At 49.3% G+C, this 120,810-nt stretch overlaps 3 protein-coding genes across 4 annotated transcripts; 2 read left to right on the top strand and 1 right to left on the bottom strand.

Moving 5' to 3' along the window:
* Positions 1-23,545: 23,545 nt before the first annotated feature.
* Positions 23,546-24,680, top strand: LOC147091614 (uncharacterized). The gene has a single exon (XM_085976839.1). The coding sequence runs from the start codon at positions 23,818-23,820 to the stop codon at positions 24,517-24,519; it is 702 nt and encodes a 233-aa protein (XP_085832965.1). The 5' UTR covers positions 23,546-23,817; the 3' UTR covers positions 24,520-24,680.
* A 7,078-nt stretch (positions 24,681-31,758) lies between these two features.
* Positions 31,759-119,783, bottom strand: LOC147091612 (uncharacterized). Its single transcript, XM_085976614.1, has 6 exons — positions 119,382-119,783; positions 114,198-114,380; positions 104,457-104,627; positions 101,669-101,831; positions 88,473-89,530; positions 31,759-33,811 (listed from the first exon to the last, which is right to left on the bottom strand). Exons 5-6 carry the CDS (start codon positions 89,421-89,423, stop codon positions 33,176-33,178), a joined length of 1,587 nt encoding a protein of 528 aa, XP_085832740.1. The 5' UTR covers positions 89,424-89,530; positions 101,669-101,831; positions 104,457-104,627; positions 114,198-114,380; positions 119,382-119,783; the 3' UTR covers positions 31,759-33,175.
* On the top strand, positions 52,237-76,228 carry LOC147091613 (uncharacterized). Of its 2 annotated transcripts, XR_015075226.1 has the most exons (4): positions 52,237-52,456; positions 52,558-52,639; positions 75,779-75,865; positions 76,007-76,228. XR_015075226.1 is itself a non-coding variant. In XM_085976835.1 (3 exons), the coding sequence occupies exon 3, from the start codon at positions 67,325-67,327 to the stop codon at positions 67,856-67,858; it is 534 nt and encodes a 177-aa protein (XP_085832961.1). In that variant the 5' UTR covers positions 52,237-52,456; positions 52,558-52,639; positions 67,218-67,324; the 3' UTR covers positions 67,859-67,982. The 2 variants fall into 2 exon arrangements, 1 of the variants encoding a protein (XP_085832961.1); XM_085976835.1 differs by lacking the exons at positions 75,779-75,865; positions 76,007-76,228 and adding an exon at positions 67,218-67,982.
* Positions 119,784-120,810: the final 1,027 nt, after the last annotated feature.

Here is a 120,810-nt window from a genome sequence, read left to right as displayed (position 1 = left end):
CCTGGATCCCTCTGCTCCTCCAGCCCATTTAGACTCTTAGGGGGAAATTCAGTGGCGCCCCCTTTGGATGGCTAACGACACCAGGGCTAATTTTAGCGCCCCGAAAAAGTTAGCGCCCCTGCGCATTAAATTCAGCAGTAGCGCCCCAAACAGGAGGCAGGTTGCTACTGGAAGCGCTCCCCTCCGTCTTGAGGCGCTACCAGTGAATTTCACGGCTCTTCGTGTAACAGCACCACGCCCATCGGCACAAAGCACCGTGTCATAGCAGACCTCCCTTCCTCATTAAAGGGGAGGGGCCTAGCACTGCGCACACCGGGGCCCTGCTGGACCGTCGGGGAGTGGGGTGTCGGATCAAGAGGCGCGCCGGGCTGTGCGATCACGGCCGACACCCCGAAGAAGAAAGGGGAAGGGGGCAGGTGCTGGCAGTCGGCCAAAATAAAAAGTTGCCGCCCGACACCTGCCCTTTAAGTGGCGTCACCGTGGCTGCAGAAACGACCCCTGACCCTTTCGGTCATATCGTCCGGCGATAGGTCAGGGGTCGCAACCCAAGGTTGCAGCCGGGGTGCTGCACGTGGCGATGACGTCATTGCCGGCGGTGCAGTGCCATGGGGAGCTACCGACTACCTCCGCCGCTAACCTCCCGCTGAATATCGTGGGAGGCACAAAGCAACCCAATTTCACCCCCTTGTCCAAGTAGTGAGTGGCCTCCTTATTCTTCCCAACAAAACGCACCCCCTCACACTGATCTACAGTGAAATTCATTAACACACCACCTCACACTGATCTATAGTGAAATTCATTAACACACCACCTCACACTGATCTACAGTGCAATTCATTTGCCAATTACACACCCATTCTGAAATTTATTAATGTCTTCTTGCATTTTGTCTTCCTCAGTATTAACTCTAACTCCCAATTTGGTGTCCTCGACAAACTTTGAAATTGTTCTTCTGATTCACGAGTCCAAATCGTTTATGTAAATGGTGAACAATAGTGATCCCAGCGCCGATCCCTGTGGAACACCACTTCCCAACTTTTGCCAGTCTGAGTAGCTGCTCCCAACCCCTACTCTCTGTTTTCTGTTTTGTGACCAGCTTGCTATCCATAAACAGTATGTAAGATCAACAAGATGACCCAGGTCAGGCCATGTGGAGGGAAGGGCCAGGCAGCAGAATGGATGGAAAGATGGCTACAAAACAGAAATCAGAGGGTTGGACTTAAGGGAAGTCTGTTGCGATCTTTCCATCCATTCTGTTGCCTGGCCCTTGACTCCACATGGCCTCACCGTGGTCATCTTGTAGACCGTACATTCTGCAGACACAGTGCACCAGTGGTGGAGGGGGTGGATATTGAGTCCTGTAGCAGGGGCGCTGATGAAGTGGATTTCTCTGTCCGTGAGTTTTGAGGCATCGCTAGTTGCGTTTTTCACCTCTTTCCACCTTTAAAAAAAAAACCTTGCTGCCAGTTTATTAAAGCCATTAACAGCCGCTCAGGCGGGACACACCAATAAATGAGGCCTTGTTTCCCTCAGAATGACAGGCCTGAACCCGAGTTAGAAAACATTTAGTAATTAAGCCAGACTGGGCGGGGCCTGAGGCGCGAGCTAGTAACGGAAAATTGGTGGCCAGCATACTTCACACCAGGGCTGAGGATCCGGGGACTCAGGTTTCTGTGTCATTTATTAATTAATTTTGTTTATTGCCCAATCTCAATCAGACTGGCAGATCATCTTGCTGTCTGATGGAGGCGAGGGTCCCCAATGGAGGGCTCTCTATGCGGGAGTCCTTCCCAGCACCTTTGGGGATCTGGGGTGGAGACTGTTGCAGGGAGCTGTCGTGTGCAACAGATTATAAGCTCCTTTCCGGACTCCAAAGCCAGTGTGTTTTTTGCGGCCTAGAGGAGTCCAAGGGCCATGTATATATTCAGTGTGAGAGGTTACAGCCCCTGTGTAGTTCCCTGAAGGGGCTGCTCCTCAACTCTTGGTTACACTTTAGCCCCACGCTCCTAATCTTTGGCCGCCCGGTGCGGAGGGGGATGGGTAAGTGGGAGGATCTTCTCCTGGACCTGCTCTTGGGCCTGGCGAAAACAGCAATTTGTAGACTCAGGATAGGCGGGGCCCATGGGGGGTCACTCTGGCTGCCTGCCTCTCTCCCATGGTCTTGTCCCTGCCTGGGTGGCCCTGGAGAGGGAGCAGGCGGTGTCCACCGGTTCACTTGATACCTTCCTCGACCGCTGGACACGGAAGGTATCAAGAGGCGAAAATCGATCCTCACAATCACATTGTGATTTAATTATTAATTGTGTGTGTGTCACAAATACATTTCTTCTATTTTGATACAAAAGCTCTACTAGACATGTTAAACTACTAGTTATTTAATCAGGGCTGCAGCTGCTGAAAGGTTGACTGTACTGGGGTTTGTGGCCAGAGCTGGCAGACGTGTTGTTCTGAAGTCTGATGTCTCACACCTGAAGAGTCTGTTTATGTCGTGTTGTAATGACCTTTTTCTGTTGCCTGGTGTCAGAAGTAGAAATCAAAGGAAGATGATGCCCCACTCTGTTAATCAACTCTTTGACACATTTCCATTTCTTAATTTACAAAGATCACAACTCCATTAGTGAACAATGGATTGCCAGTCTGCCACTTTTTAGTGAGGCTTGAAAGGATTCGCTGTGAAGCTACATCTGTCTGTGTGTCACTGTGTTTGGATTGTGTTAGACAACAGTCCTAATATCTCACCTACATCCATTACAATTTTTGAAATGTTAGATTGTACTTGGAAGAAGTTGAGTTTGAATCTTACAATACTGAAATTGGGAGCTTTTAATAATTTCTGTTTTTCACATCACTATATAGTGATGTGATCAGTCAAAGCAAATTAAAAGATGGTGCTATTTACTGAACACAACTGAATAATTCTACAAGGATGCTATCGCAGTCTTCCTCAGTATTAACTACACCCTGCAATTTATTGTCATCAGCACATTTTGAAATTGTACTTCTGATTCCCAAGTCCAAATCATTCATGTAAATGGTGAACAACAGTGGTCCCAGCACCGATCCCCGTGGAACACCACTTCCCACCTTCCGCCCATCTGAGTAAATACCTTTAACACATCCCGTCACAATAACTGGACTTGTCTCTATTCCCGTGCCGAGGGGATTGCTGTACCAGATGGAAGGGGCAACATTTGGGGACTCTCGATTCTCCACCAATTCCCATTCCCCTTCTTTCTGGTGGATAATGGAGGTGCCACTGTGTGTAATGTGCAAGTCAGTAAGAGTTATCAGCGAGGATTAATCAGCACTTTCTAATTGGAGATGATAATCAATGGAATCTTTCAGACAATGAATTGTAGATTTTATAGCAAATATTAATATACGATTGAAGTAAAAGTTCATAATTTTAATGTAAAATATTTCAGGAACACTCATCAGAAATTAAGGGGAAAGTTCAGACAGCAGTACTTAAAGGGACACTGCAGCCCTGACAACTCAATCAGCTATATATCCAGAATATTAAAATCCAGCCCAGTTATAGGGGTTATTAACATCAGCAGAAACAAACCCCAACTGTCAGAATGAACATGGTTCAGTCCTGGATGTGATTAACAGCAGTAATAACAGGAGAATCGAATCTCTGCAGTCACTTGTGAACTTGCTGGTGTCTCAGCAGGTTGCATGACTGATTGAATCCCTTCTCACACACTGAGCATGTGAACGGCCTCTCCACGGTGTGAACTCGCTGGTGTGTCAGCAGGTTGGATGACTGAGTGAATCCCTTCCCACACACGGAGCAGGTGAACAGCCTCACCCCAGTGTGAACTCACTGGTGTGTCAGCAGGTTGGATGACTGATTGAATCCCTTCCCACACACAGAGCAGGTGAATGCCCTCTCCCCAGTGTGAATGCGCTGGTGTCTCAGAAGGTCAGAGGAATTAGTGAATCCCTTCTCACACACGGGGCAGGTGAATGGCCTCTCTGCAGTGTGAATGTGCTGGTGTATCAGCAGGGTGGATGAATTAGTGAATCCCTTCTCACACACAGGGCAGGTGAACGGCCTCTCCCCAGTGTGAATGCACTGGTGCTCAATGAGGTGAGATGACTGCCTGAACCTCTTCCCACAGTGAGAGCAACTGAATGGTCTCTCCTCAGTGTGAAGTCGCTGGTGTGTCAGAAGGTGGGATGACTGACTAAATCCCTTCCCACACTTGGAGCAGGTGAACAGTCTCTCCCCGGTGTGACTGCATCGATGAGTTTCCAGCCAGGACGGGGAGCTAAATCCCTTCCCACAGTCCCCACATTCCCACAGTTTCTCCGTGGTGTGGGTGTCCTTGTGTCTCTCCAGGTTGGACAATTGGTTGAAGCCTCATCCACACACACAACACGTGTACGGTTTCTCCCCGCTGTGAACGGTGTGATGTTTTTTCAGACTGTGTAACTGGTTAAAGCTCTTTCCACAGTCAGTGCACTGGAACACTCTCACTCGGGTGTGAGTGTCTCGGTGCTTTTCCAGTCACACCGATCTTTGAAATCGTTTCACACAGACAGAACAGGCAAACATTTCTCCTTCCACATTCAAAGGCCGATGATATTCCCTGTAAAAGCAGTTTACAAAAGACATCACTGTAAGTTCAGGATTAAAATTCAGAACAGATAATTCTAGTTTCTATGGAACATTCTCTCCTCTCTTATTACATAGAATTACACAGATTGTACAGCACAGAAACAGGCCAATCGGCCCAACTGGTCCATGTGGTGTTTATGCTCCACACGAGCCTCCTCCCATCTCTCTTCATCTCACCCTATCAGCATCTCCTTCTATTCCTTTCTCCCATGTGTTTATCCAGCTTCCCCTTAAATACATCCATGCTCTTCACCTCAACTACTCCCTGTGGCAGCAAGTTCCACATTCTCAGCACCCTCTGGGTGAAGGAATTTAATCTAAATAGGACTTCCCTGGGCAGCCAATCAGCACTGCTGCCTCTTTTGTGAATTTCCTGGTGAGGCGAAACAGTTGATATTTTCTGATCAAAAAGAGCTGAGCTCGGCAGCATTAGTCCTGTTTTGCCTCCTTTGGAGACCAGGTGTACGAGCAGAGCGAGCGCAGCCTTCACAGCAACAGCAATAAAATTGTTACAGTTGTGAAGGAACTTTGTGTCAGTGCACTGGACTACAAACAAAGTATGTGTGTCGATTATTGTCTTATTACCCTACTGTAAAGTGCCTTGAGATGTTTTAAAAGCTCTATATAAAGGTAAGTTGTTGTTGGTGTATAGAGAACTCTGTTGAAATTTAGTGAAATGTTCAATAACCAAGGAAGATCATTTCTTTGTTTGGTTCTGTTAGTTTTCATCGAATCATTGAAAAGTACAGCACAAAGGAGGCCATTCGGCCCATCGTGCCTGTGCTGGCTCTTAGAAAGAGCACTCATGCTTAGTCCCACATCCCTGCTTGTTGTCCGTAACCCTGTAAGATCCTCATCCTCAAGTACCCGCCCAACTCCCTTTTAAAATCATTGATGGAATCAGCTCATGACCTTTTCAGGTCGAGCGTTCCAGATCCCGACAACTCTCTGAGTTTTATTCAATTGTTACCACAGTTGTTTCTGTGGAGGTTTAATAATAAATGCATTTTGCTGTGAAAGCAATTAAAACATTCCTAGTATATAAATAGACAGATGCATCAAAATATTAAAATTGTGGGAGGGGGGTCAGTGCTCGCCAGGGCCCAATAAACAATGGAATTCTTCTTTCCCAACCCAATGCTCAGAAGATGAAGTCCCAGAGCTGCCTCTGGCTCGGTTCCACCTGCCCTATTCTGACAAGCTGAGGTGTTGGTCAGTGCACTGTGATTGCCCTGTGAGCAGAAAATGGCAAATCTAGAAATATGACCAAAATAACACATTTAACCCCAAAGCTGTAAATCCCCGTCCCACACACTCTCCCTCCTCCCTGTGCTGAAATCCAAACCCATCGCACCATCTCCAACATTTCTTTCCTCCACTCCCAGTTTTCCCCCTCCCTTTACTCTGGTTGGGTTCAGTTCTCCACCTGCTGTGTGCAGAGTGAGAATAAGATCAATGTGCTAATGATTGTCTCTCCTGGTCACTGGTACTCTGAAACCTTCAGTTCTCCACCTGCTGTGTGCAGAGTGAGAATAAAATCAATGAGTCAATGATTGTCTCTCCTGGTTACTGGGACCCTGAAACCTTCAGTTCTCCACCTGCTGTGTGCAGAGTGAGAATAAAATCAATGTGATAATGATTGTCTCTGCTGGTCACTGGGACCCTGAAACCTTCAGTTCTCCACCTGCTGTGTGCAGAGTGAGAATAAAATCAATGAGTCAATGATTGTCTCTCCTGGTCACTGGGACACTGAAGCCCTGCCCACTCTCTGTTCCTGTACAAAGATGGCCGTGCATGCGCCCTGCTGCAGGTAGAACCAGTCTGTCTTTCCTTCACCAAGATGGCGACAGGTAACCCGGGCCTGTCACCGAGATAAACCCTCACCGCTGCCGTCCGGCGGAACACATTCGGCCACTGGATCTCATTTGGGCCTGAAACCTTTCTCCAACTTTATAAACCCTGAGGCGCGGCCTACCCGCAGTTTATTAATCTCCCGAACCCGCTCCTGCCGACCTGCAGCTCTGCCCGGCGACCGCGCGGGGCTTTCTTTGTAAAGTCGGTGAGGGACATGTGACCCGGGCCCACTGCCTGATTGACGTGAGCTTCCGACCAATAAGGAGCGAGCGGGGTGGGGCTGGAGGAGCGTGCCGGCGGCAGGTCCTCCAACCAATCGGGGAGCCCGAGGGGCGGGACTAGCACCGGCTGATTGTCTGATCCGCAGGGCAGCGAGTTTCTCCAGTCCCTTGTTCAGGGCCCGGGGCCCGGGGAGGCTGTGGGCCTTTATTCCCCTCATTGGACACAAGGCTCTTTGGCTCACAACACACTGGCTCAGGTTTCAATAGAGACCTTTTAATTTCATCCATAAAAGCAGATAAACCCCGTGCTTCTGTGGAACAAACTTTCTAATATTTGGGAGTAAAAGTACAAGTTTTTTTCCCTCTGGGGAATTTATTATTAGTTTCAGGAAACAGCAACCACTTGTATTTATAAAGCACCTTTAATGTAGTAAAACATCCCAAGGCTCGTCACAGGATCGTTATAAAACAAAATTTGACGCCGAGCCACATAAGGAGATATTAGGGCAGATGACCAAAAGCTTGGTCAAAGAGCATCTTAAAGAAGGAGAGAGAGGTAGAGAGATGGAGAGGTTTAGGGAAGGAATTCCAGAGCTTAGGGCCCAGGCAGCTGAAGGCACGGCCACCAATGGTGGAGCGATTAAAATCGGGGATGCTCAAGAGGTCAGAATTAGAGAAGCGCAAATATCTCGTGGGTGGGGGGGGGTTTGTAGAGGCTGGAAGAGATTACAGAGATAGGGAGGGGCGAGGCCACGGAGGGATTTGAAAACAAGGCTGAGAATTTTAAGGATGAGACACTTGAGGAAAAGCAGGGAGTGGGGGTGAGTCAAGCCCTTATGGGACAGGGTCGCTAATTCTGTTCTGCGACAGTTACTGGGACAGACTGTATCTCCCCCTCTCCTCCACTCAGGGATTTGTGGTAGTTAAAGGGACAGCGATTCTTCTTGTTCCGCGAGATTGTAATTAAAGGGACACTAATCTGAGATGGCTGTGAACTTTTAGTGCCGCCAGCCTTTCCAAAACATCTTCCTTTTTTTGAAGATCTGTGTGAACTCGCTGGTGACTCAGCAGGTTGGATGAACTCTGAAACTTCTTTGCAGTCAGAACATTTAAAGGGTCTCTCATCGGTTCTGGGGCAGGAGGGATCTGGTTAACAGTGATCACAATGTCATTGGGTTTAAAGTAGTTATGGAAAGGGACAAAGAAGAATCAGTGGTGAAAATACCAAGCTGGAAGAGAGCCAATTTCAGTGATTTGAGAAGGGATCGAGCACAGGTGGACTGGAAACAAAGATTGTCCAGGAAAACAGTGAATGACCAATGGCAGGCCTTCAAGGCTGAGATAGTTCGGGTACAAACCAAGCATATTCCCATAAGGAGGAAAGATGGGCATCTAAATCTAGAGCTCCCGATGGCAAAGGATATCGAAGTTAGAATAAAACAGAGAAAGGAGGTTTACGACAAATGTCAGTGTGGTAAACCACTGTTATTGTTTTCACTGTTGTTCACTACTGTTATTGTTATTGCACATTGTTACCTCTTGCTACTCACTGTGTACCAATGCATGCCTCAGCTGGCTCCACCCATGGCTCCGCCTACATGACCTGCTATAAAGGTGGCTGCTCGGCAACCCACTTCCTTCTTGGAACCAGTCATCCACGAGAGGCATGCTCTGTTCTTTAGTTAATAAAAACCTTTTCATTACTATCCTAATTCATCGCCTTTTATGCAATAATTGATAAGCGTATCAATTTTATTAACTAAAATTTAAATGTCGGGATCGGAGCAGCAACAGCAACAACAGCAGGCGTTGCTGCGAGCCCTCAGACCAGCATGCCTGGACCTCGACCCTCAAGCGGCAGGTTCAGCTACCAATTTCGAGCACTAGCTGAGCTGCTTTGAATCCTTCCTAGAAGCCTCCGCCGTGATATCAGAGGAGAACAAATTAAAAGTTCTGACCGCCCAGGTGAGCCCTCAAGTATATACCCTCATCTGGGATGCTACTATGTACACGGCGGCTCTCGACCTGCTAAAAGGGCAATACATGCGCCCAGTGAATACGATTTACGCCAGACACCTCCTGGGATCCCGCAGGCAGCAACCGGGGGAATCGGTAGAGGCATTTTTACGGGCGTTACAGACGCTCTGCAGGGACTGCGACTGTAAGGCGGTAACGGCTGCGGCGCACGCGGAGAGACTTATCTGTGATGCCTTCGTTAAGGGCCTCCAGTCCGACTACTCCCGGCAGAGACTGCTCGAAAGCAAGGAGCTCGACCTGAAGACGGCCGTAGCCCTCGCGCTCTCACTAGATGCGGCCCACCGAAACCTCGAAGCATACTCACGTAATGGGGCAGCGCCATGGTCATCGCGACCTTGGGACATGGGACCGCCGCCCCCAGTACCAACTACTGCAGCGATGTCCCGAAATCAACTGGGACCGCCGCCGCCGGTACCAACTACTGCAATGATGTCCCGTAACCAGGCCCAAAAATGCTATTTCTGTGGCCAGTTAAAACACCCTAGAGCGCGCTGCCCGGCGAAGACCGCTACCTGCTCTGGCTGCGGGAAGAAAGGCCATTACGCCACCGCCTGCAGAGGGAAACCCGCGAACGCCAGCAGCGCCGCATGTGAACCGTGGGGGCAGCCACCTTCTCCGCCATTTCGTGCACCTCCAGCCACGTGGGGATCGGAATCATGGCCGCCGCCATTTTGCCCGCCGCACTCAACCGCCATTTTGTCTCCGGACTCGACCACCGTCTCGTCGGACGACCATATCGACTCACTCAGCCATACACTGGCCTCCGTTACGCTGGATCAAGCTCTGCCTCATCATCTGTCCAGGTCCATGATGGACATCACGGTAAACGGCCGCGCCACTACTTGCCTGTTTGACAGCGGGAGCACGGAGAGTTTTATTCACCCCGACACGGTGCGTAGCCACTCCCTCACGGTCCTGCCAATGCGCCATCGGATTTCTATGGCGTCCAAGTCCCATTCAACGGACGTCGGCGGCTACTGTGTGGTGACCCTTTCGGTTAGGGGCACTGAATATAAAAATTTTAAACTTCTTGTCCTGCCCCGTCTTTGCGCTGCCGTTCTGCTAGGGTTGGATTTTCAGTGCCACCTCAAAAGTGTCACATTGGCATACAGTGGACCCCTCCCCCCACTCAGTCTGCAACCAACAGCTTTTAAATCACCCGCCGCGCACCACTTGCAGTCTTTCCACACTCAAAGTCCCCCCCTCCCTTGTTCGCTAACCTCACCCGCGACTGTAAACCCATCGCTACCAAGAGCAGGCGGTACAGCGCCGGGGACAGAGCTTTTATTAGCGCTGAGGTGGAGCGGCTCCTGAAGGAGGGCATTATCGAAGGGAGCACCAGCCCCTGGCGAGCCCAGGTTGTAGTCGTTAAGACCGCCGATAAACGCCGCCTGGTCATTGACTACAGCCAAACCATAAACTGGTACACTCAGCTGGGCGCATACCCCCTCCCCCGCATATCTGATATGGTCAATCAGATTGCGCAATACAGGGTATTCTCCACCATTGACCTTAAGTCAGCATACCACCAACTCCCTATCCGCCATGAGGACCGCCAGTATACTGCCTTCGAGGCAAACGGCCGCCTCTACCACTTCCTTAGGGTTCCCTTCGGCGTCACCAACGGGGTTTCGGTCTTCCAAAGGGAGATGGACCGGATGGTTGACCAGAACGCGCTGCAGGCCACTTTTCCCTATCTGGATAACGTCACCATCTGTGGCCACGACCAGCAGGACCATGACGTTAATCTAGCGAAATTCCTCCGTACGGCCCAGCGGCTGAATCTAACATACAATAAGGAGAAATGTATGTTTCGCACCACGTGCCTTGCCATTCTCGGCTGCGTAGTGGAGAACGGAGTCATCGGACCCGACCCCGACAGAATGCGCCCCCTTATGGAGCTCCCCCTCCCCCACTGCCAAAAAGCACTGAAAAGATGCCTGGGGTTTTTCTCCTACTATGCTCAGTGGGTGCCCAACTATGCGGACAAAGCCAGACCCCTCATCAGGTCCACCTCCTTCCCCCTGACATCAGAGGCGGGTGCAGCCTTCACTCTTATCAAGAGTGATATTGCGAAGGCCACAATGCACGCAGTGGATGAGTCCATCCCTTTCCAAGTGGAGAGCAATGCATCCGACATCGCCCTAGCTGCAACCCTTAACCAGGCGGGGAGACCCATGGCTTTTTTCTCAAGGACCCTCCAGGGCCCCGAGATTCGACACTCCTCTGTTGAAAAGGAGGCCCAGGCTATTGTGGAAGCGGTGCGACACTGGAGGCATTACCTGGCCGGAAAATGATTTACCCTTCTCACTGACCAGCGTTCAGTTGCTTATATGTTCAATAATAAGCAGAGGGGCAAAATCAAGAACGACAAGATCTTGAGGTGGAGAATTGAACTCTCCACCTACAATTACGATATCTTGTACCGGCCCGGGAAACTCAATGAGCCCCCAGATGCTCTATCATGAGGTACATGCGCCAACGCGCAAGTTGATAGACTGCGGACCCTCCACAATGACCTCTGCCACCCCGGGGTCACCAGATTCTGCTACTTCATTAAGTCCCGCAACCTGCCCTACTCCATCGAGGAGGTCAGGACTATGACCAGGAACTGCCAAATCTGTGCCGAATGCAAACCGCATTTTTATAGGCCAGACAGAGCACGCCTGATCAAGGCCACTCGCCCCTTCGAGCGCTTGAGCATCGACTTTAAGGGGCCTCTCCCTTCCTCTGACCGCAACGTGTACTTCCTCAACATAGTTGATGAGTACTCCCGTTTCCCTTTTGCCATCCCTTGCCCAGACATGACCAGTACCACGGTCATCAAATGTCTGAATGACCTCTTCGCCTTGTTCGGGTTCCCTAGCTATATACATAGCGACCGGGGCTCATCTTTCATGAGCGATGAACTTCGTCAGTACCTGCTCGCGAGAGGTATTGCTACGAGCAGGACCACCAGCTACAACCCCCGGGGGAACGGCCAGGTGGAAAGAGAGAACGCGACGGTTTGGAAGGCCGTCCTCTTAGCCTTAAAATCTAAGGGCCTTCCGACCTCTCGCTGGCAGGAGGCCCTCCCTGCGGCGCTCCACTCCATCTGGTCACTGCTTTGTACTGCCACTAATGCCACCCCTCATGAGCAAATGTTCATTTTCCCCAGGAAGTCCACATCGGGAACCTCGCTACCGACATGGCTGACTTCTCCTGGGCCCGTCCTACTGCGGAGGCACGTGAGGACCCATAAAATGGACCCCCTGGTCGAGAGGGTGAACCTCCTACACGCCAACCCCCAGTATGCCTACGTGGCATACCCAGACGGGCGGGAGGACACGGTCTCCATACGAGACCTCGCACACTCGGGCGCCCCCGAATCACCACCGTTATTCTCCACTTCTCCCAACCCAACCCCTGTAGACGGCATGCATGAGCCCCAGGACCCTTCGTCGACCACTCAGACACCAGATTCGATGTTGGATACTGCACCACCGCCGCCGCTGCTCCGACGATCAGGACGGCATACAAGGCCTCCTGACAGACTTACCTACACGAACTTTTAGTACACTTCACCCCGCCGGACTCAATTTTAAACAAGGGGTGGATGTGGTAAACCACTGTTGTTTTCACTGTTGTTCACTACTGTTATTGTTATTGCACATTGTTACCTCTTGCTACTCACTGTGTACCAATGCATGCCTCAGCTGGCTCCACCCATGGCTCCGCCTACATGACCTGGTATAAAGGTGGCTGCTCGGCAACCCACTTCTTTCTTGGAACCAGTCATCCACGAGAGGCATGCTCTGTTCTTTAGTTAATAAAAACCTTTTCATTACTATCCTAATTCATCGCCTTTTATGGAATAATTGATAAGCGTATCAGTCAGGTACAGAATACAGTCAAAAACCAGGAGAATACAGAGAGTGCGGGGGAAATTGAAACAGGATATAAGGGCAAAGAGAATATGAGAAAAGATTAGCGGGTAACATAAAAGAGAACACAAAAATCTTCTATAAACATATGAAAAGTAAAAGGATAGTTAAATGAATGGTGAGGCCGATTAGGGACCAAATAGGAGCACATCATACGGAGGCAGAGGGCATGGCTGAGGTACTGAATGAGTACTTAGCATCTGTCTCCACAAAAGAAGAGGATGAAGTTCATGTCGCAGTAGAGGAGGGGGGAGTAGAGAAATTGGATAAAAATGGATAAAAGGCGGTGCTAAATAGGTTGTCATCACTCAAAGTTAACAAGTCACCCGGTACGGATGGGATGCATCCTAGGTTGTTGAGGGAAGCTAGGGTGGAGATAGCAGAAGCTCCGACCACAATCTTTCAATCTCCCTCAGTTATATGGGAGGGGTGCCAGAGGACTGGAGGATTGCAAATGTTACACCCTGTTTAAAAAAGGGGAGAGGGATAAACCTGGTAACTACAGGCCAATCAGTCTAATGTTAGTGTGGGTGAACGACTAGAGACCATTGTCAAGGTCAAAATTAATTCTCACTTGGAGAAGCATGAGTTACTAAGGGGCAGCCAGTATGGATTTGTTAAAGGTAAATCATGTCTGACTAACCTGATTGAGTTCTTTGATGAAGTAACAGAGGGTTGATGATGGTAGTGCAGCAAATGTTGTATACATGGACTTTCTAAAGGCATTTGACAAAGTGCCACATAAGAGACTTATTCGGAAAATAGAAGCACAGGAAATTAAAGGGATGATAGTAATTTGGGTATATAATTGGCTGAGGGATAGGAGACAGTGAGCAGTGCTGAGGGATGTTTTTCTGACTGGAGGGAAGTATGCAGTGGGTTCCCCCAGAGGTCGGGATTAGGACCATTGCTTTTCTTGTTATATATAACTGACCTGGAATTGGGTATAGGTGTACAATTTTGAAGTTTGCAGATGATACAAAACTTGGCAACATAGTAAATAGTGAGCATAGTAGTAGCAGACTTCAGAAGGACAGAGACAGACTGTGAAATGAGCAGACACAAGGCAGATGAAATTAAATGAGGATAAGTGTGAAGTGATGCACTTTGGGAGAAACAACAGAGAGAGGCCGTATAATCTGAATGGGACTATTTTGAGGGGGTGCAAGAGCAGAGGGACCTGGGGGTCCATATTCATAAATCTTTGAAAGTGCCACGGAAGTTGGTGAGGTGGTTCAGAAAGCGTATGGGATACTTGGCTTTGTAAATAGGGCCATTGAATAGGAAAACAAGGAAGTTACACTAAACCTTTACAAATCACTAGTTAGGAACATAGGACAGGAGTAGGCCATTCCGCCCCTCGAGCCTGTTCTGCCATTCAATGTGATCATGGCTGATCTGCGATCTAACTCCATACACCCGCCTTTGGCCCATATCTCTTAATACCTTTGGGTAACAAAAACCTATCAATCTCAGTTTGAAAATTAACAATTGATCTCGCATCAATTGCCGTTTGCAGAAGAGAGTTCCAAACTTCTACCACCCTTTGTGTGTAGAAGTGTTTCCTAATTTCACTCCTGAAAGGTCTGGCTCTATTTTTAGACTATGCCCCCAGTCCGAGAATCCCCAACCAGCGGAAATAGTTTCTCTCTATCTACCCTCTGTTCCCCTTAATATCCTGAAAACTTCAATCAGATCACACCTTAACCTTCTAAATTCCAGGGAATACAACCCTAATTTGTGTAATCCCTCCTCGTAACTTAACCCTTGAAGTCCGGGCATCATTCTGGTAAACCTACGCTGCACTCCCTACAAGGCCAATATATCCTTCCTAAGCTGTGATGCCCAGAACTGCTCACAGTACTCCAGGTGTGGTCTAACCAGGGTTTTGTACAGCTGCAGGGTTTTGGCCTCATCTGGAGTATTGTGTACAGTTCTGGGCACCACACTTTAGGAAGGATGTCAAGGCCTTGGAGAGGGTGCAGAGGAGGTTGACCAGGATGGTACCAGGGATGAGGACTTCAGTTATGTGGAGAGATTGGAGAAGCTGGGATTCTTCCCCTTAGAGCAGAGAAGGTTAAGAGGAGACCTAATAGAGGTGTTCAAAATGATGAGGGATTTTGATCGAGCAAGTAGGGAGAAACTGTTCACTCTGGCAAGTGGGTTGGTAACCAAAGGTCACAGATTTAAAATAGTTGCTAAAAGAACTAGAGGGAAATGAGGAGAATTGTTTTCACACAGAGGGCTGTTAAGATCTGGAACGCACCATCTGAAAGGATGCTGGAATCAGGTTCCACAGGAACTTTCAAACAGTAATTGGACATATCCTTGAAGAGGACTAGTTTGCAGAGTTTTGGGGATAAAGCTGGGGTGTGGGACTAAATTGGAAAGCTCTTTCAAAGAGCCAGCACAGACATGATGGGCCGAATCACCTCCTTCTGTGCTGTTAGATTCTGTGATCAGTGTGAACACGCTGGTGTCCCTTAAGGCATTTCGAGATTTTAAAGCTCTTCCCACAGTCAGAACATTTAAAGGGTCTCTCGTCAATGTGAACTCGCTGGTGTATCAGCAGGTGGGATGACTGCGTGAATCCCTTCCCCCACACGGAGCAGGTGAAAGTCCTCTCACCAGTGTATAGGAGCCGGTGTCTCTTCAGCTCCCTGGAGCTTTTAAAGCTTTTCCCACAGCCAGAGCATTTAAAGGGGTTCTCTCCAGTGTGAACTCGCTGATGGGCCAGCAGGTTGGAGGACCGAGCGAATCCCTTCCCACACACGGATCAGGTGAACGGCCTCTCCCCAGCATGTAGGAGCCGGTGTCTCTTCAGCTCCCCAGGGCTTTTAAAGCTTTTCCCACAGTCAGAACATTTAAAGGGTCTCGCGTCAATGTGAACTCGCTGGTGTATCAGCAGGTGGGATGACTGCGTGAATCCCTTCCCCCACACGGAGCAGGTGAAAGTCCTCTCACCAGTGTATAGGAGCCGGTGTCTCTTCAGCTCCCTGGAGCTTTTAAAGCTTTTCCCACAGCCAGAGCATTTAAAGGGGTTCTCTCCAGTGTGAACTCGCTGATGGGCCAGCAGGTTGGAGGACCGAGCGAATCCCTTCCCACACACGGATCAGGTGAACGGCCTCTCCCCAGCATGTAGGAGCCGGTGTCTCTTCAGCTCCCCAGGGCTTTTAAAGCTTTTCCCACAGTCAGAACATTTAAAGGGTCTCGCGTCAGTGTGAACTCGCTGGTGTATCAGCAGGTTGGAGGGCTGAGCGAATCCCTTCCCTCACACGGAGCAGGTGAATGGCCTTTCCCTAGTGTGTAGGTGTTGGTGTCTCTTCAGCTCCAAGGAGCTTTTAAAGCTCTTCCCACAGTCAAAACATTTAAAAGGTCTCTCGTCAGTGTGAACAAGCTGGTGTGTCTGCAGGGTGGATGACTGAGTGAATCCCTTCCCACACACGAAGCAGGTGAACAGCATCTCCCCAGTGTGAATTCGCTGATGTTGCTTGAGCTCCCGGGGGATTTTAAAGCTCTTCCCACAGTGAGAACATTTAAATGGCCTTTCATCAGTGTGAACAAGCTGGTGTGTCAGCAGGGTGGAGGACTGCAAGAATCCCTTCCCACACACGGAGCAGGTGAATGGCCTCTCCACAGTGTGGAGGCACTGGTGTCCCTTCAGATCCCGGGGCTTTTAAAGCTCTTCCCACAGTCAGAACCTGTAAATGGCCTCTCATCAGTGTGAACAAGCTGGTGTCACTTCAGATGCCCGGGGCTTTTAAAGCTCTTCCCACAGTCAGGACATTGAAATGGTCTCTCCCCAGTGTGAACTCGCTGGTGTGTTTGCAGGTGGGATGAACAAACAAATCCCTTTCCACACACGGAGCAGGTGAATGAACTGTTCCTGGTGTGACTGCGCCGTTGAACTTCCAATGCAGACAGGGAACTGACTCCCTTCCCACTGTCCCCCACCTTTACCCGGTTTCTCCCCGGCGTGACCGTGCACGTGTCTCACCAGGTCAGGCGATCGGCTGAATCCGTGTCTACACACTGAACAGGTGTGCGGTTTGTCATTGCTGCTTTCTCCTTCCATATGCAAAGGCCGATGATATTCAGGTCCTGATGAATCGAGCGACTCTGTCAGATTTTGACGTGATGTTTGGTCTGAGCTTCCTGCCTGTAACTGCTCCACTTCTATAACCCTGTAAATCGAGTTCAGAAAAGGATCAGAGGCAAACTGTTGTTTAATTTTCCTCTTTCCGAACCGAGGGGCAGTGAAGCTGATTTTCAGGCCCCAGCTGCTGTACAGGTTGCTTGAAAGGATCAGCAGTAATGGCGGCTGTAATACCCACAAGCCCCCGGCGCTGCAGAAAGCACTCTGTTGACTCTGAGTCCCGCGCATGTGCTCATGGCCCCCGCGCTCTCCCTCCTGCTCTACAATCGCCCATCCCGATCGGTCCACGACGCGCATGCTCAGCGCACAAAATCCCACGGTTGGAACATCGGGCGCGCATGCGAAGCCGCAACATCTGGTACGCGTGCGCGGCTCAGGTGGGGGCGAGTCGGTGTTTTGCCTCAGCCGCCAGGGAGGTGCGCATGTGCAGGACAACCCAACATTCTTCCTGTCAGCAATCACTCCCTCATTTCTTTAATAAAAACAGAAAATGCTGGAAATACTCAGCAGGTCAGGCAGCATCTGTGGAGACAGAAACAGAGTTAACGTTTCAGGTCGATGACCTTTCGTCAGAACTGCTTGTTCTTTAGTGTCAGCCAGTGGCTCAGTGGGTAGCACTCTCGCCTCTGAATCAGAAAGTTGTGGGTTCAAGTCTCACTCCAGAGAATTGAGCACAAAATCCAGGCTGACACTCCAGTGCAGTGCTGAGGGAGTGCGGCACTGTCGGAGGTGCTGTTTTTTGGAGGACACGTTAAACCGAGGCCCTGTCTGCTCTTTCAGGTAGACGTCAACGATCCTATGGCACTATTTGAATAAGAGCAGGGGAGTTATCCCTGGTGTCCTAGCCAATGTGTTTATCCCTCAATCAACATTGTTTGTGGGAGCGCGCTGTGCGCTAATTGGCTGCTGCGTTTCCTACATTACAACAGAGACTACTTCATTGGCTGTAAAACGCTTTGGGACATCCGGTGGTGGTGAAAGGCGCTATAGAAATGCAAGTCTTTCTTCCTTCACTGGTCTCACTAGCGACCTCTTCTGGCTGATGGTTGATTGACAGCCGAGCGTCCGCGCATGCGCACAAGGAGCGGCGGTTTGGACCGAGTCCGGCACAGCGACCCCTCCCGGTCACCAAGAGTAATAACCGCGCATGCCCAGAGGACACCAACCCCCTCCCCGATTCAGAGCTATGCCTGCGCACTCGGATCCTGCCAGATGGAGTCGGCGCGGGCCATTCCGGGGAAAGGCCTTGGTGTCGGTTCCAGAGTCGCGATCGGTCACGCAAAGTGAGTTTTCTCCGCTCCGATTGGGTGGAGAATCGCGCGGGGTGGGGGGGAGGGGTGGATCGGGAGAGAATAAAGAGAAATAGAAAAACCTGAGAATCCGCGAGGCCCCGGTCCGAGCGGCGTCAGTTGGACGTTGCACGTGATGTCCTCAGGGACACGTGACCCGGGCCCGCGGCCTGATTGACAGGAGCTTCCGACCAATAGGGAGCGAGCGGAGCGGGGCTGGAGGAGTGAGCCGGCGGCGGGTCCTCCAACCAAGGGGAGCCCGAGGGGCGGGACTAGCGCCGGCCGATTGTCTGATCTGCAGGGCAGTGAGTTTCTCCAGTCCCTTGTTCAGGGCCCGGGGCCAGGGGAGGCTGTGGGCCTTTATTCCCCTCATTGGACACAAGGCTCTTTAGCTCACAACACACTGGCTCAGGTTTTAATAGAGACTTTTTAAGTTCATCAATAAAAGCAGATAAACCCCGTGCTTCTGTGGAACAAACTTTCTAATATTTTATAGAATCATAGAATGGTTACAGCACAGAAGGAGTCCATTCGGCCAGTCGAGCCCGTGCCAGCTCTCTGCAAGACCACTTAAGTGAGTCCCACTCCCCGCTCTTTCCCCGTAACCCTGCAAATTTCTTTCCTTCAAGTATTCGAGGGGCCGAATGGCCAACTCCTGCTCCTATCTTCTATGTATCTTATCCGAGGCACAGGTAGGCCCCACAGTGGTGGCGGCGGCAGACCTGTGAGGAGCGGCGGTGGTGATATAAAGCGAGGTGGTGGAGCAGGTAGGCCCCACAGCAGCGGACCTGTGAGGAGCGGCGGCGGTGATATAAAGAGCGAGGTGGCAGAGTTTATTGGGTGTCTGTAGTTCTTTTGACACTTCCTGTGTCCCTGATAACCATGTGTGCGGGAAGTGTATCCAGCTGCAGCTACTGACAGACCGCATTGTGGCGCAGGAGCTGCGAGTGGATACATACTGGAGCATTCGCGATGCTGAGGACATCGTGGATAGCACGTTTAGGGAGTTGGTCACACCGCAGGTAAAGGCTGCACAGGCAGGAAGAGAATGGGTGACCACCAGGCAGAGTAGTAGGCGCAGGCAGGTAGTGCAGGGGTCCCCTGTGGGCATCCCCCTCTCAAAAAGATATACCACTTTGGATATTGTTGCAGAGGATGGCTTATCAGGGGAAGGCAGCAGCAGCCAATTTCCTGGCACCATGGGTGGTTCTGCTGCACAGGACGGGAGGAAAAAGAGTGGGAGAGCTATAGTAATAATGGATTCTATTGTAAGGGGAATAGATAGGCGTTTCTGCGGCCGCAAACGTGACTCCAGGATGGTATGTTGCCTTCCTGGTGCAAGGATCAAGGATGTCTCAGACCGGCTGCAGAACATTTTGGAAGGGGAGGGTGAACAGCCAATTGTCGTGGTGTATATAGGTACCAATGATAGAGGTAAAAAAATAGGATGATGTCCTAAAAGCTGAATATAGGGGGTTAGGAGGTAAATTAAAAAATAGGACCTCCAAGGTAGTAATCTCAGGATTGCTACCAGTGCCACGTGCTAGTCAGAGTAGAAATAGAAGGATATTTCAGATGACTACGTGGCTAGAGGAATGGTGCAAGGGGGAGGGATTCAAATTCCTGGGACATTGGAACCGGTTCTGGGGGAGGTGGGGCTAGTACAAACCGGACGGTCTGCACCTGGGCAGGACCGGGACCGATGTCCTAGGGGAAGTGTTTGCTAGTGCTCTGGGGGAGGGTTTAAACTAAAATGGCAGAGGGTAGGGAACCTGAGCAGGGAGACAGAGGAAAGGGAAACAAGGAAAGAAGCAAAAGACAGGAAGGAGAAAAACAAAGGTGGCGGTCAGAGAAATCATGGGTTTAAATCAAACATAGCCACAGTAAATAATAATTCTAAAAGGTGTAAGAGTGTTAAAAAAACAAGCCTGAAGGCCTTGTGTCTTAATGCGAAGAGCATTCGTAATAAGGTGGATGAATTAGTTGCGCAAATAGAGGTAAACGGATATGATATGATTGGGATTCCGGAAACATGGCTCCAAGGTGACCAAGGCTGGGAACTTAACATCCAGGGGTATTCAATATTCAGGAAAGATAGGCAAAAAGGAAAAGGAGGTGGGGTAGCATTGCTTTTTAAAGAGGAGATTAACACAATTGAAAGGAAGGATATTAGCTCTGATGATGTGGAATCTGTATGGGTAGAGATGAGAAATACCAAGGGGCAGAAAACGTTAGTGGGAGTGTTATACAGACCTCCAAACAGTAATGCGGAGGTTGGGGATGGCATTAAATGGGAAATTAGAGATGCGTGCAATAAGGGCACAGCAGTTATCATGGGTGACTTTAATCTACATATAGATTGGGCTAACCAAATTAGTAACCATACTGTGGAGGAGGAATTCCTGGAGTGTTTATGGGATGGTTTCCTGGACCAATATGTCGAGAAACCAACTAGAGATCAGGCCATCTTAGACTGGGTATTATGTAATGAGAAAGGATTAATTTGCAATCTTGTGCGAGGCCCCTTCGGTCAGAGCGATCATAATATGATAGTAATTTTCATTAAGATGGAGAGTGAAGTAGTTGACTCAGAGACTAGGGTCCTGAATTTAAATAAAGGAAACTACGATGGTATTAGGCGCGAGTTGGGTTGGATTGATTGGGGAATGTTACTCAAAGGCTTGATGGTGGATAGGCAATGGCAAACATTCAAAGATCGCATGGATGAACTACAGAATTTGTTCATCCCTGTTTGGCATAAAAATAAAACAAAAAATGTGACTCAACCGTGGCTAACAAGGGAAATTAGGGATAGCATAAGATCCAAGGAGAGGACATATAAATTGGCCAGAAAAAGTAGTAAACCTGAGGATTGGGAGCAGTTTAGGATTCAGCAAAGGTGGACAAAGGGATTAATTAAGAGGGGGGAAATAGAGTATGAGAGTAAGCTTTCAGGGAACATAAAAACTAACTGTAGATATGTGAAGAGAAAAAGATTGGTGAAGTCAAGCATAGGTCCCTTGCAGTCAGAATCAGGGGAATTTAGAATGGGGAACAAAGAAATGGGAGGCCAATTAAATACATTCTTTGGTTCTGTCTTCACAAAGGAGGACACAAATAACCTCCCAGAGATGTCGGGGAACATCGGGTCTAATGAGAGGGAGGAACTGAAAGAAATCAGTATTTGTAGGGAAATGGTGTTAGGGAAGTTGATGGGATTGAAGGCCGATAAATCCCCAGGGCCTGATAATCGACATCCTAGGGTACTTAAGGAAGTGGCCCTAGAAATAGTAGATGCATTGCTGGTCATCTTCCAAAATTCAATAGACTCTGGAACAGTTCCCATGGGTTGGAGGGTTGCTAATATTACCCCACTATTCAAAAAAGGTGGTAGAGAGAAAACGGGGAATTATATCGGTAGTGGGGAAAATGCTAGAGTCCATTATAAAAGATGTAATAGCAGAGCACTTGGAAAACAGTGACAGGATCGGACAAAGTGAACATGGATTTACAAAAGGTAAATCATGCTTGACTAATCTACTGGAATTTTTTGAGGATGTAACTGGTAGAATAGATAAGGGAGAACCAGTGGATGTGGTGTATTTGGACTTTCTGAAGGCTTTCGATAAGGTACCGTATAAGAGATTAGCGTGTAAAGTTAAGGCACATGGGATTGGATAGAGAACTGGTTGGCAGACAGGAAGCAAAGAGTTGGAATAAACGAGTTTTTTTCCGAGTGGCAGGCAGTGACTAGTGGGGTACTGCAGGGATCGGTCCTAGGACCCCAGCTATTCACAATATATATAAATGATCTAGACGAGGGAACTAGATGTAACATCTCCAAGTTTGCAGACGACACAAAGCAGGGTGGGCGTGTGTGAGGAGGATGCCGAAAAACTCCAGTATGATTTGGACAGGTTGGGTGATTAGGCAGAAGCATGGCAGATGCAGTATAATGTGGATAAATGCGAGGTTATCCACTTTGATGGCAAAAACGGGAAGGCAGATTATTATCTGAATGGCAATAGATTGGGAGAAGGGGAAGTGCAACGAGACCTGGGTGTCCTTGTGCACCAGTCGCTGAAGGTAAGCATGCAGGTGCAGCAGGCGGTTAAGAAGGCAAATGGTATGTTGGCCTTCGTAGCGAGAGGGTTTGAGCACAGGAACAAGGATGTCTTGCTGCAGTTGTACAGGGCCTTGGCGAGACCACATCGTGAGTATTGTGCGCAGTTTTGGTCGCCTTATTTGAGGAAGGATGTTCTTGCCGGGGAAGTAGTTCAACGAAGAGTCACCAGGCTGATACCTGGGATGGCAGGAATGACGTATGAGGAGAGATTGGGAGGATTGGGCTTGTACTCACTGGAGTTTAGAAGAATGAGAGGGGGTCTCATTGAAACTTATAAAATTCTGACAGGACTGGACAGACTAGATGCAGGAAGGATGTTCCCGATGGTCGGGGAGTCCAGAATCAGTGGTCACAGTCTAAGGATACGGGGTAAGCCATTTAGGACAGAAATTAGGAGGAATTTCTTCACCCAGAGAGTGGTGAACCTGTGGAATTCTCTCCCACAGAAGGCAGCAGAGGCCAATACATTAAATATATTCAAGAAGGAGTTGGATATATTTCTTAAGGCTAAAGGGATCAAGGGGTGTGGGGAGAAAGTAGGGACCGGTTACTGAATTTTGATGATCAGCCATGATCGCATTGAATGGCGGAGCAGGCTAGAGGGGCCGAATAGCCTACTCCTGCTCCTATCTTCTATGTTTGTATGTTTCTATGCTTCAGTTTGAACTGGAGTGGAGATGGAGGAGAAGCTGTTGGGTTTAACCCCCAGTACTTCTGAGCCCAGGAGGACCCAACAATTTCCAATGTGAGACTGTCAAGGGAGGTGGATTCTAGGGGAGATTAGGTTGTTAAACAGACACTGCCCGTACAATGTAAAAGAGTATTGTTTTAGGAACAAGTATTTCTGTACAGGCTTTTAATCCAGTTTACATCTGCAGATTTGTTTTAATTCATTCTTGGGATGTGGGTGTCGCTCGCAAAAGCAGCAAATATTGCCAATCCCCAGTTTCCCGTTGAGAAGGGGGTGGTGAGTCGCCTTCTTGAACTACTGCAGTCCGTGTGGTGAAGGTATTCCCACAATGTTGTTCGGTGAGGAGTTCCAGGATTTTAACCCAGTAACGATGAATATATCTGAGTCAGGATGATGTGTGACTTGGAGGGGAACTTGGATGTGATGGTGCTCCCATACAACAGCAGCCCTTGTCCTTCTAGGTGGTGGAGGTTGCGGGTTTTGGAGGTTCTATCAAAGTTCTGGTCGAGTTGCAGATGTATAAAGTTCCTTTCCTTCGCCCCCTCCCCCTCCCACCTCTCTCCTCCCATAGAGGCCAGAGTCTTGTGTAGGCCCAGACCAGGTGGTGGATTCCCTTCTCTGCAGGACATTAGTGAACCAGTTGGGTTTTTATGACAATCCGGCAGCTTTCATGGTCACTTTTTTCTAGTGCCGGCCCACCAAATGACCAGATTCACTGAGCTCAATTTCACAACCTACCTTTGTGGGTTGTCTCTCACACTCCCTGTTTTAAATTAATTTTACAGGACACTGGAAGGGGAGGATTTACAGATGGTAAGCTCAAACCAAACCTCACTTCAAGATCTGACAGATTCACTTGGCTCATCGGATCTGAATATCACCGGCCTCTGAACATGGAAGCAAAGAGCACCGTTCACAGCGGGGAGAAACCGTACACGTGTTCTGTGTGTGGACGAGGCTTCAGCCAAACCTCTGGCCTATCGAGACACAAGCGCATTCACACCGGGGAGAGGCCGTTCACCTGCTCTGAGTGTGGGAAGGGATTCACTAATTCATCCAACCTGCTGACACACCAGCGTGTTCACACCGGGGAGAGGCCATTCACCTGCTTAGAGTGTGGTAAGGGATTCACTGATTCATCCACCCTGCTGAATCACCAGCGAGTTCACACTGAGGAGAGACCTTTTAACTGTTCGGACTGTGGGAAGTGTTATAAAGGTTCCGGGGAACTGATACGCCATCAACGTGTTCACACTGGGGAGAGACAATTCACCTGCTCTCACTGCGGGACTGAGTTCAGGCGATCATCTGAGCTCATTGTACACCAGCGCACTCACACTGGGGAGATGCCATTCAGGTGCTCTCACTGCGGGACTGGGTTCAGGCAGTCATCTGCGCTGACTGTCCACCAGCACACTCACACTGGGGAGAAGCCGTTCACCTGCTCCATGTGTGGGAAGGGATTCACTCAGTCATCCCACCTGCTGAGACACCAGCGAGTTCACACTGGGGCGAGGCGGTTCACCTGCTCTGTGTGTGGGAAGGGATTCACAAATTCATCCAACCTGCTGAGACACCAGCAAGTTCACAAGTGACTGCAGGGGTTGGATTCTGTTGTTGTTGCTGCTGTTAATCACATCCAGGACTGAACCATGTTAATTCTGACAGTTTGGGATTGTTTCTGCTGATGTTATTAACTCCGGGAACTGGGCTGGAGTGTAATATTCTGGATAGATGTCAAATAAATCAACTTTGTTTTAAACACATTGTTGTAGATTTTTGTCTTTCCCACCTGAGTGTTTAGCATCACCTGGCTGGAGCTCAGAAAGGACAATCTGGGAGAGGATCGTACGGTGGGAACAGAACTCCAGCCTGGACACAGTCCTTCAAGGCCACACTGAGAGGGGCAAACGGCACTTTGGTCTTTCTTGTCTCTCTTCACTGACAGCAAAGTTGCCGTGCGGGTTGATCTCGAGGCGTGTGAGAAACTTGTCCCAGCCGCTCTCTGCCATGGTTCAGAGCTCCTTGGCACGGAACAGAAGGCTCCTTTAGGAATGTACCCCAGTGCTTTTTTTTTAATGGCCTTATTAACCTGTGTTGCTACTTTTAGTGATTTGTGTATCTGTATCCCTGGAACCCTCTGCTCCTCCAGCCCATTTAGACTCTTAGGGGGAAATTCGGTGGCGCCCCCTTTGGGTCGCTAACGTCACCACGGCTAATTTTAGCGCCCTGAAAAAGTTGGCGCCCCTGCGCATTAAATTCAGCGGTAGCGCCCCAAGCAGGAGGCAGGGTGCTACTGGAAGCGCTCCCTTCCGTCTTGAGGCGCTACCAGTGAATTTCACGGCTCTTCGTGTAAAAGTGCCACGCCCATCGGCACAAAGCACCGTGTCATAGCAGACCTCCCTCCCTGATTAAAGGGGAGGGGCCTAGCACTGCGCACACCAGGGCCCTGCTGGACCATCGGGGAGTGGGGTGTCGGATCAAGAGGAGCGCCGGGCTGTGCGATCACGGCCGACACCCCGAAGAAGAAAGGGGAAGGGGGCAGGTGCTGGCAGTCGGCCAAAATAAAAAGTTGCCGCCCGACACCTGCCCTTTAAGTGGCGTCGCCGCGGCTGCAGGAACGACCCCTGACTCTGTCAGTCATATCGTCCGGCGATAGGTCAGGGGTCGCAACTCAAGTTTGCAGCCGGGGTGCTGCTCGTGGCGATGACGTCATTGCCGGCGGTGCAGTGCCATGGGGAGCTACTGACTAGCTCCGCCGCTAACCTCCCACTGAATTTCGCGGGAGGCACAAAGCAACCCAATTTCACCCCCTTGTCCAAGTAGTGAGTGGCCTCCTTATTCTTCCCACCAAAACACACCCCCTCACACTGATCTATAGTGAAATTCATTAACACACCACCTCACACTGAGCTACAGTGAAATTCATTTGCCAATTACACGCCCATTCTGAAATTTATTAATATCTTCTTGCATTTTGTCTTCCTCAGGATTAACTCTACCTCCCAATTTGGTGTCATCGACAAATTTTGAAATTGTGCTGATTCCCGAGTCCAAATCGTTTCTGTAAATGGTGAACAACAGTGATCCCAGCTCCGATCCCTGTGGAACACCACTTCCCACCTTTTGCCAGTCTGAGTAGCTGCTCCAAACCCCTACTCTCTGATTTCTGTTTTGTGACCAGCTTGCTATCCATAAACCGTATGTAAGATCTACAAGATGACCCAGGTCAGGCCGTGTGGAGTGAAGGGCCAGGCAGCAGAATGGATGGAAAGATGGCTACAAAACAGAAATCAGAGGGTTGGAGTTAAGGGAAGTTTGTTGCGATCTTTCCATCCATTCTGTTGCCTGGCCCTTGACTCCACTCGGCCTGACCATGGTCATCTTGTAGACCGTACATACTGCAGACACAGTGCACCAGTGGTGGAGGGGGTGGATATTGAGTCCTGTGGCAGGGGCGCTGATGAAGTGGATTTCTCTGTGAGTTTTGAGGCATCGCTAGTGGCGTTTTTCACCTCTTTCCACCTTTAAAAAAAACCTTGCTGGCAGTTTATTAAAGCCATTAACAGCCGCTCGGGTGGAACACACCAATAAATGAGGCCTTGTTTCCCTCACAATGACAGGGCTGAACCCGAGTTAGAAAACATTTAGTATTTAAACCAGACTGGGCGGGGCCTGAGGTGCGAGTTAGTAACGGAAAATTGGTGGCCAGCGTACTTCACACCAGGGCTGAGGACCCGGGGACTCGGGTTTCTGTGTCATTTATTGATTAATTTTGTTTATTGATCAATCTCAATCAGACTGGCGGGTCATCGTGCTGTCTGACGGAGGTGAGGGTCCCCAATGGAGGGCTCTCTTTGCGAGGGTCCTTCCCAGCACCATTGGGGATCTGGGGTGGAGACTGTTGCAGGGAGCTGTCGTGTGCAACAGTTTTGAAGCTCCTTTCCGGACTCCAAGGCCAGATGTGTTTTTTGCAGCCTAGAGGAGTCCACGGGCCGTGTATATATTCAGTGTGAGAGGTTGCAGCCCCTGTGTAGTTACCTGAAGGGGCTGCTCCTCAACTCTTGGTTACACTTTAGCCCCACGGTCCTAATCTTTGCCCACCTGGTGCGGAGGGGGGTGGGTAAGTCAGAGGATCTTCTCCTGGACCTGCTCTTGGGCCTGGCGAAAACAGCAATTTGTCGGTCCAGGATGGGCGGGGCCCATGGGGGGTCACTCTGGTTGCCTGCTTCTCTCCCATGGTCTTGTCCCTGCCCGGGTGGCCCTGGAGAGGGAGCAGGCGGTGTCCACCAGTTCACTTGATACCTTCCTCGACCGGTGGACATGGAAGGTATGAAGAGGCAATAATCGATCCTCACAATCACATTGTGATTGAATTATTAATTGCGTGTGTGTCACAAATATATTTCTTCTATTTTGATACACAAGTTCTACTAGACATGTTAAACTACTAGTTATTTAATCAGGGCTGCAGCTGCTGAAAGGTTGACTGTACTGAGGTTTGTGGCCAGAGCTGGCAGACGTGTTGTTCTGAAGTCTGATGTCTCACACCTGAAGAGTCTGTTTATGTCGTGTTGTAATGACCTTTTTCTGTTGCCTGGTGTCAGAAATAGAAATCAAAGGGAGATGATGCCTCACTCTGTTAATCAACTCTTTGACACATTTCCATGCATTTCCTTTCTTAATTTACAAAGATCACAACTCCATTAGTGAACAATGGATTGCCAGTCTGCCACTTTTTAGTGAGGCTTGAAAGGATTCACTGTGAAGCTACACCTGCCCATCTGTCTGTGTATCACTGTGTTTGGATTGTGTTAAACAACAGTCCTAATATCTCACCTACATCCATTACAATGTTTGAAATGTTAGATTGTACTTGGAAGAAGTTGAGTTTGAATGACAATTCTGAAATTGGGAGCTGTTAAGGATTTCTGTTTTTTACATAAGTATATAGTGATGTGATCAGTCAAAGCAACTTAAAAAATGGTGCTATTTATTGAACACAACTGAATAATTCTACAAGGATGCTATCGCAGTCTTCCTCAGTATTAACTACATCCCCAATTTAGTGTCATCTGCAAATTTTGAAATTGTACTTCTGATTCCCAAGTCCCAATCATTTATGTAAATGATGAACAACAGTGGTCCCAGCACCAATCCCCGTGGAACACCATTTCCCACCTTCCGCCCGTCTGAGTAAATACCTTTAACTCATCCCGTCACAATAACTGGACTTGTCTCTATTCCCGTGCCGAGGGGATTGCTGTACCAGACATTGGAGGCAACACTTGGGGACTCTCGATTCTCCACCGATTCCCATTCCCCTTCTTTCTGGTGGATAATGGAGGTGCCACTGTGTGTAATGTGCAAGTCAGTAAGAATTGTCAGCAAGGATTAATCAGCACTTTCTAATTGGAGATGTTAATCAGTGTAATCTTTCAGACAATGAATTGTAGCTTTTGTACCAAATATCAATTTAGGATTGAAGTAAAAGTTCATAATTTTATTTTAAAATAATTCAGGGACTGTGGTGATTATTCTTGTTTTATAAGAAGCATTGTAATTGGTTGCCTGTTTTCCTGCCTTGAGATATATGCTGTAAACTTATTGGTTAGTTGATTCCATGTGACCTGTGGTGGCCATCTTAAATTCAGTTCTCTACAGTTTGGTTGAGACTGGGTGCTCAACATGTACTTGCTGGTTTTTTAAGGTTAATAAAGCCTAGCTTTTGAAAGGCAATCTACTCTTTTATTTCAGGGACTCTCATCAGAATTTAAGGGGAAAGATCAGCCAGCGATTCTTAAATGAACACCGCAGCCCCGACAACTCAATCAGCTATATATCTAGAATATTAAACTCCAGCCCAGTAATAGGGGTTATTATCAGCAGAAAAAAAAAACAACTGTCAGAATCAACAACGTTCAGTCCTGGATGTGATTAACAGTCGGGGGGGAGTAGCCCTGGGAGTCCTCAACATTGACTCAGGAGCCCATGAGGTCTCATGGCATCAAGTCAAACATGGGCAAGGAAACCTCCTGCTAATTACCACCTACCACCCTCCCTCAGCTGATGAATCAGTACTCCTTCATGTTGAACACCAATTGGAAGAAGCACAGAGTAGCAAGGGCACAAAATGTCCTCTGGGTGGGGGACTTCAATGTCCATCACAAAGAGTGGTTCGGCAGCAACACAACTGACCGAGCTGGCCGAGTCCTAAAGGACATAGCTGCCAGGCTGGGTCTGCGACAGGTGGTGAAGGAACCAACAAGAGGGAAAAACCTACTTGATCTCGTCCTCATCAGTCTACCTGTTGCAGATGCATCTATCCATGACAGCATTGGTGGAAGTGACCACCGCACAGTCCTTGTGGAGACGAAGTCCCGGCTTCATGTTGAGGATACACTCCACCGTGCTAAATGGGACAGATTTCGAACAGATCTGGCAACTCAAAACTGGGCATTCATGAGGCGCTGTGGGCCATCAGCAGCAGCAGAATTGTATTCAACCACAATCTGTAACCTAATGGCCCGGCATATCCCTCACTCTACCATTACCATCAAGCCAGGAGATCAACCCTGGTTTAACGAAGAGTGCAGGAGAGCATACTGGGAACAGCACCAGGCATACTGAAAAAATGAGGTGTCAACCTGGTGAGGCTACAACACAGGACTACTTGCATGCCAAACAACGGAAGCAACATGCGATAGACAGAGCTAAGCGATCTCACAACCATCGGATCAAATCAAAGCTCTGCAGTCCTGCCACATCCAGTCGTGAGTGGTGGTGGACAATTAAACAGTTAACAGGAGGAGGAGGCTCCAAAAATATCCCCATCCTCAATGATGGTGGAGCCCAGCACGTGAGTGCAAAAGACAAGGCTGAAGCATTTGCAACTATCTTCAGCCAGAAGTGCCGAGTGGATGATCCATCTCGGCCTCCTCCTGAGGTCCCCAGCATCACAGATGCCAGTCTTCAGCCCATTCAATTCACTCCACGTGATGTCAAGAAACGGCTGAAGACACTGGATACTGCAAAGGCTATGGGCCCTGACAACATTCCGGCAATAGTACTGAAGACTTGTGCTCCAGAACTAGCTGCGCCCCTAGCCAAGCTGTTTCAGTACAGCTACAACACTGGCATCTACCCGGCAATGTGGAAAATTGCCCAAGTATGTCCTGTCTACAAAAAGCAGGACAAATCCGACCCGGCCAATTACCGTCCCATCGGTCTACTCTCAATCATCAGCAAAGTGATGGAAGGTGTCGTCGACAGTGCTATCAAGCGGCACTTACTCAGCAATAACCTGCTAACTGACGCCCAGTTTGGGTTCCGCCAGGGCCACTCAGCTCCTGACCTCATTACAACCTTGGTCCAAACATGGACAAAAGAGCTGAACTCAAGAGGTGAGGTGAGAGTGACTGCCCTTGACATCAAGGCAGCATTTGATCGAGTGTGGCATCAAGGAGCACTAGCAAAACTGAAGTCAATGGGAATCAAGGGGAAAACTCTCCATTGGTTGGAATCATACCTAGCACAAAGGAAGTTGGCTGTGGTTGTTGGAGGTCATTCATCTCAATCACATGACATCACTGCAGGAGTTCCTCAGGGCAGTGTCCTAGGCCCAACCATCTTCAGCTGTTTCATCAATGACCTTCCCTCCATCATAAGGTCAGAAGTGGGGATGTTCGCTGATGATTGCACACTGTTCAGCACCATTCGAGTCTCGTCAGATACTGACGCAGTCCGTGTCCATATGCAGCAAGACCTGGACAACATTCAGACTTGGGCTGACAAGTGGCAAGTAACATTTGCACCACACAAGTGCCAGGCAATGACCATCTCCAACAAGCGAGACTCTATCCATCTCCCCTTGACATTCAATAGCATTACCATCGCTGAATCCCCCAGTATCAACATCCTGGGGGTTACCATTGATCAGAAACTGAACTGAACCAGCCACATAAATACTGTGGCTACAAAAGCAGGCCAGAGGCTGGGAATTCTGCGGCGAGTGTCTCACCTCCTGACTCCCCAAAGCCTTTCCACCATCTACAAGACACAAGTCAGGAGTGTGATGGAATACTCTCCACTTGCCTGGATGAGTGCAGCTCCAACAACACTCAAGAAGCTCGACACCATTCAGGATAAAGCAGCCCGCTTGATTGGCACCCCGTCCACCACCTTCAACATTCACTCCCTCCACCACTGGCGCACTGTGGCTGCAGTGTGTACCATCTACAAGATGCACTGCAGCAACTCGCCAAAGCTCCTTCAACAGCACCTTCCAAACCCGCGACCTCCACCACTTTGAAGGACAAGGGCAGCAGACGCATGGGAACATCACCACCTACAAGATCCCCTCTAAGCCACACACCATCCTGACTTGGACCTGTATCGTCGTTCCTTCACTGTCGCTGGGCCAAAACCCTGGAACTCCCTTCCTAACAGCATTGTGGGTGTACCTAAACCATATGGACTGCAGCTGTTCAAGAAGGCGGCTCACCACCATCTTCTCAAGGGCAATTAGGGATGGGCACTAAATGCAGGCCTAGCCAGCCAGCGACGCCCACATCCCATGAAGGAATAAAAAAGTGTGAGGTCGTGTGTTAATGAATTTCACTGTAGATCAGTGTGAGGTGGTGTGTTAATGAATTTCACTATCGATCAGTGTGAGGTGGTGTGTTAATGAATTTCACTGTAGATCAGTGTGAGCTGGTGTGTTAATGAATGTCACCATAGATCAGTATGAGGTGGTGTGTTAATGAATTTCACTATAAATCAGTGTGAGGTGGTGTGTTAATGAATGTCACTATCGATCAGTGTGAGGTGGTGTGTTAATGAATTTCACTGTAGATCAGTGTGAGCTGGTGTGTTAATGAATGTCACCATAGATCAGTATGAGGTGGTGTGTTAATGAATTTCACTATAAATCAGTGTGAGGTGGTGTGTTAATGAATGTCACTATAGATCAGTGTGAGGTGGTGTGTTAATGAATTTCACTCTGGGTCAGTGCGAGGTGGTGTGTTTTAGTGGGAAGAATAAGGAGGCCACTCACTATTTGGACAAGGGGGTGAAATTGGGTTCCTTTGTGCCTCCCATGATATTCAGCGGGAGGTTAGCAGCGGCGGTAGCCGGCACTGCACCACCGGCAATAACGTCATCGCCATGCGCAGCACCCTGGCTGCAACCTTGGGTTGCGACCCCTGACCTTTCACTGGACGATATGTCTGACAGGGTCAGAGCTCATTCCTGCAGCCGCGGCGACACCACTTAAAGGGCAGGTGTCGGGTGGCAACTTTTTACTTTGGCCAACTGCCAGCACCTGCCCCCTTCCCCTTTCTTCTTTGGGGTGCTGGCCGTGATCGCTCAGCCCGGCGCTCCTCTTGATCCGACACCCCGCTCCCCCGTGGTCCAGCAAGGCCCCCGTGTGCGCAGTGCTAGGCCCCTCCGCTTTAACCAGGGAGGGAGGTCTGCTATGACGCGGTGCTATGTGCCGATGGGCACCGCAAAATTCACTGGTAGCGCTTCAAGAGGGAGGGGAGCGCTTCCAATGGCACCCCGCCTCCTGCTTGGGGCGCTACCACTGAATTTAATGAACAGGGACGCTAACTTTTTCGGGGCGCTATACTTAGCCCCAATGACGTTAGCGACCCAAAGGGGGCATCACCGATCTTTCCCCCTAAGAGTCTAAATGGGCTGGAGGAGCAGAGGGATCCAGGGATACAGATACACAAATCACTAAAAGTAGCGACACAGGTTAATAAGGCCATTAAAAAAAAAAAGCACTGGGCAACATTCGTAAAGGAGCCTCCTGTTCCATGTCTAGGAGGTCTGAACCATGGCAGAGAGCGGCTGGGACACGCTTCTCACACGCCTCAAGATTACCCACACGGGGACTTTGCTGTCAGCGAAGAGAGATGAGAAAGACCAAAGTGCCGTTTGCTCCTCTCAGTGTGGCCGTGAAGGACTGTGTCCATGCTGAAGTTCTGTTCCCGTCATACGATCCTCCCCCAGATTGTCCTTTCTGAGCTCCAGCCAGGTGATGCTAAACACTCAGGTGGGAAAGGCAAAAATCTACAGCAATGTGTTTAAAGCAAAGCTGATTTATTTGACATCCATCCAGAATATTAAACTCCAGCCCAGTTCCCAGAGTTATTATCAGCAGAAACAAACCCCAACTGTCAGAATGAACATGGTTCAGTCCTGGATGTGATTAACAGCAGCAAAAACAACAGAATCCAACCCCTGCAGTCACACGTGAACTCGCTGGTGTCTCAGCAGGTGGGATGAGCAAGTGAATCCCTTCCCACACATGGAGCAGGTGAACGGCCTCTCCCCAGTGTGAGTGCGCAGGTGTACAGTGAGGTCAGATGACTGCCTAAACCCAGTCCCGCAGTGAGAGCACCTGAACGGTCTCTCCCCAGTGTGAGCACGTTGATGGCGTATCAGTTTCCCGGAACCTTTAAAGCACTTCCCACAGTCCGAGCATTTAAAAGGTCTCTCATCAGTGTGAACTCGCTGGTGATTCAGCAGGTGGGATGAATTAGAGAATCCCTTCCCACACACGGAGCAGGTGAACGACCTCTCCCCAGTGTGAACTCGCTGGTGTGTCAGCAGGGTGGATGACTGAGTGAATCCCTTCCCACACACGGAGCAGGTGAACAGCCTCTTCCCAGTGTGAACACGCTGGTGTCTCAGCAGGTCGGATGATTGCGTGAATCCCTTCCCACACTCAGAGCAGGTGAACGGCCTCTCCCCGGTGTGACTGTGCTTGTGTCTCGATAGGCCAGATGATTGGCTGAAGCCTCGTCCACACACAGAACACATGTACGGTTTCTCCCCACTGTTAACGGTGCTTTTTGCTTCCATGTTTAGAGGCCGGTGATATTCAGATCCGATGAGTCAAGTGAATCTGTCAGATCTTGACGTGATGTTTGGTTTGAGCTTACCGTCTGTAAATCCTCCCCTTCCAGTGCCCTGTAAAATTAATATAAAACAGGGAGCATGAGAGACAATCCACAAGAAAACAAAGGCAGGTTGTGAAATTGAGCTCAATGAATCTAGTCATTTGTGGGGCCGGCATGAGAAAAAAGTGACCATGAAAGCTGCCGGATTGTCATAAAAACCCAACTGGTTCACTGATGTCCTTCAGGGAAGGGAATCCACCACCTGGTCTGGGCCTACACAAGACTCTGGCCTCTATGGGAGGAGAGAGAGAGAGGTGGGAGTGGGAGGGGAAGGGGGGCGAAGGAGAGGAACTTTATACATCTGCAACTCGACCAGAACTTTGATAGAACCTCCAAAACCCGCAACCTCCACGACCTAGAAGGACAAGGGCAGCTGTTGTATGGGAGCACCATCACATTCAAGTCACACATCATCCTGACTCAGATATATTCATCGTTGCTGGGTCATAATCCTGGAACTCCTTCCCGAACAACATTGTGGGAATACCTTCACCACACGGACTGCAGTAGTTCAAGAAGGCGACTCACCACCCCCTTCTCAACGGGCAACTGGGGATTGGCCATATATGGTGCTCTTGCTAGCGACGCCCACATCTCAAGAATGAATTAAAACAAATCAAAATATGTAAACTGGATTAAAAACCTGTACAGAAATACTTGTTCCTAAAACAATACTCTTTTACATTGTATGGACAGTGTCTGTTTAACAACCTAATCTCCCCCAGAATCCACCTCCCTTGACAGTCTCACATTGGAAATTGTTGGGTCCTCCTGGGCTCAGAAGTACTGGGGGTTAAACTTAGCAGCTTCTCCTCCATCTCCACTCCAGCTCAAACTGAAACATAGAAGATAGGAGCAGGAGTAGGCCATTCGGCCCCTCGAGCCTGCTCCGCCATTCAATGCGATCATGGCTGATCATCCAAGTTCAATACCCGGTACCTGCTTTCTCCCCATACCCCTTGACCCCTTAGCCTTAAGAAATATATCCAACTCCTTCTTGAATATTTTTAATGTATTGGCCTCTACTGCCTTCTGTGGTAGAGAATTCCACAGGTCCACCACTCTCTGGGTGAAGAAATTCCTCCTCATTTCTGTCCTAAATGGCCTACCCCTTATCCTTAGACTGTGACCGCTGGTTCTGGACTCCCCGCCATCGGGAACATCCTTCCTGCATCTAGTCTGTCTAGTCCTGTCAGAATGTTATAAGTTTCAATGAGATCCCCTCATTCTTCTAAACTCCAAGTACAAGCCCAATCGTCCCAATCTCTCCTCATACGTCATTCCTGCCATCCCAGGTGTCAGCCTGGTGAATCTTCGCTTAACTCCTTCCATGGCAAGAACATCCTTCCTCAGATAAGGCGACCAAAACTGCACACAATACTCACGATGTGGTCTCACCAAGGCCCTGTACAACTGCAGCAAGACATCCTTGTTCCTGTACTCAAACCCTCTCGCTATGAAGGCCAACATACCATTTGCCGTCTTAACCGCCTACTGCACCTGCATGCTTACCTTCAGCGACTGGTGCACAAGGACACACAGGTCTCGTTGCAATTCCCCTTCTCTCAATCTATTGCCATTCAGAAAATAATCTGCCTTCCTGTTTCGGCCACCAAAGTGGATAACCTCACATTTATCCACGTTATATTGCATCTGCCATGCTTCTGCCCAATCACCCAACCTGTCCAAATCATCCTGTAGTTTCTCAGCATCCTCCTCACAGCACACACGCCCACCCAGCTTTTTGTCATGTGCAAATTTGGAGATATTACATATAGTTCCCTTGTCTAGATCATTAATATATATTGTGAATAGCTGGGGTCCAAGGACCGATCCCTGCGGTACCCCACTAGTCACTGCCTGCCACTCGGAAAAAGACCCGTTTATTCCAACTCTTTGCTTTCTGTCTGCCAACCAGTTCTCTATCCAAGTCAGTACCTTGCCCCCAATCCCATGTGCCTTAACTTTACACGCTAATCTCTTATGCGGGACCTTATCGAAAGCCTTCTGAAAGTCCAAATACACAACGTCCACTGGTTCTCCCTTAACTATTTTACTAGTTACATCCTCAACAATGAAGCAACAAAAAGACCTACACAGGCGGCCAGGGAACTACCTTCCATCAGCCTGCAATAAAACTCTTCCCGACAGCCGCTGACTAATGGCAGCCGCAGCACCCACAATTTCCCGCGCCCCAGAAACCGCTCCATCCAACGCACTGATTTACCCACCGAGAGTGCGCATGCTCCCCGGGGCCGCGGGCCATTCTGGGAGCCTGGCTCCTGTCCGTTTCCGGATTCGGACTCGGTGGAACCGGCTGAAGAAACCGAGAAGCGGCGGCTCGGATGGGGGAGGCGCTGCACCCTGGGTTTCCTGGTGCCAGGGCTCTGGCCGCACGTCCGCCGGGCCCGGCCGCTCTGATTCTGATTGAGTTTTTTGATGAGGTAACAGAGAGGGTTGATGAGGGAATGTGGTTAACATGTTGTACATTTATTTCCAAAAGGCGTTCGACAAGTGCCACATAATAGGCTTGCCAGCAAAGTTGAAGTCCATGGAATAAAAGGGACAGTGGCAGCATGGATACGAAATTGGCAAAGTGACAGGAAACAGAGAGTAGTGGTGAACGGTTGTTTTTTGGACTGGAGGAAGGTATACAGTGGCGTTCCCCAGGGATTGGTACTAGGACTACTGCTTTACTTGATATATATTAATGACTTAGACTTGGGTGTACAGTGTACAATTTCAAAATTTGCAGATGACAGAAAACTTGGAAGTGTAGTGAACAGTGAGGAGGATAGTGATAGACTTCAAGAGGACATAGACAGGCTGGTGGAATGGGCGGACACGTGGCAGATGAAATTTAATGCAGAAAAGTGCGAAGTGATACATTTTGGTAGGAAGAACCAAGTGAGGCAATATAAACTAAAGGGTACAATTTTAAATGTGTGCATGAACAGAGAGACCTGGGGGTATGTGTGCACAAATCGTTGAAGGTGGCAGGGCAGGTTGAGAAAGCAGTTAAAAATGCATACGGGATCCTGGGCTTAATAAATAGAGGCATAGAGTCCAAAAGCAAGGAGGTTATGATGAACCTTTATAAAACACTGGTTCGGCCTCAACTGGAGTATTGTGTCCAATTCTGGGCCCCGCACTTTATGAAGGATGTGAAGGCCTCAGAGATGGTGCAGAAAAGATTTACAAGAATGGTTCCAGGGATAAGGGATGAGGGACTTCAGTTATGTGGATAGACTCGAGAAGCTGGGGTGGTTCTCCTTAGAGCAGTGAAGGTAGAGAGGAGATTTGATAGAGGAGTTCAAAATCATGAGGGGTCAGGACAGAGTAGAAACTGTTCCCATTGGCGGAAGGGTCGAGAACCAGAGGACACAGATTTAAGGTGATTGGCAGAAGAACCAAAGGTGACAAGAGGAAAAAAAAATTTATGCAGTGAGTGGTTAGGATGTGGAATGCACTGCCTGAGAGGGTGGTGGAGGCAGATTCAATCACGGCTTTCAAAAGGGAATTGGATTAAGTGCCTGAAGTAAAGAAATTTGCAGGGTTACGGGGAAAGGGCGTGGAGTGGGACTAGCTGAAGTGGTCTTGCAGAGAGCCGGCACGGGCTCGACGGGCCGAATGGCCTCCTCTGTGCTGTAACCATTCTATGATTCTATAAAATATATTAGAAAGTTTGTGCCACAGAAGCACGGGGTTTATCTGCTTTTATTGATGAATTTAAAAAAGTCTCTATTAAAACCTGAGCCAGTGTGTTGTGAGCCAAAGAGCCTTGTGTCCAATGAGGGGAATAAAGGCCCACAGCCTCCCCTGGCTCCGGGCCCTGAACAAGGGACTGGAGAAACTCGCTGCCCTGTGGATCAGACAATCAGCCGGCGCTAGTCCCGCCCCTCGGGCTTCCCGATCGGTTGGAGGACCCGCCGCCGGCTCGCTCCTCCAGCCCGCTCGCTCCCTATTGGTCGGAAGCTCCCGTCAATCAGGCCCTGGGCCCGGGTCACGTGTCCCCGAGGAGATCACGTGTACCGTCCAACTGCCGCCGCTCGGTCCGGGGGCTCGCGGACTCTCAGGTTTTTCTATTTCTCTTTATTCTCTCCTGATCCACCCCTCCCCCCCACACCGCGCGATTCTCCACCCAATCGGAGCGGAGAAAACTCACTTCGCGTCACCGATCGCGACTCTGGAACCGACACCAAGGCCTTTCCCCGGAATGCCCCGCGCCGACTCCGTCCGGCAGGATCTGAGTGCGCAGGCGCAGCTCCGAGTGGGGGAGGGGGGTTGGTGTCCTCTGGGCATGCGCGGTTATTACCCTTGGTGACCGGGAGGGGTCGCTGTGCCGGACTCGGCACAAAATGCCGTCTCGTGTGCGCATGCGCAGACGCTCGGCTATCAATCAACCATCAGCCAGAAGAGGTCGCTGGTGAGACCAGTGAAGGAAGACTTGCATTTATACAGCGCCTTTCACCACCACCGGACGTCCCAAAGCGCTTTACAGCCAATGAAGTAGAGTCACTGTTGTAATGTAGGAAACGCAGCAGCCAATTAGCGCACAGCAAGCTCCCACAAACAGCAATCTGATAATGACCAGATAATCTATGTTTTTTGTTATGTTGATTGAGGGATAAACACATTGGCTAGGACACCAGGGATAACTCCCCTGCTCTTATTCAAATCGTGCCATAGGAACATTGACGTCCACCTGAGAGAGCAGCCTTGGTTTAATGTCTCCTCCAAAAAACAGCACCTCCGACAGTGCCGCACTCCCTCAGGACTGTACTGGAGTGTCAGCCTAGATTTTTGTGCTCAAGTCTCTGGAGTGGGACTTGAACCCACAACTTTCTGACTCAGAGGCGAGAGTGCTACCCACTGAGCCACTGGCTGACACTAAAGAACAAGCAGTTCTGACGAAAGGTCATCGACCTGAAACGTTAACTCTGTTTCTGTCTCCATCGATGCACCCTGACCTGCTGAGTATTTCCAGCATTTTCTGTTTTTGTTAAAGAAACGAGGGAGTGATTGCTGACTGGAAGAATGTTGGGTTGTCCTGCGCATGCGCACCTCCCTGGCGGCTGAGGCAAAACACCGACTCACCCCCACCTGAGCTGCGCATGCGTACAAGATGTTGCAGCTCCGCATGCACGCCCGATGTTCCAACCGCAGGGTTTTGTGCGCCGAGCATGCGCATTGCGGACCGATCGGGATGGGCGATTGTGGAGCAGGAGGGAGAGCGTGGGGACCATGAGCACATGCGCGGGACTCAGTCAACAGAGCGCTTTCTGCAGCGCCGGGAGCTTGTGGGTATTACAGCCGCCATTACTGCTGATCCTTTCAACCAACCTGTGCAGCAGCTGGGGCCTGAAAATCAGTTTCACTGCCCCTAGGTTCGGAAAGGGGAAAATTAAACAACAGTTTGCCTCTGATCCTTTTCTGAACTCTATTTACAGGGTTATAGAAGTGAAGCAGTTACAGGCGGAACGCTCAGACCAAACATCACGTCAAAATCTGACAGAGTCGCTCGATTCATCAGGACCTGAATATCATCGGCCTTTACACATGGAAGGAGAAAGCAGCAATGACAAACCGCACACGTGTTCAGTGTGTAGACATGGATTCAGCCGATCGACTGACCTGGTGAGACACGTGCACCGTCACACGTGAGACACGTGCACCGTCACACGGTAAAGGTGGGGACAGTGGGAAGGGAGTCAGTTCCCCGTCTGCATTGGAAGTTCAACGGCACAGTCACACCAGGGACAGTCCATTCACCTGCTCCGTGTGTGGAAAGGGATTTTGTTTGTTCATCCCACCTGCAAACACACCAGCGAGTTCACACTGGGGAGAGACCATTTCAATGTCCTGACTGTGGGAAGAGCTTTAAAAGCCCCGGGGATCTGAAGGGACACCAGTGCCTCAACACTGTGGAGAGGCCATTCACCTGCTCTGTGTGTGGGAAGGGATTCTTGCAGTCCTCCACCCTGCTGACACACCGGCTTGTTCACACTGATGAAAGGCCATTTAAATGTTCTCACTGTGGGAAGAGCTTTAAAATCCCCCAGGAGCTCAAGCAACACCAGCGAGTTCACACTGGGGAGAGGCGGTTCACCTGCTTCGTGTGTGGGAAGGGATTCACTCAGTTAATCCACCCTGCAGACACATCAGCGAGTTCACACTGATGAGAGACCCTTTAAATGTTCTGACTTGTGGGAAATGCTTTAAAAGCCCTGGGGAGCTGAAGAGACACCGGCTCCTACACGCTGGGGAGAGGCCGTTCACCTGATCCGTGTGTGGGAAGGGATTCGCTCAGTCCTCCAACCTGCTGGCCCATCAGCGAGTTCACACTGGAGAGAACCCCTTTAAATGTTCTGGCTGTGGGAAAAGATTTAAAAGCTCCAGGGAGCTGAAGAGCCACCGGCTCCTATACACTGGTGAGAGACCGTTCACCTGCTCCGTGTGGGGGGAAGGGATTCACTCAGTCATCCACCCTCCTCACACCAGCTTGTTCACACTGACGAGAGACCCTTTAAATGTTCTGACTGCGGGAAGAGCAATAAAAGCTTAAGAACCTTAAGAGACACCAGCGTGTTCACACTGATCATAGAATCTAACAGCACAGAAGGTGGTGATTCGGCCCATCGAGTCTGTGCCGGCTCTTTGAAAGAGCTGTCCAATTTAGTCCCAAACCCCAGCTTTATCCCCAGAACTCTGCAAACTAGTCCTCTTCAAGGACATGTCCAATTACTGTTTGAAAGTTCCTGTGGAACCTGATTCCAGCATCCTTTCAGATGGTGCGTTCCAGATCTTAACAACCCTCTGTGTGAAAACAATTCTCCTCATTTCCCTCTCGTTCTTTTAGCAACTATTGTAAATCTGTGACCTTTGGTTACCGACCCACTTGCCAGAGTGAACAGTTTCTCCCTACTTGCTCGATCGAAACCCCTCATCATTTTGAACCCCTCTATTAGGTCTCCTCTTAACCTTCTCTGCTCTAAGGGGAACAATCCCAGCTTCTCCAATCTCTCCACATAACTGAAGTCCCTCATCCCTGGTACCATCCTGGTCAACCTCCTCTGCACCCTCTCCAAGGCCTTGACATCCTTCCTAAAGTGTGGTGCCCAGAACTGTACACAAGACTCCAGCTGAGGCCAAAACCCTGCAGCTGTACAACACCCTGGTTAGACCACACCTGGAGCACTGTGAGCAGTTCTGGGCACCACACCTTAGGAAGGATATATTGCCTTGGAGGGAGTGCAGCGTAGGTTTACCAGAATGATACCTGGACTTCAAGGGTTAAGTTACGAGGAGGGATTACACAAATTAGGGTTGTATTCTCTTAAATTTAGAAGGTTACGGTGTGATCTGATTGAAGTTTTCAGGATATTAAGGGGAACAGAGGGTAGATAGAGAGAAACTATTTCCGCTGGTTGGGGATTCTCGGACTGGGGGCATCGTCTAAAAATTAGAGCCAGACCTTTGAGGAGTGAAATTAGGAAACACTTCTACACACAAAGGGTGGTAGAAGTTTGGAACTCTCTTCTGGAAACAGCAATTGATGCGAGATCAATTGTTAATTTTCAATCTGAGATTGATAGGTTTTTGTTACCCAAAGGTATTAAGAGATATGGGCCAAAGGCGGGTGTATGGAGTTAGATCGCAGATCAGCCATGATCTCATTGAATGGCAGAACAGGCTCGAGGGGCTGAATGGCCACCTCCTCCTGTCCTATGTTCCTAACTAGTGATTTGTAAAGGTTTAGTGTAACTTCCTTGTTTTTGTATTCAATGGCCCTATTTACAAAGCCAAGTATCCCACACGCTTTCTGAAACCTCACCAACTTGCCGTGGCACTTTCAAAGATTTGTGAATATGGACCCCCAGGTCCCTCTGCTCTTGCACCCCCTCAAAATAGTCCCATTTAGATTATACGGCCTCTCCATGTTGTTTCTCCCAAAGTGCATCACTTCACACTTATCCTCATTTAATTTCATCTGCCTTGTGTCTGCTCATTTCACAGTCTGTCTCTGTCCTCCTGAAGTCTGCTACTACTATGCTCACTATTTACTACGTTGCCAAGTTTTGTATCATCTGCAAACTTCAAACTTGTACACCTATACCCAAGTCCAGGTCAGTTATATATAACAAGAAAAGCAATGATCCTAATCCAGACTCCTGGGGTAATCCACTGCATACTTCCCTCCAGTCAGAAAAGCATCCCTCAGCACTGCTCACTGTCTCCTATCCCTTGGCCAATTATATACCCAAATTACCATCAGCCCTTTAATACCATGTGCTTTTATTTTCCGAGTACGTCTCTTGTGTGGTACTTTACCAAATGCCTTTTGAAAGTCCATAAGAACATAAGAAATAGGAGCAGGAGTAGGCCATTCGGCCCCTCGAGCCTGCTCTGCCATTCAATAAGATCATGGCTGATCATCGATCTCCATATCCCATGATTCCCCTAGAGTCCAACAATCTATCGATCTCAGCCTTGAATATACTCAAAGACTCAGCATTCACAGCCCTCTGGGGCAGAGAATTACAAAGATTCACAACCCTCTGAGTGAAGAAATTCCTCCTCATCTCGGTCTTAAATGGCCGGCCCCTTATCCCGAGACTGTGACACCTAGTTCTAGACACTCCAGCCAGGGGAAACAACCTCTCAGCATCTACCCTGTCAATCCCCTTCAGAATCTTGTATGTTTCAATGAGATCACCTCTCATTCTTCTAAACTCCAGAGAGTATCGGCCCATTCTACACAATCTCTCATCATAGGACAGCCCTCTCATCCCAGGAATCAATCTAGTGAAGCTTCGTTGCACCGCCTCCAAGGCAAGTATATCCTTCCTTAGATAAGGAGACCAAAACTGTGCACAGTACTCCAGGTGTGGTCTCACCAAGGCCCTGTACAATTGGAGCAAGACTTCCTTACTCTTATACTCCAACCCCCTTGCAATAAAGGCCAACATGCCATTTGCCTTCCTTATTGCTTGCTGTACCTGCACGCTAGCTTTCTGTGTTTCTTGCACGAGGACACCCAAATCTCTCTGAACACCAACATTTGAAAGTTTCTCACCATTTAAAAAATATTCTGTTTTTCTATTCTTCCTACCAAAGTGAATAACCTCACATTTCCCCACATTACACTCCATCTGCCACCTTACTGCCCACTCACTGAGTCTATCGATATCCCTTTGCAGAGTCGTTGTGTTCTCATAGCTTACCGTCCCACCTAGCTTTGTATCATCAGCATACATTACACTCGGTCCCTTCATCTAGGTCATTAATGTAGATTGTAAATAGCTGAGGCCCCAACACTGATCCCTTTGGCACCCCACTAGTTACAGCCTGCCAACCTGAAAAAGGTCCGTTTATCACTACTCTCGGTTTTCTGTCTGTTAACCAATCCTCTATCCATGCTACGATATTACCCCAACCCCATGAGCCCTAATCTTGTGTAATAATATTTTATGTGGCACCTTGTCGAATGCCTTTTGGAAATCCAAATATACTACATCCACTGGTTCCCCTTTATCTACCCTGCTAGTTACATCCTCAAATAACTCTAATAAATTTGTCAAACACCATTTCCCTTTCATAAAACCATGTTGACTCTGCCTAACCATGTTATGATTTTCTAAGTGCCCTGATACAACTTCCGTAACAATGGATTCCAGCATTTTCCCAACGACTGATGTCAGGCTAACTGGCCTGTCGTTCCCCTGTTTTTTCTCTCCCTCCTTTCTTGAATAGCGGTGTTACATTTGCGACCTTCCAATCCGCTGGGACCGTTCTAGAATCTAGGGAATTTTGGAAGATCAAAACCAATGCATCCACGATCTCTTCAGCCACCTCTTTTAGAACCCTAGGATGTAGGCCGTCGGGTCCAGGGGATTTGTCGGCTTTTAGTCCCATTAGTTTCTCTAGTACTTTACATTAAGTTCCTCACCCTCATTAAACCCTCGGTTCCCCACCATCTTTGGTATGCTTTTGTGTCTTCTACTGTGAAGACAGGTACAAAATATTTGTTTTAACGTTTCTGCCATTTCCTTATTCCCCATAATAATTTCTCCTGTCTCTACCTCTAAGGGACCAACGTTGTCAGCTAGAGCTCAGTTGGTAGCACACTCGCCTCTGGGTCAAAGGGTTGTGGGTTCAAGTCCCACTCCAGGGACTCGAGCACATAAAGCTAGGCTGACACTCCAGTGCAGTGCTGAGGGAGTGCTGCACTGTCAGAGGGGCCGTCTTTCTGAGGAGACGTTAAACCGAGGCCCCGTCTGCCCTCTCAGGTGGATGTAAAAGATCCCATGGCACTATTTCGAAGAAGAGAAGGGAAGTTATCCGGGAGTCCTGGCCAATATTTATCTCACAACCAACATAACAAAAACAGATTATCTGGTCATTATCACATTGCTGTTTGTGGCAGCTTGCTGTGTGCAAATTGACTGCCGCATTTCCCACATTACAACAGTGACGCCACTTCAAAAAGTACTTCATTGACTGTAAAGCGCTTTGAGATGTCCGGTGGTCGTGAATGGCGCTATATAAATGCAAGTCTTCCTTTACTTTTGCTACTCTCTTCCTTTTTAAGAACATAAGAACATAAGAAATAGGAGCAGGAGTAGGCCAATCGGCCCCTCGAGCCTGCTCCACCATTCAATAAGATCATGGCTGATCTGATCCTAACCTCAAATCTTCTATCACTCTGCATCCACCCGAACCCATGTGATCTCCCGGGAGAGGCGAAAAACCAGATAAAGACCCAATGGCCAATTTGGGAGAAAAAAATCTGGGAAATTCCTCTCCGACCCATCTAGGCGATCGAAATTCTTCCAGGAGTTCACTCTGTCCCTATATTTTCTACAGTACTTACCTTCTGTAAAGGCGATCTCCACCCCAGCCAGGAACAGGAATAAAACCATCTCCTGAAATCTAACAGAATTAGAACACAGTAGGAGCAGAACCAGGCTACACGGCCCCTGGGCCCACTCCAATACCCACAGGGCCATGACCATTCCGAACATAGACTCATGTCCAATTTCCTGCCCGCTCCCCGTAACCCTTAATTCCCTTTACTTCTAGGAAAATATCTATTTCTGTTTTAAATTTATTTAATGATATAGCTTCCACAGCTTTCTGGGGTAGCAAATTCCACAAACCTACCACCCTCTGAGTGAAGAAGTTTCTCCTCATCTCAGTTTTGAAAGAGCAGCCCCTTATTCTAAGACTATGCTCCCTAGTTCTAGTTTCACCCATCATTGGGAACATCCTCACCGCATCCACCCGATCCAACCCCTTCACAATCTTATATGTTTCAATAAGATCGCCTCTCATTCTTCTGAACTCCAATGAGTAGAGTCCCAATCTACTCAACCTCTCCTCATATGACCACCCCCTCATCCCCGGGATTAACCGAGTGAACCTTCTTTGTACTGACTCGAGAGCAAGTATGTCTTTTCTTAAGTATGGACACCAAAACTGTATGCAGTATTCCAGGTGCGGTCTCACCAATACCTTGTACAACTGCAGCAATACCTCCCTGTTTTTATATTCCATCCCCCTAGCAATAAAAGCCAACATTCCATTGGCCTTCTTAATCACTTGCTGCACCTGCATACTAACTTTTTGAGTTTCGTGCACCAGGACCCCCAGATCCCTTTGTACTACAGTACTTTCCAGTTTCTTGCCATTAAGATAATAACTTGCTCTATGATTTTTCCTGCCAAAGTGCATAACCTCACAATTTCCAGTATTGTATTCCATCTGCCAAATCTCTGCCCACTTACTTAGCCTGTCTATGTCCCTTTGCAGGTTTTTTATGTCCTCCTCACTCACTACTTTCCGTCCCATCTTTGTATCATCTGCAAACTTTGATATGTTACACTTGGTCCCCTCCTCCAAATCGTTAATATAGATTGTAAAGAGTTGGGGACCCAGCACTGACCCCTGCGGAACACCACTAGTTACTGGTTGCCAATCTGAGAACGAACCATTTATCCCAACTCTCTGCTTTCTGTTAGAGAGCCAATCCTCCACCCACGCCAGAATATTACCCCCAATCCCGTGATTTTTTATCTTGAGCAATAATCTTTTGTGTGGCACCTTGACAAATGCCTTTTGGAAGTCTAAATACACTACGTCCACTGGTTCCCCTTTATCCACCCTGTATGTTACTTCCTCAAAAAACTCCAGCAAATTTGTCAAACATGACTTCCCCTTCATGAAACTATGCTGAGTTTGTCCTATTAAATTATGTTTATCCAAATGTCCCGTTACTGTCTCCTTAATAATGGACTCTAACATTTTACCAACCACATATGTTAGGCTAACAGGTCTATAGTTTCCAGCCTTCTCCCTACTACCCTTTTTAAATAAGGGTGTTACATTAGCAGTTTTCCAATCTGCCGGGACCTTTGCTGAGTCCAGTGAGTTTTGGAAAATTATTACCAATGCATCCACAATCCCTACCGCTACTTCCCTCAAGACCCTAGGATGCAAGCCATCAGGTCCAGGGGATTTATCCGCCTTGAGTCCCATTATTTTACCAAGTACCACTTCCTTAGTGATTTTAATCGTATTTAGTTCCTCCCCCCCGAGAGCCCCCTGTTTGTCCAGTGTTGGGATATTCTTGAAGCTTTTGATTTAATTATTAAACATTTAAGAAATTATTGCAGTGACAAATGCTGTCTCTGAAACTGCGGGAAATTTGTTTTTAAATAATCTTCTTTAGTGAAGCTGCTGTGGCTCTGCCTCTTTGCCAGGCCCGCTGCCTGCAGCCCCTCTCCCAGATTCCAGCCCCAGCTCTGTGCTGACTGTGGCCCCTCTCCCAGATTCCAGCCCCAGCTGTGCTGACTGTGGCCCCTCTCCCAGATTCCAGCCCCAGCTCTGCGCTGACTGCAGCCCCTCTCCCAGATTCCAGCCCCAGCTCTGTGCTGACTGCGGCCCCTCTCCCAGATTCCAGCCCCAGCTCTGTGCTGACTGTGGCCCCTCTCCCAGATTCCAGCCCCAGCTCTGTGCTGACTGCGGCCCCTCTCCCAGATTCCAGCCCCAGCTCTGTGCTGACTGCGGCCCCTCTCCCAGATTCCAGCCCCAGCTCTGTGCTGCCTGCGGCCCCTCTCCCAGATTCCAGATCCCAGCTCTGTGCTGCCTGCGGCCCCTCTCCCAGATTCCAGCCCCAGCTCTGTGCTGACTGCGGCCCCTCTCCCAGATTCCAGCCCCAGCTCTGTGCTGACTGCGGCCCCTCTCCCAGATTCCAGCCCCAGCTCTGTGCTGCCTGCGGCCCCTCTCCCAGATTCCAGCCCCAGCTCTGTGCTGACTGCGGCCCCTCTCCCAGATTCCAGCCCCAGCTCTGTGCTGACTGTGGCCCCTCTCCCAGATTCCAGCCCCAGCTCTGTGCTGACTGCGGCCCCTCTCCCAGATTCCAGCCCCAGCTCTGTGCTGACTGCGGCCCCTCTCCCAGATTCCAGCCCCAGCTCTGTGCTGCCTGCGGCCCCTCTCCCAGATTCCAGATCCCAGCTCTGTGCTGCCTGCGGCCCCTCTCCCAGATTCCAGCCCCAGCTCTGTGCTGACTGCGGCCCCTCTCCCAGATTCCAGCCCCAGCTCTGTGCTGACTGCGGCCCCTCTCCCAGATTCCAGCCCCAGCTCTGTGCTGCCTGCGGCCCCTCTCCCAGATTCCAGCCCCAGCTCTGTGCTGACTGAGCTGCTCTCACCTGGGGACAGCGCGTCACAATCGGCCCCAGCGCACCTGAGCTGGAGAGGAGGCCCCGCCCCCTTGCCGCGCCGCCATTGGAGGACCCGGCCCGCCCTCTTCCTATTGGTCAGAGCTCCCGTCAGTCAAAGTCCCGGGCCGGCCTCCATCCACCTAAATGGGCCTCTTCCTCTGATGACGTCACAATCGGGCCAGCCTCAGCGCCGGGTAGTAAGGTCCCGCCCCCTAGCCGCGCCGCCATTGCTTGGAGGACCAGGCCACCCAGTTCAGTCCTCCCAGCTCAGCCCATTTCCTATTGGTCAGTGCTCCCGTCAGTCACAATCACCTTGCTCCGGCTCACTCCGCCACAGCGCGCGACTGAATCTGCTCCGTCCGGTGTCCGCTGAGGTCCCGCCCGCCCGATTCTCAGGTTTGCTTTTCTCGTATTTTACTTTATAATCTCACTCTCCGCTCCCCCCTCACCTCGATTTAAATCGATTCCCAAACACTTCACTTTATCCGGCCGCTGATTCCGCCTCTTCCCGGGCCCGGCCTTCCGGCTGCGCTCTGCAGGCGCACTGGCAGTCTGGTTTTCTGGTGGGGCCGAATGAGCATGCGCGGCCCCGCCCCTCCACATTTAAAGACACACCCACCACCTCCACATTTAAAGGGACACCCACCCCACTCCACATTTAAAAGGACACCCACCCCCTCCACATTTAAAGGGACACCCACCCCCCTCCACATTTAAAGGGACACCCACCCCCCTCCACATTTAAAGGGACACCCACCCCCTCCACATTTAAAGGGAGAGCCACCCCCTCCACATTTAAAGGGACTCCCCCCTCTCGTGCGTTCTTCTGATTAAAGGGACAGTGACAATTCCCCCGGCCACCGCACCTTAGCAAGGATGTGAAAGACCTTGAGAGCGGGAAGAGGTTTACGCACTCATCCGATCATGGCTGATCATCCAAATTCAGTACCCGGTCCCTGCTTTCTCCCCATACCCCTTGATCCCTTTAGCCTTAAGAAATATACCCAACTCCTTCTTGAATATATTTAATGAAGTGGCCTCCACTGCCTTCTGTGGTGGAGAATTCCACAGGTTCACCACTCTCTGGGTGAAGAAATTCCTCCTCATTTCTGTCCTAAATGGCCTACCCTTTATCCTTAGACTGTGTCCCCTGGTTCTGGACTCCCCGACCATCGGGAACATCCTTCCTGCATCTAGTTTGTCCAGTCCTGTCAGAATTTTATAAGTTTCAATGAGATCACCTCTCATTCTTCTAAACTGCAGTGAGTACAAGTCCAATCGACCCAATCTCTCCTCATACGTCATTCCTGCCATCCCAGGTATCAGTCTGGTGAATCTTCGCTGAACTCCTTCCATGGCAAGAACATCCTTCCTCAGATAAGGCGACCAAAACTGCAAACAATACTCAAGATGTGGTCTCATCAAGGCCCTTTACAACTGCAGCAAGACATCCTTGTTCCTGTACTCAAAACCTCTCGCTACGAAGGCCAACATACCATTTGCCTTCTTAACTGCCTGCTGCACCTGCATGCTTACCTTCAGCGACTGGTGCACAAAGACACCCAGGTCTCGTTGCACTTCCCCTTCTCCCAATCTATTGCCATTTAGATAATAATCTGCCTTCCTGTTTTTGACACCAAAGTGGATAACCTCACATTTATCCACGTTATATTGCATCTGCCATGTTTCTGACCAATCACCCAACATGTCCAAATCATCCTGGAGTTTCTCGACATCCTCCTCACAGCACACACGCCCACCCAGCTTTGTGTCGTCTGCAAATTTGGAGATATTACATCTAGTTCCCTTGTCCAGATCATTTATATATATTGTGAATAGCTGGCGTCCAAGGACCGATCCCTGCGGTACCCCACTAGTCACTGCCTGCCATTCGGAAAAAGACCCATTTATTCCAACTCTTTGCTTTCTGTCTGCCAACCAGTTCTCTATCCAAGTCAATACCTTGCCCCCAATCCCATGTGCCTTAACTTCACATGCTAATCTCTTATGCGGGACCTTATCGAAGGCCTTCTGAAAGTCCAGATACACCACATCCACTGGTTCTCCCTTATCTATTTTACCAGTTACATCCTCAAAAAATTCCAGTAGATTAGTCAAGCAGGAGTTACCTTTTGTGAATCCATGTTGACTTTGTCCGATCCTGTCACTGTTTTCCAAGTGCTCTGCTGTTACATTTTTATATCGGACTCTAACATTTTCCCCACTACCGATGTCAGGCTAACCGGTCTGTAATTCCCCGTTTTCTGTCTCCTGTGGCGGAGCCACCAAGAGACACTGAACAATCTGTAATCATTCCTTTAACCACTCTGTAGTGCAGTTGTGGACTGCACCTTTAAGCTGTGTGTAGGTTCTTGTATTTCCACATGATGACGTCATGACGCCGATCACGTGACCCCCAGTTGGCGCGGAAAACGTGATGACGTCATGACGTCGGTTTCCAGTATTTAAGGGCAGTCTGAGAAAGGCTGGGGACGGAAACAGACCTGCTGACCTCTGCTCTTGTAGTTATCAGTTAAAGTATTTTGTTTATTAAAGTTTAATTATTTCGTTTCACTGCGTTGGACTTCGTTATTTGGATAGGAACTTCCGTTCCTACACTACCACCTTTTTTTAATAGTGGGGTAACATTAGCTACCCTCCAATCCATGGGTAATGTTCCAGATTCCATCGAATGTTGGAAGATGACCAGCAATGCATCTACTATTTCTAGGGCCACATCCTTAAGTACCATAGGATGTAGATTATCAGGCCCTGGGGATTTATCGGCCTTCAGTCCCATCAGTTTCCCTAACACCATTTCCCTACAAATACTGATTTCTTTCAGTTCCACCCTTTCATCAGACCCTATGTTCCCCGGCATCTCTGGGAGGTTATTTGTGTCCTCCTTTGTGAAGACAGAACCAAAATATATATTTAGTTGGTCTGCCATTTCTTTGTTCCCCATTATAAATTCCCCTGATTCTGACTGCAAGGGACCTACGCTTGACTTCACCAATCTTTTTCTCTTCACATATCTAAAAAAGCTTTTACAGTCAGTTTTTATGTTCCCTGCAAGCTTACTCTCATATTCTATTTTCCCCTTCTTAATTAATCTCTTTGTCCTCCTTTGTTGAATCCTAAACTGCTCCCAATCCTCAGGATTATTGCTTTTTCTGGCCAATTTATATGTCCTCTCCTTGGATCTTATGCTATCCCTAATTTCCCTTGTTAGCCACGGTTAAGTCACCTTTTTTGTTTTATTTTTATGCCAAACTGGGATGAACAACTTCTGTAGTTCATCCATGCGGTCTTTGAATGTTTGCCATTGCCTATCCACCGTCAACCCTTTGAGTAACATTCCCCAATCAATCCTACCCAACTCGCGCCTCAGACCATCGTAGTTTCCTTTATTTAAATTGAGGACCCTAGTCTTTGAGTCAACTACTTCATTCTCCATCTTAATGAAGAATTCGATCATATTATGATCGCTCCGACCCAAGGGGCCTCGTACAACAAGATTGCTAATTAATCCTTTCTCATCACATAATACCCAGTGTAAGAAGGCAGTTGAGGCCAATTCATTAAATATATTCAAGAAAGAGTTGAATATATTTCTGAAGGCTAAAGGGATCAAGGGATATGGGGAGAAGGCAGGGACAGGGTACTGAGTTTGGATGATCAGCCATGATCGCATTGAATGGCGGAGCAGGCTCGAGGGGCCGAATGGCCTACTCCTGCTCCTATCTTCTTTGTTTCTAAAATAGACTTTGCTTGCTTTGCTGACTCAGCAAACCTCATTTGCTTTGCTGTTTTTTGGCTGACTAAATAAAAGGGTTTTTTTTGGCTGCATGCAGGTATTTAATTGAGTTAGTTCAGGCTTGCTGTCAGTCCTGGCCCTGGTCCCGCCCCTTCCTGCACCTCATTGGCTGACACCGCTGTCAATCGACACCACGAGGGGAAGGGAGGGTGATTGACAGGATGACGATTGATAGAAGCGCCTGCCCGCGCTGTGATTGGTGCAGGGGAAGGCAAGTGGGCGTGTCCGGCCCCCGGGCCGACGTGGGGGAGTCAAAGGCTGGCTGGAGCGCATGCGCAGCCCGCCTCGCACCGTTGGGAAGCTTTTCAAAAAAAAAATTTTCCGAAACAAATTGAAAACACTCATTAATTCCCCGAACCCTCCTCCCCTCTAAAGTGCGATTATTATTATTCTTGGTTTTCCTCATTTGTGTGGCGTGTATTTTTTTTACCTTGCGGTGGCGTGCGCCGATCCAACCGAACCCATGACGTTGCGTGCTGGCGTCAGCGCGTAATCGGAGTGGGGTTTTGATTGACGCAATGCGCCCACCAATCAGGAGCGGGGAAATCGCTGGGAGGACCGGGCGGGCTGACGGTCCTCCAACCAATGGCGGCGCGGGAGGGGGGCGGGACCTCGGTGGTCTGCGTGCGCCGATCCAACAGACCCTTGGGCGTTGCGTGCATGCGTCATCTCGTAATCGGAGGGGGGCGGGGGTGTTTGATTGACGCGAGGCGTCCGCCAATCAGGAGCGCGGAAAACGCTGGGAGGACCGGACGGGCTGACAGTCCTCCAACCAATGGCGGCGCGGGAGGGAGGGGGGCGGGACCTCGCTGGGCTGCAGGCCGTTTTCCTGCTTTCATTTCCTATTTATTTTATTTCCTTTCCAGTTTGAAAAAGGGTTCGACCCGAAACGTCACTCTAATTTCTCTCCCTGGATGTTGCCTGGCCTGCTGAGTTTTTCCAGCATTTTCTGTTGTTATTTCCTGCTTTCATTGTCTGCAGGAGCTGTTAAAGGGAAGGGGAGGAGGCGGGTGGGAAAACCCAGCTTGTGAGTGTTTATTCCTTTCCATTACCTTTATTGCAAGGCTATTCATCAATTGCATTCATTTAAAAATAAGTGAACCTTTTCTCTTTTTCACTTTTATCCAGAACAAAGAGCCCTGGTGCTGTGAACATTTTGGTGGGCAGCCACATTTAAAGGGACATAGACCAGCATTCTTCCTCCTCTCTTGTGAGTATTTATGGTGGGTGGGGGGTGGGTCAAAGGGGACTGCGGCCCCTTTTCAACAAAAAAAATTGCTTGGCCATTTAAAGGGGAATGGGTGCCCCCCAGGTATTTAAAGGGGCAGTGCCTCTTTCTGTATCAAATAATTCATACTTTGGTTCTGTCTTCACAAAGGAGGACACAAATAACCGCCCAGAGATGCCGGGGAACATAGGGCCTGATGAAAGGGTGGAACTGAAAGAAATCAGTATTTGTAGGGAAATGGTGTTAGGAAAATTGATGGGACTAAAGGCCGATAAATCCCCAGGGCCTGATAATCTACATTCCAGGGTATTAAGGAAGTGGCCCTAGAAATAGTAGATGCATTGCTGGTCATCTTCCAGAACTCGATAGATTCTGGAACAGTACCCATGGATTGGAGGGTAGCTAATGTTACCCCACTATTCAAAAAAGGTGGTCGAGAAAAAGCGGGGAATTATAGACCGGTAAGCCTGACATCGGTGGTGGGGAAAATGCTAGAATCTATTATAAAAGACGTAATAGCAGAGCACTTGGTAAGCAGTGACAGGATCGGACAAAGTCAACATGGATTTACAAAAGGTAAATCATGCTTGACTAATCTACTGGATGTTTTTGAGGATGTAACTGGTAAAATAGATAAGGGAGAACCAGTGCATGTGGTGTATTTGGACTTTCAGCAGGCTTTCGATAAGGTCCCACATAAGAGATTAGCGTGCAAAATTAAGGCACATGGGATTGGGGGCAAGGTATTGACTTGGATAGAGAACTGGTTGGCGGACAGAAAGCAAAGAGTTGGAATAAACGGGTCGTTTTCCGAGTGGCAGGCAGTGACTAGTGGGGTACCGCAAGGATCGGTCCTTGGACACCAGCTGTTAACAATATATATTAATGATCTGGACAAGGGAATTGGATGCAATATCTCCAAATTTGCAGACGACACAAAGCTGGGTGGGAGGGTAAGCTGTGAGGAGGATGTCGTGAAACTCCAGTAGGATTTGGACAGATTGGGTGATTGGGCAGAAACATGGCAAATGCACTATAATGTGGATAAATGTGAGGTTATCCACTTTGGTGGCAAAAACAGGAAGGCAGATTATTAGTTGAATGGCAATAGACTGGGAGAAGGGGAAGTGCAAAGAGACCTGGGTGTTATTGTGCACCAGTCGCTGAAGGTAAGCATGCAGGTGCAGCAGGCGGTTAAGGCGGCAAATGGTATGTTGGCCTTCGTAGCAAGAGGGTTCGAGTACAGGAACAAGGATGTCTTGCTACAGTTGGACAGCGCCTTGGTGAGACTGCACCTTGAGTACTGTGTGCAGTTTTGGTCGCCTTACCTGAGGAAGGACGTTCTTGCCATGGAAGGAGTGCAACGAATATTCACCAGGCTGATACCTGGGATGGCAGGAATGACGTATGAGGAGAGATTGTGTCGATTGGGCTTATACTCACTGGAGTTTAGAAGATTGAGAGGGGATCTCATCGAAACTTATAAAATTCTGTCAGGCCTGGACAGACTAGATGCAGGAAGGATGTTTATGATGGCCGGGGAGTCCAGAACCAGGGGTCATAGTCTAAGGATAAGGGGTAAGCCATTTAGGACTGAAATGAGGAGGAATTTCTTCACCCAGAGAGTGGTGAACCTGTGGAATTCTCTGCCACAGAGGGCGGTGGAGACCAGTTCATTAAATATATTCAAAAAAGAGTTGGATATATTTCTTAAGGCTAAAGGGATCAAGGGATATGGGGAGAAGGCAGGGACAGGGTACTGAATTTGGATGATCAGCTATGATCTCATTGAATGGCGGAGCAGGCTCGAAGGGCCAAATGTCCTACTCCTGCTCCTATCTTCTATGTTTCTATGTAAGAGCAGGGAGGTTCTGCTTGAACTGTACAAAACACCAGTTAGGCCACCGGCTAGAGTGCTGCGTACAGTTCTGCTCGCCCCATTGCAGGAAAGATGTGACTGCTTGAGACAGGAGATTATGTTGCCAGGACTAGAGAATTTCAGCTACAAGGAAAGATTGTATATATAAAAACATAGAAGATAATCTACATCCTAGTCCAATAGCAAAATACTGCGGATGTTGGAAATCCGAAATAACAGCAGAAAATGCTGGAATAACTCAGCAGGTCAGGCAACATCCATGGACAGAAATTTGAGTTGACGTTTCGGGTCGAACCCTTCTTCAAAACTGGAAAGAAAAGATAGATCGGAGGCAGGGCTGCGATCCGACAAAAGAATAAAAGAAACATAAAAGTAAGAAAGAGACAATAAAAGGTATTAGAAGCTAGACGAGATGGTAATAGGCTGAGATTAGGTGTAAAGTGTACTGGCAGGGCAAGAGATAGCTGCCAGGTGTGAGAGAGAAACAAAAGGAAAGGCGGGGGGGGGGAAAGGAGTGGAAAAATTACAAGAAAAAATGAAATGGGGGCCGAGGTTATGATCTGAAATTGTTGAACTCGATATTGAGTCCGGAAGGCTGCAGAGTGCTACATCCTAGGGTACTTAAGGAAGTGGCCCTAGAAGTAGTAGAAATAGCATGGCCGGTCATCTTCCAAAATTCGATAGACTCTGGAACAGTACCCATGGATTGGCGGGTAGCTAATGTTACCCCACTATTCAAAAAAGGTGGTGGAGAGAAAACGGGGAATTGCAGACCGGTAAGCCTGACGTCAGTAGTGGGGGAAATGCTAGAGTCCATTATAAAAGTTGTAATAACAGAGCACTTGGAAAACAGTGACAGGATCGGACAAAGTCAACATGGATTTACAAAAGGTAAATCGTGCTTGACTAATCTACTGGAATTTTTTGAGAATGTAACTGGTAAAATAGATAAGGGAGAACCAGTGGATGTGGTGTATTTGGACTTTCAGAAGGCCCCGCATAAGAGATTAAGACACATGGGATTGGGGGCAAGGTATTGACTTGGATAGAGAAACGTAGAAACATAGAAACATAGAAGATAGGAGCAGGAGTAGGCCATTCGGCCCCTCGAGCCTGCTCCGCCATTCAATGAGATCATGGCTGATCATCCAAATTCAGTACCTTGTCCCTGCCTTCTCCCCATATCCCTTAATCCCTTTAGCCTTAAGAAATATATCCAACTCTTTCTTGAATATACTTAATGAACTGGCCTCCACCGCCCTCTGTGGCAGAGAATTCCACAGGTTCACCACTCTCTGGGTGAAGAAATTCCTCCTCATTTCAGTCCTAAATGGCTTACCCCTTATCCTTAGACTATGACCCCTGGTTCTGGACTCCCCGACAATCAGAAACATCCTTCCTGCATCTAGTCTGTCCAGGCCTGACAGAATTTTATAGGTTTCGACGAGATCCCCTCTCAATCTTCTAAACTCCAGTGAGTATAAGCCCAATCGACACAATCTCTCCTCATACGTCATTCCTGCCATCGCAGGTATCAGCCTGGTGAATCTTCGCTGCACTCCTTCCATGGCAAGAACGTCCTTCCTCAGATAAGGCGACCAAAACTGCACACAATGCTCAAGGTGTGGTTTCACCAAGGCCCTGTACAACTGTAGCAAGACATCCTTGTTCTTGGACTCGAACCCTCTTGCTACGAAGGCCAACATACCATTTGCCTTCTTAACCGCCTGCTGCACCTGCATGCTTACCTTCAGCAACTGGTGCACAAGAACACCCAGGTCTCTTTGCACTTCCCCTTCTCCCAATCTATTGCCATTCAAATAATAATCTGCCTTCCTGTTTTTGCCACCAAAGTGGATAACCTCACCTTTATCCACATTATAGTGCATTTGCCATGTTTCTGCCCAATCACCCAAATCATACTGGAGTTTCATGACATCCTCCTCACAGCATACCCTCCCACCCAGCTTTGTGTCGTCTGCAAATTTGGAGATATTACATCCAATTCCCTCGTCCAGATCATTAATATATATTGTGAACAGCTGGGGTCTTGGACCGATCCTTGCGGTACCCCACTAGTCACTGCCTGCCACTCGGAAAACGACCCGTTTATTCCAACTCTTTGCTTTCTGTCTGCCAACCAGTTCTCTATCCAAGTCAATACCTTGCCCCCAATCCCATGTGCCTTAATTTTGCACGCTAATCTCTTATGTGGGACCTTATCGAAAGCCTTCTGAAAATCCAAATACACCACATCCACTGGTTCTCCCTTATCTATTTTACCAGTTACATCCTCAAAAAATTCCAGTAGATTAGTCAAGCATGATTTACCTTTTGTAAATCCATGTTGACTTTGTCCGATCCTGTCACTGCTTTCCAAGTGCTCAACTATTACATCTTTTATAATAGACTCTAGCATTTTCCCCACTACCGATGTCAGGCTTACCGGTCTATAATTCCCCGCTTTTTCTCTACCACCTTTTTTGAATAGTGGGGTAACCTTAGCTACCCTCCAATCCATGGGTACGGTTCCAGAGTCTATCGAGTTCTGGAAGATGACCAGCAATGCATATACTATTTCTTGGGCCACTTCCTTAAGTAACCTGGGATGTAGATTATCAGGCCCTGGGGATTTATCGGCCTTCAGTCCCATCAATTTTCCTAACACCATTTCCCTACAAATACTGATTTCTTTCAGTTCCACACTTTCTTCAGACCCTATGTTCCCCGGCATCTCTGGGAGGTTATTTGTGTCCTCCTTTGTGAAGACAGAACCAAAGTATGAATTTAGTTGGTCTGCCATTTCTTTGTTTACCATGATAAATTCCCCTGATTCTGACTGCAAGGAACCTACGCTTGACTTCACAAATCTTTTTCTCTTCACATATCTATAAAAGCTTTTACAGTCAGTTTTTATGTTCCCTGCAAGCTTACTCTCATATTCTATTTTCCCCTTCTTAATTAATCTCTTTTTCCTCCTTTGTCGAATCCTAAACTGCTCCCAATCCTCAGGAATATTGCTTTTTCTGGCCAATTTATATGTCGTCTCCTTGGATCTTATGCTATCCCTAATTTCCCTCGTTAGCCATGGTTGAGTCACCTTTTTTGTTTTATTTTTATGCCAAACTGGGATGAACAAATTCTGTAGCTCATCCATTCGGTCTTTGAATGTTTGCCATTGCCTATCCACCGTCAACCATTGTGCCATTCCCCAATCAATCCTACCCAACTCGCTCCTCAGACCATCGTAGTTTCCTTTATTTAAATTGAGAACCCTAGTCTCTGAGTCAACTACTTCATTCTCCATCTTAATGAAGAATTCGATCATATTATGATCGCTCCGACCCAAGGGGCCTCGTACAACAAGATTGCTAATTAATCCTTTCTCGTTATATAATACCCAGTCTAAGATGGCCTGATCTCTGGTTGGTTCCTCGACATATTGGTCCAGGAAACCATCCCGTAAACACTCCAGGAATTCCTCCTCCACAGTATTGTAACTAATTTGGTTGGCCCAATCTATATGTAGATTAAAGTCACCCATGATGACTGCTGTGCCCTTATTGCACGCTTCTTTAATTTCCCTTTTAATGCCATCCCCAACCTCCGCCTTACTGTTGGGAGGTTTATATACCACTCCCACTAATGTTTTTTCCCCTTAGTATTTCTCAATTCTACCCATACAGATTCCACATCATCAGAGCTAATATCCTTCATTACAATTGTATTAATCCCTTCTTTAACCAGTAATGCTACCCCACCTCCCTTTCCTTTTTGCCTATCTTTCCTGAATATTGAATACCCCTGGATGTTGAGTTCCCAGTCTTGGCCATCCTTGAGCCACGTTTCCGTAATCCCAACCAAATTATATTCGTTTACCTCTATTTGCGCAGCCAATTCGTCCACCTTATTACAAATGCTCCTCGCATTAAGACACAAAGCCTTCAGGCTGGGTTTTTTAACGCTCTTAGACCTATTAGAATTATTATTTACTGTAGCCATGTTTGATTTAAACCGTTGATTTCTCTGTGCCACTTTTGTTTTTCTCCTTCCTATCTTTGCTTTGATCCCTGTTTCCCTTTCCTCTGTCTCCCTGCTCAGGTTCCCAACCCCCTGCCATTTTAGTTTAAACCCCCCCGAACCGTGCTAGCAAACCTCCCCGCAAGGATATTTGTCCCGTTCTGGTTCAGGTACAAGTCGGACCGGTTGCACAAGTCCCACCTTCCCCAGAAGCAGGCCCAGTATTCCAGGAAACTAAAGCCCTCCCTCCTGCACCAACTCTTTAGCCACGCATTCATCTGCTCTATCCTCCTATTCCTATACTCACTAGCACGTGGCACCGGGAGCAATCCAGAGATTACAACCTTTGAGGTCCTGCTCTTTAATCTGCTGCCTAGCTCCCTAAATTCTTGCTGCAGGACCTCATCCCTCTTCCTACCCATGTCATTGGTCCCAATGTGAACCACGACCTTTGACTGTTCACCCTCCCCCTTCAGAATGCCCTGCAGCCGTTCAGTGACATCCTTGACCCTGGCACCAGGGAGGGAACAAACCATCCTGGAGTCATGTCTACGGCCACAGAAACACCTATCTGTTCCCCTTACAAAAGAATCCCCTACCACTATTGCTCTCCCACTCTTTTTCCTCCCTTCCTGAGCAGCAGAAGCACCCCTGGTGCCAGGAAGTTGGCTGCTGCTGCCTTCCTCTGGTAAATCATCCCCCTCAACAGTATCCAAATCGCTATACCTGTTTGAGAGGGGGATGGCCACAGGGGTCCTCTGCACTACCTGCCTGCCTCTACTGCTCTGCCTGATGGTCACCCATTTCCCTTCTGCCTGTGCAGCCCTTACCTGCGGTGTGACCAACTCACTAAATGTGTTATCCACGACCCTCTCAGCATCGTGAATGCTCCAAAGCCCATCCATCCGCAGCGCCAGCGCCGCAATGCGGTCTGCTAGTAGCTGCAGCTGGATGCATTTCTGGCACAAATGGTCGTCAGGGACACCAGCAGTGTCCCTGAATTCCCACATAGAGCAAGAGGAGCATAACACGGGGCTGGGCTGTCCTGACATGACTTACCCTTTAATTAATTTAAATTAATTCACTACCACCAATTAAAGATAAACTCTAAGGCGCTTGTATGGTTTACCAACAGTCCCCGCTACACCAGAAAGACCTTAGCAACTATAAACCACAGAGTTAAAGTTTAAAAAAGAGAAATACTCACCAACCAATCACTTACCTGCTCCCTGGTGACGTCACACTCTGATTACTTTTTACCTCTCTCCCCGCTGCTGAGTTGGCAAGCCTCACTGCTCCCTGGTCCGAACTGGTCGGGCCTCGCTGGTCGCGCCGGTTTTTATACCGGGCTCCTCCTCGCTGCTCCCTGGTCCGAACTGGTCGGGCCTCGCTGGTCGCGCCGGTTTTTATACCGGGCTCCTCCTCGCTGCTCCCTGGTCCGAACTGGTCGGGTCTCGCTGCTCCCTGGTCTGAACTGGTCGGGCCTCACTGGTCGCGCCGGTTTTTATACCGGGCTCCTCCTCGCTGCTCCCTGGTCCGAACTGGTCGGGCCTCGCTGGTCGCGCCGGTTTTTATACCGGGCTCCTCCTCGCTGCTCCCTGGTCCGAACTGGTCGGGCCTCGCTGGTCGCGCCGGTATTTATACCGGGCTCCTCCTCGCTGCTCCCTGGTCCGAACTGGTCGGGCCTCGCTGGTCGCGCCGGTTTTTATACCGGGCTCCTCCTCGCTGCTCCCTGGTCCGAACTGGTCGGGCCTTGCTGGTCGCGCAGGTTTTTATACTGGGCTCCTCCTCGCTGCTCCCTGGTCCGAACTGGTCGGGCCTCGCTGGTCGCGCCGGTTTTTATACTGGGCTCCTCCTTGCTGCTCCCTGGTCCGAACTGGTCGGGCCTCGCTGGTCGCGCCGGTTTTTATACCGGGCTCCTCCTCGCTGCCCCCCTGGTCCATCATAACTGTAATGTACATACCTTTAAGGGGGGAACTATCTTTTACAGCTCATATATACTGCAGTACCGGCAGTGACCACACCTGTATATAGTACTGAGTAGTAATCTGTACAGATCAGTTCCAGTGTGAGCCACGTTGAGTAAACACCTGTTGTACCGTTCTCCTGCAGTCTGTGTCTTATTATACACGGACACAACAATAACCTCCTTGCTTTTGGACTCTGTGCCTCTATTTATTAAGCCCAGGATCCCATATGCTTTTTTAACCACTTTCTCAACCTGCCCTGCCGCCTTCAAGTGTGACGTCACCAGAAAGCGGGTAAGTGATTGGTTGGTGAGTATTTCTCCCTTTTAAGCTTAAATCTCTGTGATTTATAGTTTCTAAGGTGTGATATTCACCATCTAGAATCGGGGCAGAGGATATTTAAGAATAATATTAATAAATTTAATTAATTACATAGAATGGGAGATCAGGCGATGTGTTGCTGCTGCAATATGTGGGAGCTGGTGAACACCATTGATGCTCACAGTGATCACATTTGCAGTAAGTGTTGGCTGCTCGAGGAACTCCGGCTCCGTGTTGAAGAGCTGGAGTCCGAGCTTCAAACACTGAGACACATCAGGGAGGGGGAGAGTTACCTGGACTCTGTGTATCACGAGGTAGTCACACCAATTAGATTAATTAATTCAGATGTAGTCCGTGGCCAGGGTCAGGATGGTGTGACTAGAAGTGAGGCAGGTACGGGGATCCAGGAGGTAGTGTTGGAGGAGCCGCAGCCCTTGCACTTGTCCAACAGGTTCGAGGCTCTTACTCCCTGTGGGGACAGGAGCAGGGACTGCAGGGAGGATGAGCAACCTGGCCACAGCACCGTGGAGCAGGGGGCCATTCAAGTGGGGGGAGTTAAAAGAAATGTTGTAGTGGTAGGGGATAGTATCATTAGGGGGATAGATAGAGTTCTTTGCAGCCGAGAGTGAGAGTCCCGAAGGCTGTGTTGCCTGCCCGGTGCCAGGGTTAAGGACATCTCCTCTGGACTGGAGAGAAACTTGGAGTGGGAGGGGGAGGATCCAGTTGTCGTGGTCCATGTTGGTACCAACGACATAGATAGGACAAGGAAGGAGGTTCTGCTGAGGGAGTTTGAGCAGCTAGGGGCCAAATTAAAAAGCAGAACCACAAGGGTTATTACCTGAGCCACGAGCGAATTTGGCTAGGACAAATAAAATTAGAGAGTTAAATGCGTGGCTCAAAGACTGGTGTGGGAGAAATGGGTTTTGCTTCCTGGGACACTGGCACCAGTACTGGGGCAGGAGGGAGCTGTTCCATTGGGACGGGCTTCACTTGGCCAGTGCTGGGACTAGAGTCCTGGCGGATCATATAACTAGGGCTGTAGAGAGGGCTTTAAACTAACTAGTGGGGGGGGAGGTTCCTAGAGAGCAAATAATAAAAATGACAACAGAGAAGGTCATAGACTTAGGTAGCAGTGGGGAAATTAAAAACCAGAGCGTGTCAGGAAGGGGCAGAAGGTATGGAGTAAAAGGTAAAGTAATAAAAAGGGCAAAAGCAGGAACTAAGTGTCACAAAACATCTTTGAATGTTCTCTATCTGAATGCACATAGCATTCGTAACAAAATAGACGAGTTAATGGCACAAATAACTACTAATGGGTATGATCTTGTGGCCATTACAGAAACATGGCTGCAGGGTGACAATGCCTGGGAATTAAACATACCAGGTTATTTAACGATCAGGAAGGACAGGCAGGAAGGAAGGGGAGGTGGGGTGGCTATGTTAATAAAGGAAGGAATCACTGTAATACAGAGAAATGATATTGGGTCAAAAGATCAGGATAATGAAACAGTTTGGGTGGAGGTAAGGAATAATAAGGGGAAAAAAACACTAGTGGGTGTAGTCTATAGACCTCCGAACAGTGGCAACTCTGTTGGACGGAGTATCAATCAGGAAATAGTTGAGGCTTGTAATAAGGGAACATCTATAATTATGGGGGATTTTAACTGTCATATTAATTGGACAAATCAAATTGGGCAGGGCTGCCTTGAGGATGAGTTCATTGAGTGTATTAGGGATGGTTTTCTTGAGCAGTATGTAACTGAACCGACCAGGGGGCAAGCAACCTTAGATCTGGTCCTGTGTAACGAGATGGGATTAATTAAAAATGTCCTAGTAAAGGATCCCCTTGGAATGAGTGACCATAACATGGTTGAATTCCATATTCAATTAGAGGGTGAGAAGGTTGGATCTCAAACAAGCATGCTAAGCTTGAATAAAGGAGACTATGAAGGTATGAGAGCGGAATTGAGTAGAGTGGATTGGGAAAATAGATTAAAGGGTAAGACGATACGTGATCAGTGGTGTACATTTAAGGAGTTATTTTACAACTTCCAAAAAAAATATATTCCACTGAGAAGAAAAGGGTGTAAAAGAAAAGACAGCCATCCGTGGCTAAGTAAAGAAATTAAGGATAGTATTCGACTAAAAACAAGGGCATATAAGGTAGCCAAATCTAGTGGGAGGATAGAGGATTGGGAAAACTTTAAAAGACAGCAAAAAATAACAAAAAGATTGATTAAGAAAGGGAAGATAGATTATGAAAGTAAATTAGCAAAAAATATAAAAACCGATAGAGTTTTTATAGTTATATAAAAAGAAAAAGGGTGGCTAAAGTAAATGTTGGTCCCTTAGAGGATGACACCGGGAAATTAATGGTGGGAAATATGGAGATGGCAAAAACACAATGAATATTTTACATCAGTCTTTACAGTAGAAGACACTAAGAATATCCCAACACTGGACAAACAGGGGGCTAAAGGGGGGGAGGAGCTAAACACGATGACAATCACTAAGGAAGTGGTACTCGGTAAAATAATGGGACTCAAGGCAGATAAATCACCTGGACCTGATGGCTTACATCCTAGGGTCTTGAGGGAAGTGGCGGTAGGGATTGTGGATGCATTGGTAATAATTTTCCAAAACTCCCTGGACTCGGCAAAGGTCCCGGCAGACTGGAAAACTGCTAATGTAACACCCTTATTTAAAAAGGGCAGTAGACAGAAGGCTGGAAACTATAGACCGGTTAGCCTAACATCTGTGGTAGGTAAAATTTTGGAGTCCATTATTAAGGAGACAGTAACAGGACATTTGGATAATCATAATTTAATAGGAAAAAGTCAGCATGGTTTTATGAAGGGGAAGTCATGTTTGACAAATTTGCTGGAATTCTTTGAGGAAGTAACGTATAGGGTGGATAAAGGGGAACCAGTGGACGTAGTGTATTTAGACTTCCAAAGGGCATTTGACAAGGTGCCACACAAAAGATTATTGCTTAAGATAAAAAATCACAGGATTGGGGGTAATATTCTGGCATGGATAGAGTATTGGCTATCTAACAGAAGGCAGAGAGTTGGGATAAATGGTTCATTCCCAGACTGGCAATCAGTAACTAGTGGTGTTCCGCAGGGGTCAGTGCTGGGTCCCCAACTCTTTACAATCTATATTAACGGTTTGGAGGAGGGGACCGAGTGTAACATATCAAAGTTTGCAGATGATACTAAGATGGGAGGGAAAGTAGTGAGTGAGGAGGACATAAAAAACCTGCAAGGGGACATCGACAGGCTAAGTAAGTGGGCAGAGATTTGGCAGATGGAATACAATACTGGAAAGTGTGAGGTTATGCACTTTGGCAGGAAAAATCGTAGAGCAAGTTATTATCTTAATGGCAAGAAACTGGAAAGTACTGAAGTACAAAGGGATCTGGGGGTCCTGGTGCACGAAAATCAAAAGGTTAGTATGTAGGTGCAGCAAGTGATTAAGAAGGCCAATGGAATGTTGGCTTTCATTGCTAGGGGGATAGAATATAAAAATAGGGAGGTATTGCTTCAGTTGTACAAGGTATTGGTGAGACCGCACCTGGAATACTGCGTACAGTTCTGGTGTCCATACTTAAGAAAGGACATACTTGCTCTCGAGTCAGTACAAAGAAGGTTCACTCGGTTAATCCCGGGGATGAGGGGATGGACATATGAGGAGAGGTTGAGTAGATTGGGACTCTACTCATTGGAGTTCAGAAGAATGAGAGGCGATCTTATTGAAACATATAAGATTGTGAAGGGGTTGGATCGGGTGGATGCGGGGAAGATGTTCCCGATGATGGGTGAAACTAGAACTAGGGGGCATAGTCTTAGAATAAGGGGCTGCTCTTTCAAAACTGAGATGAGGAGGAACTACTTCACTCAGAGGGTGGTAGGTCCATGGAATATGCTGCCCCAAAAAGCTGGAGAAGCTACATCATTACATAAATTTAAAACAGAAATAGACAGTTTCCTAGAAGTAAAGGGAATTAAGGGTTACGGGGAGCGGGCAGGAATTTGGACATGAGTCTAGGTTCGGATCGGTCATGGCCCTTTGGGTAGCGGAGCGGAACCAGGGGCCATGTAGCCTGATCCTGCTCCTATTTCGTGTGTCTAATTCTGTTAGATTCAGGAGATGGTTCTGTGATAGTGGATTGGCGGCTAGGATCAGATCAGCCATGATCTTATTGAATGGCGGAGCAGGCTCGAGGGGCCGATTGGCCTACTCCTGCTCCTATTTCTTATGTTCTTATGATTTGTGCACACATACCCCCAGGTCTCTCTGCTCATGCACACATTTTAGTCTTATACCCTTTAGTTTATATTGCCTCTCCTCATTCTTCCTACCAAAATATATCAGTTTGCACTTTTCTGCGTTAAATTTCATCTCCCATGTGTCCGCCCATTCCACCAGCATGTCTATGTCCTCTTGAAGTCTATCAGTATCCTCCTCACTGTTCACTATACTTCCAAGTTTTGTGTCATCTGCATATTTTGAAACTGTGCCCTGTACACCCAAGTCCAAGTCTTTAATATATATCAAGTAAAGCAGTGGTCCCAGTGCCGTCCCCTGGGGAACACCACTGTGTACCTTCCTCCAGTCTAAAAAAACAACCGTTCACCACTACACTCTGTTTCCTGTCACTTTGCCAATTTTGTATCCATGCTGCCACTGTCCCTATTATTCCATGGGCATCAACTTTGCTGGTAAGCCTAGTATGTGGCTCTTTCTCGAACGCCTTTTGGAAATCCATGTACACCACGATAACCGCATTGCCCTCATCAACCCTCTGTTACCTCATCAAAAACTCAATCAGAATCAGAGCGGCCTGGCCCAGCGGATGTGCGGCCAGGGCCCCGGCACCAGGAAACCCAGGGTGCACTGCCTCCCCCATCCGAGCCGCCGCTTCCCGGTTTCTTCAGCTGGTTCCACCAAGTCCGACTCGGGACAAAGGACAGGAGCCAGGCTCCCAGAATGGCCCGCGGCCTCGGGGAGCATGCGCACACTCAGCGGGGAAATCAGCGCATTGGATAGAGCGGTTTCTGGGGCGCGGGGAATTGTGGGTGCTGCGGACGCCATTAGTCAGCAGCTGTCGGGAAGCCTTTCATTGCAGGCTGACGGAACATAAGAAGGTAAGTCCCTGGCCGCCTGTGTAGGTCTTTTTGTTGCTATGTTTGAGCTGTAGTGGAGATGGAGGAGAAGCTGCTGCGTTTATCCCCTAGTACTTCTAAGCCCAGGAGGACCCAACAATTTCCAATGTGAGACTGTCAAGGGAGGTGGATTCTGGGGGAGATTAGGTTGTTACACAAACACTGTCCCTACAATGTAAAAGAATATTGTTTTAGGAATAAGTATTTCTGTAGTCTTTTAATCCAGTTTACATATGCAGATTTGTTTTAATTCATTCTTGGGATGTGGGCATCGCTCGCAAGACCAGAATATGTTGCCAATCCCCATCTTCCCGTTGAGAAGGTGATGGTGGGCCGCCTTCTTGAACCGCTGCAGTCCGTGTGGTGAAGGTACTCCCACAATGCTGTTGTGTAAGGAGTTCCAGGATTTTCACCCAGTGATGATGTAGCAACGGCGATATATGTCCAAGTCAGGATGGTGTGTGACTTGGAGAACTTGGAGGTCGTCGTCGTACGTGTCTTCACACTGTTCCCTTTGGGGAACTGTATGAAGTGGTGGAAGGATTTCTGGCCGCATTAGCGCTCCTTCCGTGACCATAACCATCTTCATACCAGCCATTAGGGTGGTTAGTCCTATGGCGGGAGGGTTTTACGGGCTCCCACAACCCATACGAGGGGTGGGGGCCACCCACACCCACGGACGCAAGTATCCCACTGGATGTCAACCCAGAATTTAGAGCCGGAGCTCCGACTCCACTTGCCGGGACTGTCTGGAGCGGGGTTCGAAACCCTACACCTTCTGGCCCAGCGGCGGGGATGCTACCGCTACGCCAAAGGCCCACTCCTAACTTGGAGGTGATGGTGCTCCCATGCACCTTCTGCCTTTGTCCTTCTAGGTGCTGGAGGTTGAGGGTTTTGGAGGTTCTGTCAAAGTTCTGGTTGAGTTGCAGATGTATAAAGTCCATCTCCTTCACCCCCTCCCACTCCCACCTCTCTCTCTCTCTCCCTCTCCTCCCATAGAGGTCAGAGGCCCAGACCAGGTGGCAGATTCCCTTCACCGAGGGACATTAGTGAACCAGTGGGATTTCATGACAATCCGGCAGCTTTCATGGTCACTTTTTTCTAGTGCCGGCCCCACAAATGACCAGATTCATTGAGCTCAATTTCACAACCTGCCTCTTTAGTGGGTTCTCTCTCACGCTCCCTGTTTTAAATTCATTTTACAGGGTATTCGAAGGGGAGGATTTGCAGACGGGAAACTCAAACCAAACATAACGTCAAGATCTGACAGTCACTCAATTCTTCAGGAACTGAATATCATCGGTCTTTGAATATGGAAGCAAAAAGCACCGTTCACACCGGGGAGAGGCCGTTCACCTGCTCTGAGTGTGGGAAGGGATTCACTCTGTCATCCACCCTGCTGAGACACCAGCGAGTTCACACTGGGGAGAGGCCGTTCACCTGCTCTGAGTGTGGGAAGGGATTCACTCAGTCATCCATCCTGCTGACACACAAGCGAGTTCACACTGGGGAGAGGCCGTTCACCTGCTCTGAGTGTGGGAAGGGATTCACTCAGTCATCCCACCTGCTGACACACCAGCGATTTCACACTGGGGAGAGGCCGTTCACCTGCTCTGAGTGTGGGAACGGATTCACTCAGTCATCCCACCTGCTGACACACCAGCGAGTTCACACTGGGGAGAGGCCATTCACCTGCCCTGAGTGTGGGAAGGGATTCACTCGTTCATTCCACCTGCTGGCACACCAGCGAGTTCACACTGGGGCGAGACCGTTCACCTGCTCCGTGTGTGGGAAGGGATTCACTCAGTCATCCACCCTCCTGACACACCAGCGAGTTCACAAGTGACTGCAGGGGTTGGATTCTGTTGTTGTTGCTGCTGTTAATCACATCCAGGACTGAACCATGTTCATTCTGACAGGTGGGGATTGTTTCTGCTGATGTGAATAACTCCGGGAACTGGGCTGGAGTTTAATATTCTGGATAGATGTCAAATAAATCAACTTTGTTTTAAACACATTGTTGTAGATTTTTGTCTTTCCCACCTGAGTGTTTAGCATCACCTGGCTGGAGCTAAGAAAGGACAATTTGGGGGAGGATCGTACGGTGGGAACAGAACTCCAGCCTGGACACAGTCCTTCAGGGCCACACTGAGAGGTGCAAACAGCACTTTGGTCTTTCTTGTCTCTCTTCACTGACAGTAAAGTAGCCGTGCGGGTTAATCTCGAGGCGTGTGAGAAACGTGTCCCAGCCGCTCTCTGCCATGGTTCAGAGCTCCAAGGCACGGAACAGAAGGCTCCTTTATGAATGTACCCCAGTGCTTTTTTTTAATGGCCTTATTAACCTGTGTTGCTACTTTTAGTGATTTGTGTATCTGTATCCCTGGATCCCTCTGCTCCTCCAGCCCATTTAGACTCTTGGGGGGAAATTCGGTGGCGCCCCCTTTGGGTCGCTAACGTCACCGGGGCTAATATTAGCCCCTGAAAAAGTTAGCGCCCCTGTGCATTAAATTCAGTGGTAGCGCCCCAAGCAGGAGGCGGGTGCTACTGGAAGCGCTCCCCTTCCTCTTGAGGGGCTACCAGTGAACCTCACGGTGCTTTGTGTAACAGCGCCATGCCCGTCGGCACATAGCACCGTGTCATAGCAGACCTCCCTCCCTGATTAAAGCGGAGGGGCCTTGCACTGCGTACACCGGGGCCCTGCTGGAGCACCGGGGAGCGGGGTGTCAGATCAAGAGGAGCGCCGGGCTGAGCGATCGCGGCCGACACCCCGAAGAAGAAAGGGGAAGGGGGCGGGTGCTGGCAGTCGGCCAAAATAAAAAGTTGCCGCCCGACACCTGCCCTTTAAGTGGTGTCGCCGCGGCTGCAGGAAGGACCGCTGACCCTATCGGACATGTTGTCTGGCGATAGGTCAGGGGTCACAACCCAAGGTTGCAGCCGGGGTGCTGCACATGGCGATGAAGTCATTGACGGCGGTGCAGTGCCGCGGGGCGCTACCGCCTCCGCTAACCTCCCGCTGAATTTCACAGGAGGTGCAAAGCAACCCAATTTCACCCCCTTGTCCAAGTAATGTGTGGCCTCCTTATTTTTCCCACCGAAACACGCCACCTCACATTGATCTACAGTGAAATTCATTAACACACCACCTCACACTGATCTATAGTGAAATTCATTAACAAACCACCTCACACTGATCTACAGTGAAATTCATTAACACACCACCTCACACTGATCTATAGTGAAATTCATTAACACACCACCTCACACTGATCTACAGTGAAATTCATTAACATACCACCTCACACTGATCTATAGTGAAATTCATTAACACACCACCTCACGCTGATCTATAGTGAAATTCCTTAACACACCACCGCACTCTGATCTATAGTGAAATTCATTAACACACCACCTCACACTGATCTATCGTGAAATTCATTAACACACCCTCTCACACTGATCTATAGTGAAATTCATTAACACATCACCTCACACTCATCGATAGTGAAATTCATTAACACACCTCATCACACTGAACTATAGTGAAATTCATTAACCTACCACCTCGCACTGATCTATAGTGAAATTCATTAATACATCACCTCACGCTGATCTATAGTGAAATTCATTAACACACCACCTCACACTGATCTACAGTGAAATTCATTAACACACCACTTCAAACTGATCTGCAGTGAAATTCATTAACACATCACCTCACACTGATCTATAGTGAAATTCATTAACACACCACCTCACACTGATCTATAGTGAAATTCATTAACACCACCTCACACTGATCTTTTGTGAAATTCATTTGCCAATTACACCCCCATGCTGAAATTTATTAATGGCTTCTTGCATTTTGTCTTCCTCAGTATTAACTCTACCTTTTTTGGTGTTATCGACAAAGTTTGAAATTGTTCTTCTGATTCCCGTGTCCAAATCGTTTTTGAGCAAGTGATCCCAGCACCGATCCCTGTGGAACACCACTGTACCTGAACTCTTAAATCACTCTGCTCCTCTATTCCTTTTGAAGTTTTACATAAGAACATAAGAAATAGGAGCAGGAGTATGTCACATGGCCCCTCAAGCCTGCTCCGCCTTTCAATAAGATCATGACTGATCATCAACCTCAACTCCACTTTCCCGCCCCATCTCCATATCCCTTGATTCCCCATGAGTCCAAATATCTATCTATCTCAGCCTTGAATATACTCAAAGACTCAGCATTCACAGCCCTTTGGGGCACCGAATTCCAAAGATTCACAACCCTCTGAGTGAAGAAATTCCTCCTTATCTCAGTCTTAAATGGCTGACCCCTTATCCTGAGATTATGCCCGTTAGTTCAACACACTCCAGCCAGGGGAAACAACCTTTCAGCATCTACCCTGTCAATACCCCTCAAAATCTTATATGTTTCAATTAAAATGTACATTTCCCCTCATTTTTTCTCCCAAAATGTATCACTTCACATATCTCTACACTAAATTTCATCTGACCTCTACCTGTTCAATCTACTAACCCATGTATATCACTTTAAATCACTCTTCACAGTTCCCCACACTCCCTATTGTAGTCTCATCTAGATATTTTGATCTTGTGCTCCATAAACCCAAGCCCAGATCATTTGTCTATATTGAGAATAGCAATGGTCCGAACACTGACCCTGGGGGACACCACTGTTTACATCCCTCCAGTCTGAACATCCATTAGCCACTACTCTCTGTCCTTTACAAAACTTCCTATCCATGCTGCCCCACTCCCTTTAATACCGTGAGCCTTAACTTGTCCTCCCACTTTTAAAGGTTTGTGCATCTGAGCCGTTTGTTTCCTACAATACAGCACTGTCAGTGACTACACTTCCAAAGTACTTCATTGGCTGAGAAGCACATTGCGAAGTCCTGAGGTGGTGAAAGGTGCTATATAATTGCAAGTCTTTCTTTCTTGTAGGTTTTAGAGATATTAACATAAGGCTGCAATTCATTGACATCAAATGTCTTATGTAATATGCATTATGGGAAAGAGAAGTTTAGTCTGAGTTAGAAACTCAAACAGGTGCTTCACTGCAGACAGGTAGCTATGGCAACACTGATAAGACATTCCATTCACTGAATCGACTGGTTGGCATCTGTAATCAGATCAGGGGAAAGAACAGGGTGTGTCTGTTATTAAACACAATATAAGCTCAAAGCAGAGTGAGTAGTAGAATAGATTAAATTATAATGTGTGCTGTTCATACGTATAATTGTGAAACTATAAGAAATAACATAATTAACAGCAGGCATGGTAGTTTAGGGATGATGAGACCATTACTGAAGAAAAGTAACTGTTGGGAACCAGGGAATGTGTCCTTGTAAATCACAGATTAGCGAACTTCCAGCTGTCTTTTCCTCACTTCCTGCCAAAACCCAGCAGAGAAGACAAAGAAGAGTCAGGTGCCAGAGATGGATCACTGCAGGGTATAAAAGTGAGGGGATACTGACGTAAGAGGGCAGTCGGGACTGGAGATCAAGCTCAGGGCACCTGAGGTTCCATCCAGCAGGCTGACCTCGTGTAATGTTAGTGGGAGTGGTATACAGATCTCCAAAAAGTAATGCGAAGGTTGGGGATGGCATTAAATGGTAAATTAGAGACGCGTGTAATAAGGGCAAAGCAGTTATCATGGTGACTTTACCCGACCCTCCACCGACCCCACCCAACACCCCCACCGACCCCGGCCCCACTCGACACGCCCATTGACCCTGACCCAACCCAGCCCTCCACCGACCCCACCCGACCCCGACCCCACCCGACCGTCCACCGACCCCGATCCCGAACCCACTCGACCCTCGACCGGCCCCAGCGAACCCGACCCAACCCGGCCCTACCCCGACCTGACCCCACCCGACCGTCCACCGAACCCACCCGACCCCCCACCGACCCCGGCCCACCCGACCCTCCACTGACCCCACCCAACCCTCCGCTGACCCTGGCCCACCCGACCCTCCAATGACCCCGGCCCACCCGACTCTACCGACCCCACCCGACCCTCCACCGTCCCCAGCCCACCCGACCCTCCACCGACCCCGAACCCACCTGACCCCACCCGACCCCAAACCCACCCTCCCCCGACCCTCCCCCGTCCCCACCTGACCCTCCACCGGCCCCACCTGACCTGACCCTGACCCCACCCAACCCTCCACTGACACCGACGCCACCCGACCCCGACCCCACCCGATGCTCCACCCGACCCCACCTGAACCCGACCCCACCCACCCCTGGCCCCACCCAACCCTCCATCGATTCTGGCACCAACTGACTCCACCTGACCCTCCACCGACCCAAGCCCCACCCGACCCTCCACCGACCCCAGCCAGACCCCGGCCCCACCCAACCCTCCACCGGCCCCGACCCCACCCGACACTCCACCGACCCTGACCCCACCTGACCCTCCACCGACCCCACCCGACCCTCCACCGACCGTCCACCGACTCCGACCCCACCCGACCCTCCACTGACCCCGAAGTCACCCGACCCTGCACCGACCCCGACCCTGCACCGACCCCACCCGACCCTGCACCGACCCTGACCCTACCCGACCCTGCACCTACCCCGGCCCCACCCGACCCTCCACCGACCCCGGCCCCACCCGTCCCTCCACCGACCCTGGCCCCACCCGACCCTCCACCGACCCCGGCCCCACCCATCGCTCCACCGACCCCGGCCCCACCCGACCCTCCACCGACCCCACCCGACCGTCCACCGACTCCGACCCCACCCGACCCTCCACCGACCCCGACCCTCCACCGTCCCCAGCCCCACCCGACCCTCCACCGTCCCCAGCCCCACCTGACTCTCCACCGACCCCGGCCCCTCCCCCGACCCCACCCGACCCGGCCCCTCCCCCGACCCCACCCGACCCGGCCCCACCCGACCCTCCACCGACCCCGGCCCCACCCGACCCTCCACCGACCCCGGCCCCACCCGACCCTCCACCGACCCCGGCCCCACCCGACCCTCCACCGACCCCGGCCCCACCCGACCCTCCACCGACCCCGACCCCACCCGACCCTCCACCGACCCCATCCCCACCCGACCCTCCACCGACCCCATCCCCACCCGACCCTCCACCGACCCCGGCCCCACCCGACCCTCCACCGACCCCATCCCCACCCGACCCTCCACCGACCCCGACCCCACCCGACCCTCCACCGACCCCGGCCCCACCCGTCCCTCCACCGACCCCGACCCCACCCGACCCTCCACCGACCCCGACCCCACCCGACCCTCCACCGACCCCGACCCTACCCGACCCTCCACCGTCCCCAGCCCCACCCGACCCTCCACCGACCCCGGCCCCTCCCCTGGCCCCTCCTCCGACCCCGGCCCCACCCGACCCTCCACCGACCCCGGCCCCACCCGACCCGGCCCCACCCGGCCCTCCACCGACCCCAGCCCCACCCGACCCTCCACCGTCCCCAGCCCCACCCGACCCTCCACCGACCCCGACCCCACCCGACCCTCCACTGACCCCAGCCCCACCCGACCCTCCACCGACCCCGGCCCCACCCGACCCTCCACCGACCCCATCCCCACCCGACCCTCCACCGACCCCGGCCCCACCCGACCCTCCACCGACCCCGGCCCCACCTGACCCTCCACCGACCCCGTCCCCACCCGACCCTCCACCGACCCCATCCCCACCCGACCCTCCACCGACCCAGACCCCACCCGAACCTACCCCGACCCCACCCGACCCTGCACCGGCCCCACCCGACCCTCCACCGACCCCGGCCCCACCCGACCCTCCACCAACCCCGGCCCCACCCGTCCCTCCACCGACCCCGGCCCCACCCGACACTCCACCGACTCCACCGATTCCGACCCCACCCGAACCTCCACCGTCCCCAGCACCACCCGACCCTCCACCGACCCCATCCCCACCCGACCCTCCACCGACCCCAGCCCCACCCGACCCTCCACCGACCCCGACCCCACCCGACCCTCCACCGACCCCATCCCCACCCGACCCTCCACCGACCCCATCCCCACCCGACCCTCCACCGACCCCGGCCCCACCCGACCCTCCACCGACCCCACCCGACCCTCCACCGACCCCAGCCCCACCCGAACCTCCACCTACCCCGACCCCACCCGACCCTCCACCGACCCCGTCCCCACCCGACCCTCCACCGACCCCAACCCCACCCGACCCTCACCGACCCCGGCCACACCCGATGCTCCACCGACCCCGGCCCCACCCGACCCTCCACCGACCCTGGCCCCACCAGACCCTCCACCGACCCCGACCCCACCTGACCCCGGCCCCACCCGACCCGGCCCCACCCAACCCTCCACTGACCCTGGCCCCACCTGTCCCTCCACCGACCCTGGCCACATCCGACCCCGACCCCGGCCCCACCCGACCCTCCACCGACCCCTGCCCCACCCGACCCTCCACCGACCCTTGCCCCTCCCTCCACCGACCCCGGCCCCACCCGACCCGACCCCGGCCCCACCCGACACTCCACTGACCCCACCCGACCCTCCACCTGCCCCGACTCCACCCGTCCCTCCACCGACCCCACCCGACACTCCCCCGGCCCCACCTGACCCTCCACCTACCCCGACCCCACCCGACCCTCCACCGACCCCACCCGACCCTCCACCGACCCCACCCAACCCTCCACCAACCCCGACCCCACCCTACCCTGCACTGACCCTGGCCCCAACCAACCCTCCCCCAACCCCGGCCCAACCCGGTCCTCCACCGACCCCGGCCCGACCCGACACTCCACCGACCCCGGCCCCACCCGACGTTCCACCGACCCCGGCCCCACCCGACCCCGGGCCCACCCAACCCTCCACTGACCCTGGCCCCACCTGTCCCTCCACCGACCCTGGCCACATCCGACCCGACCCCGGCCCCACCCGACCCTCCACTGACCCCTGCCCCACCCGACCCTCCACCGACCCCTGCCCCTCCCTCCACCGACCCCGGCCCCACCCGACCCTACCCCGGCCCCACCCGACACTCCACTGACCCCACCCGACCCTCCACCTGCCCCGACTCCACCCGTCCCTCCACCGACCCCACCCGACACTCCCCCGGCCCCACCTGACCCTCCACCTACCCCGACCCCACCCGACCCTCCACCGACCCCGACCCCACCCAACCCTCCACCAACCCCGACCCCACCCTACCCTGCACTGACCCTGGCCCCAACCAACCCTCCCCCAACCCCGGCCCAACCCGGTCCTCCACCGACCCCGGCCCGACCCGACACTCCACCGACCCCGGCCCCACCCGACACTCCACCGACCCCGGCCCCACCCGACGTTCCACCGACCCCGGCCCCACCCGACCCTCCACTGACCCCGGTGCCACCCGACCCTCCACCGACCCCGGCCCCACCCAACCCTCCACCGACCCCGGCCCCACCCGGTCCTCCACTGACCCCGACCCTCCACCGGCCCCACCCGACCCGCCACCGACCCCGGCCCCACCCGACCCTCCACCGACCCCGGCCCCACCCGACCCTCCACCGACCCCGGCCCCACCCGACCCTCGACCCCGGCCCCACCCACCACCGACCCCTCCCCGGACCAAGGCCCCACCTGACCCATCCTCGTCCCCAGCCCCACCCGACCCAGCCCGCCACCGACGGGGAAAACTGAGTTGTTAATTTCCTGAAATACTTTGTGATTACTGTAATATCCGAGAGAGAAAATCATATCAGCTCCGGGCTTTGATTCAGTTTGTTTCTCTCTCTCTGTTTGTGTTTAGGCTAAGCCACAATAATCTGGGAGATTCAGGAGTGAAACTACTGTCTGCAGCTCTGAGGAACCCGGACTGTAAAATACAGAGACTGTTGTAAGTACCAGACTGTGTGAGATTGTGTTTATAATAACTGGATGTCTGACACTGTACATTGTTATTAGTATCAGTAACACTGTTATTAATAAACTCTGGGGATTTACTCTGATTCCTGTTATTTCTCTCTCTGATCCCCAGTCTATGGTCTGTCGGTCTCACAGATTCTTATACCGAGGATCTCGCCTCTGCTCTCAGTACAAACCGCTCACTGAGGATTCTGACCCTGGGATCAAACTCCTTCACAGACCGATCTGTCCCCGCTCTCCACCGCCTCATACTGACCTGCGGGAGTCTGGAGTGGATCGGATGAGTGTTTGTGTTAATGTTTAATGTAATAAATAAAATATCAATGGGATTCAGTCACTTTTCTGGGTAATATTTGTCTGTAATTATTATTGAAATATTAACCCCTGTCTCGCGGTTGTTTACACTGATGTTCAATCTGTTTATTTCCTGTTTAATCTTTAATCTGTTTCAGGCTGTGGAGGAATCAGTTCAGTTTATCTGGAGAGAGACTCCTGTGTGTGCTACAGGAAACAAGACCCAGACTGAGTGTGTCTGTGTGACCATTACAATTGATGACGTCACTGTTGTGTCGGTACCTTTCTACCTAGACACAATTTAGGACTCAGAACTCAGAGGCCTAGAAATTCGGTAGGCTTAGCGCCGCATTTGAGGCGCTAGAGGGCCTAGCGCCGGAGTTATGGCCAGTTGAGAAATTCCCTGGGGCCCTAAATCGGCGTTGCACCGGTAGCGCTGCGCCGGCACCGATGACGTCATCGGTGTGCGCAGCGTCCCGGTTGCCGTGGTAACCCGGCCCCAAGCCGAAATTCAGTTGCGCCCGCCTCGCCCGTGGCAGGCGCAACTAAGACTCTGGCAACAGAGTCTTCCCCCAGTGTGCGCCGGCGCATAAAGGTGGAGCGGCGGCCGGCCGCGTTCCCGGCGGCCGCCTGCCCGCACCTCCCTTCCTGGACTCCTGCATTCCCCCCCCGCGGCCCTGATCAGTGTCTCATGCGAGCCCGGCACTTCCCCGAGGTGCCGGGCTCAGATGTCGGGTCAATCCGCCGGACAGTTGTCAGCTGCAGGCAGCTCCTCCTTAACAGGAGGAGGAGGCCTGCAGTTCCCCCGCCTGCCGCACCGCATCGGGTGCCGCAGCGGGGGATTAGCGCCGGGAAACCCAAGTTCACGCCCGTTTTGAGGCGCTAAAGGAGGGTTTTAGCACCCGCCGCCGTCTGGGCCCGGCGCACCCGAATTTTCGTCGCGCGCTGCCGCATTACCGCTGGCGCAAACTTTCTGGCGCTACAGCCCTGGCAAGACCAGAACCCAATTTCTAGGCCAGAGATTCAAACATGAAGTGCTTTATTCAGGAAGGAAAGGGAAGTTCTGGAAAGTTCTGAACAAAGAGAGCTAAACTTAACCAAGAGAACACCCAACCATTTATCTGCTGTGACAGCGCCACCACAGGTGGGAGGAGAACACACAATACATAACATATTCCTCCCCTCTTAAATGAAAGGTCCACATTATTCCTCAACAGTTAAGTTACTTTCAATGCACTCACTAACCAAGGGTAGAGGTAGACTGCCTCAAACCCTGACTTTACCCTGGGGTTTATTCTGCCCCAGTCTTGTGGGTAAGTCTCTAAGCCTACAGATCCAAGTGTCTTGGAAGCCGCCGCTCCCTGGCAGGATACCGGCAGCCATCACTGGCTTCCACAGCAGTAGGCATTGACACAGGCCTGGATGGAGAAGGTGCCTGTGTCAGTCGAAAGTCAGGAGCTTGCACAGGTGGAACAGTCTCTATGACTTCCTGTGTTGGAGAAGAGCACTGTGACAAAGGATGCTGGTTTGCGGTATCATCTGGAAACAGTTCAGGCCAACCAGCCATTGGAGCCTCTGTGGCTGTCTCTGCTCCTAGCAACAGTTGATCTGTGTGTCTTCTCCAAACGATGTCCTCAGCAGTCTCAACCATGTAAGACACGGGGCCTGTCTGTGCAATCACCGTAGCAGGAATCCATTTCGGTCCAGTGTTGTAGGTTCGAGCTAGGACGTGCTCTCCAGGATGAAACCGTCTCTCCTTGGCTCTTTTCCCTCTCTTTTCAACTTGAGCTTGTTGTTGACAATGGACAACCTGTCCTGCCCTTGGAGGTTTGAGTAAGTCAAAACTTGTCCGCAACTGCCTCTTCATTATGAGTGAAGCGGAGGAAGTTTTGGTTGTGGCATACGGCTCGTTCCTGTAGGACAACAGGAAGTTGTTCAGACGTTGGTGGATGGAGCCCTGACCTTGCGATGCCTTCAAGGCGTGCTTCAAAGTTTGCATGAACCTCTCTGCCTGGTCGTTAGTAGAGGGATGATAGGCGCAGACCTGATGTGTTGGACACCATTCACGTGCAGGAAGGTTGCAAACTCCTGTGATACAAATTGTGGACCGTTGTCACTTATGAGTTGTTCCGGTGAGCCATAACGGCTGAACATCTCACCAAGTTTCTCAATTGTTTGCTCTGCCGTGGTAGACCTCATCACAGCGACCTCCAGCCACTTGCTATGAGCGTCCACAAACACCATAAACATCTTCTTTTCGAAAGGACCGGCAAAGTCCACATGTACTCGCTGCCACACTTCTGCAGGCCAATCCCAGGGGTGTAGGGTTGCCAGCTGTGGAACATTTTGGACCCTTTGACATGGGGAACATGTTTTGGCTTTCTCCTCAATATTTCCATCAGGACCTGGCCACCAGAAGTAGCTTCTTGCCATTTCCTTCATCCGAACCATCGCACTGTGGCCTGTATAAAGTTGTTGCAGTATAGGTTCCCTCAGAGGTGGCGGAATGATGACACCGCGTCCCCAAAGAAGACAACCTGCCTGGACGGAGAGCTCACTTCTTTTTGAAACGTAAGGTTTCAAACTAGATGAATCACCTATGGCTCTCCCTCGAATGACATCATCCATTACCTCAGACAGGACTGGATCGTTGCGGGTGTACCTTCGCACCTGAACTGCTGTGACAGGTGCTCCCTCCACTTGTCTAAAGTAGAAGATGTCTATCTGACGAGGCTCTGGGGGAGTAACAGGCAAGGGTAGCCTCGAGGGACCGTCTGCGTTGCCGTGCAAGTCTGATTTGCGATATTTGATGTCATGTGTGTCCTGACAACAGTAAAGCCCACCTTTGCATCCTGCTTGCAGCAAGAGATGGAATTCCGGTGCGAGGGCAGCACGGTGGCATAGTGGTTAGCACTGTTGCCTCACAGCGCCAGAGACCCGGGTTCAAATCCGGCCTCGGGCGACTGTCTGTGTGGAGTTTGCACATTCTCCCCGTGTTTGCGTGGGTTTTCTCCGGGTGCTCCAGTTTCCTCCCACAGTCCAAAGATGTGCGGGTTAGGTTGATTGGCTATGATAAATTGACCCTTAGTGTTAGGGGGATTAAATACGTGGGGTTACAGGGATAGGGTGGGATATGTGTTGGTGTAGGGGTTACGGGGATCGGGTGGGATATGTGTCGGTGCAGGCTCGATGGGCCGAAATGGCCTCTATCTGCACTGTGGGGTTTCTGTGATTCTGTGATTCTGTGACCCGAAAATCTGTGCATAGTTACTCTCGGCCTTGTTCAAGGTGCGTGATGCGAAGGCGATAGGTTTCTCTTCACCAGAAGGCATGATGTGGGATATGACTGCTCCCACACCATATGGTGACGCATCACATACTAGCTGCATGGGTAGCTTAAGGTCGAAGTGTGTCAGGACCTCCGATTTCAGCAATGCTTTCTTTGCTTGGGCGAAAGCTTTGTTGCACAGTTCAGTCCATTTCCATGTTTTGCCTTGACATAGCAACTGATGTAATGGCTTCAGCAATGTTGCTAAGTCTGGAATAAACTTCCCATAGTAGTTAAGTAGCCCCAGAAATGAATGTAACTGGCTCACATTCTGGGGTGCTGGGGCCTCCATGATCGCCTTGACCTTTGACGGCGCCTTATGCAGGCCAGTAGCGTCAATCACATGCCCCAGGTACTCAACTGAAGACTGAAAGAATTCACATTTGTCCTTACGAACTCTGAGTCCGTACTCTTTCAGTCATTGTAGTGTCGCATCCAAGTTCAGAAGATGATCCTCCTCATTTGTCCCAGTGACAAGGATGTCGTCCAGGTAGCACTGGACTCCTGGCAGTCCACTCAAAATCTGATCCATTGCCCTTTGGAATAGAGCAGGGGCCGACGTAATTCCAAACGGAAGGCGGCAGTACCTGTATAGCCCCTTGTGTGTCACAATTGTCAGCAGCTCCTTTGATTTGTCATCGACATGCATTTGTAGATAAGCCTGGCATAAGTCTATTTTGCTGAACTTTTGCCCTCCAGCCAGGCCCGTAAAAAGATCATCAATGAGGGGAAGAGGGTACTGTTCCGCAGACAGCACCGGGTTAATAGTCACTTTAAAATCCCCGCAGATTTGAACAGATCCATCCTTTTTCAGGGCAGGAACAATGGGTGTGGCCCATTTGCTCATGCTCACAGGCTCCAGGACTCCATTCTCGACTAAGGCCTCCAAGTTAGCCTCAACTTTTGGCCTAATTGCATAGGGTACAGGTCGGGCTTTGTGAAACTTCGGCTTGCTGTCAGGTTTAATGCCCAGTCTCACACTAATCTTTTTCATGCTCCCAAGTTCCCCATTGAAGAGTTCTGCATGTTTGTTTAACACTGCAGTCAGACCTGACTCCCCTTTTGACATCATGCGGACTGCAGGCCAGTCCAGCGTGATTTTCTCTAGCCACGCACGTCCCAGTAGAGATGGGTAATTTCCCTTCACCACATATAGTGGCAGTTTTGCAGTCTGTCCATTCAATTTAACTGTCACCTCAATGGCGCCTCTCATGACCACAGGTTCGCCGGTATACGTCTTTAGCACAATGTTTGTTGGCTGAAGGGCAAGATGCTTTAGCATTTTGTTGTAGACAGTGTCTGAAACAAGGGACACAGCCGTGCCTGTGTCCACCTCCATCCGCACTGAATGTCCCTCCACCAGTGGTGACACCCAGTAGCCATTTGAACCACCTGCAACCATCAGTATGTGCACCTCTTCCTCCTCAGAGGTGTCGCTCCCCTCTGTTTTGCTTGTTCCATCATACTGCACTGAATGAACACTCCTTTTCCTCTCTTGTCCAAATACAGACATTTTGCTTTCATGCTTCCCAGCTCTGTCTGTTCTTTTTTTACCTCTACAGGTGCATTCAATGTGACCCTTTTTGCCACAATTTCGGCATTCCAGCTCCGTACACCAGCAGTCATTAGCGTGATGGCCCGTTTTCCCACAACGGTAACATGTGCTGTTCCGCGCACCTTTAGGCTCAGACGACACCTTGTGAACTCTCCCTGTTGAACTCAACTGGTGAGCCTCCTTTTCCGCCATCGCCATGGAGACACTAACTTCAATGGCCTTTTCAAGAGTAAGGTTGTCCTCAGTAAGAAGCCGCTTCTGTGTGGCTGCAGTTTGCAGACCACACACGAGTCTGTCTCTAATGGTGTCCTTCAGCGCCTCTTTGAACTTGCAGTGCTCTGACAACCTTTTTAAAGCAGCAATAAACATCGTCACTGATTCCCCCTCCTCGATTCCATTTGTGAAATCTAAATCTCTCAGCAATAACCAGAGGTTTTGTTGAAAAATGTGCTCCAAGAATTTCCACTAGTTGCTTATATGTTTTAGTTCCTGGCTTATCTGGCTGCACAAGGCTGCGAAGTAAATTGAATGTCTTCGGCCCCATTACACTCAAAAAGATAGGCACGACCTTTTCGTTTGCCACCACATTCGCCAATACAAAATAGTCAAAATGTTCCGTATATGTGCTCCATTGCTCCACATTTTCATCAAAATCACCGATGTTTCCTAATATAGTAGCCATCTCACGTTTCAAATTAAAATTTCTGTTTACTCACTGCCATAACGTTAATGTGATGCTGCAATCTCTGTTCCGAGTGTTTTGTAGTCGAAAACAAGAAAGTTCCCACAATGCAGATTCATCCGATCCTCGTCACCACTTGTTGTGTCGGTACCTTTCTACCTAGACACAATTTAGGACTCAGAACTCAGAGATTCAAACATGAAGTGCTTTATTCAGATAGGAAAGGGAAGTTCTGGAAAGTTCCAAACAAAGAGAGCTAAACTTAACCAAGAGAACACCCAACCATTTATCTGCTGTGACAGTGCCACCACAGGTGGGAGGAGAACACACAATACATAACAGTCACTGCTCCCATTGTGTGACCATTTCCGGCCGTTGATTTGATTTTAATTTAATTTAAGGGTTTCCAGCTCGAGCTGATTGCGTCATCTCCCATTGTGAGGTCAGAGGCCCAGCCACAGGGTCACGTGACTCAACCGCTCCCAGGCTGCACCCCTTTCAAAATGGATGTGTGTGTCTGCAAATTGCAGAGTCTGTGCGAGTGTGTCTGTATGTGAGTGAGTGTCTGTGTCTGCAAATTGCAGTCTGTGCGAGTGTGTCTGTATGTGAGTGGGTATCTGCCATCGACGACGAAGTCCAACACCGCCTTTAGTGTGCCAGTGCAGCCTTTGGTCGCCTGAAGAAGAGTGTTTGAAGACCAGGACCTCAAACCCGGCACTAAGCTCATGGTCTACAGAGCAGCAGTGATACCCGCCCTGCTGTATGACTCAGACACATGGACCATGTACAGCATGCACCTCAAAGCACTGGAGAGGTACCACCAATGCTGCCTCCGCAAGATCCTGCAAATGCATTGGCAGGATAGGTGCACCAACGTCAGTGTTCTTGCTCAGGCCAACATCCCCAGCAGCGAAGCTTTGACCACGCTCGATCAGCTCCAATGGACGGGTCACATTGTCCGCATGCCCGAAACGAGACTCCCAAAACAAGCACTCTACTCAGAGCTCCGGCACAGCAAGAGAGCCCAAGGTGGGCAGTGGAAACACTTCAAGGACACCCTCAAAACCTCCTTGAAAAAGTGTAACATCCCCACCGACACCTGTGAATCCCTAGCCCAAGACCACACAAAGTGGAGGAGAAGCATCCGGGAATGCGCCGAACACCTCTAGTCTCTTCGCCGGGAGCAAGTGGAAGCCAAGCACAGGCAGCGCAAGGAGCGCACATCAACCCAAGCACCCCACCCACCCGCCCCTTCAACCACCGTCTGCCCCACCTGTGACAGAGACTGTCGGTCCCACATTGGACACATCAGTCACCTGAGCACTCATTTTTAATGTGGAAGCAAGTCATCCTCGGTTCCGAGGGACTGCCTAAGAAGAAGAAGAGTGTGTCTGCAAATTGTAGAGTCTGTGTGAGTGTGTCTGTATGTGAGTGGGTGTCTGTGTGTCTGCAAATTGCAGAGTCTGTGTGAGTGTGTCTGTATGTGAGTGGGTGTCTGTAAATTGCAGAGTCTGTGTGAGTGTGTCTGTACATGAGTGTGTGTCTGTAAATTGCAGAGTCTGTGTGAATGTGTCTGTATGTGAGTGGGTGTCTGTGTGTCTGCAAATTGCAGAGTCTGTGTGAGTGTGTCTGTATGTGAGTGGGTGTCTGTGTGTCTGCAAATTGCAGAGTCTGTGTGAGTGTGTCTGTATGTGAGTGGGTGTCTATGTGTCTGTAAATTGTAGAGTCTGTGTGAGTGAGTCTGTATGTGAGTGGGTGTGTGTGTGTCTGTAAATTGCAGAGTCTGTGTGAGTGTGTCCGTATGTGAGTGGGTGTCTGTGTGTCTGTAAATTGTAGAGTCTGTGTGAGTGTGTCTGTATGTGAGTGGGTGTCTGTAAATTGTAGAGTCTGTGTGAGTGAGTCTGTATGTGAGTGGGTGTCTGTGTGTCTGTAAATTGCAGAGTCTGTGTGAGTGTGTCTGTATGTGAGTGGGTGTCTGTGTGAGTGTGTCTGTATGTGAGTGGGTGTCTGCAAATTGTAGTCTGTGTGAGTGTGTCTGTATGTGAGTGGGTGTCTGTGTGTCTGCAAATTGCAGAGTCTGTTTGTGTGTGTGTGTCATGTTACTGTTCATTTTAGTTCAGTGTGGGTGGGAGGGAGACTGTGTGAGTGGCAGACAGTCAGTGAGAGTGAGAGAGACATGAAATCATAAGGCACGTTGCAGAATAGAAAGCCTGTTTCTGTAGACCACAAAGTGAAAAGATAAAATACTGTATACTCTCTGTTTGCTTTTAAACTGCCAAACAGAGCGGAGCAATGAAAGAAATCAACTTTCTTTGATTGCTGACAGTGATTTATGGCAATCTAAAGGCTGGCCTGTGTGTGTGTGTGTGTGAGAGAGAGAGAGAGAGACAGACAGCAAAAGCTGGTGTGTATGCAGGGCTTGTCTGTGTTCAAGTTATCTGCTGTGTGCATTGGTACTGAATCTCATGTCTGAAAAACCTAGAGAATATAGACCATGAGATAATACTGATTTAATTCCAAACTGCACTGTTGTGGGATCTTACATTGCCTCACTTTCAAGAATTTGTAAAAGGCAAATCTACATCTATACATCAAGCCATTTGATATTTTTCTGGACTGGACTTTATAGAGGAATGTTTGTGGAATGTTTCATGACAGATCCTGCTGTGGGATCTCTCCATCTTCATGAAGAATTCTATCATCTTATGATCGCTCTGACCCAAGGGGCCTCGCACAACAAGATTGCTAATTAATCCTTTCTCATTACATAATACCCAGTCTAAGATGGCATGATCTCTAGTTGATTCCTCGACATATTGGTCCAGGAAACCATCCCATATACACTCCAGGAATTCCTCCTCCACAGTATTGTTACTAATTTGGTTAGCCCAATCTATATGTAAAGTCACCAATGATAACTGCTGTGCCCTTATTGCACGCGTCTCTAATTTCCCATTTAATGCCATCCCCAACCTCTGCATTACTGTTTGGAGGTCTGTACACCACTCCCACTAACATTACACGAGGTCAGCCCACTGGATGGAACCTCAGGTGCCCTGAGCTTGATCTCCAGTCCCGACTGCCCCCTTACATCAGTATCCCCTCACTTTTATACCCTGCAGTGATCCATCTCTGGCACCTGACTCTTTGTCTTCTCTGCTGGGTTTTGGCAGGAAGCGAGGAAAAGACAGCTGGAAATTCACTAATCTGTGATTTACAAGCACGGTGGCATAGTGGTTAGCACTGTTGCCTCACAGCGCCAGGGACCTGGGTTCGAATCCGGCCTCGGGTGACTGTCTGTGTGGAGTTTGCACATTCTCCCCGTGTTTGCGTGGGTTTCCTCCGGGTGCTCCGGTTTCCTCCCACAGTCCAAAGATGTGCGGGTTAGGTTGATTGGCTATGATAAATTGACCCTTAGTGTTAGGGGGATTAAATATGTGGGATTACGGGGATAGGGTGGGATATGTGTTGGTGTAGGGGTTACGGGGATCAGGTGGGATATGTGTCGGTGCAGGCTCGATGGGCCGAAATGGCCTCTATCTGCACGGTGGGGTTTCTGTGATTCCCTGGTTCCCAACAGTTACTTTTCTTCAGTAATGTTCTCATCATCCCTAAACTACCATGCCTGCTGTTAATTATGTTATTTCTTATAGTTTCACAATTATACGTATGAACAGCACACATTATAATTTAATCTATTCTACTACTCACTCTGCTTTAAGCTTATATTGTGTTTAATAACAGACACACTCTGTTCTTTCCCCTGATGATTACAGATTCCAACCAGTCGATTCAGTGAATGGAATGTCTTTTCAGTGTTGCCATAGCGACCTGGCTGCAGTGAAACACCTGTTTGAGTTTCTAACTCAGACTAAACTTCTCTTTCGCATAATGCATATTACATAAGACATTTGATGTCAATGAATTTTAGCCTTATGTTAATATCTCTAAAACCTACAAGAAAGACTTGCATTTATATAGCACCTTTCGCCACCTCAGGACGTCGCAATGTGCTTCACAGCCAATGAAGTACTTTCGAAGTGTAGTCACTGACAGTGTTGTATTGTAGGAAACAAGCGGCTCAGATACACAAACAGTTAAAAGTGGAAGGACAAGTTAAGGCTCACGGTATTAAAGGGAGTGGGGCAGCATGGATAGGAAGTTTTGTAAAGGACAGAGAGTAGTGGTTAATGGATGTTCAGACTGGAGGGGTGTAAACAGTGGTGTCCCCCAGGGTCAGTGTTGGGACCATTGCTCTTCTCAATATAGACAAATGATCTGGGCTTGGCTTTACGGAGCACAAGATCAAAATATCTAGATGAGACTACAATAGGGAGTGTGGGGAACTGTGAAGAGTGATTTAAAGTGATATACATGGGTTAGTAGATTGAACAGGTAGAGGTCAGCTGAAATTTAGTGTAGAGATATGTGAAGTGTTACATTTTGGGAGGAAAAATGAAGGGAAATGTACATTTTAAGTTGAAACATATAAGATTTTGAGGGTTATTGACAGGGTAGATGCTGAGAGGCTGTTTCCCCTGGCTGGAGTGTGTAGAACTAGGGGGCATAATCTCAGGATAAGGGGTTGGCCATTTAAGACTGAGATAAGGAGGAATTTCTTCACTCAGAGGGTTGTGAATCATTGGAATTTTCTGCCCCAGAGGGCTGTGAATGCTGAGTCTTTGAGTATATTCAACGCTGAGATAGATAGATATTTGGACTCTAGGGGAATCAAGGGATATGGGGATCAGGTGAGAAAGTGGAGTTGAGGTCAATGATCAGTCATGATCTTATTGAATGGCAGAGCAGGCTCGAGGGGCCGTGTGACCCACTCCTGCTCCTAATTCTTATGTTCTTATGTAAAACTTTAAAAGGAGTAGAGGAGCAGAGTGATTTAAGAGTTCAGGTACAGTGGTGTTCCACAGGGATCGGTGCTGGGATCACTGTTGTTCATAAACGATTTGGACTCAGGAATCAGAAGAACAATTTCAAAGTTTGTCGAAAACACCAAAGAAGGTGGAGTTAATACTAAGGAAGACAAAATGCAAGAAGCCATTAATAAATTTCAGCATGGGGGTGTAATTGGCAAATGAATTTTACTATAGATCAGTGTGAGGTGGTGTTAATGAATGTCACTGTAGATCAGTGTGAGGGGGTGTGCTAATGCATTTCACTGTAGATCAGTGTGAGGTGGTGTGTTAATGAACTTCACTATAGATCAGTGTGAGATGATGTGTTAATGAATATCACGATAGATCAGCGTGAGGTGGTGTGTTCATGAATTTCACTATAGATCAGTGCGAGGTGGTGTGTTCATGAATTTCACTATAGATCAGTGCGAGGTGGTGTGTTAATGAATTTCACTGTAGATCAGTGTGAGGTGGTGTGTTAATGAATTTCACTGTAGATCAGTGTGAGGTGGTGTGTTAATGAATTTCACTGTAGATCAGTGTGAGGTGGTGTGTTAATTAATTTCACTGTAGATCAGTGTGAGGCGGTGTGTTTTGGTGGGAATAAGGAGGCCACTCACTACTTGGACAAGGGTGTGAAATTCGGTTACTTTGTGCAACCTGTGATATTCAGCGGGAGGTTAGCGGTGGTGGTAGCGCCCCGTGGCACTACACCGCCGGCAATGACATCATCGCAATGCCCAGCACCCCGGCTGCAAACTTGGGTATACAACCCCTGGCCTGTCACCAGACAATATGTCCGACAGGGTCAGGGGTCGTTCCTGCAGCCGTGGCGATGCCACTTAAAGGGCAGGTGCCGGGCGGCAACTTATTATTTTGGCCGACTGCCAGCACCTGCCCCCTTCCCCTTCCTTCTTCGGGGTGCTGGCCGCGATCGGTCAGCCCGGTGCTCCTCTTGATCCGACACCCCGCTCCCCGGTGGTCCAGCAGGGCCCTGGTGTGCGCAGTGCTAGGCACCTCCCCTTTAATCAGGGAGGGCGGTCTGCTATGATGCGGTGCTGTGTGCCGACGGGCGTGGCGCTGTAACACGAAGCACCGTGAAATTCACTGGTAGCGCCTCAAGAGGGAGGGGAGCACTTCCAGTAGCACCCCGCCTCCTGCTTGGGGCGCTAAGTTTGTCAGGGGGCTAAAATCAGCCCCGGTGACGTTTGCGACCCAAAAGGGGTGCCACCGAATTTCCCCCATAGTCTAAATGGGCTGGAGGAGCAGAGGGATCCAGGGATACAGATACACAAGTCACTAAAAGTAGCAACACAGGTTAATAAGGCCATTAAAAAAAAAAAGCACTGGGGTACATTCCTAAAGGAGCCTTCTGTTCCGTGCCTAGGAGCTCTGAACCATGGCAGAGAGCGGCTGGGACACGTTTCTCACACGCCTCGAGATTAACCCACACGGCAACTTTGCGGTCAGTGAAGAGAGACAAGAAAGACCAAAGTTCCGTTTACCCCTCTCAGTGTGGCCCTGAAGGACTGTGTCCAGGAAGTTCTGTTCCCGCCGTATGATCCTCCCCCAGTTTGTCCTTTTTGAGCTCCAGCCACGTGATGCTAAACATTCAGGAGGGAAAGAAGAAAATCTACAATAATGTGTTTAAAACAAAGCTGGTTTATTTGACATCTATCCAGAATATTAAACTCCAGCCCAGTTCCCGGAGTTATCAGCAGCAGAAAGAACCCCACCTGTCAGAATGAACATGGTTCAGTCCTGGATGTGATTAACAGCAGCAACAGCAGAATCCAACCCCTGCAGTCACTGGTGAACTCGCTGGTGTTTCAGCAGGTGGGATGAGTGAGTGAATCCCTTCCCACACACGGAGCAGGTGAACGGTCTCTCCCCAGTGTGAAGCCCCTGGTGTGTCAGCAGGTTGGATGAACGAGTGAATCCCTTCCCACACATGGAGCAGGTGAACGGTCTCTCCCCAGTGTGAGTGCGCTGGTGTGCAGCGAGCTCAGATGACTGCCTGAACCCAGTCCCGCAGTGAGAGCACCTGAACGGTCTCTCGTCAGTGTGAACACGTTGATGGCGTATCAGTTCCCAGGAAGTTATATAGCACTTCCCACAGTCCGAGCATTTAAAAGGTCTCTCGTCAGAGTGAACTCGCTGGTGATTCAGCAGGGTGAATGAGCGAGTGAATCCCTTCCCACACTCGGAGCAGGTGAACGGTCTCTCCCCAGTGTGAGTGCGCTGGTGTACAGTGAGCTCAGATGATCGCCTGAACCCAGTCCCGCAGTGAGAGCACCTGAACGGTCTCTCATCAGTGTGAACACGTTGATGGAATAGCAGTTCCCAGGAACTTTTAAAGCACTTCCCACAGTCCGAACAGTTAAAAGGTCGCTCATCAGAGTGAACTCGCTGGTGTGTCAGCAGGTGGGATGAATAAGTGAATCCCTTCCCACACTCAGAGCAGGTGAACGGCCTCTCCCCAGTGTGAACTCGCTGGTGTCTCCGCAGGATGGATGGATCAGTGAATCCCTTCCCACACTCAGAGCAGGTGAACGGCCTCTCCCCGGTGTGAACTCGCTGGTGTGTCAGCAGGATGGATGCCTGAGCGAATCCCTTCCCACACACAGAGCAGGGGAACGGCCTCTCCCCGGTGTGAATGCACTTGTGTTGCGATAGGCCAGAGGATCGGGTGAAGCCTTGTCCACACACAGAACACGTGTACGGTTTCTCCCTGGTGTGAACGGTGGTTTTTGCTTCCATATTCAAAGGCCGATGATATTCAGTTCCTGATGAATCGAGTGACTGTCAGATCTTGATGTGATGTGTGGTTTGAGTTTCCTGTCTGCAAATCCTCCCCTTCTAATACCCTGTAAAATGAATTTAAAACAGGGAGCGTGAGACAGAACCCACTAAAGAGGCAGGTTGTGAAATTGAGCTCAATGAATCTGGTTATTTGTGGGGCCGGCACTAGAAAAAAGTGACCATGAAAGCTGCCGGATTGTCATAAATTCCCATTGGTTCACTGATGTCCCTCAGTGAAGGGAATCTGTCACCTGGTCTGGGCCTCTGGCCTCTATGGGAGGAGAGAGAGAGGAGAGAGTGGGAGGGGGCAAAGGAGATGGAGTTTATACATCTGCAATATGACCAGAACTTTGACAGAACCTCCAAAACCTGCAACCTCCAGCACCTAGAAGGACAAAGGCAGAAGGTGCATAGGAGCACCATCACCTCCAAGTTCCCCTCCAAGTCACACATCATCCTGACATATATCGCCGTTGCTACATCATCACTGGGTGAAAATCCTGGAACTCCTTACACAACAGCATTGTGGGAGTACCTTCACCACACGGACTGCAGCGGTTCAAGAAGGCGGCCCACCATCACCTTCTCAACGGGAAGATGGGGATTGGCATCATATTCTGGTCTTGCGAGCAACGCCCACATCCGAAGAATGAATTAAAACAAATCTGTAGATGTAAACTGGATTAAAAGCCTCTACAGAAATACTTATACTAAAACAATATTCTTTTACATTGTAGGGACAGTGTCTGTGTAACAACCTAATCTCCCCAGAATCCACCTCCCTTGACTGTCACACAATGGAAATTGTTGGGTCCTCCTGGGCCCAGAAGTACTGGGGGTTAAACCCAGCAACTTCTCTTCCATCTCTACTCCAGCTCAAACTAAAGCAACAAAAAGACCTACACAGGCAGCCAGGGCCCTACCTTCCGTCAGCCTGCAGTATAACTCTTCCCCACAGCTGCTGACTAATGGCGGCCGCAGCACACACAATCACCGCGCCCTAGAAACCACTCTACCCAACGCGCTGATTTCCCTGCTGAGAGTGCGCATGCTCCCCGGGCCATTCTGGGAGCCTGGCTCCTGTCCTTTGTCCCGAGTCAGACTTGGTGGAACCGGCTGAAGAAACCGAGAAGCGGCGGCTCGGATGGGGGAGGCGCTGCACCCTGGGTTTCCTGGTGCCAGGGCCCTGGCCGCACGTCTGCCTGGCCCGGCCGCTCTGATTCTGATAGAGGTTTTTGATGAGGTAACAGAGAGGGTTAATGAGGGCAATGCAGTTAACATGTTGTACATGGATTTCCAAAAGGCCATGGAATAAAAGGGACAGTGGCAGCATGGATACGGAATTGGCAAAATTACAGGAAACAGAGCGTAGTGGTGAACGGTTGTTTTTCAGACTGGAGGAAGGTATACAGTGGTGTTCCCCAGGGGTCGTTACTAGGACCACTGCTTTTCTTGAGATATATATAGATATTATAGAATATATATTAGTGACATAGACTTGGGTGTACAGGGCAGTTTCAAAATATGCAGATGACACAAACCGTGGAAGTATAGTGAACAGTGAGGAGGATAGTGATAGACTTCAAGAGCACATAGACAGGCTGGTGGAATGGGCGGACACATGGGAGATGAAATTTAACGCAGAAAAGTGCGAACTGATATATTTTGGTAGGAAGAATGAGGAGAGGCAATATAAACTAAAGGGTATAAGTCTAAAATGTGTGCATGAACAGAGAGACCTGGGGGTATGTGTGCACAAATCATTGAAGGAGGCAGGGCAGGTTGAGCAAGTGGTTAAAAATGCGTGCAGGATCCTGGGCTTAATAAATAGAGGCATAGAGTCCAAAAGCAAGGAGGTTATGATCAACCTTTATAAAACACTGGTTCGGCCTCAACTGGAGTATTGTGTCCAATTCTGGGCACCGCACTTTATGAAGGATGTGAAGGCCTCAGAGAGGGTGCAGAAAAGATTTACAAGAATGGTTCCAGGGATAAGGGACTTCAGTTAGGTGGATGGACTCGAGCAGCTAGGGTTATTCTCCTTACAGCAGAGAAAGTTGAGATGAGATTTGATAGAGGTGTTCAAAATCATTAGGGTTCTGGACAGAGTAGGGAGAGAGAAACTGTTCCCATTGGCGGAAGGGTCGACAACCAGAGGACACAGATTTAAGGGGATTGGCAGAAGAACCAAAATCGACATGAGGAAAAACTTTTTTTTAAACTCAGCGAGTGGTTAGGATCTGGAATGCACTGCCTGAAAGGGTGGTGGAGGCAGATTCAATCACGGCTTTCAAAAGGGAATTGGATAAGTACCTGAAGTAAAGAAATTTGCAGGGTTACGGGCAAAGGGCGGGGAGTGGGACTAGCTGAAGTAGTCTTGCAGAGAGCTGGCACGGGCTCGACGGGCTGAATGGTCTCCTTCTGTGCTGTAACCATTCTATGATTCTATAAAATATTAGAAAGTTTGTTCTACAGAAGCATGGGGTTTATCTGCTTTTATTGATGAATTTAAAAAGTCTCTATTAAAACCTGAGCCAGTGTGTTGTGAGCCAAAGAGCCTTGTGTCCAATGAGGGGAATAAAGGCCCACAGCCTCCCCTGGCCCCGGGCCCAGAACAAGGGACTGGAGAAACTCGCTGCCCTGCAGATCAGACAATCAGCCGGCGCTAGTCCCGCCCCTCGGGCTCCCCGATTGGTTGGTTGGAGGACTCGCCGCCGACTTGCTCCTCCAGCCCCGCCCCACTCGCTCCCTGTTGGTCAGAAGCTCCTGTCAATCAGGCCGCGGGCCCGGGTCACGTGTCCGAGGAGATCACGTGCTCCGTCCAACTGATGCCGCTCGGTCTGGGGCCTCGCGGACTCTCAGGTTTTTCTATTTCTCCTTATTCTCTCCCGATCCACCCCTCCCCCCACCCGCGCGATTCTCCACCCGATCGGAGCGGAGAAAACTCACTTTGCGTCACCGATCGCGACTCTGGAACCGACACCAAGGCCTTTCCCCGGCATGGCCCGCACCGACTCCATCTGGCAGGATCCGACCACGTGGGTGCAGCTCCGCGTGGAGGGAGGGGGTTGGTCTCCTCTGGGCATGCGCGGTTATTACCCTTGGTGACCGGGAGGGGTCGCTGTGCCGGACTCGCTCCAAACCGCCGCTCCTTGTGCGCATGCACGGACTATCGTCTGTCAATCAACCATCAGCCAGAAGAGGTCACTGGTGAGACCAGTGAAGAAAGAAAGACTTGCATTTCTATAGCGCCTTTCACCACCACCGGACATCCCAAAGTGCTTTACAGCCAATGAAGTACTTTTGAAGTGTAGTCACTGTTGTAATGTAGGAAATGCAGCAGTCAAATAGCGCACAGCAAGCTCCCACAAACAGCAATGTGATAATGACCAGATAATCTATCTTTTTGTTAACTCTGTTTCTCTCTCTACGGATGTTGCCTGGCCTGCTGAGTGTTTCCAGCATTTCCTGTTGTTATTTCAGATTTCCAGCATCCGCAGTATTTTGCTATTATCCTTTTGTTACATTGATTGAGGGATAAACATTGACTCGGACACTTGGGATATTTCCCCTGCTCTTTCCCACATTACAACAGTGACTACACCTCAAAAGTACTTCATTGGCTGTAAAGCACTTCAAGACGTCTGCTGGTCATGAAAGCACTATATAAATGCAAGTCTTTCTTTCTCAAAATAGTGTCATGGGATCTTTTACATCCACCTGAGAGAGCAGACAGGGCCTCAGTTTAATGTCTCATCCGAAAGACGCCACCTCTGACAGTGCCTCAGTACTGCACTGGAGTGTCAGCCTGAATTTTTGTGCTCAAGTCTCTGGAGTGGGACTTGAACCCACAACCTTATGCCTCAGAGGCAAGAGTGCTACCATAGTCATAGATTTATACAGCACAGAAAGGGGCCCTTCGGCCCATCGTGTCCGCGCCGGCCATCAAGCCCTGTCTATTCTAATCCCATTTTCCAGCACTTGGTCCATAGCCTTGTATGCTATGGCGTTTCAAGTGCTCATCTAAATGCTTCTTGAATGTTGTGAGGATTTAATGCCACTACCACCCTTTCAGGCAGTGAGTTCCAGATTCCAACCACCCTCTGGGTGAAAAAGCTTTTCCTCAAATCCCCTCTAAACCCCCTGCCCCTTACCTTGAAACTATGCCCCCCTGGTTATTGACCCCTCTACTAAGGGGAAAAGTTCCTTTCTATCTACCCTATCTATGCCCCTCATAATTTTGTACACCTCAATCAGGTCCCCCCTCAGCCTTCTCTGCTCTAAGGAAAACAACTCCAGCCTGTCCAGTCTCTCTTCATAGCTGAAGCGCTCCAGCCCAGGTAAAACCCTGGTGAATCTCCTCTGCACCCTCTCCAATGCAATCACATTCTTCCTATAGTGTGGCAACCAGAACTGCACACAGTATTCCAGCTGTGGCCTAACTAGCGTTTTGTACAGCTCCATCATAACCCCCCTGCTCTTATATACTATGCCTCGGCAAATGAAGGCAAGTAGCCCATATGCCTTCTTAACCACCTTATCTAGCTGTCCAGCTGCCCTCGGGGATCAATGTACATGCACACCAAGGTCCCTCTGATCCTCTGTCCTTCCTCGGGTTCTACCATTCATTGTGTATTCCCTAGTTAGTCCTCCCAGAATGCATCACCTCACACTTTTCAGGGTTAAATTCCATTTGCCACTGTGCTGCCCATCTAACCAACCCGTCTATATTCTCCTGCAGCCTGAGGCTTCCCTCCTCGCTATTTACCACTCCACCAATTTTCGTGTCATCTGCGAACTTACTGATCATACCTCCTACATTCATATCTAAATCATTAATGTACACTACAAACAGCAAAGGACCCAGACCCTGTGGTACACCACTGGACACAGGCTTCCAGTCAGAAAAACATCCTTCGACCATCACCCTCTGCCTCCTGCCACTAAGCCAATTTTGGATCCAATGTGCCAAATTGCCCTGGATCCCATGGGCTCTTACCTTCTTGACCAGTCTCCCATGTGGGACTTTGTCAAAAGCCTTACTGAAGTCCATGTAGACTACATCAACTGGACTGCCCTCATCCACACACCTAGTCACCCCCATCAAAAAATTCAATAAAATTGCTTAGACATGATCTCCCCCTGACAAAGCTATGCTGACTATCCTTGATTAATCCTTGCCTCTCCAAATGGAGACTAATTCTGTCCCTCAGAATTTTTTCCAATAATTTCCCTACCACTGATGTTCGGCTCACTGGCCTGTAATTCCCTGGTTTATCCCTACTACTACCCTTCTTGAATAATCGTACTACGTTAGCTGTTCTCCAGTCCTCTGGCACCTCCCCTGTGGCCAGAGAGGTTCTGAAAATTTGTGTCAGAGCCCCTGCAATCTCTTCCCTTGCCTCACACAGCAGGCTGGACTACATCTCAGCTGGGCCTGGGGGTTTATCCACTTTTAAGCCTGCTAAAACCACTCGTACCTCCTCCCTCTCAGTACTAATTTGTTCAAGTGTATCACAATCCCCCTGCCTGATTTCTATGCCTGCATTGTCCTTCTCCATAGTGAACACAGATGCAAAATATTAATTTAAAACCTCACCTACATCTTCTGGCTCTACACACAGATTGCCACTTTGGTCCCCAATGGGCTCGACTCTTTCCCTGGTTATCCTCTTGCCCTTAATATACTAATAAAACACCTTGGGATTTTCCTTTATTTTGCCTGCCAGTGTTTTTTCATGACCCCTCTTTGTTCTCCTAATTTCTTTTTTAAGTACCCCCTGCACTTTCTATACTCCTCTCGGGCTTCCACTGTTTTTAGTCCTTTGTATCTGCCAAAAGCCTCCCTTTTTTTCCCTAAACCATTCTTGTATGTCCCTTGACATCCAGGGTTCCCTGGGCGTGTTGGTCCCACCCTTGACCTTTACGGGAACATGTTGGCGTTGTACTCTCTCTATTTTCTTTCTGAAAGGCTCCCACTGCTCTGATGTGGATTTTCCTACAAGTAGCTGATCCCAGTCCACTTTGGCCAGATCCTGCCTTATCATGTAAAAATCGGCCTTCCCCCAATTTAGAACCTTTATTTCCGGTCCATCTTTGTCCTTTTCCATAACTACTTTAAATCTCACCGAATTATGGTCAGTCACCAAAATGCTCTCCTACTAACCCTTCTACCACTTGCCCTGCTACATTCCCTCGAATTAGGTCCAGTACCACCCCTTCTCTTGTCGGACTTTCAACATGTTGGCTGAAAAAGCTCTCCTGGATGCACTTTAAGAATTCCACACCCTCCAAGCCTTTCACACTCTGGCTATCCCAGTTAATATTGGGGAAGTTGAAATCCCCAACAATTATTACCCTCTTATTTCTACACTTCCCTGAGATTTGCCTACATATCTGTTCCTCTATCTCCCCCTTACTGTTTGGGGGCCTATAGTACACTCCCAGCAAAGTGCTTGGCCCCTTTTTGTTTATAAGTTCTACCCATATGGCCTCATTAGAGGAACCTGCTAAGGTGTCATCCCTCCTTACAGCAGAAATTGACTCCTTGATTAATATTACTAACCTGATTTTTGGTCAACTCTTGGAGTATTCACGTTTAATAAATCTCCGGGAGAAGGAGTCGCTTCACTTGTACTGGTTCCTAGGGCCTGATCACCTTCCCCAGGTGCAGGGTCTTGACACTGACTTTGTTCACTTGTACTGGTTCCTGGGACCTGATCACCTTCCCCAGGAGCAGGGCCTTGATTCGGGGGGGGGGGGGGGGGGTGTATTATTGCACCGCTTGGTTTACTTGAGAAGAGCCCCATCAGGGGGCGAGTGCGGGAGGGATCAGGGGGCGAGTGCGGGAGGGATCAGGGGGCGAGTGCGGGAGGGATCAGGGGGCGAGTGCGGGAGGGTCCGTCTCCAGCACCAGTGTGTATCTGAGTCAATGGGACTGTCTCGGACCTTTCTCCCCGGTCCATCTCCAGGACCAGTGTGTATCTGGGTCAATGGGACTCTCTCTGACCTTTCTCCCCTGTCCATCTCCAGGACCAGTGTGTATCGGAGTCAATGGGACTCTCTCTGACCTTTCTCCCCAGTCCATCTCCAGGACCAGTGTGTATCTGAGTCAATGGGACTCCCTCTGACCTTTCTCCCCAGTCCATCTCCAGGATCAGTGTGTATCTGAGTCAATGGGACTCTGACCTTTCTCCCCAGTCCATCTCCAGGACCAGTGTGTATCTGAGTCAATGGGACTCTCTCTGACCTTTCTCCTGTAGGGGGGCATCTTTTAACTGGTTTAAGGTAATTCACCTGGTCTGCAGCCTTTGCCTGCACTCTGACCAATTCCAATCTTTTACCTGGTTTACAGTAATTCACCTGGTCAGGCAGCCTGCTGCTACACTGTAAACCAATTTCCAATAAACCAGTTTTCAAACAGTGGTTTCGAATCGCTACCCCCACCTTCCAGTTCTGACTGAAGGACTTATAATTAATGATATTATAACGGACAAATGGTCTGGATGAGAGAAAAATCAAGTTTTATTAACTAAATAAACTACAATCAAATTATAAACTATACCACACGAACACAGTAATTACAGTAAAATTGCTTAAATGGGGGAATGCAGACGGTAAAAACGAGGGATTAGATGGCTCCAATGTTAAACAACCTTAGCAATATCCCCTTAATTACCATCCCCGAACTCCTTACTAGGTTGCTTTGCTGAGGAGTCAGAAACTCTGCTCACATGTGGTCCAGCGAAGTGAGAGAGAGGAGAGAGAGAGAGAGAGAGAGAAGAGAGAAAGAGAGAGAAAGAGAGAGAAAGAGAGAGAGAGAGAGAGAGAGAGAGAAAGAGAAAGAGAAAGAGAGAGAGAGAGAGAGAGAGAAAGAGAGAGAGAGAGAAAGAGAGAAAGAGAGAGAAAGAGAGAGAGAGAGAGAACACATTTTGAAAACCTCTACAAAGACATCGCAATAAACGAAACAAACCCAAGTCAACATCAGGTCACAGAAAAACTCCACACATTAGAAGCAACAATTAAAGACAACCAAAACCCTCTAGACTCCCCAATCACATGGAAAGAACTGGCCACAAAAACAAAATCTCTCCACCTAAAGAAAGCCTGTGGTCCAGACAACATCAAAAATGAAATGCTCAAGTTCAGCAATATGGAGATGCAGGGTGCGGTACTCAAATTATTCAACATCATATTACGTTCAGGCTGTTTTCCCGATATCTGGTGCCAAGGACTAATCTCCCCCATATATAAAAAAGTGGAAACAAATCAGACCCAAATAACTACCGCGGCATCTGTGTCAACAGTTGTCTAGGGAAGTTATTCTGCAGTATTCTAAATAGTAGATTACTTTATTTTCTTAACAAACATAATATCCTCAGAAAAAACCAAATAGGCTTTCTTCCAAAACACCGCACCGCCGACCATATCTATACCCTTCACACCCTCATTGAAAAACATATACACCAAACAAAAAATGGGAAAATATTCGCCTGTTTCATCGACTTCAAGAAAGCCTTTGACTCTATATGGCACGAAGGGCTCTATTATAAACTTCTTCAGTGTGGAATAGGGGGCAAAGTCTATGACCTTATTAAATCAATGTATCTGAAAAACAAATGCGGGGTCAAAATTGGAGACAAACGCACCGATTTCTTCACCCAGAGAAGAGGCGTCCGGCAGGGCTGCAATTTGAGCCCGACCCTGTTCAACATATACATAAATGAATTAGCAGACATGCTGGAGCAAAGCGAGTCACCAGGTCTCCGTCTCCTGGATGGAGAAGTGAAATCCCTGTTCTATGCGGACGACCTGGTTCTGCTGTCTCCCACAGAACAGGGATTACAGCAACAACTAGACCTACTCGACAAGTACTGCCAAAATTGGGCTCTAACAGTAAATCTAAAGAAAACCAACATCATGATTTTTCAAAAAAGGCCCAGATGTCAGGAAAACAAATACCAGTTTACCCTCAGTGATACCACTATAGGACACACTATGAGCTACACCTACCTTGGTCTAACTATTACAGCATCAGGGAGCTTCAGCATAGCAGTGAATGCACTAAAAGAAAAAGCCCGAAGAGCCCTATATGCAATAAAAAGAAAATTCTACAACATCCAAATCCCAATCAAAATCTGGCTCAAAATATTTGACAGCATAATCCTGCCCATTGCACTGTACGGTAGTGAAGTATGGGGCCCGCTAAATCACCAAAGCTACACTAAATGGGAAAAACACACAATAGAAGCCCTACATGCAGAATTCTGCTGAAGCATCCTTCGCATCCAAAGAAAAACGCCAACAAATGCATGCAGAGCCGAACTAGGCAGATACCCACTGATAATAAACATCCAAAAACGAGCACTAAACTTCCTAAATCACCTCAAATCTAGCTCCCCAGACACCCTTCATTTCAAAGCCTTTCAGACCCAAGAGCTAAACCCAGAAAAGAGTCCCCTGAGTCAGCTGCTACTGAAACTAAGTACTCAGCCGGACCCTGACCAGCCCCAGACCAACACAGCCGTCCAAACACCAATCCGAGTGAACCAAATCATTAAACAATGCAAAGAAACCTACCTGGAACATTGGAACAAAATAACCGAAAGCCAAAGCAGATTAGAATGTTACCGGGCCCTAAAAAGAGAATATAAACTGGCAGACTACCTCACGACCATCAGAGACACAAAACAGAGACAGACCCTCACCAGGTACAGACTAAGCGACCACCAACTGGAAATTGAAAAAGGCAGATACAAGAAATCCTGGCAGCCTAGAGAGAATAGAATATGCGATCAATGTCTGGCCGGCGAGGTTGAAACAGAAATGCATTTCCTCCTAAAATGCGAAAAATTCAACACATCAAGAAATATATTATTCAACAAGCCAAGCCAAACAACCCCAGATTTCAAGGAATTGGATGACCTGTCAAAATTGAGATTAGTCCTGGGAGAAGGAGACAGACCATATCTTGGGGCCAAATATGTAACAACATGTCACAACCTGAGGACTGTTTAAAATTAAGACTGTTTAAAATTAATATTGAACGTACCAAATGAAGTAGAAAGACTGTTTAAAATTAATATTGTTTAAAAGTAATATTGTATGTACCCAACAAATGTCAAATCGATTTGACACCTACAGAATGTTGGAAAACTGTACCTTTTTGCTATGTAAGCTTTGGCAATATGGTTCTCTGTAAACTTTCATGCCAATAAAGCATTTGAATTGGAATTGGAATTGGATAGATAGAGAGAGAGATAGATAGATAGAGAGAGAGAAAGAGAGAGAGAGAGAGAGAAAGAGAGAGAGAGAAGAGAGAGAGAGAGACGAAGAGAGAGAGAGAAGAGACGAGAGAAAGACAGAGAGAGAGAAAGAGAGAGAGAGACAGAAGGAGAGAGAAAGAGTAGAGAGAGATAAAGAGAGATAAAGAGAGAGAGATAAGAGAGATAAGAGAGAGAGATAGAGAGAGATAAGATAGAGAGAGAGAGATAGAGAGAGAGATAAAGAGAGATAAAGAGAGAGAGATAAGAGAGAGAGAGATAAAGAGAGAGAGAGATAAAGAGAGAGAGAGATAGAGAGAGAGAGAGATAAGAGAGAGAGAGATAGAGAGAGAGATAAGAGAGAGAGATAAAGAGAGAAGAGAGAGAGATAAAGAGAGAGACGATAAAGAGAGAGAGACAAAGAGAGAGAGATAAAGAGAGAGAGACACAAGAGAGAGAGATAAAGAGAGAGAGAGAGATAAAGAGAGAGAGATAAGAGAGAGAGAGATAAAGAGAGAGAGAGATAAAGAGAGAGAGAGATAGAGAGAGAGAGAGAGGTCTCACCTGTGGTCCCAGGAAAGGTAAAGAGAGAGCGATAGCTTCTCAGGAGCTATCATATATACCTGTGAGGACGCCCCACCCCCCTGCTGCTTGCCTGTCTGGAAGATTCGCACTCCAAAAAGTTCCAACACAAGAGAAAAGCTGTGATTGGCTAACTCTCAAAGTGGTTGGACTGGGTTAGTGTGTCTGCACTGTGGGGCTGAAATGTTCCCGCAGCCACATCCGGAGCTCACCTGGGCTAAAACAAAAGGGAATACAAGCTGCTCTATTGCCCAGAATGATGGGCGATTTAAACCCATTCAGTTCTTAAACTGTTGCAGGTCAAAGATCCGTTCCAGGGTTTCTAGTCTCTCATTGTCTGTTGAGCTGAGCGTCTGAATGGCTGTGTAAACAGAAGCAGTTTCACAATCGATTGTCCTGACGGTGTGGTCTCAAGGTGGTAATCTGCTTATGTCAATAAGCAACTTCAAGTGCTGAGAGGGAACCTCCCTGGTGTTGATTGACAGGTCTGACTCAGCCACTGCTCTGATCCTCCCACTTCTATACACACAGACCTCACAGGCTGGTTTTTTAAGCCCCAGTATCTTGCCAATGCCCCAAACTCCAGGGAACGATTTTATTAAGATGTACTGTCTCAATGTGTGTGAATATTTCCACGAATTCCTAGATTCCATTGCTGTCCATGTTCTTTCCATCTCAGAGCAGTCTTTTGCGGTTCTAGGCACATTTTCAAAACATTGTAGACAAGTCACATCACCCAATTTCTCGTCCACGATGTGGACCAATATTTTTCAATCTTCTGGGAAAATAGGGGATTTTGCGAAACCCCTACACTCCCCAGTCCATCTCCAGGACCAGTGTGTATCTGAGTCAATGGGACTCTCTCAGACCTTTCTCCCCAGTCTATCTCCAGGATCAGTGTGTATCTGAGTCAATGGGACTCTCTCTGACCTTTCTCCCCTAGTCCATCTCCAGGACCAGTGTGTATCTGAGTCAATGGGACTCTCTCAGACCTTTCTCCCCAGTCTATCTCCAGGACCAGTGTGTATCTGAGTCAATGGGACTCTCTCTGACCTTTCTCCCCAGTCTATCTCCAGGACCAGTGTGTATCTGTGTCAATGGGACTCTCTCAGACCTTTCTCCCCGGTCCCATCTCCAGGACCAGTGTGTATCTGAGTCAATGGGACTCTCTCTGACCTTTCTCCCCAGTCCATCTCCGGGACCAGTGTGTATCTGAGTCAATGGGACTCTCTCTGACCTTTCTCCCCAGTCTATCTCCAGGACCAGTGTGTATCTGTGTCAATGGGACTCTCTCTGACCTTTCTCCCCAGTCCATCTCCAGGACCAGTGTGTATCTGTGTCAATGGGACTTTCTCTTACCTTGCTCCCCAGTCGATCTCTGGAAGCTTTGAATCAGAAGGGTTCTCTCCGGTTGGTGCTCACAATCCTGTGGTGGTTCACCTGCTGGTGTTCCTCAGTCTACAATCCCAGTTTACTTCGAGCTGAGAACCTTCCTCAGTCACAGCATCATTCATCGGGAGATCTAATTGTGGCAAAGCAGAAATAAGAACAATATTGAAAGCGTGAAATAATGTAATGTAGACTTTTAATCTGCTAACTAATAATTCAATTTCAAGGCTCGAGTATTTGTTTGATTTTGTCCCTTTCCTCAGATCCCCAGCTCGAAGGCTGTGTGCTTAGTTTGGAGAATTTCCTCACTGTAAATTTCCGGCCTCCTGAGACTCCCCCATTTTCACTGCTCTGGGCGGAAATGTGCCATTTTCTGTCAAAACTGCTCATGAACCCACCGCGCCCTCCACCCCCGGACCAGCCCCTGTATTGTGAGTCGGTTCAGCTCATTCCCCGGGACCTGATGAACCCACCGCGCCCTCCACCCCCGGACCAGCCCCTGTATTGTGAGCCGGTTCAGCTCATTCCCCGGGACCTGATGAACCCACCGCCCCCTCCACCCCCGGACCAGCCCCTGTATTGTGAGCCGGTTCAGCTCATTCCCCGGGACCTGAGGAACCCACCGCGCCCTCCACCCCCGGACCAGCCCCTGTATTGTGAGTCGGTTCAGCTCATTCCCCGGGACCTGATGAACCCACCGCCCCCTCCACCCCCGGACCAGCCCCTGTATTGTGAGCCGGTTCAGCTCATTCCCCGGGACCTGATGAACCCACCGCCTCCTCCACTCCCGGACCAACCCCTGTATTGTGAGTCGGTTCAGCTCATTCCCCAGGACCTGATGAACCCACCGCCTCCTCCACCCCCGGACCAGCCCCTGTTTTGTGAGTCTGTTCAGCTCATTCCCCGGGACCTGATGAACCCACCGTGCCCTCCACCCCCGGACCAGCCCCTGTATTGTGAGTCGGTTCAGCTCATTCCCCAGGACCTGATGAACCCACCGCGCCCTCCACCCCCGGACCAGCCCCTGTATTGTGAGTCGGTTCAGCTCATTCCCCAGGACCTGATGAACCCACCGCCCCCTCCACCCCTGGACCAGCCCCTGTATTGTGAGTCGGTTCAGCTCATTCCCCGGGACCTGATGAACCCACCGCGCCCTCCACCCCCGGACCAGCCCCTGTATTGTGAGTCAGTTCAGCTCATTCCCCGTGACCTGATGAACCCACCGCCCCCTCCACCCCCGGACCAGCCCCTGTATTGTGAGTCGGTTCAGCTCATTCCCCGGGACCTGATGAACCCACCGCCCCCTCCACCCCCGGACCAGCCCCTGTATTGTGAGTCGGTTCAGCTCATTCCCCGGGACCTGATGAACCCACCGCCCCCTCCACCCCCGGACCAGCCCCTGTATTGTGAGTCGGTTCAGCTCATTCCCCAGGACCTGATGAACCCACCGCCCCCTCCACCCCCGGACCAGCCCCTGTATTGTGAGTCGGTTCAGCTCATTCCCCAGGACCTGATGAACCCACCGCCCCCTCCACCCCCGGACCAGCCCCTGTATTGTGAGTCGGTTCAGCTCATTCCCCGGGACCTGATGAACCCACCGCCCCCTCCACCCCCGGACCAGCCCCTGTATTGTGAGCCTGTTCAGCTCATTCCCCGGGACGTGATGAACCCACCGCGCCCTCCACCCCCGGACCAGCCCCTGTATTGTGAGCCGGTTCAGCTCATTCCCCGGGACCTGATGAACCCACCGCGCCCTCCACCCCCGGACCAGCCCCTGTATTGTGAGTCGGTTCAGCTCATTCCCCGGGACCTGATGAACCCACCGCCCCCCTCCACCCCCGGACCAGCCCCTGTATTGTGAGTCGGTTCAGCTCATTCCCCAGGACCTGATGAACCCACCGCCCCCTCCACCCCAGGACCAGCCCCTGTATTGTGAGTCGGTTCAGCTCATTCCCCGGGACCTGATGAACCCACCGCGCCCTCCACCCCCGGACCAGCCCCTGTATTGTGAGCCGGTTCAGCTCATTCCCCGGGACCTGATGAACCCACCGCGCCCTCCACCCCCGGACCAGCCCCTGTATTGTGAGCCGGTTCAGCTCATTCCCCGGGACCTGATGCTGACAGGAATCTCCCCTCCATTACAAACCTGTTCTGTTGCACTTTAACATCCCTGACTGTGATATAAATCATTAGAACGGAGACTTCTACTTTCTCACTCCTGTAGAGGGAAATGCACCATTTTCTCTGCTGAGTTACTAACCAGCGCTGTGACCCTCCCTCCCTCGCTGTGATCTAAACTCGGGGCTGAGCAGCCGCTGTCGGGCCGGGTGCTGAATGGAGCGGAGTTCCCTCAGTCACAGAGCGCCAGCCTAGCTCCAAGTTGAAGTTTAAGCCTCATTGTTCAGGACTCCCCCACCAGAGGAAATAGTTTCTCTATCGATCCTGTCGACTCCTTTAATCATCTTAAACACCTCAATTAGATCACCCCTTGATCTTCTATATTCAAGGGAATAGAAGGCTAGTCTTTGCAACCTGTCCTGATAATTGAACCATTTTAGCTCAGGTATCATCCGATGAATCCCCTCTGCATCCCCTCCAAGGCCAACATCTCTCTCCTGAGGGGCGGTGCCCAGAACTGAACATGTGGAACAATATTCACTACTCAAAAATATAATGAGACAGAGTTTATCAAATTTAAAAAAGGAAGTTACTAAACCATAGCAAGAGGAAGTCTTACCAATTATATGTATCTACATACCCGACTGCCCAGAACCAACAGGTTCCTACTCCTGGATTGCCGAGTACATAGCCAGGAGTTTACACTGAATGTTTCACAGACTCTCAGATATAAATTGGAGCCAAGGCCTCTGGCACTGAGATCGGACAGATTGTTACCTTGACAACAGAGGAAATCACTCACCGACAATAACTGAAAACAGAAATAACAAAACCAACATCACATGTTCGGAGTTTAGTGAAGAACATTAACCCTGAACATTCAGCTAGCATTTCTATCCATGAAGTTGCGATTCCAATAACAGATTTTTACACCACCAGACCTGACACTGCGGGTTTACTGAATCCACCGTCAGTTCAATCTGTACAGAACATTAAGCAGTGCCACATCTACAGAAATACATCAATACAATAGTCGCATTGTTGGAGATTCACCCTGTGACCGCTGAAAAGCAGATTGTCTTAAACCATCTAAATCTGTTAGTTCTCGAATTGTATGTCTCCAGACACCTGGATCACGGGACCAACAGAAACTTTCTGACAACACAAAATAATTTTACTAATAATCATTAAAATAAGATTTACGTTATCATTTTATCAGTTTATACTTAAACGATAATCATTTAATTCAACTGCCATTGTGAAATTCACTAATAGATTTACTGATAGAAAATTACTCAGTAAATCCAGCGTCCAGTTCAGAATTGTAATTCACAACTGAGTGCAGTTTGTCACGGAGTGCAGCTTGGAACAGAAACATAGAAGATAGGAGCAGGAGTAGGCCATTCGGCCCCTTCAGCCTGGTGAAACTTCGCTGCACTCCCTCCATGGCAAGAACATCCTTCCTCAGATAAGGCGACCAAAACTGCACACAATACTCAAGGTGTGGTCTCACCAAGGCCCTGTACAACTGCAGCAAGACATCCTTGTTCCTGTACTCAAACCCTCTCGCTACGAAGGCCAACATACCATTTGCCTTCTGAACCACCTGCTGCACCTGCATGCTTACCTTCAGCGACTGGTGCACAAGGACACCCAGGTCTCGTTGCACTTCCCCTTCTCCCAATCTATTGCCATTCAGATAATAATCTGCCTTCCTGTTTTTGACATCAAAGTGGATAACCTTGCATTTATCCACATTATATTGCATCTGCCATGCTTCTGCCCAAATCACACTGGAGTTTCTCGGCATCCTCCTCACAGCACACACGCCCACCCAGCTTTGTGTCGTCTGCAAACTTGGAAATATTACACCTGGTTCCCTCGTCTAGATCATTAATATATATTGTGAATAGCTGGGGTCCAAGGACCGATCTCTGCGGTACCCCACTAGTCACTGCCTGCCACTCAGAAAAAGACCTGTTTATTCCAACTCTTTGCTTTCTGTCTGCCAACCAGTTCTCTGTCCAAGTCAATACCTTGCCCCCAATCCCATGTGCCTTAACTTTACACAGAGTGTAAACCTGCGTGTTTGATGAGAAAGGGAGTTAGGCGAGGAGTGGAGGGAGGTGCTCCTTTATCTATCTTTCTCAGCCTCCAGGACAGCAGGAGTTAAAAAGCTGCACGAGAGGGGACAGAGAACCAGTGGGAGTTCAGCTCTGTGAAACCCCCCCAACCGCATTCGGAGAAAAATAAAAGGTGACATCACAGGGAAAAGGGTAAGTGATTGGTTGGTGAGTATTTTGCTCACTTTTCTTATCTTTTAAAGCCCAGGAAGTTTATTAGTAATTGTAAGGTTTCATTAGTATTAGTAAAGATTACTAGCAGTAATAAATCTTATTGGGTGTAGTAGGGTTATAAAATAAATTAATTAAGACTCAATAAAGATGACAGGGCAGGTGATGTGTTGCGACTGCAGTATGTGGGAGCTCCTGGACGCCAGTCTGATCCAGGACAAACACGTCTGTGATAAGTGTCTGCGGCTCGAGGAGCTTCGGCTCAGAGTTGAGGAGCTGGAGGCCGAGCTGCGGACACTGCGATACATCAGGGAGGGGGAAAGTTACCTGGACACATTATTCCAGGAGGCAGTCACACACCTTAGGTTAGGGTCTTTGGATTTGGTCAGTGGTCAGGGACAGGAGGATGTGACTGCGAGTGAAATCGAAACATAGAAGATAGGAGCAGGAGTAGGCCATTCGGCCCCTCGAGCCTGTTCCGCCATTTAATGAGATCAAGGCTGATCATCCAAATTCAGTACCCTGTCCCTGCCTTCTCCCCATATCCCTTGATCCTTTTAGCCTTAAGAAATATATCCAACTCCTTCTTGAATATATTTAAATAAATTGGCCTCCACTGCCTTCTGTGGTGAATTCCACAGGTTGACCACTCTCTGGGTGAAGAAATTCCTCCTCATTTCTGTCCTAAATGGCTTACCCCTCATCCTTAGACTGTGAGCCCTGGTTCTGGACTCCCCCGCCATCAGGAACATCCTTCCTGCATCTTGTCTGTCTAGTCCTGTTAGAATTTTATAAGTTTCAATGAGATCCCCTCTCATTCTTCTAAACTCCAGCGAGCATAAGCCCAATCGACCCAATCTCTCCTCATATGTCATTCCTGCCATCCCAGGTATCAGTCTGGTGAATCTTCGCTGCAGTCCCTCCATGGCAAGAACATCCTTCCTCAGATAAGGCGACCAAAACAGCACACAATACTCAAGGTGTGGTCTCACCAAGGCCCTGTACAACTGCAGCAAGACATCCTTGTTCCTGTACTCAAACCCTCTCACTACGAAGGCCAACATACCATTTGCCTTCTTAACCGCCTGCTGCACCTGCATGCTTACCTTCAGTGACTGGTGCACAAGGACACCCAGGTCTTGTTGCACTTCCCCTTCTCCCAATCTGTTGCCGTTCAGATAATAATCTGTCTTCCTGTTTTTGCCACCAAAGTGGATAACCTCACATTTATCCACATTATACTGCATCTGCCATATCACCCAACCTGTCCAAATCATACTGGGCTTTCTCGGCATCCTCCTCACAGCACACACGCCCACCCAGCTTTGTGTCCTCTACAAACTTGGAGATATTGCATCTAGTCCCCTCGTCTAGATCATTTATATATATTGTGAATAGCTGGGGTCCGAGGGCCGATCCCTGGGGTACCCCACTAGTCACTGCCTGCCACTCGGAAAAAGACCCATTTATTCCAACTCTTTGCTTCCTGTCTGCCAACCAGTTCTCTATCCAAGTCAGTACCTTGCCCCCAATCCCATGTGCCTTAACTTTACATGCTAATCTCTTACGTGGGACCTTATCGAAAGCCTTCTGAAAGTCCAAATACACCACAGCTACTGGTTCTCCCTTATCTATTTTACCAGTTACATCCTCAAAAAATTCCAGTAGTCAAGCATGATTTACCTTTTGTAAATCCATGTTGACTTTGTCCGATCCTATCACTGTTTTCCAAGTGCTATTACCCGTTTTCTCTCCACCACCTTTTTTGAATAGTGGGGTAACATTAGCTACCCTCCAATCCATGGGAACTGTTCCAGAGTCTATCGAATTTTGGAAGATAGACTATTTCTAGGGCCACTTCCTTAAGTACCCTAGGATGTAGATTATCAGGCCCTGGGGATTTATTGTACTTCAATCCCGTCAATTTCCCCAACACCATTTCCTACAAATACTGATTTATTTCGGTTCCTCCCTCTCATTAGACCCTATGTTCCCCGACATCTCTGGGAGGTTATTTGTGTCCTCCTTTGTGAAGACAGAACCAAAGTACAGGAAACTTCGCGATATCCGGCACCGACGGGACCGAGCTGCTGCCGATCTATCCAAACTTCCGGATAGACCAGCATTAATGTTGTAGGATACAGAGGTTTTCATCTCCGTATCTGACAACACTGTTGCTTAGCAACAGCTTGTAAACACTCGGCCCGTACCTTGGAAGCGTCTCTGAAGCTGTTGCTAAGCTACAGAGACGTTTTCCAGAGCCTGCCTGTTAAAAGAATGTTAGGAGAAGAAAAAAACCTAACCAAAACGGCTGCTGATTTCTGCTGTTAGATTGAGGTTTACGGACATACAACCTCCGGATAAACCAGTTTCCTGTATGTATTTAATTGGTCTGCCATTTCTTTGTTCCCCATTATAAATTCCCCTGATTCTGACTGCAAGGGACCTACGCTTGACTTCACCAAACTTCTCTTCACATATCTATAGAAGCTTTTGCAGTCAGTTTTTATGTTCCCTGCAAGCTTACTCTTATACTCTATTTTCCCCCTCTTAATTAATCCCTTTGTCCTCCTTTGCTGAATCCTAAACTGCTCCCAATCCTCAGGTTTACTGCTTTTTCCGGCCAATTTATATGTCCTCTCCTTGGATCTTATGCTATCCCTAATTTCCCTTGTTAGCCACGGTTGAGTCACCTTTTTTGTTTTATTTTTATGTCAAACTGGGATGAACAAATTCTGTAGTTCATCCATGCGGTCTTTGAATGTTTGCAATTGCCTATCCACAGTCAACCCTTTGAGTGAGAATCCCCAATCAATCCTACCCAACTTGCGCCTCATACCATCGTAGTTTCCTTTATTTAAATTCAGGACCCTAGTCTCTGAGTCAACTACTTCACTCTCCATCTTAATGAAGAATTCCATCATATTGTGATCGCTCCGACCCAAGGGGCCTCGCACAAGATTGCTAATTAATCCTCTCATTACATAATACCCAGTCTAAGATGGCCTAATCTCTAGTTGGTTCCTTGACATATTGATCCAGGAAGCCATCCCGTATATACTCCAGGAATTCCTCCTCCACAGTATTGTTACTAATTTGGTTAGCCCAATCTATATGTAGATTAAAGTCACCCATGATAACTGCTGTGCCCTTATTGCACGCATCTCTAATTTACCGTTTAATGCCATCTCCAACCTCCGCATTACTGTTTGGGGTTCTGTATACCACTCCCACTAACGTTTTCTGCCCCATGGTATTTCTCAATTCTACCAATACAGATTCCACATCATCAGAGCTAATATCCTTCCTTACAATTGTGTTAATCCCTCTTTAACCAGCAATGCTACCCCACCTCCTTTTCCTTTTTGCCTTTCTTTCCAGAATATTGAATACCCCTGGATGTTGAGTTCCCAGCCTTGGTCACCTTGGAGCCATGTTTCCGTAATCCCAATCAGATCATATCTGTTTACCTCTATTTGCACAGCTAATTCATCCACTTTATTTCGAATGCTCCTCGCATTAAGTTCCTCGGAGTCCACATCACGGAAGACCTCTCCTGGCCCCTCAATACCTCCTCTCTGGTGAAGAAGGCCCAGCAGCGCCTTTATTTCCTAAGGAGGCTGAAGGGATGTAACCTGTCACCCCTGATCCTCTCTAACTTTTACTGCTGCACAATAGAGAGCATCCTGACGAACTGTATCACAGTATGGTATGGCAGCTGTAGCTACTATGACCGGAAAGCCCTGCAGCAGGTAGTCAAAACTGCCCAACGCATTACCGGCACCCGGCTACCGACCATAGAGCACATATACCAGAAACGTTGTTTACGGAGGTCACGGTCCATCATCAAAGACCCTACCCACCCCAGCCACAGTCTGTTCGCCCTCCTGCCATCTGGGAGACGCTACAGATGCATTCGCACCCGTACGACCAGATTTAGGAACAGCTTCTTTCCCAGGGCTGTCATCCTACTGAACTCCACAAATAAACTCTAAAGCCTGCACATCTGCCAATGCACTTTATTATGGTTATGTTTATGTTAATGTATTACAAGCCAAATGTATGTTGAATGTTTAAATGTCTTAATCTAAATGTACACTGTCGGGAGCCGCAAGCCTACATTTCGTTGTACTGCACTTGTGCACTAACAATGACAATAAAAGTTGATTTGATTTGATTCAGACACACAGCCTTCAGGCTTGTTTTTTTAATGCCCTTACAATTATTTACTGTGGCCATATTTGATTTAAACCCTTGATTTCTCTGACTGCCACCTTTGTTTTTCTCCTTCCTGTCTTTTGCTTCTATCCTTGTTTCCCTTTCCTCTGTCTCCCTGCTCAGGTTCCCAAACCCCTGCCATTTTAGTTTAAACCCTTCCCCAGAGCACGAGCAAACACTCCCCCTAGGACATCAGTCCCGGTCCTGCCCAGGTGCAAACTGTCAGTTTTGTACTGGTCCCACCTCCCCCAGAACCGGTTCCAATGTCCCAGGAATTTGAATCCCTCCCCCTTGCACCATTCCTCTAGCCACGTATTCATCTGAAATATCCTTCTATTGCTACTCTGACTAGCACATGGCACTGGTAGCAATCCTGAGATTACTACCTTGGAGGTCCTATTTTTAAATTTACCTCCTAACCCCCTATATTCATCTTATAGGACCTCATCCCGTTTTTTACCTATATCGTTGGTACCTATATGCACGACAACTGGCTGTTCACCCTCCCCTTCCAAAATGTTCTGCAGCTGCTCTGGAGACATCCTTGACCCTTGCACCAGGAGGCAACATACCATCCTGGAGTCACGGTTGTGGCCGCAGAAACGCTTTTCTGTTCCCCTTACAATAGAATCCCCTATTACTATAGCTCTCCCACTCTTTTTCCTCCCGTCCTGTGCAGCAGAACCACCCACGGTGCCAGGAAGTTGGCTGCTGCTGCCTTCCCCTGATAAGCCATCCTCCCCAACAATATCCAAAGCGGTATATCTGTTTGAGAGGGGGATGGTCACAGGGGACCCCTGCACTACCCGCTTGCGCCTACTACTCTGCCTGGTGGTCACCCATTCACTTCCTGCCTGTGCAGCCTTTACCTGTGGTGTGACCATCTCCCTAAATGTGCTATCCACGACGTCCTCAGCATCGCGAATGCTCCAGTATGTATCCACTCGCAGCTCCAGCGCCACAATGCGGTCTGTCAGTAGCTGCAGTTGGATACACTTCCCGCACACATGGTCGTCAGGGACACAGGAAGTGTCCCTGATTTCCCACATAATGCAGGAAGAACATACCATGGCACTGAGCGCTCCTGCCATGCCTTACCCTTTAATTCATTCAAATTAAATTAAAAAAGTGAGGCAGGTATGGAGAACCAGGAGGTGGGGGAGCCTCAGCCTTTGTAATTGTCCAACAGGTTTGAGGTTCTTGCGGCCTGTATGGATGAAAGCGGTGGCTGCAGGGTGGATGAGCAAACTGACCGTGGCACCGAGGTACAGGAAGCGATTCAAGCGGGGGGAGTTAATAGGAATATAGAGGTAATAAGGGAAAACATAGTCAGGGTGATAGATACAGTTCTCTGCGGCCAAGAGCAATAGTCCAGATGGCTGTGTTGCCTGGGTTCAGGATATCTGCTCTGGGCTAGAGAGGAACTTGCAGTGGGAGGGGGAGGAGCCAATGGTCATGGTCCATGTAGGTACCAACGACAGTTAGAACTAGGAAAGCGGTTTTTGAGAGAGACTGTGAGCAGCTAGGGGCTAAATTAAAAAGCAGAACCTCAAGGGTAATAATGTCTGCATTATTACCTGAGCCACGAGCAAATTGGCATAGGTTAAATCAAATTAGAGAGATGAATGCGTGGCTCAAAGACTGGTGTGGAAGAAATGGGTTCCGATTCCTGGGGCACTGGCACCACACTGGGGAAAGTGGGATCTGTATCGTTGGGACGGTCTTCACTTGAACCGCACTGGGACCAGTGTTCTGGCGAGTCATATAACTAGGGCGGTAGAGAGGGTTTTAAACTAAATAGTGGGGGCAAGGGATCAAATTTGGGAAGATGTGGTAAATCAAAGAGTAGAGGCAAGGCAATAGAGAAAGGTATTAATATGGGAAATGATAAACAGACCGTGACAGGAAGGGATAGAGAGGACAAATCTAAGAGTAAATCAACAGTTAAGGCTAGAGGTTACAAAAATAAAAGGACAAAACTAAAGGCTCTGCATCTGAATGCACGTAGCATTCAAAACAAAACAGAGGAACTGATAGCGCAAATAGGAATAAATATGATCTGATAGCCATTACAGAAACATGACTGCAGGATGACATAGATTGGGACCTGAATATTGAAGAGTACGTGACATTTAGGAAGGACAGAAAGCTAGGAAAAGGTGGAGGGGTGGCTCTGTTAATTAATGATGGTATTAGCACAATAGAGAGGGATGACCTAAGTTCAGGAAACCAGGATGTAGAAGCGGTTTGGGTAGAGATGAGAAATGATAAAGGCAAGAAGTCACTTGTGAGAGTGGTGTACAGGCCCCCTAACAGTAAACACACAGTAGGATGGAGTATGAAGGAAGAAATAATGGGAGCTTGTCAGAAAGGTATGGCAATAATCATGGGGGATTTAATCTACATAGAGACCGGAAAAATCAGATCGGCAAAGGTAGCCTAAATGAGGAGTTCATAGAATGTTTTCAGGATAGTTTCTTACAACAGCACGTTCTGGAGCCAACCAGAGAGCAGACTATACTAGACCTGGTATTGTGCAACGAGATAGGATTAATTAAAGACCTCAGTGAAGGAGCCCCTAGGTAGCAGCGATCATAATATGATTGAACTTTACTTTCAGTTTGAGGGAGAGAAGAGTGGGTCCAAGACTAGTATTTTAAAATTAAATAAGGGCAATTACAAGGGCATGAAAGCAGAGCTAGTTAAAGTGAACTGGCAAATTAGGTTAAGGGATAGGTCAATAGAGATGCAGTGGCAGACATTTAAGGGGATATTTCAGAATACACAGAATATATACATTCCAACGAAAAAGAAAAATTCCAAGGGGAGGACCCACCATCCATGGTTATCTAAAAAAATTAACGATAGTATCCAACTTAAAGAAAAAGCATATAATTGCACAAAGATGGCTGGCAGGTCAGAAGATAGGACAGAATATAAAAAACAGCAAAGAGTGACTAAAAGATTAATAAGGAGAAAAATTAGAGTACCAGAGAAAGCTAGCTAGAAATATAAAAACAGATAGTAAGAGTTTCTATAGATATTTAATAAAGAAAAGATTTAACAAAGTGAGTGTTGGTCTGATAAAGAGAGTGTCAGGGAATTAATAATGGAAAATAAGGAGATGGCAGTTGAATTGTACAGGTATTTTGTATCGGTCTTCACCATAGAGGATACAAGTAACATCCCAGAAATAGCTGTAAATCAGGAAATGGAAGGGAGGGAGGAACCAGTGTGTGTCTGAGTCAATGGGACTCTCGCTGACCTTTCTCCCCAGTCCATCTCCAGGGCCAGTGTGTATCTGAGTCAATGGGACTCTCTCTAACCTTTCTCCCCGGTCCATCTCCAGGACCAGTGTGTATCTGAGTCAATGGGACACTCTCTGACCTTCCTCCCCAGTCCATCTCCAGGACCAGTGTGTATCTGAGTCAATGAGACTCTCTCTGACCTCTCTCCCCAGTCCATCTCCAGGACCAGCGTGTATCTGAGTCAATGGGACTCTCTCTGACCTTTCTCCCCAGTCCATCTCCAGGACCAGTGTGTATCTGAGTCAATGGGAGTCTCTCTGACCTTTCTCCCCAGTCCATCTCCAGGACCGGTGTGTATCTGAGTCAATGGGACTCTCTCTGCCCTTTCTCCCCAGTCCATCTCCAGGACCAGTGTGTATCTGAGTCAATGGGACTCTCTCTGACCTTTCTCCCCAGTCCATCTCCAGGACCAGTGTGTATCTGAGTCAATGGGACTCTCTCTGCCCTTTCTCCCCAGTCCATCTCCAGGACCAGTGTGTATCTGAGTCAATGGGAATCTCTCTGACCTTTCTCCTCAGTCCATCTCCAGGACCAGTGTGTATCTGAGTCAATGGGACTGACCTTTCTCCCCTAGTCGATCTCTGGAAGCTCTTTGAATCGGATGAGTTCTCTCCAGTTGGTGCTCTCACAATCCTGTGTTGGTTCACCTGCTGTCGTTCCTCAGTCCACAATCCCTGTTTACTCTCAGCTGTGGACCTTTCTCAATCACTCAGTCTTTCACCGGGAGATCTAATTATGGCAGGACTGAAAATAACAACATGAATAGTGTGAAGTAATGTAATGTAGACTTTTCTTCAGCTTAATAAAAATAAAAGTTTGGGTCCGAGTGCTTCTGTCTGATGTTGCCCCTTTTCTCAGATCCCCACCACGCCCGCCTGGGCTTCCAGCAAATCACCAAAGTTCCGGATAGAAATGTACAATTTCCCTGTGCTTTAGCCAAACCGAAGCTGGGCCCATCCTCCCCGGGTTACACACTGTGATCTCACTGGGCCCATCCTCCCCGGGTTACACACTGTCTGATCTCACTGGGCTCATCCTCCCCGGGTTACACACTGTCTGATCTCACTAGGCCCATCCTCCCCGGGTTACACACTGTCTGATCTCACTGGGCCCATCCTCCCCGGGTTACACACTGCCTGATCTCACTGGGCCCATCCTCCCCGGGTTACACACTGTCTGATCTCACTGGGCCCATCCTCCCCGGGTTACACACTGTCTGATCTCACTGGGCCCATCCTCCCCGGGTTACACACTGTCTGATCTCACTAGGCCCATCCTCCCCAGGTAACACGCTGTCTGACCACACTGGGCCCATCCTCCCCAGGTTACACACTGTCTGATCTCACTGGGCCCATCCTCCCCGGGTTACACACTGTCTGATCTCACTGGGCCCATCCTCCCCGGGTTACACACTGTCTGATCTCACTGGGCCCATCCTCCCCGCGTTACACTGTCTGATCTCACTGGGCCCATCCTCCCCGGGTTACACACTGCCTGATCTCACTGGGCCCATCCCCCCCGGGTTACACACTGTCTGATTTCACTGGGCCCATCCTCCCCGGGTTACACACTGTCTGATCTCACTGGGCCCATCCTCCCCGGGTTACACACTGTCTGATCTCACTGGGCCCATCCTCCCTGGGTTACACACTGTCTGATCTCACTGGGCCCATCCTCCCCAGGTTACACGCTGTCTGATCTCACTGGGCCCATCCTCCCCGGGTTACACACTGCCTGATCTCACTGGGCCCATCCTCCCCGGGTTACACACTGTCTGATCTCACTGGGCCCATCCTCCCCGGGTTACACACTGTCTGATCTCACTGGGCCCATCCTCCCCGGGTTACACACTGTCTGATCTCACTGGGCCCATCCTCCCCGGGTTACACACTGTCCGATCTCACTGGACCCATCCTCCCCGGGTTACACACTGTCTGATCACACTGGGCCCATCCTCCCCGGGTTACACACTGTCTGATCTCACTGGGCCCATCCTCCCCAGGTTACACAATGTCTGATCACACTGGGCCCATCCTCCCCGGGTTACACACTGTCTGATCTCACTGGGCCCATCCTCCCCAGGTTACACACTGTCTGATCTCACTGGGCCCATCCTCCCCGGGTTACACACTGTCTGATCTCACTGGGCCCATCCTCCCCAGGTTACACAATGTCTGATCACACTGGGCCCATCCTCCCCGGGTTACACACTGTCTGATCTCACTGGGCCCATCCTCCCCGAGTTACACACTGTCTGATCTCACTGGGCCCATCCTCCCCGAGTTAAACACTGTCTGATCACACTGGGCCCATCCTCCCCGGGTTACACACTGTCTGATCTCACTGGGTCCATCCTCCCCGGGTTACACACTGTCTGATCTCACTGGGCCCATCTTCCCCGGGTTACACACTGTGATCTCACTGGGCCCATCCTCCCCGGGTTACACACTGTCTGATCTCACTGGACCCACCCTCCCCGGGTTACACACTGTCTGATCTCACTGGGCCCATCCTCCCCGGGTTACACAATCATAGAAATTTACTGCACAGAAGGCCGCCATTTGGCCCATTTTGTCTGAGCCGGCTGACAAAGATCTATCCACTCTAATCCCACTTTCCAGCACTTGGTCCGTAGCCTGGTAGCTTACGGCACTTCAAGTGCATATCCAAGCAGTTTTTAAACGTGATGAGGTTCTCTGCCTCTACCACCCTTTCAGGCAGTGAGTTCCAGACCTCCACCACCCTCGGTGTAAAAAAACTCACCTCAAAACCCCTCTAATCCTTTGACCATCTGCTTTAAATCTATGCCCCCCTGATTATTGACCCTTCTGCTAAGGGAAATAGGTCTTTCCTATCCACTCTATCTAGGCCCCTAATAATTTGATACACCTCAATCGAGTCTCCCCTTGGCCTTCTCTGTTCCAAAGAAAACAACCCCAGCCTATCCAATCTTTCCACATAGCAAAAATTCCCCAGCCCAGGCAAAATCCCCGTAAGTCTCCTCTGCACCCTCTGTAATGCAATCACAGCCTTCCTGTAATGTGTTGACCAGAACTGCACGCAGTATTCTAGCTGCGGTCTAGCTATACAGTTCACGCATTACCTCCCAGCTCTTATATTCTATGCCTCAGCTAGTAAAGACCTTTCTCCCCTGTCCATCCACTAGAGGGTGCAGAGCAGATGTAATTTTTTTCACCCAGAGGGTGGTGGGGGTCTGGAACTCACTGTCTGAAAGGATGGTAGAGGCAGAGACCCTCAGCACATTTAAAAAGTACTTGGGTGTACACTTGAAGAGCCGTAACCTACAGGGCTGTGGAGCAAGAGTCTGCAGGACGGGTTCATGGAATCCATTCGGGACAGTTTCCTGGAACAAAATGTCATGGAACCAACAATGTTAGAACTTGTATTGTGTAATAAGACAGGGTTAATTAGCAATCTCATAGTAAAGGATCCACTGGGGCAGAGTGATCATAATATGTTAGAACTTCACATTAATTTTGAGAGTGACTTGCCTAAGTCCGAAACTAGTGTCTTAAACTTAAATAAAGCCAATTACATAGGTATGAGGGGAGAGTTGGCAGAGGTAGATTGGAAAAATAGATTAAAAAAGGTATGGCGGTGGATAAGCAGTGGCTAGCATTTAAAGAAATATTTCATAATTCTCAACTAAAATACATTCCATTGAGAAACAAACTCCACGGGAAGTGATCCAACCATGGCTAACTAAAGAAGGTAAGGATAGCATTAGATTGACAGAAGCTTATAATGTTGCAAAGAATAATAGTAAGCCTGAGGATTGAGAGTTTCAGAAACCAGCAAAGATTGACCAAAAATTGATAGAAAAGGGAAAAAATGCAATGACAGAAAACGAGCAAGAAATCTAAAAGCAGATTGTTAGATTATTTACAAGTATGTAGCAAGGGAGAGAGTAGCAAAAGTAAACATTGGTCCCTTAGAGGCTGAGACAGGAGAAATTATTATGGGGAAGAAGGAAATGGCAGAAACGTTAAACAAATATTTTGTATCTGTCTTCACAGTAGAAGACACAAAAAGCACACCAAAAATGGTGGGGAACCAAGGGTCTAATGAGGGTGAGGAACTGAACGTAATTCATATAAGTAGAGAAAGTACTAGAGAATCTAATAGGACTGAAAACCGACAAATCCCCTGGACCCGACGGCCTACATCCTAGGGTTGTAAAAGAGGTGGCTGAAGAGATAGTGGATACATTGGTTTTGATCTTCCAAAATTCCCTAGATTCTGGAATGGTCCCAGCGGATTGGAAGGTCGCAATTCAAGAAAGGAGGGGAGAGAGAGAAAACAGGGCACTACAGGCCAGTTAGCCCGACATCAGTCATTTGGCAAACACTGGAATCCATTGTTAAGGAAGTGGTATCAGGGCACTTAGAAAAATCATAACATGATTAGGCAGAGTCAACATGGTTTTATGAAAGGGAAATCATGTTTGACAAATTTTAGTTTTTTGATGATGTTACTAGCAGGGTAGATAAAGGGGAACCAGTGGATGTAGTATATTTAGATTTCCAAAAGGCAGTCGATAAGGTGTCACATAAAAGGTTATTGCACAAGATTCCGGCTCATGGGGTTGGGGGTAATATAGTAGCATGGATCAAGGATTGGTTAACAGGCAGAAAACAGAGAGTAGGGATAAACGGATCTTTTTCAGGTCGGCAGGCTGTAATTAGTGGGGTGTCGCAAGGATCAGTGTTGGGGCCTCAGCTATTTACAATCTACATTAATGACCTAGATGAAGGGACAATGTGTAATGTATCCAAGTTTGCTGAAGATACAAATGTAGGTGGGACAGTAAGCTGTGAGGACACAGAGTCTGCAAAGGGATATAGATAGACTGAGTGAGTGGGCAGTAAGGTGGCAGATGGAGTGTAATGTGGGGAAATGAGAGGTAATCTCATTGAAATATACAAGATTCTGAAGGGGCTTGACAGGGTAGATGCTGCGAGGTTGTTTCCCCTGGCTGGAGTGGCTAGAACTAGGGGGCATAGTCTCAGGGCAGTCTCACAACGTGGACCACTTTCCATACCTCGGGAGCCTACTGTCAACAAGGACAGACGTCGATGACGAAGTCCAACACCGCCTTTAGTGTGCCAGTGTAGCCTTTGGTCGCCTGAGGAAGAGAGAGTGTTTGAAGACCAGGACCTCAAACCCCGCACTAAGCTCATGGTCTACAGAGCAGCAGTGATACCCGCCCTGCTGTATGCCTGAGAGACACGGACCATGTACAGCAGGCACCTCAAAGCACTGGAGAGGTACCACCAACGCTGCCTCCGCAAATCCTGTAAATCCATTGGCAGCATGGGCGCACCAACGTCGGTGTTCTCGCTCAGGCCAACATCCCCAGCATCGAAGCTTTGACCACGCTCGATCAGCTCCGATGGACGGGTCACATTGTCCGCATGCCCGATACGAGACTCCCAAAACAAGCTCTCTACTCGGAGCTCCGGCACGGCAAGAGAGCCCCAGGTGGGCAGAGGAAACGCTTCAAGGACACCCTCAAAGACTCCTTGAAAAAGTGCAACATCCCCACCGACACCTGGGAATCCCTGGCCCAAGACCGCACAAAGTGGAGGAGAAGAATCCGGGAAGGTGCCGAACACCGAGTCTCTTCCCACGCCCCTTCGCCCCCTTCAACCCAATGTTCCCAGAGATTGCCTGAGAGAGGCCGGCGCTGCTGTAAATGCCGGAGATTCTCTGATCCACACTCACCGCACCATCCGCCGCTCCTCAGTCCCGCCGCCATTTTATCTCCTTCCTCAAACCGGAGCCTCATCCGGGGACTGCGAGCAGCACCGAGCATGCGCACTGCGGCCACGCAGCGCGGGCTTAAAGTCCCTCACTGAGTCCGTCTCTTCTATTGGCTGCGACTCGTAGATTGACAGCTGCGTTCACCAATCGCAGCCCGCAACGCCTCGGGGCCCCGCCCACTGTGTTAAAAGGCCGCCGCCAGCTCCGGGGTCACGTGGCTCCTGATCGGCCGTTCAACCGCCTCAGCGCGCGGGTGAGGTCATAGCCCCGCCCACCCGCGAGCCCTTGTTGCCCAAGGTGCCGGCCGACTGCTGTCCCTTCTCCCCGGGCGGGCGGGGGCTGTCCTTTCCCCGGGGGCTGGACTCCTCGCTAACTCTGTTCTCCAACTACTCCGGGCTGCGGCTTTTATAGCAGCCACCGGCCCCGCCCAGCCCAGCCGCGCCTTCTGATTGGCTGAAAACCCGGCAAATCTCTGCCTCTGATTGGCGCGTTTTTCAATCCGCTCCAACCTCGGACACCAACGAAAAAGGCGGCTTATAGAATAAGAGCTCGTCTGTGAATCAGACTCGTTATTGTTAAAGTGATGGCCCTCTGTGGGACTGAATATTAACCAGTTATTAAAATCATTGCATCTGTGGGACTGAATAATAATCATTATTGTTAAAATTATTGCATTTGTGGGATTGAATAATAATCGTTAAAATTATGGTATCTGGGGCTGAATAATAATTAAAACTATGGCATTTGTGAGACTAAATAATAATCATTACTGCTAAAGATTGTCATCTGTGAGACTGAATAATTCATTATTAAATTGTGAATTATGGCAAATTGATCCTTTAAAATTACTGGTCCCTGAATTGACAGATTTAATTTCATTTTAGCTTTTCAGCGACCCGCTTGTGTAAAAGTGCTTTGTACAAAACAGGGCAGTGACAATGCATCATTTTGTTATTATATATTTGTTAAATTTCAATCTATTTTAAATTAACGATATACTGTATTACAAAAACACCATCAAAATCTGAACATACGACAAAAAAATGAAAGTGACGGTTAAATAAAGGATGATAAAACATTTATTTAAACAGTTTCATTCTTTATGCTGTCCATATTTCAAATGTCATTAGTCAAATGAAAATAAATAGTCCCTTCTGGATCTGGTGAGTGGCTCTGAAAAGAGCCTTTGGGTTGAGTTTTTAAGGTGGGAGGAACGAGAGGCTTTATTTGCAGCTGATGTATTTGGTGACTGCTTTGGTCCCCTCCGAGACGGCGTGCTTGGCCAGTTCCCCGGGCAGCAGGAGGCGGATGCCGGTCTGGATCTCCCGGCCGGGAGGAGATGGTCTGGCGTTTGGGGTAATGGATCAGGCGGGAGGCCTCGCAGGCGATG

This window comes from Somniosus microcephalus, unplaced genomic scaffold (assembly GCF_052327205.1).
Source record: "Somniosus microcephalus isolate GS21.2 unplaced genomic scaffold, FLI_Smic_1.0 unresolved_chr3, whole genome shotgun sequence".
Lineage (NCBI taxonomy): Eukaryota > Metazoa > Chordata > Chondrichthyes > Squaliformes > Somniosidae > Somniosus > Somniosus microcephalus.
The sequence above is the reverse complement of the archived record's forward strand: the minus strand, read 5'-3'. Positions and strand labels throughout refer to the sequence as shown.

Coding starts and splice junctions, on each gene's coding strand:
- LOC147091614 (XM_085976839.1), top strand. CDS start 23,818: ATGGAAGCAAAGAGCACCGTTCACAGCGGGGAGAAACCGTACACGTGT.
- LOC147091613 (XM_085976835.1), top strand. CDS start 67,325: ATGGAAGCAAAAAGCACCGTTCACACCGGGGAGAGGCCGTTCACCTGC.
- LOC147091612 (XM_085976614.1), bottom strand. CDS start 89,423: ATGGAAGCAAAAACCACCGTTCACACCAGGGAGAAACCGTACACGTGT. Junction 33,812..88,472: donor AACACCAGCGAGTTCACCAG/TGACTGCAGGGG, acceptor ATCGGATCTGAA/TATCACCGGCCTCTAAACAT.